Genomic DNA, 121,896 nt, shown 5'->3' with positions numbered 1-121,896 from the left:
TGTCTTCATTGGTGAATTCTATTAAATATCTAATAAAAAAGCAATATAAACTTTAAATAGACTCTTCCAGAAAATTGGAAAGGAGGAGATATTCCCCAACTCATTCTATGAGGCCAACTCATTCTATGCTAATAACACTGATACCAAAATCAGACAAAGGCTTCAGGAGGAAAGAAAACTACAGACTGAAATCGCTAATGAACACAGATGCAAAAATTCTTTTAAAAATGTAGCAAAACAAATCCAACCACATATAAAAAGGATAGTATATCATGATCAAATGGTGTGTTTATCGAAGGGATGTAAGATTTAACACTCAAAAATCAATGCTATTCACCATATTAATAAACTAAAGGCGTAAGTGACATCAGCATCATGGAGGTGTAAGACATTCCTCCTTTTTGTCCCTCTTTTCAGTAATGAATTAGACATCCATTCATGAACAGAAACACCTCTGTGGGAGTTGTGGGATCCAGCACCATACGCCAGGGGACCCGGGAGGAGTCTCACCCCAATGTGCATCTGGTAATAGGCAGACAGACTTCTGTATGGGTTATGGAACCAGAGGAGCCAGCAACCTGCCCCAACTCCTCTTCCTGCAGTTGGGACAAAACCTGGAGAGTGCTGACCTGACCCATGGATGAGAGAGAAACTGCAGAAGTGAACAAAGCTGGAGAGGACTGGCTGCGGGCAGGGCAGGTAGGATGAGAGAGGGGCAGGACTGGAGAATAAATCAGAGAACAATTTGCCCAGAAGCCAGCCTGTTCTCAGAGGGTCCGTCAAGACGGCTGTGCGCTGGCTTAGGTTCAAGCATTTTGTTCTGATCAATCAATCAGTGGGGGCAAGAAGTTCACCTAACATTTATGAGACAGGCAAAACATTTGGAGGGTCTGTGTCTGGCCTTGTCCTCGGTAAACAGGGGGCATCATGAATTTCACACAAGTCGATGGGGAAGGGGGTCTTGGCAGCATGTCCTTTCCTGGAACACGGAGGGTAGAGGGGTTTCCCACCCTTCGCTGTTTACAGGATCACAAGGTTTGGGTAAAGTTCAGCATTGTCACTTTCATCTTTGATGTCCTCTTGGATGTTACCACATGAAGAGACAGAGAGAGAGAGGCGGGTCAACAGGCTGATGCTGACCCTCACTGTGTCCTGGCTTCTCTCAGCCTTGGCTATGGCTGCCGACCGCTACCTTCCTTGTGTTCAAACTCTTAGGGAGAGTCTGACGGGGTTGTGTGGCCGACAGCTCACACCCACCCTCCCATCCCTTCCTTTGCAGCTCCACAGCCCATATTTTAGCTTTGCAGCAGCTTCTGATGAGGCTTTGCGGAGGGGCAGAGGAGCACAGCAAGGCGAGAGGGAGGAGAGGGCCAGCTCCTTCCCCAGTAGCTTGCTGTTCCCATCAGCATGGCCCCTGGAAGCCTCACCCCTTCGCTTCTCTGCCCTGGGGTGGACACTGCCCTGCAGCTGCTATCTCATTGCTCAGTGTTCCCTTTTGCTCACCAATATGTGCGTAACCAGTTCCTCATATTACACTCTTTGTGAACTCCCTGGTGTGGTTCCCTCTTCCCAATGGATCCTCACTGACCAGACTGCTAAGTTGCTGTGAAATAGTGTCAGGTCCTTCTTTCACTCCCTCTTTCCCAAAGATGGATTAATCCCACAGGCTGCTAGCCTCCTGGACATGGCTGTCATGGGTCACAAGCCCTCTTGGGTTGAACCAGCCAGAGTTATAAGACCATGTGAACCAAGGGGAGCAATTTCTGGGCAAGGTGCTACCAGAGGCAGGTGGGGCAGATGTCCAGGGTCTCATAGCCTCCTTGGCACAGAGCTGAGAAGGGGGTATTACCCAGAGGACTGGGGGACCCATGTGGGAGCCCAGGGAAACAGGTTTGAGCAACTGGACAGATGGTGTCCCATTAGCCAGACTAGGGCACTGGGGAGGAGCAGTGGGGAGTGGACATCAGGAGGCCCATTTGGGACTGCTGAATTTTGGGTGCTTGTGGACCACACAGGTAGATATGTCCAGCAGATGGTTAGAAATATGATCTGGTGCTTGGGAGAGAGATGAAGGCCCCAAGGACAAATATGGAGCCAATGGATGTGGCCTAAGTAAAGAGTGTAGTGAGCGCACAGGGAGGCTGAGGAGGGGAAGGAGGGGAAAGGGAGGGAAGCTGAGAGTGAAACCATGCAGGGGATTGAGGCAGCTGGTCCAGCACAGGGGATGCAGAGTGAGGAATGAAAAAGGTGGGAGAAGTAGGTGAAAGTAGGTCTTACTCTTCCTGAACTTGTCTCATCATCTTTAAAAGGGGAAGAAAAACAATGACTTTTTTGAGTCTTCTGAGGCTGAATGAATAATAATGTAATAACATGATGCACTCGGTGCCTCACACAGAGGATGTGAACCAGCGTTATATCAAATAACAGTCTTAAACTCAAGAAAGGCAGGGATTTTAGCTCATTCATTCCTATTACTCCTGAAAACACCACGTAGAAAGTAGGAACTGAGGAAGACATGAATAGATGACGTCTGGCTTATCTGGATGTGGGAGGGGAGTAAATCATTTAGCAAATGGGTGCTAGTCCTGTCATCCAAAAAAAAGGAGAGACAGTAATCTGTCCATCTTCACACATCAGAGAAAACTATTGAGATCAACAGTTTATCTAAGCCTGGAAATTATTTTTATAGTTAGTATGTCATTACTTTTGTTTATGAATACCAGGCCCTATTTAAGTTTCAATGTGGCACTTACATGTAAAGTAATCATGCATCTTATTTTTTCCCAAATGACAGATTTCTAAAAGAGATCAAGAAGTTTTCCTTAAGTCAGCCATCTCTGGGAGTATTCCATTATGTTTTGTAACACTCTTAAAGCTCTCTCAGGTCTTTCTGGAGAATCTCAAATGATTTACTAAATCCTTCCCTCTCTTAAATTGGCATTACTCACTTTGACGCTAGGTAAGCCTCACATTTGTTCAGAAATTTGCACAGGACCATTGATGCCCATCAAGGAGACAGCTCTCCTAACAGCGTGGCTAAGACACACAGCCACAGATGACTCACAGTGATTTCTTAGCAGCATCTGCTGGTGGGAATCCTAAACACACCAGATTTGAAAAGGAAATTATTTTGGTTATGACAAACTGTATATATTTTCACTAGGAAAATTCTAGCACAGGAGAAAGAATTTGTTACTTTTTCTTGTTGTTGTTGAATAAGAAGAAAAAAATGAAAATGGCTCATATTTAAATAGATGGTTCTTTAGAAGTAAGCATCTGAAAAACCAATATTCCCATTTACATTGTGAACTGTGTGCACGCGGGTGAACTGGGAACCACAAAAGGAATAGCAAGGCAGTGACTTATCCTTTTTTTATTGTGCTATTCTTTATATCCTTAAAATACAATATTAAACACATTTTTTCTGTTGGAAAACACAGTTAAGTTTTATTTGCATTTAGGAAGTCAAGAACAGCAAAACACTTACCTTCTAAAGCAGAAATTTTGAGTTCCACAGGAAATGCTCATAGAACCGTGGACTGAGGAGGCTGTCAGATGGGGTAACATGCTGCGAGGGGTGCCTGCCTTCCAATAATACTCTCCACCCAACGCCACATTCAATGTCAACTGCTGCTGTTCGTCTTTTACAGAATAACTTTTAAAATATGTTTTAGAAAGGAAGTTATCTCTTAGCAAATAGAAACAGGTAAGAATTAGAGTGATGTAGTGTCACATGAACTGTGAGTCCACTTAATTTATGCAAACACAATTTCTAACCAGAACAGAAGAACATCCTTCCCTATGATCAAATTAGATAATATGAGGTCCTGGGAGGTGCTTTCAAAAATTTCCCGGCTACTGATATTCCTGAAATCCCATCATTTCAAACTTGTTTGAGTCTTGAAGATTTTTCGTTCTTTCAACGTCTCTTTTTAAGGGTAATTTTTTTCCTTTTGTGGGGTAACACCTTAAAACACTGAAATTAGTAACTCTGCAATGAGCAATTGGGAATAAACAGCAATAAATGAGGAATACAGGGACAAACCCTGGAGAATACCACACAGCGTCGGTAGGAGAGGCAGGTCACCCTCTCTCCTGATGCTGTCTAACCTGAGGGACATCACATGCTGTCTCCAGGTGCCCCAAAAGCAATCCCCCTTCAGCTCTCTTCTTCCTGGAGACAGTCTTTCTATGGACAAGCCTGTGTTGATGTGTAAGACTGTCAGAGCCAAGCTCTGCGGACAAACAGCTACGCTGTTCACTTGGAAAGACTTAGAAATGCCTGGTTTCCTTAGCCTGAGTGGACGGCGTTAACACTAGGAGACAGGTGAGATCAGATTCTGATTCCAGCTCTGCCGCTGTCCCCTCAGGTCACTCACTTCTCTAGGCTTCAGTTTCCTTACCTGTCCAATAGGCATAGTAACACCCACCCACCTGCCTCCTTGAGTTCAAACAGGAGTATAGAAATTAAATGAGCTGAAAATTACTAAGCGCTTTAAAAGCAACTCAGAGCTGGGAGGACACCAAAATAAGCAACTATATTTAGGCCAATGCTGTTGAAATGTCTAAGACCAAATGTTTCTTGTTTTTACCTGATTGAAGTCAGCTAGTTTGGGTGAGTTGGTGTTGGATGTAATTCCCAGAAGGCCTGCACTCAATGCAGCACTGCAGGGAGTGCAAGGGGGTCTCCCTGATTCTGGGCTTCCTTTAACAAGCTCATCTGGCTCTCTGTCAGCAATAAAGGTGATAGTTTGGCCTCCAGCTACCATGTTTTTAGTTTTCAATTTCTTTCAGAACTCAGGTGAGGAAGATGAGGGCTATCTATTAGGCCCCTGAAAACTTCTAACATGTGGGGCGCCGGTCAGGAGCACTGAGAAATGCCACAGAGAATGGGTGATGCAGACCAAGTAACACATGGGGAGGTTTCGTGAGACAGGTGGGTAGACCTCAGTATGCGGGCATTTTTCTTCCTTCTTTCTGAACGTTTGTTGAAGTACTGCAGAAAGTGCACATATAAATGCACAGCTTGACAAATTTTCACAAAACAGTAATGCCCACGTAACCAACACCAAGATCAAGAAATCTACCAGCGCCCAGAATCTCCCCTCAGGCTCCCTCCAGTCTCCACTCCTCACCCGGAGTAACCATTACTTGGACTTCTAACTACACAGATTTGACGTGGGCGGGTGTCGTGGCCTGGTGTCCTGTGGATTGTTCTTAGTTGTGCAGCTGGCTTTTCACTTCTAGACTTGGGCAGAAGTGAAAGTTTAGGGTGCACACAGCTATGACCTTGTGGGTGACTGCTTGCTTGTAGTGGCTCTCTCCACGGGCGAGTAACTGTTTCTACAGAGGCAGGAATTTAAGCGAAGGCTGCTTAGGCCTCAGCAAAGGCACAAGGCCATTTGCATGAACCCAAGAGAGGGTGGGCATTGTGGAGTACCTTGACCTTGACCTTAATCCTGAGCTACAGTTGGCATAGCTGTGTGGCAGTGGGAGCCTGAGTACAAAACCAGTAAATGCAAGACAGCTGTTGAGGCTGAAGGACAAAGGTGAGACAGAGCCAGGAGACAACTTAGGGGGAAGAGATTCTTTGCACAGGGAGTGGCTGCTTTTCAACTTCAGGCATCTAAGACCTGCATGAGCCACAGACCCCTGTTCTCAAATGATCAGGTAGGCAGTGGTACCTCACAACCTTCCTGAAGTCGTTATTGGTTCTAACACTTTGTCGAACACTTTGAACCTTTCCAGGCCACCTTCCTTTTCTGCCTTCCTGCAGTGGCTACAACCACCAGTGAAACGTGCAATGGAAGAGGGCGATAGTGGCGATCCTTTGCTTGTCGCCAGTCTGAAAGAGATGGCTTTCAACATTTTACCAGTAAGTATGCTGTTTGCTATGGGTTATCTTTTGTAGAAATCCTTAATCAGATTGAGGAGGTTTCCTTCTATTCAGTGTTCAGTGTCCTTTTTTGTCTGTTTTTTAAATCTTGAAAAGATGCTAAATTTTATCAATATTTTCTGGATCTACAGGGATGACCATATGATTTTTCTCTTAATATTCATGCTATGAATTACATTAGTTAATTTTCTAGTGTTAAAACAACCTTGCATTCTTGAAAAAACCAACATAGATATGAAGTACTATCTTTATATATTCCTGGATTCATTTTGTTAGTATTTTGTTTAGGATTTTTGCATCTCTGTTCATGTATGAGATCAGATTATAACTATTCTTTCTCAGAATGTCCTTATTAGGCTTTGAAATGAAAGTCACACTGGCCTTATAAAACGAGTTTGGGTATGTTTATTTTACCCATTCTTAGGGAATGTATTTGTTTTCTATTGCTGCTGTGACAAATTGCTAGAAACATAGTAGCTCAAAACAATATAAATTTATCTTATAATTTTGGTGGTCAGGAGTCTCACCGGGCTAAAATCAAAGTGTCAGACATGGCTGAGTTCCTTTTGGAAGCTCTACGGAGAATCCATCTCCTTGCCTTCGCCAGCTTCTGGAGTCCATCCACATTCCTTGGCTCATGGCCCCTCCCTCCATCTTCAGAGCCAGCAATGTTGCATCTCTCTGAGCCCGCTTCAGTGGTCACATCTCCCTCTGACTACAGCCGAGAAAGGCTCTCAGCTTTTATGGACCCAAGTGATTAGCCTGGGCCTATCCAGACAATCCAGGATCATCTCCCCTTCTCAAGGCTGTAACCTTAATCACATCGACACAGTCTCTTTTGCCACGTAAGGCAACATACTCACAGGTTCCGGGGATTAGGGCGTGGACATCTTCGGGGCCAGGGTGTGGTCCTACCTGCCACAGGGAGGGTTTGTGAAAGAACGGCTTTCCTCTTTAAATGTCCAGTAGGATTCGCAGATGAAGTTATCTCAGCCTAACCTTTATGGGGATTTTAATTATGATTACCTTTTATTATGAAATTCTCTATTAATTCTTATATCAGTAAGTTAATTTTTAAAATGAATTTACCTTTCTTCTACATTTTCAAATTTATTGACAACGTTTTAATGTCTACAGGATCTGTAGTGATAGTCTCTTTTTTTCATTCCCATTGTTTTTGCCTTTTAACTTTTACTTTTTAAGAAAAAAATCAGGCTTATTGAGGTATAATTTACACATTGTAAAAAATTTTCTAGGTGTCTAGTTGCACGAGTTTTTACAAATGTATGTAGCCATGTAACCACCACCACAGTAGATATGGAGTATTTCCACCGCTCCAAAAGGGTTCTTTGTGCGCCTCTAAAGCCGACCCGCCCCTCCCCTCAGCAACCACAGCTGGTTTCTCTCCATGTACCTGTTTTGCTCTGAGAAACATGTCACATAAATGGAGTCATATAGTATACAGCCTTTTGCGTCTGGCTTGACTTAGTATAATACTTTTGGGTTTGTTCATGTCTCTGTATGTATCAGTAGTTTGTTCCTTTTCATTGTGTGATGAACCACAACTTGTTTATGCACTCATCATGGGCATTTGGGTTGTTTCAAGTTTGGCAGATTATGAAACAAGCTACTATAAACATTTAAGTACAGGTCCTTGTATGAACAAATATTTTTATTTATCTTAAATACATCTTTTAGGACTGGAATTGCTGGGTTGCATGGCGTGGTAGGCAGAACAATGTACCCCTAAAGATCTTAACGTCTGGAAACTCTGAATGTTAGGTTACACGGCAAAGGGTAATTAAGGTTGCTGATCAGCAGATAGGGAGATTATGCTGGTGGGCCCAAAGTAATCACAAGGGTCTTTGAAAGTGGAAGACGAGGAAAAGGTCAGACTGATGCAATGTGAGGACTCAACTCACCCTTGCTTTGAAGATGGGGTAGGGGTTGTGAGCCAAGGAATGTGGGCAGCTTCTAGAAGCTGGAAAAAGCCAAGAAAGGGATTTTCCCCTAGAACCTGCAGAAGGAACACAGCCCTGTCCACACTTGATTTTAGCCCTGTGAGACCCATGTCAGCCTTCTGACCTCCAAAACTGAAGAACACTGTGTTTTTAAGTCACTGGGTTTGTGATAATTTGTTATAGCAGCCACAGAACACTAACACACATGGTAAGGGTATAAGAAACTGCCAAACTTCCAAAGTGGCCGACCCATTCTGCATTCTCACCAGCAGGGCAGAGTGTTCCAGTTGCTCCACATCCTTTTTTTTTTTTTCGTAGTGTCAGATTTGTTGTTGTTGTTGATTTTTCATTTTAGCCATTCTATGCCTCTTTTCTTTCTTCTTGGTCATTCTTCCCATGGTTTATCAATCTTACTAATCTTTTAAAAATATAAGAACTTTCCATTTTCTTTTTCTATTTCCTTAATTCCTGTTCTCATCTTCATTATTTTTCTTGAGGTTTAGTTTACTATTCTTCTCCTAACTTCTTGAGATGAATACCTAGTACATTGGTTTTCAGCCTTTTGTCCTTCCAATAGTAGCATTTAGGACTATAAATTCTGACTCTAAGAATGACTTTAGCTGCTTCTCACAAGTTATGATACATAGTATTTTCATTGTCATTCAGTTCAAAATATTGTCTAATTTCTTTTTTGATTTCTCCTCTGTTCCATGGGTTATTTAGAAATGTATTTCTTAATTTCCAAACATATGGTATTTTTTAGTTATGACTGATTTCTATCTTAATTATATTATGATCAGAGAACATAGTTGGTATGATGTAATTCCTTTAGGAGGTATCGAGGCTTGCTAAATAGTCAAACGTAGTCAATATTCATAAACGTTCCAAGTGTTCTTGAAAACAGTGTGTATTCTGTGATTCTTGGGTACATTGTTCGCCAGGCCAAGGTTGTTGAATGTTTTCTTCAAGTCTCCCACATCTGTACTAATTTTTGGTCTGCTTGTTCTATCACACACAAGAGGTGACTTGAGTGTGGCTTAGCATATTTCTCCATGTCTTGTCATCAATTTTTGCTTTCAACATGCTGTTACTGTATTATGTACACATAAATTTGGAACTGTTATCTATTCTCTTATTTGAAGTGCACATCTTCATCCCTAACATGCTTTTTTGCCTTAAAGCTTTTTTTAATATATAGGAAATACAGCTACACATTAGCATTTGGTGGGAGTTCACATGATGTAACTTTTCCTCTGTCTATAAAGACAGAGAAAGTTTTAGACCTCTCTCGTAAAGTGCATAGAGCTGATTTTTAAAAACTTTTATCTAAAAAAATTAGAGCATGTAATTGCTGATTTATCTGGATCCAAACCTACCACGTTACTAAACGCTTTCTCTTTGTCATACTTGTTTTATTTCATTTTCTTGTTTTCTTTTGGATTATCACTTATCAGACTAGTTTTCCTTCTACTAGCTTGAAAGTCATACACTTTCCCCAACTTACATGCACTCTTACTAAGGCTCCCTGATCTGGCTGACTGGGACTTCTGTCCTCACCCCAGATAACTCAATTTACCCCACTCCCCAACTTGCATGCTACCAGTGTGGTATTTACTTAGTTCTCTCTAGATTTCCAACTCCACAAGACATTATCAGTTTTGTACAGTCATTATTTATTCAGATTTATCCACATGACTACCACTTCCATTACCATATATTCCTTTCCTCATCAGTGGTTTCTAGACATTGCTTATGTCGTTCTACTGTATACTCAGTGTTAAGAACAAGTGGCCTGGACTGTAGCTCCTGACCTGGGGAACCCTCCTCCCCCAGTACATCTTTCCGATGGAGAAGAGGAATATTCTGGAGGAATATCTGATGACCTGAAGTCAACTCTTCCCATGGCTCCTACTGCCGGCTGGATTGGATTTATAACTCTTCCTTGATCTGTTCCCTACCTACTTCTAAAACCTCACATTTACTCACGACCCACATTTCTCCATACTGGCTATTCACATTTAACTACTTTCCAGAGTACAAAGGTTCTATCATAACGTGCTACGGCTAGTACCTGAATTGCCTTTCTCGACTCCCATATCTGAGAAAGTGCTTCCACTCCTTCAGGACCCAGTCCCTTCCCTGGATGCCCCCTGTGCCCCTCCAGGACCCAGTCCCTTCCCTGGACGCCCCCTGTGCCCCTCCAGGGCCCAGTCCCTTCCCTGGACGCCCCCCTGTGCCCCTCCAGGGCCCAGTCCCTTCCCTGGACGCCCCCCTGTGCTCCTCCAGCGCCCAGTCCCTTCCCTGGACGCCCCCCTGTGCCCCTCCAGGGCCCAGTCCCTTCCCTGGATGCCCCCTGTGCCCCTCCAGGGCCCAGTCCCTTCCCTGGACGCCCCCTGTGCCCCTCCAGGGCCCAGTCCCTTCCCTGGACGCCCCCTATGCTCCGTGGCTGGAGGCAGAGCTCTTGTGAGGGCACTCCAGGCACAATCTGCTCTCTTGTCTTGTTGCTGCTCTGGTTGCTCCATGAAGGCACAGACAGTCTTAAGCATGTTTGTGTCCCCAGTTCCTTGCCCAATAGGAAAATGGGGCCTAAACTGAGTTTATTTTTAAAATAGGGATAATAATAATCTCTGTAACGCCTTTTCCTTTGTGGTGTTTGATGTTGAAATCATAGTCCATGTGAAAGAGCTTTAAAAATCAAAGGCGCATGTACAAATAAAGATTTATGGTCGGTGGGCTGAGGCAATTGTTTCACATGCTTTATGGAAAAAAAAATTTAAAGAAAACATGTCTAGCTTTATGTTGTTCCCAGTAAATTTATGAACTTAAGCATCAGTAGATAATACGTCACTTTCTAACTAGTGCCTGAGTAGTGGAGAATAAATTAGCTTTGTAAGGAGAACTTGAACATTATAGTGCAATTGTTTAAAAATTTTCTTTTCTTTGCATGGCAACTCTTTTAAAATAAAATCTTACATGAATCCCAAATACATGAAATAAATTAAAGATTCACGATGTGGTTCAAGCTCATGTGGTGAGTCTTTCTCATAGCATCACTAGTGTACAAAATGATTACCTTTCTGTTAAGCTCAGAGTCATAGGCAGATTTCAATAATCTTTTCAACTAGAAACTTGAATCACTTTGTTTTAACATGCCAACAACCAAGATGGCATTTAAAAGTAACTTTATTACAGTTTAGGATAGCTGTTTTAAACACAGTTTGATATAATGTGGCTACAAATAACCACCACTTGCATCACGCCAGGCACTCACTCCCGATGTGACACTCTCCTTGGCTAATGCTCAGTTCTGGGCACGGGCGGGCTCTGTAGGACAGGCAACCTGCCCTCAGGGGCTCACCAACTCTCCTACTATCACCTTCCAGAACTTGGGCTTTATTGATCCTGAGAAGAAAGTGCAGAGCTTTTTCTGTGATACCGATAACTTACTTTACTAAAGTTTTAAAAGCTTAAGAGACATTTGTGAATTTCAAATGCAAAAATGGAATTTAAAATGTCCAGATAAATTGTGCTATGAAATAAAGGTTTTATTTGCAACTTATACAACTTCATGAAAAAATACATTGCTCAGAATCTAACATAGGCTAAGTAAAACATTTTGTTGTCTAAAAAATACTGGTAATATACTTCTGTCTTAAAATAATTCAAACATATAATTAGATGAACTAATTTTGATAAAATGTTTCTTAAGATGACGGTTTGCAAAAAGAAAAGTTAAAGTAATTTTAACACATTTTAGTAAATATGTAGATATATTTTTTAAAGAGTAAATGTCAGTTTTATCTAGAATATTCAAGTACAAAATATGAAAAAATTATATACGTATGACTGTTAAGAAAAAAGTCAGAAACCATTAAATTGTTCTGAGAATATGACTAAGGCACTGACTTCAAATATCCCTTAAGATATGAATTATCTAAATTCTTGTATCTTTAATATTCAGATGTTCATAGTTATTTTCTTAAGAAATAGTTTTAAAAAGATGATTCAACCTTATTATTTTTTCCCTGGAAGATAGTTTTAAACAACAAATATGTAATACACCCTAATTAAAATAGCGTGATAACATCCAGGTTCAAAAGTACTTGCCACTAGAAAAAGGATTTATATACCTGGATGTTTTTACTTTTAAACATATTTTGTTTCATCACAACAATACATCAACCACAATAAGGCATACCAAAGCATGGAAGGCCATCATGTTATATAATTTGATGCAAAAGCTTAGATCATGTTACCAGTTGGATAACTGTATCAAAAATTAAAAAGTCCTATACAACTATTGAGAGGTTAGTTTCAGGTACATAATACATTTTAAAACTTATTCCTAAAGCTTGACCTTTAGAACGTACAAAAAGTTCCATCTTGGAATACGACAGCTGTAATATGAATGAATTCTGTATATTCAGCAGCGCTGACACTGCTCTGCGGTACAATGCACTGCAAAGTGACAATAACTGGGCAGCAGGAGAAACAATCTAGATCCATCACAAACCAGCAACTTAAAAACCTGTAACAACACTGAATATGTAAGTGATATCCACTCTGGCTTATGTATTGCCCTTATACTTAGAAGTATTTTTTCCATAAATGACAATAACTGTGGCCATTTGCCAGATATAAGCGATAGAGCAAATAAAAACAGCAAGAAAATCAAAGCACACTTGTAACATTTTAATAACTTTTGCTTGTGATGACTTTCTGTGATCTGGAACCTTTGTTTTACATAAAATTGGAGCTGGAAAGAGAAAAAACTTCTGATTGGTACAACAGAAAATCATATAGGAAATAAAAATTACTAGAATCATTAGTTTTACAAAGCTTTTATAGAAAGAGCAAATATACATCTAATATACTATAGGATATTTAGCTATGGGATTTTAGAAAAGAAAAAACAAAAAAACACCAAACTGTTTTCTTGAGAATTAATTAATTCTGAGCTCTCAAAAAGCTATGGGCTTGGCTGTGATTTTGTAAACAACAGCACATACTAATGATTCTCAAGTGGAACAGGGTGACAGTTTTTACAAGGTAAATTGTCTTTCGTTTATGGAATAAAATTGGGGAATCCAATTTTAGTAACACTGCATTAAGATGAAAGGATAAGAAGGTAAAAGTTCCCTTAGCTTTATAATTCAAAGAATATTGAAAAGCAGTAATAAATTATATTTTTAGTTTACTTTTTGAAAATCAGTGCTTGAATAAAACATAGCTTTTATGAATTGTATTCATTCTTTCGACAAATGATTACATGCCTACTAAGCACCAGGCACTGTTCTAGGAGCTGGGGGTGGATACGTCAAGGAACAAAACAAAGATCCACGCCCTTGTAGAGATTACATTAAAAGATCATACATGAAAATTCCTTCTTTCTTCCCCCAAAACTATAAAATTTACAGGCCAACTAAATCCACCCAAACTCTGTGGATTTACTTCTCCTTGGTTCAAAAATGGAACGCCACCATGGGAGAAGGTTATGTTTTCCTAACTATTTTGAAGTTGAATTAACAATATCTGAAAATGCTACATTTGAAATAAAATGTGGTGATAAAATTAAATTAGAAGTGTTGCTCCATGAGGAACATAAGGAGGATTGGATGCTGCTAAAGCACAGGTAGTTGGAGTAAACTGAGGCAAAGACCCACAAAGGAGCATTCTTGACAGAACAAGTCAACAATGAATTTCAAGAACAGTCAAATAGGCAAACTGACAAGGACATTTTAAGTGGAAGAAATAAAATGAAGCACAAGAAGTACAGAAGAGGGAAAAAAACTTATTTTCTAAAACTTTGGTAACTTTGATTTTAACACATACCCCACACCTATAAGCCTTGAGATTATCATCCAAATGCTACTCATGGCCGCCCCATTGTACTGGGGCCCTCTCTACCTTCCTCTGCATCTTTACGTCCACCACTCGTTTCACAAGCTCTGACATCAAAGCACAGGAGTTCGAATCGATAGCCTGGTTCCCTTATTAAAATAAAAATTCTCACAAAATCATTATCAGTAGAATTTCTTTAAAAAAAAAAAAAAAAGTGAACCTAAGAATTAGTTTTGCTAATCAAGTATTATTTTATGCCTATGATTCCCCAACAAAGTGCAGCTTCCATTTAGATATGAAATTCAACATATCTACTGGGAAGGTCAGCAGTTACCAGGTGTGTACTAGAGCCACAGGCTGGGCCAGGAAATAAGAGCAGCCAATTTTTTTCCCCAAGGAACTGACCCTTTTTTACATTGTGATGTATTTTTATTTTGTTCATTCATTTATTTACTCATTTTGGCAAATATCTGCTGAGCACCTAATATGTGCCAGGGCTGTTCCAGAGGAACAGTGAACAGGAGGGACAAGGTCTCTGCTCTCAAGGAGCTGACATCTGAGTTGCAGGAGGCAGACGAGAAGTAAGGAAGCGGACAGTGAGCAGCACTGTGAAGGGCAAACAGAGCCATGAGACAGACAGTGACAGGAGGGGGCTCCAGAGTCAGGGTGGGGGCTCGCTTACTTCTTACGGTCCTTGTCCCTCTTCAGGTTGCTGCCGGATGCCATAAAGCTCTGGTTCTGGTATATCTCGGAGGTAGCTTTCTTTTTGGAGAAAGCAATTATTTCTTCTTCCAAAAGTCTTCTCTTTTCTTCAAGCTTCATTCTCTCTTCTTGGTGAACTCGTTTAAGGTGCTCAAATTTGGCCTGTAGCTGTGAAACAAAGGTGCAATTCTCACTGAGGACACAGTGTGGCAGCACATGCCCAGAAACGTTCTCTGCTCAAAACACAACTCACCTCCCTACACAGTAATCTAGCTACACAATCTTCCTGATGTCTCGAAAGTTCAAGCTTCAACCAAAAATTTATGTATACAATTGCCTTGGTGACTTCAATTTTAAATGATTTCCTATGCAAACTATGCATGAACAAAACATAATAAAAAACCATAGCCTCGTGAACAAACCTCAGTTTTTAAAACATTTGACCTTTTAGAGTTTTTATTTTCTTGCTCTACATTTTCCCCACAAAGCTTCTTCAAATAAAGTTTCTAAAATCCATGGTCAATAAATATGAGGGACACAAATTACAGAAGCAAGTTGTCAAAAAGGAAAAAAAAAAATCTCTTATTTTCAAAAAAAGCTTTTGTGTAGTGCAACAGTTGTTGAAAGTTATACTGGTAAACTTGTTGGGAAAGCAAGTGTCAATTGTCAATTTAAATCAAGAATCTTAAAAATCTGTTACATTTTTCCACAGTCATTCACTTTCTTGAAATCTAAACTAAATCAAGAAATCCTAAATTCAGAGAATATTTTATACATTAAAATACTGACTGTAGTAGAATTTATACCATGATGGGAAAAAATAGCCTGTGTCTAATAAAATCAAAAAATAAATTTATGCTAAATACACTCAATGCAGCCATTAAAACGAGTTTTGCAAAAGTTCATAACATTACAACATGAGATTTTCCTGGTTTAATTGTTGTTTATCTGCAAAAAAAAAAAAACAAAGTAGGGACTTGAGCAGACTCCTTATGAATCAGCTGTGTGCCATGCCTGCCAAGAACACAAGCACAGCACAGAGAACCTACATCAAAAAAGAGAATTTTTTTTGATTCTCTAGTCTGGCTAGATAAACTTCAAATTAGTATTTTCAGTTCTGGGGAGGAACCTAGCATTCATACTAAAAGTAGGACTTGGTTTCTAGGAAAGATGAGGAAATACTTCACTAAAAATCATAGGCTGAGGGTAGAAACCAGAGAGAGCTAAACTCCATCCTAATAACAATTCAATGATCCAAATACGGAAGAGGTTGTCTAGTGAGCCCTTACACCCCTGACAGGAGAAGTATTTAAATAGAGGCAGACCAGGACTGAAATAGATTAAGTACAGCCCTTCTACTCTAAGATCCTTTCATTCCTTAGGAGGTCATTTCAGAGAAGCATCAGTTCCTTAGTATTTGCTTATTCAAATGGTTCCTTCTTTTATAAAGAGATACATAAGTGTGTGTATTCAAAGGGTGGGACTTATCCAGATGTCATTCAAATCAGTGTTATAAATGAAGAGTCACAACTCTCTGAGCATGTGTGTATCCCTTATACATTTGGGAGAGGAGGGGCATGGAGGATAAAGCTTGGAAAGGGAGGATACAGGGGCAGACTTATATTATGTGAATAGAGATATAGCTCTGATTACTTAAATGGAGGTTGCATACTTAAATATCTTGAAAGGTTATAGAGTAACTTCATATATCACTGAGGAGGCTGACTAAAAATTCCAGGAAATGTATAAAGAGAAAAATGTTTTAAAAAGGGAGGATGGGGAAGATGTGAATGTGACTATTATTCACATGATGTGGAGTTGACAGCTTTGATAGCAGCAATCTATTTCATACACATTAAGCACTCACTCATGGTTCCATTATTCACTACAATAAGGCATTTATTTTTTTATTCTTATTTTTTTAAAATATTTATTTATTTATTTATTTTTCCCCCCAAAGCCCCAGTAGATAGTTGTATGTCATAGTTGCACATCCTTCTAGTTGCTGTATGTGGGACGCAGCCTCAGCATGGCCGGAGAAGCAGTGTGTCGGTGCGCGCCCGGGGTCCGAACCCGGGCCGCCAGCAGCGGAGCGTGCACACTTAACCGCTAACCCATGGGGCCGGCCCTATAATAAGGCATTTAATTCAAACATATTTTCAAATACTCAGAAAGTTAAAAACAGGAGACCTTTTGTGCTGTTGATAACTACTCAGCAATGCTCTTAAGACCATATTGCCAATATGGTACACTGCTGTATCTTTTGTAAACACTACTTTTAAGGATATTATACAGTCTGTTGTCCAATGATCCTTTTAAAAGTATCTATTTTTAGAAATAAACGTAGAGACAACATTCCTCTCTTATTGAACTAGTAAATATCTTTAACCTGAGCTCCGTACCTCACTGGGGTCCCTGCCTGAAAGGCAGAGCTGTCTGTGTGTTCACGGAGAAGTAACCTTCTGCCACAGCTCTCAAGTGCACCTATGTGCAAGCCCCTCCTTCTTGTCCTGTTTTATAAGGCTCCTGTACTCTCATGTTCAAGCTTATAATATAGCTGTATTTTTTTTTATTGAAAATTATCTTGGATACTTTCAGAAATGGGAGAGGCATAAACATTAAATGAAAAATTAACCGGGCCGGCCCCGTGGTTTAGCGGTTAAGTGCGGGCGCTCCGCTGCTGGCGGCCTGGGTTCGGATCCCGGGCGCGCACCGACGCACCGCTTCTCTGGCCATGCTGAGGGTGCGTCCCACATACAGCAACTAGAAGATATGCAGCTATGACATACAACTATCTACTGGGGCTTTAGGGGGGAAAAATAAATAAATAAAATCTTAAAAAAAAAAATTAACCAAAAAATAGACTTACATATAAAATTGGGAAGTAGTAATATTTTAATGATGGTTATGTACGTTATTTGAGGGATAAATATAAACTGTGTACTTCTTCTTATAGTGGGGGAAAGGGTGTGAGAAATCTGTGTGTCAAACATGCCTTATTAGCACATCTAGAATGACATTAATAAAGATATAGAAAAGATAACATTTAAACAATATTTTGAGATAACGTTTGTTCTGTGCATCTCGGTACTCCAGGAATCTGATGTTCACAGCATTTTCAGCGAACTATATATGAAAATCCAGATTTATACAAAAGATAAATTAAGGGGTATTTGTTTTACAACAATATTGGTAAGGATATTTTAAATAACAAGGTACTCTAATACAGAATTAAATAGCGTTTTGGGTTATCTTTTTATCAGTGACTGCCAGTATCTTACTGATATAACTTGCTTTTGAGTGACCAAATGTCCCAGTTTGCACAGAATAAGCCCTGGTTTACACCTACCTGTTTATACCTACCTGTTGTCCTGGTGTAATTATTAATAAGCCTCCTCTCCCTCTAAAACCATACTAATTAAGACAATGGAGGCCAGCCCTGTGGGGTAGTGGTTATGTGAACGAGCTCCGCTGCTGGCGGCCCAGGTTCGAATCCCAGGCGCGCACTGACACACTGCTTGTCAGCCCATGCTGTGGTGGCGTCCCACATAAAGTGGAGGAAGATCGGCACAGATGTTAGCTCAGGGCCAGTCTTCCTCAGCACAAAAAGAGGAGGATTGGCATGGATGTGAGCTCAGGGCTGATCTTCCTTGCAAAAAAAAAAAAAGACAATAAATTATATGGTCTTCCTTAGTCCTTCAGGTAATGATTCTTGGTCTCAGGGAGCGATGATGATTGATGGACGCCCTTCAACAGACTGACCCTGACTCTCAAGTGTTAACAAGACTAGCTTCACTGTGTGAAAACTGGTCATGAGTCCCTTGTGATACTAATACAACCAGGCCAGTAATTGACTGCCTCTAAAGCAATATAATTAGAAGTTGAGAACTCTGTGACAACTTTGGTTGTTGGTGCCTTAGGTTTAAATTAGCTTCATCATTAGTCTAATATACACTCAACACAAAAAAGCACTTGAACCATAAAAATAAAAATCTACAAAGCATCTATTGACAAAAAGTATTTCTTTTTCTTTCAATCATTTGGTCACCCTGAATTTTCAATTTCCTTTTAAGTAATACACATTTAAGCAAAACATTTGTTGGGGTTTTAAAAAATAAAACTCGATCAGAAACCACTTCTACATCTTCTCTCCTCACTGGAGAAATTAAGAATCATGACACATGAGGGAGAAACTCCTTTTAAGGGTTTTACTCTGCTATCTTTAAGACGGTAAAAAAACAATAAAAGACAATCTTGGGACAACTAGGGAAATTTGAAAATGGACTGGAGATTGGGTGAGATTATGGCATTCCTATTAATTTTCTTAGATGTAATATATGGAGGAAAATGCACCTAAGCTTCAGAGATGCACACTGAAGTGCCTTGGGATGAAGTGTCATGATGTCTACATCAGCTTTCAGATGACCAGGGAAACACACACACACACACACACACACACACACACAATAAAGACGGCAAAATGTTCACTGCTAAATCTAGGTGTGGGAAAGGGAAGGGACACAAGTACCCTGTACTCTTACTTTCCTGTTGTTTGAACTTTTTCAAAATAAAAGATCAAAATTCAAATCATAAATGATATATTAGTAGATTATTAATTTTACAAAACCACTTACTATACGGTTCATTTAAACAGCAAGTACTTGAAATAATAAATTTGTAAAATTAAATTTCCTTTCAAATAACTCTTCAGGAATTCTTATATTATCAAGTTCATTTGTATTAACATTTCCGTCTTCTCTTAGAAATTCCTTTTTGCAGCTCATCCTTTTTGACCCTCATCTTAAATGTGGCCATTTACCTAGAAATAGCCATTGCAATTAGGTCTACAGGTCTACAGAAAACAGCTTAACTCAAATAAAACTAAAATTAATGCTTGAAGAACTAGAAGCAAACAAAACTATGGAAATTCACTGCTGATGTTTTCTGTGCCAAGGCTATCCAAAAGGCGTCTATATGACCTAATTAATGCAGAAAGCCTGAGTTCAAACTCAGAAAGCTACTGAATAGCTTTCATAGTTACTCATTTCAGGCAGACAACAATCTCGACAACTCTCAAAAAAGGCTTTATCAAGCCACAGCTAAAACATTCTGGCTCATGGTGAAGATATTTAAAACTCTTCTTAGTAGCCTAGTCCATTACAAGTCCTTGGTAAACCACTTCTAATGGACAACTATTTGCTCAAAAAGGCCAAAATTTTTACTTGATTTCAGACTATGATTTTTTAAAAGTCTGTATCCAGACTGTGTGTTAAAATAGCTACTTTTTAAATAACAACAAGTAGTTTCCAAAAGCATCTCAACTAAATTCTTGAGATAAATTCCTCAAATTAATAGGACACCTAAAAAATAACTGCAAATCACAACAAACCAGTGTACTTGCCTCTCTTTCAGCTTCTTTCAGTATGGCTTCTTTCTCCTTTACTCGCTGCACAAACATCTGCTTCATTTCTTCTTCCTTCCTCTGACGTTCACCATAAAATTCATGTCTTTTGGCTTCGTAGGTCTCTTGAAGACTAAAAAGTTATTTGTGGTACTCTCATGTTAAAGAGAGGATGTAACAAACTTGCAAGAACTCAAACATCGCCAAAGAACTCAAACAACTCAAACATCTCCGTTTAAGCTTCAAACTATAACAACGTGTACCAATGTGCTCTTACAGGGAGCAACTCAAAATGTGACATTTCCTATAGCCTGATACACAAAAAGCTACCAGTGCTACAGTTAATACAGAGTACTGGAATTTCGAAATCTCTGCTTTATCAAGTCCTTCACTAGAAGTACTCTCATTTCAACCCAGACAAATTCCTCTTGCAGTCTTTGTCATTGGGCATCACTGTGTCTGGAAACCTTGAGGTCCTGAAGTCCTCTTTGACTTTCCCCTTACCCTGTCTCCATATGTGATCACCAGTTCAGCCTGTGACCTTGACATCAATGACGTCCAGTCTTCTTTTGATTTCTACAGAGATCCTGTTACAGCCCAACTTATCTTTGTGATTTTATGCCTTTACTATTGCAATAATCTCCTAATTGGTCTCTGGGCTTTTTGCTCTTTCTTTCCCTTTGTTCTTCTTGCCACTCCTAAGATTTCCCACCCAAAACTATAAAAAATTAAAGTTACGTTATTTACAGAATGAAGTCTCACCTCCTTTAAATAGCACTTAAGAAACTTCACAATCTGGCCTAATTCTATGTTTTCAGACTCATTTCTTACCAAAGCCAATCCCCTTAAGGTTCCCGTCATATCAACCCATTCACTGTTCCTAAAACATGCCACACATTTCATGCTTTAGTCTGGTGTATCTCCTTTGCTTTCAAAGCCATTGCCCACTTCCCAACCCCTCATTCTACCCAGCTAATCCTCTATCCCTCAAGGCCAAATTCAAATACAACTTCCTGTATAAAGCCTTCTCCAGTCTCCCCACTTGTAACTAACCGTTCCTTCCCAGCACTTCCATGGCACTTTGTTATACCTCTTCCTTGGCATTTGTATCCTACTTGCCTCTCTTTTCTAATAGATCATGACCTTTGTAACCCGACTATCCAGCAGAGCTCTCTAGACATTTCAGTTTCTTCATCAACGTTCATTTGACGAGAGAAATTGCTGGGAAGCAGAGCCAGATTTAACCAAGCAGAGCAAGGACTGTCCTGGAACTCTATGGCCAGCTGCCCTTTCTTCTTTGTAGCTTTCAGGGGTATAATAGGCCTTCTTATACGTCAAAAATGCTGAGCCCTCCCATTTCAGTTAATTATGAGAATATCCCAAAGGTTTAACAAGGAACACAAATCTACTTTCCAGCTGTGTCACAGTTAGAACTTTCTACTGCTTATAAAAATATTTTATATCTAAAGAGATTTAAAGTATGATAAATTAAGGAATTTTACTAATCTTAAATGTTATAACTGGAGAAATAAATCTTTCAAGTTCTGTAAGTTCAAGTAAGAAATGCTGCACAAAAGCTGTTAGGGCTGATATGAGGGTGTGGTATGCACAGCAGGTATTCCGAGGAAGAGCAGATTCTAAACATTATCTTCAAGAGCAAAACTTAGAAACGCACAAAATGCCCTAGATAACCACATAAATGCCTCGAATCTCAAGGAGGCATTTTACTTTTTACCAGGTTTTTTATTTTTCTGTGTTTGTTTTAGTCTTATTTTAAAGAAGCTTCTAAATCTATCAGGCTACTTTCACCCTTTTCAGAAACCTCACTACATTTCACTGGTCCTACACTCGACTGATGGCCTTTAATGACAAACTTGGTTTAAATAATGTCTTGAATTCATATCAAATGTCAGTTTAAAAAAGTTCTCATTAATCTATTTATACAAACACTTGAGTTGCTTAGGAGGAAAATAAATCTAGCCAGCAAAGAGAAAAGATCTAACATTTGTTGAATAGCTGCTACCAGCAAGGTCTTTTTCCGGACTCCTTTCACTATCTAAGTCCCACATTAACAGTGAAGAACAAGCACTGATACTCTGTTTTACAGGTAGGAAAACTAAAGCTCAGAGAGGGAAAGTAATTTGCCCAAAGTAACACAGTTGGTGAGCAAAAAGCTGGGATTTGAACCAGACCAGACTTGCTCCAAAGCCCATATTCCTAACCACCACAAACAAGACTGTCCTGAAGTCAAGTCTCTGCAAAAGATACAAAAGTGGCAGACTGCTCTTGTGGAACTTCTGCCACATCATGCTGCTTTCCAATTGGACCACATCAATTTATAAAGTCAGAACTGCACATAAAGAAACCCGCACTATGTTTCAAAAGGTGGTTCTTGCTATCCTAATCCCTGTTCTAGCATAAAAGTAGCTTGCTGTCATGAATATTTAACGCTATATACTACTATAGTTGCAAATATCACTGACAACACAAAGTTGAAAACCAAAGAGGAAGAAAAAAAAAATTCTCAGATGTTGATGTTCATCAAGAAAATCACTCCAATCCCTTCACTAGGACCTCTTTGTCCTTCATGTACAGTTCTAATAAGCCTGGTGACCTTTTTCCAATTCTACTGCACACTAAATGCGGAAAGTAAATAACTATTTATTTCTTGTGAGTTAAAAGACACAAAATTTTCTGACACAAAAAACTGTCAAACACTTGAGCAACTATAAACTACTACAAAAAATCTTCCTTTCAAAACTATAGGTCCCACAACACTTCAGTGACAGTGATTTTGTACTCAAATGCACTGTGGGAACAAGACTGGTTATGTTAATCTAAAATAAGTTGGGGATTTAATAAGGCTTATGAAAGTATGTTTCATATAGTTTAAATAATTAAAGAGAAATAAAGGACATTCTAATAGGTTCACATAACTATTTTTTTTATTGATAGATATAATATTGAGGGACAGATTTTACATGCCAATCAAATTATAGTGACTATTCTTATGTACACCCCAAATTAAATGGGGGACGATTCCCCAGAGAATAGAATGCAACTTGTTAAAACTATAAAAGTAAGGGGCCAGCCCCGTGGCATAGCAGTTAAGTGCGTGCACTCTGCTGCTGGCAGCCTGGGTTTGGATCCGGGCATGCACCGACCCACCGCTTGTCAGGCCATGCTGTGGCGGCGTCCCACATAAAGTGGAGGAAGATGGGCACAGATGTTAGCCCAGAGCCAGTCTTCCTCAGCAAAAAGAGGAAGATTGGCATGGATGTTAGCTCAGGGCTGATCTTCCTCACAAAAAAAAAAAACAAAACAAAACTATAAAAGTAAAACTTTTCTAAGACATCATCAGGCTAGGGAACTATAGAAGCTTTATCAAATAATTTATTCACAAATGAGAAAGCTTCCCCTATAAGAATGTAAACTCCATGAGAGCCAGGACTATGTGATCTCGTTCGGTATTACATCCCCAGAGCCTTGCAAATAGCAGACACTTTAAAAATACTTATGATTTTATATAGTATATTCACTGTTGACTCTCAAATTATCTCAGCCCTAACTTAACCTCAAGAGATTTATTTATGTAACAACCTACTCAAACTCTTCACCTGAATATTTAATCAGCAACTTACATTTAACATGTCCAAAACCTCTCAATTACCAACCACATTCCTGAAATCTGCTCCTTCCCTAGTCTTGTTCATATCAATAAACAGACCACCATTCACCTACTTTCTCAGGTCAAAAACTGGACTGACTGGAGTCATCCTGGATTCCTCTCTTTTCTTTACATCCCATACCCGAACCATCAGTGAGTCCTATTAACTTTAACTTCAAATTACATATCCTAAATATGCTCCTGACCACCTCTGCCACTACCACAACCCAAGCCTCTATCTTCTCATGCCTGGACTACTACAGTAGCCTCCTAACTGGGAGTCCTCACTTCCACTTCTGACCACCCCCATATTCTATTGTCCTCTTAGGGCCAGAGTGTCTTCCTCCCACCCCCACCCCAGAAGCTCTACAAGGGCAGGGTCTTTGTTTAATCCCATAGTGCATACATAGCCAGTGACTAGCATGTTGCTGGGAAGATGGCAAACAAACAGTAAATATCTGCCCAATGACTGAATGGGAACTTTAATTTAAATGCAGATTCTTAGGCTCCATCCCTGGAAATTCTGAACCTGTATTTCTTAATCATCCACAGGTGGCTGATGATTGATCCACCAGGCAATCTGAATACCTCTTCTCCGAGGACTTGGAGGCTGTCCCGTTTGCTCTCACTCAGGATCCGTGTCTCATTAATGCACACAGAGACCTCTGAATTGACCCTTGGACTTGAAAGAATGAGAAGCAAAGCCTCCTCTGGGAAACACTAGAGAAGCCAAGTCTAGATAATTTATTTTCTTTTTGTGAGGAAGATCAACCCTGAGCTAACATCCGTGCTAATTCTCCTCTTTTTGCTGAGGAAGACCGGCTCTGAGCTAACATCTATTGCCAATCCTCCTTTTTTTTCCCCCAAAGCCCCAGTAGATAGTTGTATGTCATAGTTGCACATCCTTCTAGTTGATGTATGTGGGATGCGGCCTCAGCATGGCCGGAGAAGCGGTGTGTCAGTGCGCGCCCGGGATCCAAACCTGGGCCGCCAATAGCGGAGCGCGCGCACTTAACCACTAAGCCACGGGGCTGGCCCTAGATAATTTATTTTCAAGAGAGAAAATAATCCTTTTACCAGAACTGGCCCATTACTGGAAGCATAGCATGCCTGAGATTGGTGAGGAGGGGTTAAGTACATATAACTCTTAAATTTATTATGCTACTAGAGCTAAAACACTAACTAAATACACAGATTGAAACAATTTAACCTCATCTATTATTAAATCTTCCCAAAGGTCACAAGCAAGAGCAGCACTGATTTAATGTTCTCCTTCTCTTTCCTTTTGTATTTATTCTGGTGCAAATACTAACAGCCAGGAAAATGACTGAAATGCAAATAATGGGATGGAAAAGGAATCCCTAGTCTCATAACAGAGTTTATAATAGTGTTTGTCCTAGGGATCTCATGCTTTCCTCCATGCAAAAGTTGTTTTGGAATGTTCCATCAAATCAAATTTGATTTAGTACATTAAGGATTAAAGTTTCATGTTTACATATCTCAATCAAAATAAACTCAGGAATGTACTAGCATATAAAATTACCAAGCAAGTTTATAATAACATTTAGTGCTTTAATCACTGGGCAAGAAGGTCATCAAGTTCTAAAATTCTTGTAACTAATATTATAATATTTTGAGAAACAGTCTAATCTCTGACTCCCTACAAGCACTTTCATTCTTCCTTCACAAGATATTTTCCCAAGTTTAAGTCATTCCAAAACTTTCATCAGGATAAAAACCAACTGCTTTTTAGTTTATATAATTCACATTCCAATCTTCTTTTATAATAATAGATACTTTTATCTTTTTCAGATAAATACAAAAATAAAACCAGATGAGAGTTTTTCCTTTAGTTATTTATTTCAGCATACACTGAAATATGGGCTTTTGCCATATCTTCTTTCTTCTACTTAACTCCTTGAGTCAGATGAGGACTTAGAGACCCTTCAAAACCAAAAACGTTTCAAGTGATTTAAGAAGCACAATAATTAATGATTATCAAATGATTCTACTTCAGGTTTGGGAGATTTCTGGAAAACACATTCTCCATCATCCTGGATATATAAAAAGGTACAACCCTCTCTAACTTCTTTGGTTGGCTTCTCAGAGAAATCCCCACTTACCTGAGTGGCTTATTCTCTGGGCCCACATCTGTAAAGCCCATTTCCTCCAGTTTGCAACGCCTGTAAAGTTCATAGTGCCTTGTGTGGGTCTGTTCTCGCAGATCCTCCATGTTTGTACAAATGAGCATTTCCCGGAGCTTTACAAAGTCACAATGGTTTTCATTTTCCACTAGCCAGAAAAACAAGAAAACAGCAACACCAAGTTGTAATTCCTGACACACAATTAGTATGAATAAATGAACAAATGAAAACACATCTGAAATAACAAAACAGCAAAATGATCAGTCTGATTAATAGCTACGATTGTTTTATACAAGTAACCAAGGAAGAAACTCTTGCATTATATACAGTGAATTATAGGCAATGTTAATTAACAGACTGGGAGATTTGCTTTAAATTTAGTAGCTAATGGATAAACAGGAAATAGGAAAGAAATATGTTATATTATGTTACCATATGTTCCAGTTATTTCACTAATATTCTGTTAGCAGTTTACAAACCATCCTCAGGACATTTCACACAGTACTTAAAAAGAGTATATAACATTATTTCACTAAAATTTCAAAGTAGTAAATTCTACATATTCAAGAATACCACCTGATGCTGTAATTATCAAATTCTTTTTATACAATGCCACATTTATGATCCTGTTAGACACTATTCAAAATTAGTGAATAAACTTACATGGTTCTCTTTCTATGTTTAGAGTGACCAGATGACTACAAATAAGTATGTTACTATGACCAATAGTTTTAAGTATAATTATTATTTTTACATTTTTATACATTAAATGTTAAGTGTTGTCAATATTTTTCATTAATTACAAAATTTGTCAATTTAAGGAAAGCAGCATTGGGAAACCAGTACTAGTAGGGATAATCCATCCCCCATTAATTAGCATCACAAGTAAATAAACCAGATAGTACTAATTACTTACTCATTATAATGTTAGATAAATCCTAAAATTTTTTCATTGGCTGACTAGTTTGTTTTGGAAATAGTTGGCAATATTTTTTTTTTTTTTTTATTGATGTTTTAATGGTTCCTAACATTGTGAAATTTTGGGTTGTACATTTTTGTTTGTCCATCACCACATATATGACTCCCTTCACCCCTTGTGCCCACCCCCCACCCCCACTGCCCTGGTCACCACAGTCCAGTTTTCTCTGTCCATGTGTTGGTTTATATTCCACATATGAGTGAGATCATACAGTGTTTGTCTTTCTCTTTCTGGCTTATTTCACTTAACATAATACGCTCCAGGCCCATCCATGTTGTTGCAAATGGGACGATTTTGTCTTTTTTTATGGCTGAGTAGTATTCCATTGTATATATATACCACATTTTCTTAATCCAATCGTCAGTCGAGGGACACTTAGGTTGCTTCCACTTCTTGGCTATGGTGAATAATGCTGCAATGAACATAGGGGTGCATAAGCCTCTTTGGATTGTTGATTTCAGGTGCGTTGGATAGATTCCCAGTAGTGGGATGGCTGGATCATAGGGCATCTCTATTTTTAATTCTTTGAGGAATCTCCATACCGTTTTCCATAGAGGCTGCACCAATTTGCATTCCCACCAGCTGTGTATGAGGGTTCCTGTTTCTCCACATCCTCTCCAACATTTGTTGTTTTTTGTCTTGGTGATTATAGCCATTCTAACGGGCGTGAGGTGGTATCTTAGTGTTTTGATTTGCATTTCCCTGATGATTAGTGATGTTGAGCATCTTTTCATATGCCTATTGGCCATCTGTATATCTTCCTTGGAGAAGTGTCTGTTCATTTCCTCTGCCCATTTTTTGATCGGGTTGTTTGTTTTTTTGTTGTTCAATTGTGTGAGTTCTTTATATATTATGGAGATCAACCCCTTGTCAGATGTATGTTTTGCAAATATTCTCTCCCAGCTGGTTGGTTGTTTGTTCATCTTGATTCTGGTTTCATTTGTCTTATAAAAGGTCTTTAATCTGATAAAGTCCCACTTGTTTATTTTTTCTTTAGTTTCCCTAGTCTGGGTAGGCATGTCATCCGAAAAGATTCCTTTAAAACCAATGTCAAATAGTGTGTTGCCTATATTTTCTTCTATGAGTTTTATAGTTTCAGGTCTCACCCTCAGGTCTTTGATCCATTTTGAGTTAATTTTTGTGAATGGCGATAGCCCATGGTCCACTTTCATTCTTTTGCATGTGGCTGTCCAGTTTTCCCAACACCATTTATTGAAGAGACTTTCCTTTCTCCATTGCATGTTTTTAGCACCTTTGTCGAAAATTAGCTGTCCGTATATGTGTGGTTTTATTTCTGGGCTTTCAATTCTGTTCCATTGATCTGTGTGTCTGTTTTTGTACCAGTACCATGCTGTTTTGATTACTATTGCTTTGTAGTATGTTTTGAAGTCAGGAATTGTGATGCCTCCTGCTTTGTTCTTTTTCTTTAGGATTTCTTTAGCTATTCGGGGTCTTTCGTTGCCCCATATAAATTTTAGTATTCTTTTTTCTATTTCTGTGAAGAATGTCATTGAGATTCTGATTGGGATTGCATTGAATCTGTAGATTGCTTTAGGTAATATAGACATTTTAACTATGTTTATTCTTCCAATCCACGTGCATGGGATATCTTTCCATTTCTTTATGTCATCGTGGATTTCCCTCAATAATGTCTTGTAGTTCTCATTGTATAGGTCCTTCACCTCCTTGGTAAGATTTATTCCTAGGTATTTTATTCTTTTTGATGCAATTGTAAATGGTATTATCTTTTTGAGCTCTCTTTCTGTTAGTTCATTATTAGCATATAGAAATGCAACTGATTTTTGTAGATTGATTTTGTACCCTGCAACTTTGCTGTAGTTGTTGATTGTTTCTAATAGTTTTCCAACAGATTCTTTAGGGTTTTCTATATATACAATCATGTCATCTGCAAATAGTGAGAGTTTCACTTCTTCGTTACCTATTTGGATTCCTTTTATTCCTTTTTCTTGCCTAATTGCTCTGGCCAAAACCTCCAGTACTATGTTGAACAGGAGTGGTGAGAGTGGGCAGCCCTGCCTCGTTCCTGTTCTCAGAGGAATGGCTTTCAGTCTTTCCCCATTGAGTATGATGTTAGCTGTGGGTTTGTCATATATGGCCTTTATTATGTTGAGGTACTTTCCTTCTATTCCCATTTTATTGAGAGTTTTTATCATAAATGGATGTTGTATCTTGTCAAATGCCTTCTCTGCGTCTAGTGAAATGATCATGTGGTTTTTATTCTTTGTTTTGTTGATGTGATGTATCACGTTGATTGATTTGCGGATGTTGAACCATCCCTGCGTCTCTGGTATAAATCCCACTTGATCATGGTGTATGATCTTTTTTTTTTTTTTTTTGATTTTTATTGATATTTTAATGGTTTCTAACATTGTGAAATTTTGGGTTGTACATTTTTGTTTGTCCATCACCCCATATATGACTCCCTTCACCCCTTGTGCCCACCCCCCACCCCCACTTCCCGGGTAACCACAGTCCAGTTTTCTCTGTCCATGTGTTGGTTTATATTCCACATATGAGTGAGATCATACAGTGTTTGTCTTTCTCTTTCTGGCTTATTTCACTTAACATAATATGCTCCAGGCCCATCCATGTTGTTGCAAATGGGACGATTTTGTCTTTTTTTATGGCTGAGTAGTATTCCATTGTATATATATACCACATTTTCTTAATCCAATCGTCAGTCGAGGGACACTTAGGTTGCTTCCACTTCTTGGCTATGGTGAATAATGCTGCAATGAACATAGGGGTGCATAAGCCTCTTTGGATTGTTGATTTCAGGTGCGTTGGATAGATTCCCAGTAGTGGGATGGCTGGATCATAGGGCATCTCTATTTTTAATTCTTTGAGGAATCTCCATACCGTTTTCCATAGAGGCTGCACCAATTTGCATTCCCACCAGCTGTGTATGAGGGTTCCTGTTTCTCCACATCCTCTCCAACATTTGTTGTTTTTTGTCTTGGTGATTATAGCCATTCTAACGGGCGTGAGGTGGTATCTTAGTGTTGTTTTGATTTGCATTTCCCTGATGATTAGTGATGTTGAGCATCTTTTCATGTGCCTATTGGCCATCTGTATATCTTCCTTGGAGAAGTGTCTCTTCATTTCCTCTGCCCATTTTTTGATCGGGTTGTTTGTTTTTTTGTTGTTCAATTGTGTGAGTTCTTTATATATTATGGAGATCAACCCCTTGTCAGATGTATGTTTTGCAAATATTCTCTCCCAGCTGGTTGGTTGTTTGTTCATCTTGATTCTGATTTCATTTGTCTTATAAAAGCTCTTTAGTCTGATAAAGTCCCACTTGTTTATTTTTTCTTTAGTTTCCCTAGTCTGGGTAGGCATGTCATCCGAAAAGATTCCTTTAAACCCAATGTCAAATAGTGTGTTGCCTATATTTTCTTCTATGAGTTTTATAGTTTCAGGTCTCACCTTCAGGTCTTTGATCCATTTTGAGTTAATTTTTGTGAATGGCGATAGCACATGGTCCACTTTCATTCTTTTGCATGTGGATGTCCAGTTTTCCCAACACCATTTATTGAAGAGACTTTCCTTTCTCCATTGCATGTCCTTAGCACCTTTGTCGAAAATTAGCTGTCCGTATATGTGTGGTTTTATTTCTGGGCTTTCAATTCTGTTCCATTGATCTATGTGTCTGTTTTTGTACCAGTACCATGCTGTTTTGATTACTATTGCTTTGTAGTATGTTTTGAAGTCAGGAATTGTGATGCCTCCTGCTCTGTTCTTTTTCTTTAGGATTTCTTTAGCTATTCGGGGTCTTTTGTTGCCCCATATAAATTTTAGTATTCTTTTTTCTATTTCTGTGAAGAATGTCATTGGGATTCTGATTGGGATTGCATTGAATCTGTAGATTGCTTTAGGTAATATAGACATTTTAACTATGTTTATTCTTCCAATCCACGTGCATGGGATATCTTTCCATTTCTTTATGTCATCGTAGATTTCCCTCAATAATGTCTTGTAGTTCTCATTGTATAGGTCCTTCACCTCCTTGGTAAGATTTATTCCTAGGTATTTTATTCTTTTTGATGCAATTGTAAATGGTATTATCTTTTTGAGCTCTCTTTCTGTTAGTTCATTATTAGCATATAGAAATGCAACTGATTTTTGTAGATTGATTTTGTACCCTGCAACTTTGCTGTAGTTGTTGATTGTTTCTAACAGTTTTCCAACAGATTCTTTAGGGTTTTCTATATATACAATCATGTCATCTGCAAATAGTGAGAGTTTCACTTCTTCGTTACCTATTTGGATTCCTTTTATTCCTTTTTCTTGCCTAATTGCTCTGGCCAAAACCTCCAGTACTATGTTGAACAGGAGTGGTGAGAGTGGGCAGCCCTGCCTCGTTCCTGTTCTCAGAGGAATGGCTTTCAGTCTTTCCCCATTGAGTATGATGTTAGCTGTGGGTTTGTCATATATGGCCTTTATTATGTTGAGGTACTTTCCTTCTATTCCCATTTTATTGAGAGTTTTTATCATAAATGGATGTTGTATCTTGTCAAATGCCTTCTCTGCGTCTATTGAGATGATCATGTGGTTTTTATTCTTTGTTTTGTTGATGTGATGTATCACGTTGATTGATTTGCGGATGTTGAACCATCCCTGCGTCTCTGGTATAAATCCCACTTGATCATGGTGTATGATCTTTTTAATATATTGTTGTATTCGGTTTGCCAATATTTTGTTGAGGATTTTTGCATCAATGTTCATCAGTGATATTGGCCTGTAATTTTCTTTCTTTGTATTGTCTTTGTCTGGTTTTGGTATCAGGGTGATGTTGGCCTCATAGAATGATTCAGGAAGTGTTCCATCTTCCTCTATTTTTTGGAATAGTTTGAGGAGGATGGGTATTAAATCTTCTTTGAATGTTTGGTAAAATTCACTGGAGAAGCCATCTGGTCCTGGACTTTTATTTTTTGGGAGGTTTTTGATTACTATTTCAATCTCTTTACTTGTTATTGGTCTATTCAGATTCTCCATTTCTTCTTGGTTCAATTTTGGGAGGTTGTATAAGTCTAAGAATTTATCCATTTCTTCTAGATTGTCCAATTTGTTGGCATATAATTTCTCATAGTATTCTCTTATAATCCTCTGTATTTCCATGGTATCCGTTGTAATTTCTCCTCTTTCATTTCTAATTTTATTTACTTGAGCCTTTTCTCTTTTTTTCTTAGTAAGCCTGGCTAAGGGTTTGTCTATTTTGTTTATCTTCTCGAAGAACCAACTCTTTGTTTCATTAATCCTTTCTACTGTTTTTTTGGTCTCAGTATCATTTATTTCTGCTCTGATTTTTATTATTTCTCTCCTTCTGCTGGCTTTGGGCTTTGTTTGTTCTTCTTTTTCTAGTTCTGTTATGTGTAATTTAAGGTTGCCTATTAGGGCTTTTTCTTGTTTGTTAAGGTGGGCTTGTATCGCTATGAGTTTCCCTCTCAGGACCGCTTTTGCTGCATCCCATATGGTTTGATATGGCATGTTATCATTTTCGTTTGTTTCCAGATAGTTTTTGATTTCTCCTTTAATTTCATCAATGATCCATTGAGTTGGCAATATTTTGATGAGTGAAAATATACAAACTTACAAGATGAGTTATTGTGCCCTAGAATTACCTAGTAATTAGTTTATGCATCATGCTGAAACACCACCATTTACACTCAAATTTTGTTTAAAGGATCCAATCTTCCCATCTTCGAAATGCCTTGGTGCACCTGGGCAGGCAATGTGTATGGTATAATGCAGAAAGTGAGGAGGCTCTGCCTGGCCTCTACACAGCCAACTCGTCTGACAATCAATCATAATCCAAAATAAGCATCACCCCAAAGAATGCATTATATGCATCTTTCAGACTATTAGGCGACCTACCTATTTCTAGTTATTGTTTACCTCATTTACCTTGTACAACACCCCAAGGGTACTGGCGAGCTTTGACCATCTTATTTCCAACTTTTACCTCATCCATACTTCCTACCACAGCAAACGGCAAATGTCCCTGGAAAGGAACCATGATATCAATCACATCTCACACCAATGTGATAAATGCCTACCTAAAAAGTTTTATGAAAATAACAGAGAAGAGAAAATTTATTAAATAACAGATTTGTTAAAATCAGATGATCTTCTATGTCTCAGATTTTAAATGAGTGAATATGTGCCAACTATTCTACAAGAGTCATTTCCAGGCCCTACAAAGAAAATTATTTACTGAGCATACCCCACATGCAAGGCATTATGCTACAGGAATACAAAAAAAGAAAGAATTCCAGTATAGGTATCATTTCCTTCAATATTATCTTTACCCTAAAAGACAAAGATAATGTTGAGGAAAGATACACACACACACACACACACACACACACACACACACACACTATATAACTAAAGTATATATCTATATTTAGTGCGTGTATAGATATATGATACTAATACAAGGTAACATTTAAGTCCCAAACTAATGCTAAATACAGTAAATGTTATAGAAATTTAGAGGAATGAGATCACTGTGAGCAGAAAGATACCACCCAAACTGGAGATGAATCAAACAGAGTGGGAAGAACTAGCCTACGTAAGGAGAAGATTCAGAACAAAGATACAATAGCTAGATTTAGGGGCAGTGAGTAGACTGGTCTGTCTGAAGTTGTGGATTAACACAGGTGAAAAGTCTAATGTAAAAAGTATTATGTTTAATATTTAATAATTGACATTAATCTCTTAATTGTGCCTTTCTAAAAAATTATTCCAGGTTGGCACAAGAAATAAAATTAGATCTAAAGACAATTTAACGCATAAGAATTAAGATCAACCCATTTACCTTAGTCAGCTTTTTATATATTTAGTTTAAGTATCTTAATATAAACGGAGCATGAAAAATCAGAAAAGGAAAAAAGGAAAAGTGGAAGGAATAGTTATTGAATGTCACTGTGTTAGGTGGTGAACAAAGGCTGTATCCTCACAACAACTCTTAAGATAGGTATTACTAACCCAACCACGTAGATAACTTAACAGTCTCAGGGAGGTTAGTAACTCCCACAAGAACATATGGTGAAGTCTGTCTGACTCCAAAACCCATGATCCTTCAAAATATAACCAAATATTTAAGAAATCTGGTAGCCTGAAGAAAGTAACACAAAGAACTTAGTCATCTTCCATTTTATTAAACTAAAAGTTACGTGAATGTTTACTACGTACATGTGACACCGTATGGGAGAATGAGCTTAAATACCAGATTAAAAAGATCTCCTTAAAGATTTTAAGATTCTAAAGCAGTCTAAGGGAGGCTATAACGTCTTCTCATGTTTTTAAAGACAGGATAGAAAGGCTAAGGCAATTAAGTATGGTTCCACAAAAGGTGATTCCCAATCTCACAAATGTATCACTTTAGGTGAGAGTAGGGAGAAAAGAAAATACGCTCAAAAATATATTCTTATTATACTTTTTTCCAACTCTAGAAAACAAAATATTTTCCTACCCTGGACTTTTTGAAAATTTATCTTGTTCGAAGTCTTTTTGGAAGACATAAGTAAAAATGTTACTCAATAGCAATGTTACTTATTAATTTTTCTTTCACATGTAAACCAGAAATATTCAATTAGGATCTTACATTCATTGAGGCATTGATTTTAGCAATAGTTTCATCATCTGTTGGGAACTGGTATATCTGGACACCATTGCTGACCAATTCACTCATGAGCTTGATCTTAAACTTCTGTAATTCAGTTTTAGAAACTGCATCTGCTTTGGCAATCACTGGTATAATGTTCACCTATTAAGAATAAAGAAAAACAAAATCTCATAATCAAGGACTTATTTTTTAATACTGTAGTTTTTACATTCAAAACCACTCAGTGTCTGACAAGTTTCCTTAACCTAGATCAGGGGATGGGCAGACTACAGTCCAGTTCACTGCCTGTTTACATAAATAAATATTTATTGGAACATAGCTAGGCCCATTCATTTACATATTCTCTATTGCCACTTACATTCTACAAAAGCAGAAATGAGTAGTTACATCAGAGACCTAAAGTACTTACTACCTGGCTCTTCAGAGAAAAAGCTTGCCGACTCTTGACCTAGATAATCACTGGGTGTCATTCTTACCTATACCACTATCTAATCATTCCTACAGATGCTGGCCCTACAATAACTGCCTTTAAAAAGCAGAGCTCTCGGGCCACCCTGGTGGCCCTAGTGGTTAAGTTCGGTGTACTCTGTTTCAGCGGTCCAGGCTCAGTTCCTGGGTGTGGACCTACACCACTCGTCTATCAGTGGCCATGCTGTGAAGGCAGCTCACGTACAAAATAGAGGAGGACTGGCAACAGATGTTAGCTCAGAGTGAATCTTCTTCAGCAAAAAAAGAAAAAGCAGAGCTCTTATAACATTAATCTTTCATCTGAATTTAGGTTTAGAAATCTCACATTTTCTTCTCTCCTCTCAAAGTTTTTTATAATTCTATCACATACAAAATAAGTAAAATGTAAGCAATAAGCTGAAATCGCCTACTTAATTCACTAACAATTTTTTATTTCTTAATAATCTAAGCACTAAGTAATTAGGGTGATTGATCCCTCAGCAAGACTATGAAACAGGTGAAGTTTCTCCTGCTTCTCATTTCAGCAAGTCCCCTTTTCCCAGTGACTCTATCTGATCTGGGCCCCATTGTCAGAGACTCTTACCTAGATGTCAAAGGAAGGAAATTTTATGAATACCAACTAAAAGTTTTCAAGACTCAAAAGAATAACTTTCTCAGCATCATTTAAAGTCCTATCTCTGGCCAGAGAGGGAAGGATTTGGGGTCATGATGACCTACTAACTGGTAAAGCTAGTTCTACAAGACTAATGTCTCCACAAAAGACTGGTATCTCCGCAAATTCAAGGGTTTATAGGTTTTTTGTTCTTTCTTTATTTAGTTCGTTTTTAGTGAAAAACTTCAGGCTATCTAGTCGTGTGTCGAGAGAGAGATACCAACATAATTTTCAGAATGAAAGTGAAAAGCAAAAATCATAATTCCTATTCTATTCTTAAATTTCTTTCTCAATTTCACACTGATTTACTATGTATATTTGGATTTATTAGTCTTAAGTATGCCCCAAAGGAGATAAAGATTTTTCCAACTATCCATGAAATAAATGGCAGAAACCTTTCCAACAATTGTGGGTAGAAAGCTTTCATGTTAAATTAGTCAAAGCACATAAAAATTTGATGCCAATTTCTTGGTTTCAATATTATATACTAAGATATTCCATAAATTATGCCAAATTAATAACTGATAATTGCTTCCACAATAAATAGCAGAAGCGGGCTATAATGTAAGTGCCTGATATTAAGCTTTTTGATTGTAATGAAAGCACCTGACATTAAGCTTTTGATTGCTAAGGTATTCATTTCAAAGACATCCTTCTTGAATAAACATATTGCCAGCTGTATGACACAGCTATTAGCAAACCAACTGGATAAGAAACCCTGACGTCCCCACCCATGAAGTCCCCCTCTTAGAAAGCCTGGAGACCTAGACAACTGACTGCTTGAGTGTTTCCATTTCTCCCTTCCCATGCCTGAATCCCCGCTCTTATGCTGTAAATTCGCCAATAAACAGTGAACTTGCGAAAGCCTAGACACCTCACTCTCAGACCCTAATAAAGGCAGAGCTTAGCTTCGCACTCACCCCCACCCCACTTTCCACCTCACTGTGTGGCCCTGGGTGTGCTGTGTACCCTCTAGGATCTGTGAGTAACAAATGTTGTCCTTCAAAGTAAAGTTCCCCGATGGTTTCTTGCTGAAGTCCGACCAGAGATCGTAATAAGAACCACAAAGGGGGCAGGCCCGGTGGCGTAGTGGTTAAGTTCGCACGCTCTGCTTTGGTGGCCTGGGTTTGCGGGTTCGGATCCTGGGCATGGACCTACACCACTCATCAAGCCATGCTGTGGCAGCGACCCACATACAAAATAGAGGAAGACTGGCACAGATGTTACCTCAGGGCCACTCTTCCTCAAGCAAAAAGAGGAAGATTGGCAAGAGGTGTTAGCTCAGGGCCAATCTTCCTCACCAAAAAAAAAAATAACCACAAAGGCTGGCTGAGCCCAGATGTTGGCCCTGGTGGTGGTGCGGAAATGCCTGTGGGGCTCGCTATGAGTAAATACAGTCAGGGAATACCTCAGGCTTTCCTAGCCAAGAACATCACTATCACTAGGCTGGGAGGACACAACTAGACTGCTGAACACAGTGTCATCTGTAATATCAAGGGAGGGAAAACAACAGATGTTTCCCACTGATGATAACCTGTCACTATTCGCATAAGATAAGGTAACTTTCCAGGTTAAGCAGTGGAGTGCTCCGCTTTTAGGAACAACACAAACTATCAATTCAATTAATCCTCACATCTGACCCCTGAAGTAGGTATTCTCCCTAGTTTTTATTTTAGAGGTAAGGAAACTGAGGCTCAGAGGGCTAAAGAAATGCTCAAGAACACATAGCTATTAAGCGACAGAGCCAGCATTTAAAACCAGCCTCTACTGACATCTAATTCGATGATCTTTATACAAACTACATCATCTTGCTTCTGTCTAGCTAAAACAAAGTTGCACACTCTTGTTTTTATGTTCCTTTAATAAATCTGAATTTCCATATAATCAGACTCAACTAAGAAAATAACTGGCTAAATGATTAGAATATCTGATGAGATGAACAGACTACCATATAAGCTTCATCAACTTTTTGCTAAAGCCAGGGGACTGTGCAACTCGTCAAAAGTCAATCAATCTGTGCACCAAGACTTCACCAGCAGGCCTTCATGCTTTTCCATACCATTTTCTATATAGAAAGTCGTAGTAGTCAGAATGCCCTTGCTTTCTGAATCCTATCTCATAAAATAACTAGCCAGGATAATGAAAGCTGCATTTCTCACACCATCAGAGATTATAAGAAAACTCTGGAGATTTTTTTTTTTAGTATAAGATAGTAGTCCTTAAAGATCTTTTAAACAAATAAAAAAGTCTGAAGTGAGTTAATTTGTGGACAATATCTTTTTACAGCTCCCTAAATTTACATATTGCTAAAAAATTCAAAAACAGGTTTTCTTGATATGGTTCAAATTAAAATATAATTTATTATAATATAGGATGAAACATTAGACCTTAATCTTTGTCAGTGAACTCTGTCTCACTCAATAGTGTCATAAAGTAAAGTTAATGTCAAATAAATTCTATATTTAAAAAAAATGTAAATGAATACCCATATTCTGGCATGCAATTTAATCACAATAATTTTATGTTAATGTTTTTTTCTTTGCATCTCATCTTCCAAACTGAACATCTATGGAAAATAACCTAAGATTGAAGCTTATAAAAAGTATTTTAAAAATGCACAGAGTAAAACAGTTATGATATATATATCATAAAGATATTTTAATAGTTCAAAATAAATATTAAAGCATGATAAGTTGATTTCTTTTCCAAACCCACTTTGCTGTCAAGGCTCTTCATGGTTAAGAGATCAAGTGTCTTCAGAGAGTGGCCTGTTGGTGAGATGAAGTAGAGGCACACATGGATACGAGAGTCATGGTAGTTAAAGAGAGAACGCTTAATCTTCAGTTCTTCTTGGAGATAGGCCTCAAACTGAGCATCTATGTAGTCAACTACTGGTTGGTAGCTGAAAAAATAATTATTTAAATATTTAATATAATATATTCATGCCACCTTAATAAGATATTTGTGTAACTCTCAAGTTGGAGATCTGTATTTTCACCAGTCAACAGAAAGTTAATATCTATGCTAAACAGCCAAGTTTAATAATAAAACAAATTGTGCAGAACATGCATGTACAAAGGTAGTACTTTAAAACCATCAGGACAACCTGTGCTTTAAATTGCTTTATAGAAATGAGATTGAATTTACATTGATTTACTCTCACATTCATTCATCCACTGGATCCCTTCCTGACAAAGGTTCTCACACCTGCCAGACTCCTGAATGAGGCTAGGCATCTAACTGCACATGGCATATTATTTAACTGAGAAAAGCCATGAGTATCAATAACTTAAAAGCTATTTAAGTCACATTCTACGACTTCTTGCTTCTTAAATCAGATTCGTCAGGCATGAAAAGCATTAACATAATAAGGAAGGAAGGGCACACATCAAAGGAAAGTATCTCACTAGGACTGTAGGCCTGGTTTTATTCTCATTTCACTATAAACAGTGGAAAGGCACATCACATTCCATGCTCTGATCACTTCTCCCTGGCATGCTTTCTTCCCTTTAGCTGTTACAGTCTACTCATTCTTCAATATACAAATCATATCACAGTGCATGTGCAGAGCACTGTGCTCGTGTGGTTTCAAGATTAGTCTATGAATGCTCCACTTCATTTGTTTTTTGTGTGCGTGTGGAAGATCAGCCCTGCACTAACATCTGCCAATCCTCCTCTTTTTTTTTTTTGCTGAGGAAGACTGGTCCTGGGCTAACATCCGTGCCCATTCTCCTCCACTTTATATGTGATGCCGCCAGAGCATGGCTTGCCAAGCAGTGCATCGGTGTGCGCCCAGGATCCGAACCGGCAAACCCCGGGCCGCCGCAGCTGAGCATGCGCACTTAACCGCTTGCGCCACCAGGCCGGCCCCTCCACTTCATTTTAATGTGCTAAAGCACTGCCTATGCAACTCAACTTTCTACTCTTAACTATTCTCATTAAGAAAATCTGGGTTTCCATGTGAAAATAACAGCAAACAGTTCCTCTGTCAAATTCCCTGGACACATTTATAAGTATCTTTGTAGCCCCCGAATGGAGCAGTACCTTGTGCGGCTGAGGTACTCAAAAAATGTGTACAGAACTGAGCTCTTCCATAAAGCTGCCTGACTCTTCTTGTTCCTTGAGGAACATCACTTCTTTTAAACTCATAGAATCCTTGTTCTCCCCATGGAGATGGTAAGCAATGTGAGGACAGAGACAGTATCTTACATTTCTGTGTTCTCCACCACATCTAGCACAATACCTTGAACATGATCAGATGGACTATTAGGAACACCAGTGTTCACTATTAGGAACACCATCCTTGGGAAGCTGTCTGAATGTGACCCAACATGATTCCCTCCCCAAAATAATAAAATGGTAAAAATTAATCTGTAAGTACATATTTAACATAAAAATTCCAAAGAAGCTTTTATTAATGATTTAAAATGGCTCAGTAATATGACCTAAATAAATAGCCAGAAATGTTCCTCTATCTGAAGGCTTTGCATTATGCTTGTCATAAATGAAAACCATAAACATTTTCTGCTAAATAAATAATATGCCATTAGGAATTCTTCCACAGAAATTTGCCCTATGTTTCCATTCCCACTAAACTGCAGACTCAGTCTTTCAATGAAATGAAAGACACTGGCTTAAAATATAAAAATCACCTCCTTAAAAACATAAAAGTACTCTAAAGCAGTAAGGAACTAACCAGGTCAAATTTGAAGAGAGAGCAGAAACTGAGAGAGGTAAGTAGAGGATTAGAGCAGGAATCAGTAAATGGGCCAAATCCAGGCTAATGCCTGTTTTTGTAATTAAGGTTCTACTGAAAACAGTCACGTTCATTTGTTTATGCATTGTCTATGGCTGCTTTCTGCTACAATGGCAGAGTTGAGCAGTTTGGACAGAGACGATATGTCCTGCAAAGCTTGAAATATTTACTCTCTGGCACTTTACAGAAAAATTTTACTAACTCTGCACTAAAAGCATCAATGATAGTTTCATTCTGAGGCCATGTGTCAATTCAGTTCTTGGGCTTTGCTCCTAAAGGACTCACAGGACAGGAAAGAAGAAATCAAAGGCCAGGGCTCACATAAGGTGGAAATCTATTGAGAGGCTGCGTCCCCACAATGAGTGACACTCTAAAAGCTTATACCTTTAGGGTAAGAATGAACTAGAAGTAAACCTACAATTCCTCCCCTCTCCCCAAGAATCTGTAGGGAAGCACTAAATGAAGCACGGAAAATAAAAAGAAAAGAAGAAAACAATCCCATCCTTGAGAACTTGTGGCCCCACAGTCAGCTCTTACACATAACTGCAGCCCAGGTTCATACTGCATCTTTGATTCTGGGAGCCACAAGCCACGAAACAGGCTTAGGGATCCTCAGAGTATTAATGTCCAAGGGGCTGAACATAAGCAAATCCAAATCTGTTCAAAGGAAGACATCTTCATCTTAGACCTTAAAGTATCTCTACAAATCATTTGTCAAAGACCATGAGAACTATGATAAAAATAACCAGGCACATAAGAAAAGAAAAAGCACAGTGAAGGAGAACCAAGGAAAAAACAGATATCAGAAAAAATAATTGCAAAATTTTAATATACTGGAATTATAAGCTATAATTACAATAGAGACAAAAGAAATAAAAATAAAAGACAAACTTGAATATATTGTGCTGGGAATAGTAAAATAGTAAGAAGTGATCCTACAGATATGAATATGAACCACACAGAATGTACAGACTTGAAAAACATAATAACCAAAATGGAAAACTCAATGGATTAGTTTAACAGTATATTAGATAAAGCTGAAGAGAGAATTTGTATACTAGAAGATACAAAAATAATTACCCGGAAAGCAATAGAGAGAAAAAAAGATAAAAATATGGAAGAGAGATTAAGAGTAAGAGACATGGAAGACATAATGAGAAGGTCTTACATACATTTCATCAATGTTTCAGAGGGAAAGGAGATAGAAAAAGGGGCAGAAGCAATATTGAAAGTGACAATGTCTCAGATTTTTTTAAAGAATTGATGACACTATTCAAACTCAAGAAGTCAAAGAAATCACAAGCAGGATAAATTAGAAATAAAAAAAAAACCCCATATATGTTATGGGAAAACTGGAGAAAAACAAAAACAAAGATCTTAAAAGCACTGGAGGAAAAAAAGAAAGTATTCTGAAGGAGAAGATAGACTGACAGATGACGTCTCAACAATAAAAACACAAGCCAGGAGACAGTGGAATGGCATCTTCGATGGGAAAAAAGAAAATTATTGCCCACCCTGAATTGCAGACCCAAATAAAATTTCAAGTATGAGAGCAAAACAGAAATTTTTGGTTAAGAGGGTAATAAATATTGGCCACATAAAGTAATAATAATAATGTCTTGTGTGGTTAAAAAAGAGAGATAAAACATATCACAGGGTAAGTCAGAAGATGGGGGTTAATGGAGTTTAAGTATTCAAAATTTCATTTTATTGTCTATTTGTATCATCAGGGAAAAGTACAAATATTAATTCATCTTAAACTTTGATTAGGTGAGAGATTATATTTTATAATTTCTAGGGTAACAACTACAAGAAGAGAAATCAAGCAAGAAAGGAAAAAGAAATGTGGAACTGGCAGGACAAAAAGAAAATGGAAAATAAGATGATGAGTTTAAACCTAAATATATCAGTAACTACATTAACTAAATGTGAATGAACTAAATGCATAATTAAAAGATAAGCATTGTCAAAGTAGATTTTAAAAAAGCAAACAATATGCTCAATAAGAAACATATCTAAAGCACAAGTGTACAGAAAGCTTGAAAGTAAAGGGGTAGGAAAAAATACACCATACATAAGCAAGCTGATGCACCTATACTCAAATCTGCAACATAGACTTTAACACAAGAAGCATTCCAAGAGAAGAAAAGGCCACTACATAATAAAAAGTTTTGACTCTTCAGGATCAAATAAAAGTAGAAATCAAAAATTAATTTAAATGGGCAATACCATATATTAAAATTTGTGGGATGCAGTTAAACCTATACTTAGAGGGTAATTTATAATCTTAAATGCATAAGGCTGAGAATCAATGGGAAATTAGAGCAAATTAGATCAAAACCCAAAGACAAGTAATTACAGATATAAAAGCAGAAATTAATGAAATGGGAAAAAAAAAGTATAAAATTGAGAGGATCAATAAAACCCAAATTTGAAAAGACCAAAAAAACTGACAACACTTTGCCGAGCCTGATCAAGGAGACAAGAAAACAAGCACAAAAAATGAGTATCAGGACAGGAAATGCAGGTATCATTACAGATGATGTAGACAATAAAAAGATATTAGGAGTAATCTGTCAATATTCTTAAGTAAATCTATTTGAAAATTTGGATGAAATGGACAGATTCCTGGAAAATTGTAGCTTATCACAACTGTCTCAAAACACAACTCTAAACTGTCATGTAATCATTAAAGAAAACTTATTAGTAACTCAAAATCTTCTCAGAAAACTCCAGGCCCAGACGGTTTTATTGGTGAGTTCCACCAATCATTCCAAGGAAAAATTAACCTTATACAAATTTTTCCAGAAAATCGAGTGAAAAAGTCCCAAAACTCATTTTAGAAGGCTAATATAACCTTGATAGAAAAAAGAGAGAGACAGGATAAGAGGAAAATGCAGGTTGAAAACCTCACTTATAAAACATAAGATGCAAAAATACTAAAAGAAAAAAAAAATCAAATATAGCACAATGTAAAAAGAATACCAAATGGTATCCAAGATTGCAAGGTTAATTCACCAAGAGAAAATCAGTTACTGTAACTCACCTTATTAAAGGAGAGAAATTACAATCTTCTCCACAGAATGCAAAAAAGAAAATCTGATAATAATATCTATTCATGATTTTAAAAAAACAAGTCTTACTAGTAATATAAAGTAACTTGCTTACTCTAACTTAAAAAAAAAAAAAAAAGAAGGCAGCATAATACATGGTAAAAAATAAAGCTTTCCCTTTGGAGTCAGGACAAGGCAAGGATGCCCACTATCACCAGTGACCATCCAACAAAATATTCTAAGTCCTACCCAGTGCAGTCAGGTATTAAAAATGAAAGAAAGAAAAATAAAGACTACTGTCTTCAGCCATGATGGGGTAACTGGGATTGGATTTACCCTCCCACTTTAAACAACTAGAAACTTGGACAAAATATATGAAAAAAGGTTTTCAGGCATTGAGCAACAGGCATTATAGAACTGTGATCACTGAGAAGAGAAATGAACGAGTGGAGCTCTCCAGTCTCCTGAGCATACGCCAGGAGACCAGCCCCCAAGGCACAGCACAAGACAGCGCAGACCTGGCAGACCCGCCGAGTGGGGAAATGCAGACAGGAGTTCAGGGAGGCCAAAGCAACAGAATGTGTAGGAGAGAACCCTGGAGAGAAGGGAGCTGCACTGACATAAAGTGCTCAAGATCTGGAGGGAGTGAAGCACTCATCTGTGTACACACATGGTGAGGAAAGTGCCCAAGGCTGTGGACATTTCCTACATTATAGTCGGGCTGGTGGGTACAACACTGTACATTTGTCAAAATTAATTGAACTGTATACTTAAAAAAAAAAATCAGTGCATTTTATTTATATAATGTAAATTATACAGCAGTAAAACATTTAAAAAGAAAACAAAAGAACTGAAAAGGAAGAAATACAAATGTCATTATTTGCTGGCTATACTATTACATATATAGAAAATCTAAACAAATTTAGAGATGAATTGTTGAAATTAATCAGAGAATTTACAAAAATTGCTATCTGCAAAATCAAATTTCCATACACCAAAGAGAAAATGAAATATTTTTAAAAGATACCATTTATGAGAGCATCAAAATCGCGAAGTATCTAAGAATAAATTTATGCAAAGCCGTATAGATCTCTATATAGAAAATTATAAAAAAATTAATAAGATTCAAAGCAACCTGTCACAGGTCTTTGCCTCTGCCACTAATCTGCTTCTTCCAGAAAGCCACACAAATCATTTCTTGAAATTTAAAGCAGAACACACAAATGTGCTGAAAAGGCTAATGTAAGTCACATAAAGAGAATCATTATGCAAAATATTTTCCCTCTAAAGCAAACTTTAGGAAACTAGGAAATTACCTCTACCAATGAAAATATATACATTTCAAAAAGAAAAAAGAACAAAAAGTTATTGCTTTACTCCAATCTACTTCTCTTTTTCATATTTTAAATTTCATGTAAAATCTATAATCAATCTTTACAATACCATAGGAGAAATAATGACATGAAATATAAATAAAAATTTTATCATCAAACTTTTCTTGCAATGCTTAATGCACCTGGCTGATTTGGCTAGAATTTCACAAAAAAATTCATGCACCAATGATCTGGCCATTGTATGTTTGCCACTGTATGTCTGTCTCTCTTTTTTTTTCCGTAACAAGATAAGTCCTCCTAAAACTTAGTACAAATCATTTAATATACACTGAATTAGCACATCAGGAAATAATTAAAAACATTTTTGCTGAAATACACATTTTAATAATGTGATTCAAATTAGTCTAAAGAAATCAGACAACTGGATAGAAAAATGTCAATTAGAACAAAATATTGCTTAATTATTAAAAAAATTAATGTCTGAGAGGACAGAAATAGATTTCAGAGTAGAAAATCAAATCATAGCTTATGTGGCAAGATGGCAAATGTCTTGAAATAAGAAAAATTTGTTTTTTTACAAGAAGAAAACATGTACCTCTCTTCTTTGTTTATTTGGTCACCAAATCCCACTGTATTCACAATGGTCAATTTTAATCGAACATTACTTTCCTGGAGTTCATATGTCTGAGCTTTAAGTTTAACATGTGGGTAAAAATGTGAGGATTCATGGTCTTCAAAATTAGTATTAAACAATGTATCAATCAACGTTGATTTTCCAATTCCAGTCTCCCCTGAAAGAAACAAACATACATCTTCACAGGTGCACAGGACAGACGAGAAAAAATAGAAGTGTAAACTCTTAGTGGTTTCAAGGATCCCAAATATTTCAAAGGTTGGATTGGTCATGAAAGAAATACATGCTAAGGCTGGCCTACTGAGTCATTTGCAGAGCATGAAAATGAGCAGGTATGCTAAGTAACTCACAACTCTGAAGAAAGCACTGAAATATTTAAAGAACAAACAAAAAGTTTAAAGCAGTACAGCTAAGAAAAACAAAACTGATAGAATTTAACTAACTGAACAAAATCTGTGATCATGATCTCAAATTGATAACATGAACATCATGCTGGTTATGACAAGAATGAAGTGAGCACAAGAAATATGAAGGAAGAATTTAAAGGAAGAGTTTGGCACTTACCCACACAGAGAATATTAAAACAGAAGCCTTGCTGAACGGATCTATTGACCAGCTGATCAGGCAAACTCTCAAAACCAACATGGCCAGACATAGTTAAAGAACGAATATTTTCTCTTTTTTGCTGAAGGAAAACAAAAACAACAGGGACAATGAAGAAAAGTTTTACTAAAATAGGACTAGGCACATTTGAAAGCTTAAATATAATTTATCAAAGAAACTAAAGATTTTATGATCATTACACCTCCTTTAAGATACAAATGATTAAGTAAATTTGTGTCCAGACTCTCAAAACACGTATTTCTTATTCTCTTCATATGATGAGAGTCCAGCACTATTAATAACAGTAAAATATTTGATTCCTAAAAATAGGGAAATACTCAAGTAAACTATGGTGTATTTATTCACAAAATGGAATGTTTAAAGTCATTAAAGATGTTTACAATAAATTTTTAACAACTTAAATTCTTACATTAAAATGTCAAGTGAAAAAAGTATAATACAAAATTATAGATACAGTTCCAGCTCCTAGTAATAGCAGAGTAACTTATGTCACACTTCCCTGCTAATAAATATTATAATCAATTCTTTCAAGGCACTGGAATGCAAAGGCAGAAAGACACTGGAGGGAATGAGACACAAGAGAAGGAGACCATGTAAGGCGAGAGGCAGATTTTCTAGCTCTTCCCCGAGGGCACTCCAGTCACTGCTGCACAAAGAAGATAAAGCTCAAGATGGAAGTGGTAGTATTAGTGGGTTGAGAAGTCAGTTGGAGATAAGGGCAGGCAGATCAACTAAAAACTGAAGAAAACTCCAGAAAGGAGAGAGTACAAAATCTGCAAACACACTCCCCTCAAATCTTTGGCTGACTGCTGAACTGCACATGTACTGGGGGGAATACAAAAAGCCTAACAGGGAGGAAATGGGAATTGGAAGGAGCTATGTAGACTTTTCAGGAGTGCCATCCTAGGGAGCTTGAATTTTAAGTCTGTAAGTTAAAGGGGCTTTGTAAACACTTCAGGCATTCCCCTGAAAACATATGGGTCACATTTTAGGAGTAAGGATCACATCTCAGGAATCAGAAATGCTCCCTAGTACTGAAGGCACCATTGAAATAGACCTGCCCTAACAAAACCTATACCCAAGACTCAACACGATCAGTGTCACCAGCCAGTAATTTAACTGCCAGCTAGAACAAAGGTCAACACTCTTTGGAAGAAGAAAACAGAATCTAGCACCTCTACAATGCAGCATCCACAATATCTACTCTATAATAAAAAATTATTACAGAGGAAGAAGCAGAAAAATGTGATTCATAATCAAAGGGGAAAAAAAAAACAGTCGAGAGAAAGAGATCTGCAAATGAACCAGATGTTGCATTTACTGATAAGAACTTTAAAATAACTATGATAAATATGCTAAAGGAGAAAAATATGCTCTTTTTCTACAGGAAAAAGTGGTGACATGACAGGGAATTATAAGAGAGATATGAAAGCTCTCAACAACAACAACAAAAGGCAACAAATGGAATTCCTAGAATGGAAAAAATGCAACATCTGAAATAAAAAAGTTACTGGATAGTATTAAGAGCAGATCAAACAAAAGATTTATTCCATAATTATTATCCAAGGTAAATATCTTTATCCAAGCTAAAAATCTCTTATAGGACAGATAAAACTACAACAGAGCCTCAAAAAACTGTGGAAAAGTATCAAATGGCCTAACATACCTATAATCGAAATATCAGATGGTAAAGAGCAGCGGTAGCAGAGGGAGGGAGAAAAGAAATAGCTAAGTAATAGTGACTGAAAATTTTCCAATTTTCTAAACATGAACTCAGAGATCCAAGAATTTCAGCAAACAGGAAAAATCCAAAGGAACCCACAACTAGGCACATCAGAGCAAACTGTTTAAAACAAAGATAAAGAAAAACCTTACAAGCAACTAGATGTGGGGAGACATATCACACACAAGTAAAATGTATAAAATGACCACAGGTTTCTCATAAGAAACAACACAAACCAGAAGACAACCGAACAACATCTATAAGATGCCAAAAGAAAAAAAAATGACAATCTAGAATTCTATATCCAGTGAAAATATTCTTTTACAAATGAAGGCAGAATGAATACATCTTCAGACAAACAAAATCTGAGAAAATTCATTGCAAGCAGACCCACACTACAAGAAATGTTAAAAGTTCTTCAAGAGAAAAGAAAATGACAGATGGAAATTCATATCTACAAAAAGGAATGAATATTGAAAGATAAAAATGTGGGTTATTTTAAGAAATTTTTTTGCTTCTTTTAATTTCTTGAAAATATAATTGTTTAAAGCAACAACAACAATGTATTACAGGATTTATAAAAATGGATAAGTAGAATGTATAAGAATCACAGTACAAAAGATGGGAGAAGGAATGGAGATACATTGTTGTAAGGTTTCTGTATTATTCACGAAGTACAATAATACTGTTTGAAGGCAGTGTGTGATGAAGCTTACGTCAATTACTATTTTAAAAAATAAAAGACCAAAGAGGTATGGCTAATAAGCCAATAGTGAAGATAAAATGCAATCATAAAAATACTCTATTAATCCAAAAGAAAGCAGGAAAAGAAGAAAAATGAAAGAACAAATGGGACAAATAGCAAACAATAACAAACTGGTAGACGTAAACGCAGCTATATCTACATTTAAATATAAATGGTCTAAACCAGCACCGTCCAATAGAATTTTCTGTGACGATGGAAATGTTCTATATCTGAGCTGCGCAACAGGTAACCACTAGCCACCCGCAGATATTGAGCACTTGAAATGTGACTAATGCGACTGAGGAAGTGATTTTTAAATTTTATTTAATTTTAACTAAATTTAAATGGCCCTATGTGGCTAGAGGCTATCATACTGGACAGTGCAGGTCTAAACATTTCAATTAAAAGAAGGAAACTCTCAGATTGGATAAAAGAGCAAGACCCAACTATATGCTGTCAATACAGTAACTGACAAACTGATTCTAAAATTTATATGGAAATGTAGGAGATTTAGAATAGCTAAAGCAATTTTACAAAGGAACAAGTTGAAGAAGTCCTACCTAATCATAAAGCTACAATCACCAAGAAGAGTGGTACTGTGACAATCTAGTATTTATCGATTTGTCTACTTCATCAAAATTAACAACCTGTGATCACCAAGGAATATGTCAGTCACAGACTGCGAGAAAATATTATATATATACAACAAAGTACTTGTATTCAGAACACATAAAGAATTTGTATGATTCAATAATAACATAACTCATTTTTTTAAAAAACAGATAAAAGACTTGAACAGACACTTCACAAAGAAGATAAAATAGCCAATAAGCAAACAAAAGAGTGCTCAACATTACTAGCTGTCAGGGAAATGTGAATTAAAACTACAATAAGATACCATTGAACACTCACTAAAATGGCTAAAATTAAAAAGGCTGATAATGTCGAGTTTTGGAGATGAAGAACAACAACCGGAACTCTGATAAACTTGCTGGTATGAAGGCAAAATGGTACAGCCACTGTGGAAGACAGGTGAGTAGTTTCTTATAAAGTTAAATACACATTACTATATAACCAAAAGCAACCCCACTTGTAGGTACCTAGGATAAATAAAAACATATATCCATATAAGGACTTGGCACAAATGTTCATTGCAGCTTTACTCCAAAAAGTAAAAAACTAGAAACAACCAAAATGCCCAACAACTGGTGAATGGATAAACAAATCGTAGTATAACTATACAATGGAATACTAAACCACTGATACATGCCACAACATAGATAAATCTCGAAAGCTAAGTATCTAAACAGTGATTTATTTACTGTGACTTGAATTAAAAAAAAAAGTATATTTTTTCATATATACATGAATATGGATGAAAATGTCTCAATGTTCTACTGTCTTCTGGTTTGTGTTGTTTCTTATGAGAAACCTGTGGTAAAATATGTTTTACTTGTGTGTGATATGTCTCCCCACACCTAGTTGATTGTAAATAGTGAGAGACTATTGAGAGTGGTTACCACTGGAGACCGGACTTGGAGGTTGAGAAGAGTGGTTTTAGAGATGGGGGTGAGAAAAAGTTTCTTCTTATTGTAAATGGTTGGTAGAATTCTAAGATGGACCCCAAGATTCATGGCCCCTGGTATACCCACACCTTCTAGTCATTCAATCAAATACTCATCTAGGTGCTGCTGTGAAGTGATTTTGCAGATGTAGTTCAAGTCCCAAATCAGTTAACCTTAGAAAGGGAGATTATCTTGGCTGCACCTGACCTAATCAGGTGACCCCTTAAAAGGGACTGAGAACTTCCAGGTGAAAGGGGTTTGAAGCAGGAAAGGGATTCAACATTCGAGTTTTCCCTTGCTGTTTGGATGACCGAGAGCCATACAGCAAGGACCCAAGAATGATCTCTAGGAGCTGACAGCAACCAGCCAGCAAGGAACTGAATTCCGCCAACAACCTGGAAGAGTTAGGCAGGGGAGCCTGCAGACAAGAACCCAGCCTGAGTGTGAGACCCTGAGGAGAGAAGCCAGCTGTGCCACACCTGACCTTCTGACCACACAACTGTGAGCTAACATACAGGTGCGGTTTTAAGTAGCTAAATTTGTGGCAATTTGTTAGGGAACAACTGAAAATGAGTACACTGCATTCTCTTGCGTGCCCTTTGAATTCCTGTTAGTCATGAAAGCATGTCATCTTCATGATTAAAACAGAGAGAGTGAAGAAACACCAGGCTTCCTAGTCATGAACATGTTCAATAAGATCAGAATAACACTTGTTAGAGTTTTTATATGATAACCACATGCTTATCACATACAAGTTGAACTAAATGGCCTGTAGAATCCCCTCTGGTTCTAAAGCTATGTGATTTTAACGTCATGGAAATAAAAGAAGCTTTTCAGAAATGTGGGAGTAGTCACCATAATTTACTGAAGAAGAGGGGCCAAAGAAAGTGAGGACTATGCAATGACCACTCAATGGACTGGTCACTAAAAGATTTCAGCAGAGCAACGTGTTAGAAAAGTCTCTGAGGTGATAAAATAAAGATGGAATAGACTATTATGACCAATGAGAAAAAAAGATTAAAAGGGTGTCAGTTTGGTGATCAAATTACGGTTTTTCAAAACTGTGGGGAGCTTCCCATGTGACGAGGAAGAGGGAAAAACAAGAAGAGACTTACTGGAACACAGAACTAAAGCAAATTAATTAATCTTATTGAATTATCCACACTTGCATTTGCAATTTTCTTTTAAAAAAATCGACGACTCACCTCTTTCACCAAGTTAAATTTACTCCCTTTTTTTTTTATTATAGATTTCAATATGAAACACCAAATACATCCTCCTGTACAGGCACACTGAGAAGGACCTTGGAAGCATGAAGGTCTGATCGCACACTCAGGAAGGCATCTGACAGGGCCATCCAGCCACTTCCTACCCTCTGTCATTAGAGGAGTTCTCTATATCCACCAAGCTCAGCAAGTATGCCCAGCAAAAGCAGTGCTAGTCTTCCTACTGAATGCTGTGGAAGCAGCTGGAATTTTAATTTGCTTAATGTTATATAAGATAGAGACATTGTAGACACTCAACAATTACTCAACCCATCATTGATTTTTAACTTGAATCAACATAAAAGTTAATTCACATTCAAGCTAAGTACAAACAAAAGTCTGTTAGATTTCTGAGTAGTTATTTTGAAATCATAGACATTTACAGTGTGATATGGATCTATATAAAAGACATACTCACCCTATGTTCATCATCAGATACTTGTGAGGATATACAAGTTGTTTTTGTTGCCACGTGAGACTGAAAGAGCTGAAAAAGAAAAAACAAATTAAAAAAAAACACAGATAGGGAGCCAGCCCAGTGGCGTAGTGGTTAAGTTCGTGCGCTCTACTTCGGCAGCTCGGGGTTCGCGGGTTCAGATCCCTGGCACAGACCTACACACTGCTTATCAAGCCATGCTGTGGTGGCATCCCATATACAAAATGGAGGAAGACTGGCACAGATGTGAGCTCACGGACAATCTTCCTCAAGCAAAAAGAGAAAGGTTTGCAGCAGATGTTAGCCCAGGGCCAATCTTCCTGAGCAAAAAGAGGATTGGCAACAGATGTTAGCTCAGGGCTAGTCTTCCTCACCAAAAAAAAAAAAAAAAAATGGATGTAGGAAGAAAAAATGCAAACGGTGCCAATGAGAAAACAGTGCAAAGTAAGTTCCCTTCCTACTCTTGCTTCCCTAGTACCTCAGTAGTTCTTTTCCTCAGAGGCCACCAGACTCTTACGCAGCCTTCTAGACAGATGACATGTGTATAAGCATACGTGAATATGCAGGTCTCTTTTGTTTATATAAATGTCAGTGGCCTACTGCTCTGCACTGTGGTGTTTTTGCTTCATCTCTCCTGAAGACCGTTTCACTCGTATGTGGTTCTACCACATCGTTTCTCTAGTATAGCATTCTGCTCTGTGTACTACGGTATAGATGCATGTTCTATCTTTATTTAAGCAGTTTCCTAGTCCTTAATTTGTTGTTACGTGCCATCACGTCAGCTCCTACTCCTGGTGACCCTATGCATGAGTGATGTCCACAATGTCCTGTCCTCAACAGCCTACTCAGCTCCTGCAGACGCAGGCCTGTGGCTTCCTTTATGGAGTCGACCAAATGGTCCTTCTCTTCTCCTGCTGCCTTCTACTTTTCCCAGCATTATTGTCTTTCCAGAGAATCCTGCCTTCTCATGATGCACCCAAAGTAGGACAGCCTCAGTGTTATCATCTTTGCCTCCAGTGATGGTTCAGGCTTAATTTTCTCTAGGAGCCACGTGTCGTCTTTCTGGCAGTCCAGGGTATCTGTAGAGCTCTCCTCCAACACCATGTTTCAAATGAATCCATTTTTTTCCTGTCAGCCTTCTTCCCTGTCCTGCTTCTGCACCGGGACACAGTGACTGGGAATACGGGGGTGTGGCTAATCCTGGCCTTGGTCTCTAACGACACCTCCTTACACTCGATGATCTTTCCTAATTCCTTCATTGCTGCCCTTCCGAGTCTCAGTCTTCTCTTGGTTTCTTGGCTGTGGTCTCCATTTAAATTGTTGACTAAACCAAGGCAGACCAAAATCTTTTAACAATTGCAGTGTCTTCAGTGCCTACATTAAGTAGTGTAGTTCTTCTGTAGTCATGATTTTTGTCTTTATAACGTTCAAATGCAGTCCTGCTTTTGCATTTTCTTCTTTCACTTTCGTCAGAATTTGTTTTGAGTCATTGCTGCTTTCTGCCAGGAAGATGGAGTCATCTCCATATCTTAGACTGTTAATATTTCTTCCACCAATTTTCGCTCCTCCTTCATCTGAGTCTAGCCCAGTTTTTCATATGATATGTTCTGCGTCAGATTAAACAGAAAGGGAGATAAAATGCACCCTCACACCTTTGCCTAAAGGAAACCGTTCTGTCTCTCCATATTTTCTCTTGATGTGGCTTCTTGTCCACAGTACAGGTCACACATCAGGACAGTCAAGTGCTGAGGCTCGCTGAGTACTTTGCAAAAGCAAAGTACTTTTGCTTCTTTCAGAGCAGCCCACAGCTTTTCATGATCCACGCACTCAAAGGCTTTACTGTTGTCTATAAAACGTAGACTGACTTTCTTCTGAAATTCCTTGGAACACTCCAGTAGCCAACGAACAATCTCCGTCAGATCTCACGTGCCTCTCCCTTACTGAAATCCAGTGTGGACCTCAGGCATTTCTGGCTCCATGTGAGGCAGAGGCCTTTGCTGCAGCACTTTGAGCATCACTTTACTGGCCTGGGAAGTTAGAGCAGTGGGCCTGTAGTCACCACGCTCCTTGCACCTCCTTTCTTGGGGACTGGGATGTATATTGAGTGTTCTAGTCTGTAGGCCATTGTTTCGTTTTCATATTTCTTGGCATATTCTTGTTAGGATTTTGACAGATCAGTCTCTGTGGCTTGAAATAATTCTATCAATATCCCATCTACCCCTCGTGACTCATTTCTTCCCGCATTTCCAGGGCAGCTGTCACTTCACCTTCTAGAATTACGGTTCTTCCTCGTAGGAACCTTCTTCAAAGGCATCTGTTGTCCTTTTCTCTCTTCTGTGTAGACCTTCATATACTGTTTCCACCTTCCCTCTATTTTCTCCTGATCAGACAGTGTGCTTCCCTGTTGGTTGTTCAACATTCCTAATCTAGTTTAAATTTCCCTTTGATTTCTTGAATCTTCTGGAAGAGACCTCTTGTTCTTCCTTTTTGTTGTTCTCCTCTCTCTCTCTGCACTGGCCATTAGAGTGCCAAGTGCAGGATTCTAGCCCTGCTTTTAGAACTTGTACTTTTGCTTCTCCTCTGTCTTTAACAAGTTTTAGTGTTTCTTCTGTTATCCATCTTGATTTTTCTTTCTTTTTACTTCAGGCATTGTGTTTTCACATCTTCCTTAATGATATTTCTGGTTGCAGTCCATAGTTCTTCTGGTTCTCAGTCAATTAAGTTTAACAATGCAAATCTGGTTTTTACATGGACTTTACATTCGTCGGGAATGTTGTTTACATTATTTTTGGCGCTACGATTCTTTCAGTGCTCTTCTTTAGCTTTACTCTGATATTCAATGTTAATGGTTCACGGTCAGCACCACAATCTGCTCCTGGTCTTGTTTTGGCAGAGAGAATACAGCTTCTCCATCTCCTGCTTCCAGTTACGTGGTCTGTCTGATTTCTATCTTGGCATCTGGTGATGACCGTGTAGACAGTTGTCTGTTGCATTGCTTGAAGCATGTATGTACGATGGACAGATGGTTGGTTTTGCAGAAATCCATGAGCCGGTCTCCTGCTTCCTTTCTGAACCCTAGTACAAATTTTCTGGTGACATTTGATTCCACTTGATATCCTACTTTTGTGTTCCAGTCATCTATAATTATCAGCATATCTTGTTTTGGTGTATGATTGATTTCTTCTTGGATACTTGTGTCAAAACTTTGTTTCACCTTCTTCAGCACCCATAGTTGGAGCACAGACTTGGATGATGGTTATGTCAGATTTTCCCAGAAGCCTGTGACATTCTTCGGTCAGACCTTGCATCATAGCCCTAACTGCCTGTGCGGCCTCCTGTGTCAGTATTGGAGCCACTCTCTTTCTTCTGAGTCTGTCGTTTCCAGAGTAGAACACTGTAGTTGTCTGACTGAAGGTCCCATTCCCATCCATTTTAGTTCACTAACGCCGAGCACTGTGATATTTACATTGCATATTCCAGTGGTGTGTGTGGTCCAGCCTTGGACTTTCCTTTCACCTTTGTGCGCTTCAGCTGTTGGACATCCTTCTGGCTTTAGTCTGGTTGCGTCATTAGCAACAGTGCTATTCGCGCTTGTTCTCTGCTCTTCCCCAGTCACTGTTTGAGTGCCTTCCGACCTGGGGTCTCATCTTCCAGCTCTATCTCATATTTCATTTTGGACTGTCTCATCACAGGGTCTTCAACAGTCTTTAATTACAATTAACTATGCTACAATGAACAGCTTTGCCCATACATACCATGAAAGGGAGAACCTTATCACTGCTACGAGGGAGTGATGCTTCTGGCACCTCAAAATGCACCCCCCACAGACACATAGGTATACATCATGACTGGATTTTACAGAATGCTAACAACAATCTTCCTCTGCTACATTCTGGGTAATACAGTCATGCATGGCTTAACAATTGGGCTACATTCTGAGAAATGTGTCATTAGGTGATTTTGTCACTGTACAAACATCAGAGTGTACTCATACAAACCTAGGTGGTATAGCCTACTACACACCTAGGCTATGTGGTACTTATCTTATGGGACCACATTGTATATACAGTCTGTCATTGACAGAAATGTCATTATGCAGTACAAGACTGTATAAACTTTTGAAGGCTGGCCTTGTGACTTAACCACTACACACAGAGTGTTTCCAAATCTTGAGTGGCTAACTCAACACATTCTTCCAACATGAAATGACTCCTGTCAGTTAGAAGATACCCCCATTTAAAGGCACACAACAAAAGCTTGTTGACGAACACACAGGTACTGGCTGTGTTTTCACAATTTAAAAAGTGAAAAGTACATAATAATACAAAGCACATCGAATGGGCCTAAGGTTTTGTTTTTTGTTTTGAACTATACATATACTTCACCTTACTCCCTCCAGCCAGCCCCCTGCCATTCTACTAAGCCCCCTTCACCCCCAGTCATTGTGTGGCACATAAGCAATAAATCACGTCCCTCTCCTGTGCCAGGACAGAAAAGTGAGAGTGACTGGAAAAGAACCGTGGTAGTTACAGAGATCTGGAGAGAGAGGAGATCATTAAAGGCCAGAGCAGTTTTCAAAGAAGACAATGATATTCAATGGAGTCAGGAAAGTGGTATAGCATCAGATGAGGTGGCATTTAAGGTACAAAAAAATCCCTGAGCACCAGAAAGGAGACAGAATTTCATATCTGGAGAATAGAAATAGTGAGTATAAGAGTTGGGTGGGGGAAAAAAGGGGTTTATTGGTCTCCTGCTGCAAAGTTATGAATGAGGTTGAGAAAGAGATTAGGGATAATAGATGAGTAGCTAACTGGGGAAGTGTCCACCTAAAGAGTCTGACTTGTTGGTAAAGGCAAAGAAGTGCTACAGAAAATATCTACTTAGGGACCCTGTTCAGAGCCCTGCGTTAGATAAACTGAATAAGAGAGTAGAACATTCCACGCTCAGTGATACTTCCTGATGTAACATCCTATCTGCTCACACCAGTGATGGAAGTGATGTGCCACACATCTAATTAACAGAAGGCTGTATTATTTCGACTTATCAACTATAGAACTTTCATAAAAATTAAACTTTAAAAAAAGTTACAGTAAGGAAGTAGTTTTCGGTTTTTAATATAATGGATATCATATGACTAGATTTCTGTGAAATGCTGCTTAGTAAGCAGTTCAGTTAAGTAAAATTTGCTTAGAAAAAATAAAATAGGTTTTGTATTCACTTATTAAACTTTGACTAATAAAACTTAGGTTACATTTCTGTCATTTATGTAAGTTCATATCAAATATCTGCTTTTGTTTATTCATTCCCTGTGCTTCTGAACACCTGCCAAAAAGCCTACTTAAAATCTCTGTGGATAAATGTTTTGATCAGGAAGTATGAATGAGTCACATAAAAGTATTATAAATAGTTGTTTTTAATATTTTCCACTGGTACTACCTGACTAGTCAAATTTCCAAAACAAGTTTTAAAATTAAAATGGTTTTTAATAAATTAACAGGACATTATTGAAGGTAAAATAACAAGGGGACAAGAACTGACCAAGTCCCTCTAGCGGCAAACCCTAAATTAAAAAAAAAAAAAAAAAAATCTGGAAGTAGAATTCCAGTCTGCTCTGTCACTGATCACTACTTACTACATGCAAATCACTACACTGGGTACTAGGGTCTCAGGAGGAGTAAGACATGGCCCTTGATCTTAAGAACTTATCTCAGAGGAACACAAACTCATAACAGGCAATCACAATCTCATTCCAAGGCACAAGGGAGACTAATAAAATCAGTACCTACATTTGACTACACAATTTGCTTTTCCTGTAGCTTTTATCTTAAATACATATACATTATACATACACAAACACATGTATATTTAAATCCATGCACCTACTAACCAGAAGGAAAAAACTTACACAGTACCTTTAACTCTGGCCAAGTCTAACACATATTTATTGTTTTTTAAGTTGTAGTATATAATGAATCATAGAAAAATGTGCCAGAACATTTTGGGCTAGCTGGAGGAAAACTAGGTTCTCCACCATCTTCAAAATTTCAGTTTGAGGAGTATGGGCAACACAACAGAGGCAGCACACAATTTGTCCTAGGGTCCCTTGGGAAATATGCAGAAGATGACCACCTTCCTGTCAGCCAATTAGGGGAAAACTGGTGATTCTTTCACCACAGGACCCTAGATCACAACTTTCCTCACCCTCCTTGGAAACATCCCTGAAACTGCTGTATAGCCTCTCTCTAGGTGTAAGAAGGAGCCTTGAGGAACAGCATTCTGACTTGGCTTTACAATAGCTTCATTTTAACTTCACTTTCCCACAATTTTTATCTTTATAAAATTAATCCAAGAAATAGTTTTCAAATTGTCCCCTGGTGTTTCCTGAAGTTCTTTAAAAAAAAAAAAAAGTAAAAGAGAATAAAAGCTGAGAGTGGTCAAAATAATTATCTGGGTCTATTTTATGAATTTCGAGAGGGCAGGGTTCTTTGACTTACAGCAATTCTTCGAAAGATTACGCAGACTCATTATTTAAAATCATTTTATTATATCTTCAGGTTAAGGAAACTTTAAAATAAAGTTAAGAGTGCTGATCTAAAATTTTCCTAAAAACAAGTAGTAACATTACCTTATTCTAATCACGCCCGTGATGATTTTAGAAGTGGATGCTAATTACAACCCAGGGGAAAAAGAAAAGATTCAACTGAAATCAATAAGACTAGGTCATCTAAGTCACAGCAACACACGGGCCTCCCGTGCGTGTCCCGCCGGGATCTCCCCCTGGAGAGTCTCAGCCTGGGGCAGCTTAGCGTAGTCCCAGGCCACCAAAACACTGCCTCAATCTACCATCACCTCCAATAAACATAGAAGTTAAAAGACAACTACAAAGTCTAATATTTTGCCTCAAAAGGTCATCAAGATGAGAAATTCTTGACAGTAGTTCATGTAAAAGAGGAGTTTTAAGCTTAACAAAAGCTTACAGTAACACATGGTTGCTGAAAATACAAATGCAATCTTATTTTGAAATTACTTTTCCCCCCTTAATTAGAAACGGAGTATTCCACGTTTATTAGAGGAAAAAAACACTGTTTCTAATCGTGTCATTTTAATAACACTGCTATGAACATCCCTCTTGTGGCAGCCAAAGAGGTGCACCACTAAGACTCTTTGGCTATAAAGAGCGCAGTCAGCTGACAGCCTACAGCTGCAGAGCCTTCAGGATGTGCACAGTACTGGACCGAAGACTACTGTCTTCCCAGGCAGCCCCTAGCCAAGGACTGAGCACAGTGGAGGTGTCAGGGCCTGGCCCCTTCTGCTCTATGCAGGCCACCCTAACAGGCAGTCAGAGCTCTCCACTGGGTTGGCCCAGACTTTGCCAGATCTGCATGGCCTCTGAGGCTCTCTCTGCCCTATTTTGCTTCTTAACCTCTTTCCTTCCACAGTTGTCAGGATCTGCATCAGGACCTGAAGGCTTTTCCTCTCCAGTCCTGCTTCTTCTCCCTTTCTCTTTCACAGGCATTACATCCTCTCCCCTCCTCCCACCCCTAATCAATCTTTAACGCCTAACTCTTCAGCATCTGTTTCTTGGAGGATCCAAATGGCCACACCTGTATGCGTATCAATCATTTTGTACATCTGATAATTTCCTCATGATAAATTCCTAGGATGTAATTACTCATCAGAAGTATAAACATATTGCCAAACTACCCCTCAAAAAGGCTGTACCTGCCTACATTTCCAAAATTAGCATATAAAAATGGTGTCCATTTCATTATATAGCCATCAATACAGGATCAATACAGGATTAACAATTTTTAAATGTTTACCAATTTGATAGGCAAAAACTGACGTCTTAGTTGGACTTCGGGTATTTTGAACCTTTTTTTCAGGTTACTGTCCTGAAAGGTCTATCATATATTTTCATAAATCATCAGTTCATGTTTTCCTCCATTTGCCTTTCAGGGTACTCCTCTTGGAGCTGCTGGATATAACTCCATGCTTGTCATCTGTACTGCAAGTATCTTTCCCGGATTTGTCACTGATCCTTTCAATTCTCCTACAGTACAATCTATCAATCTTTTTCTCTATGGTTTGTTCCTTAAATGTAAAGCTTAGAAAATCTTTCCACATCCTTAAGTTTAAAAAAAAATGCTTCTAAATTTTTTCCAAGTTCTTTTATAGTTTCATTCTTACACATAAGTTTTTAAGCCTTCTAAAAATTACTTTCTAGTACTGTGTGAGTTAAGGAAATCTGACTTTTCCCCAACATTGTTAGCCTATTGTACCATCAAGCGGCAGCAAAGCATATTCAATCATCTATAGTCTTTCTTATGGAAATAAATCTCCAAGAGAAAAACTAGGACCCATGAATGGACTAGAGAGGCAAATTTGACACAACGAAAAGAACTTACTGAAGATCTAGAACTGTCTAACAAGAGTGGAATGGGCTGCTCCATGAAGGATTCAGCTGCTGGCCCTGGAGGGCATTCAAACAGTGACAGCAATAACTAACTGGGTAAACTGCAGAGTCAATTACTGCACTGAGAGCAGGAAGCAAAAATAAAGACCTTCTAAAGTCTCTTTCACCTCAGATTTTATGACTGTATGCCTTTGAGCAAGCAATGAGGAAAAAGTATGTGATGGAGACTGAACGATGAGTCATGGAAACTGCACGTACAGATAAGGTGGATTAAGGAAAGCACAGCAAAATTGCACCTAGTTGATGGCAAGACCTCTCAGAACTAAACCTCAAGGTTTATTTAAATTAAAAGTAGATGACTTAAATTCCTGAGAGAGGGAGCATGTTCCACACAGACTAGGTGATAAAAAATCCAATCGAATTTGAGAAGTCATTTATTTAACCCAGGAAGGCAAATGCGAGATGAGCTAAAGAAAAGGGAACTCAAAGGAAACTCATTCAAATGACTTAATATTGACAAGGAACCTTTGGGAAAAAAGAATACTGAGGACTCAGTGTGAAGTCTATCAGTACACACTGCTTTTCATTTATTCCACAAATACACACAATATTTACTCTAAGGTCTTGCATTTTCAGGACAGAATAACAGACCCCAGGCATAGAGGATCAGAGGTGAAGAAGTCAATATCCTTGCAATTTAAATTTAGTACAGGTGAGAGATATGCACACAACTTATGGAGAGGGCACAGCAGTAGCTCGGGGTATAATGAACCCTGCATGATCAGAGAGGGCACTGCCAAAAGAGGCGTGAGCTGAGACTTGAAAGAGAAATAGGAATTTTCCTAGCAAATGAGAAAAGAAGGCAGAGGAATCAATGTGTGCAAGAGCATGCAAGTATACTTGGTATGGGTGGAAAACTGTAGCAAGCTCATTATCGTTTAAGCCTGAGGAGACTTAAGTTTAAGTACAAGGAGGACTCCAGCAGAAGTGAGGCTGGAGAAGGTGATAGAGGGCTCTGCCTTAGAGTGAGGTCCATGAGCACCTTCAAGTGTCTTAACTAAGGTCACTGGATAGGTGTTACTGTGAAACAGGAAAAATAATATGAGATGAATCAGCACAGGTTTGATGCAATTTTGGAAATACTGAGTTTAAGGTTCCTATGAGCACCTTGGATCCTCCAAGGAACTTTCAAGTAGTCACCTGAATCTTTAGTCAAGTATAATTAATCTAGGGTAATTTTTACATGGTTATTAAAAACAAATACAGTGGTTATTCCCATTTCTCTTGAAGTCTTCATTGATTCCATAAGACTTGAATGCTTTCACATTGGTAAGAGCACTAAAAACTCAGCACAAGTCACTAAGGTAGTCTGGTTTTTGGACTGAACATAGTCAATACCATATCACTAGTAACAGGCTGTAGTTCAGAAGGCATTATCTCGTTTTTATAAGTCAGAAAAAGATAAATCTTCACAAGGAAGGAAAAAGTTGCATATAGTAAGAGTCTATATTGAAATATTGGCTATGGAGAATATTATTACAAAGATTAGAAGCAATAATTATGAAAATTAGGAGAAATGATCTGACTTGATATTAAGTGGCAAAAGAAGAACATAAGACTGTATTGATACCGTGGTTACAAGTAAAAATTATTTATGCATATGAGCAAGAATATACAGAATCTGATTCTTGGGGGAGGAGAAAAGATATTTCCTTTTCTTCTTGATATCCATTAATATTATCACTTATGTGAATTTAACAAAGACTAAAGTAGAAAAAAGAATATAAGTCTTTCTCAAATATCTATAAATGTGCATTTGTTCAACAGCTATGTAGTGAGCGCCCACTATGTTCCAGGAACTGTCCTAGGCAGGGGATGCATAACTTAACAAAATAGAAAAAAATCCCCGCCATTATGGAGCTTCCACTCCGGTTAGGGAAAGGCAGGCAATAATCAAAGTAAAGCATATGCTATAATATGATAATAGAGAATAACAAATGCATAAGGAAAAATAAGGCAGGAAAGGGGGATAGGAAATGCCAAGGAGGCATGGGTGAGGGGGTGCCATTGTGAACAGGGTGGTTAGGGAAGGCCTAACTGGTAAGGTGACAGTTCAGCAAAGGTCTGAGGGAGTTCGGCAACAGGGCAGGTAAAGAGCATTCCAGGCAGAGGGAATTAACAACTGCAAAGATTCCGAGGCAGCTGTGTGCTGTGGTGTTTGAAGAACAGCAAGGAGGCCAACTTGGCAGGAGCAGAGGGAGGGAGAGGCAGAATGGTCAGAGAGAAATGTAGTGCCAGATCATGCAGGGCTGCTGTGGCTTATTGTAACGACTTGTCTTTGAAGGGTCTTCAGCATAAGAGGGACATGATTTCTCTTTGTATTAAAAGGTTCACTACAGCTACTATGTTGAGAGTAGACTGAAGAATGGCAAGGCAGAAACAAGGAGACTAGTTAAGAGGCTACTGCATTAATCCAGGAAAGAGATTATGGCAGTATGTTAGCAATGGAAGAAGTAAGATGTGGTTAAATTCTGGATCTACCTCAAAAGTAGAACCAATAGAACTTGCTAAAGGTTCAACGTGGTATAGATATAGAGAATAGTTCCAAAGTTTTTGGATTGAGCAACGGGGAGGCAGATCTTCATTTACTGGAAGTGGGAAGACAGTAGGAGGAGGAGGATTGGGAAAGATCAGAAGTTCTCTTTGGACCATGTTAAAGTGGAGATGCTTATTAGATACCGAAGTGAAGGTACTGAGGAGGTAGTTGGATAAACAAGTCAAGAGTGCAGAGCTATCTGGACTGGAGGTAACAATTTTGAAGTCATCAATATATGGCTAGTACTTAATGCTGTGGGATGAGATGAAATCACCCAGGGAGTAAAGGTATTTAGAAAAGAGAAGGGATCACAGAACTGAACCCTGGGGGACTCCAACAGTTAAAGGTTGGGGAACTGAGGAGCAACAAGTCCAAGTGACTGAGAAGGAACAGCTAAAGAGGGTAAAAGAAACCCACAACGTGTGGAGTCCTGGAAGACAGGTGAAGAAAGCATTTTGGGGAGGAGAGAGTGTGTGCCACTTGCATTCCTTTATGCATGGTGTGTGGCTGCTTTCAGGCCACAAGGGCAGAGTTGCACAATTGTGACACAGACTGTATGGCTCACAAAGCTGAAAATATTTACTCTTTGACCCTTTAAAGAAAATGTTTGCCAATCTTTGATCTAGAAGAATGAGAAGGTGAATGAACAAGGAAAATGCAGTACAATTTTTAGGTAGCAGCAAGGCCTCTTGAGCTTAGTGGTCATGACGTTCAAGTGAGACCACTCAGCATGATTTTCCTCTGTCATACTCAGCTGTGAGGGCACAAAAGGCAGAGTCAGAGAATAGTTTAAGTGGGTGTGGGGTTTTCCCAGGGGAGAATGATGAAGCAAGAGAGGGAATTGAGATGTGCAGGGAAATGATTATAAATGTTACAAGCATGGACTTAAAGCTGGGCAAAAAGGGAAAAGAGGGCATGGAAGATATGAGGGAAAGGGAAAGGTGGTAGGATCAACAGATTAGGCCAGAAAATTATGGGACCCAGAGTACCTGAGGGAGTAAACAGGCAAGGCAGGAGGTCTGGTCAGAATGGAATGCCTGAGGTTACGAGGGGCTGCAGTTATTGGTAATGACAAGGCCAAAGTGTTAACTACACGGAGAGGCTAACGTAGGGTAGAGAACACAAGATACCAAAGGACAGGACAGGAGGTCAAAAACGGAAAGGCAGGGTACTGCAAGGATAATCTCTGGATACTGAAATCACCCAGAATTACAGCAAGTCTACCGTTAGAGAACTACAGGGAGCCTGGAGCTACACCATCAAGCATGAGGGGAGGTGGGGTTTCAGAGATGACTGCAACAAAGAGCTGTTGAGTATACGGTATGATAGCTGAGTGACAGTCAAAACTAGGAATATTTAGGAAGGAGAGGAGGAGAAAGATCTGGAAGTGGCAATGAGAAATAAAGCAGTTGACTACAACACCTCCAGGCTCTGTGCTACAAGGAGTGTCCATTAATGACAGTAAGCTTTGAAACAAAGCTCCCACAGATCCCCTCTGGGAAAAGTTCAGTCAGATGTAAAATTGGGCAAATATTACTATATTCTGATTAAAATCACAAATACATAGGGAAAGCTTTATCCATCTTAACACAACAAAAGTAGTGGGCAAAACTTTCCAGGGAGCTGTGGAACAAGACCCAGGTAACAAGCGAAAACTGTGATTATTCCTCTTTCATCCACATTGGCAAAGATGGAATATCATGCCATGGGGATGCCCTGTTCCCTCTCGGAGGCGATCCTTTTGTCCCAGGCCATACTCTCTTCTGGTTCTCACAGCCTCACTAAGGATGGCCAGGATTTAACCAGCATCCACCTCTCCAGCTTCATCTTGCTCCTGATGCCCACTTCTGGCATGTTTCAGACATGCCAAAGCTCCACCCCACCACAGGCCCTTTGTAACTGCCATTCCTTCAGCCTGGGATGCCCCTCCCATCCTTTGTCCCATACAAAGATTCTTCCTCTCCATGAGCTTAGACTATAGGGAAGAGGAGGCAGTTAAGCAAGAAAGCAAAGTGTGGTAAATGCTATGAAGGAAAGAGAGTGATGTGATCTGGAGCAGTCCAGGTGGTGGTGGTGGGGGGTAGATTTTCAACAAGGTACAAATGCAATGCAATGGAGAAAGAATAGTCTTTTTAAAAAATGGTGCTGGAACAGTTGGACTTCTATACGCAAAAAAAAAAAAACCTCAATTCACACCTTGTACCACATACAAAAATTAACTCAAAATGGATCACAGACCTAAAACTTCTAGAAGAAAAGGTATGAAATCTTTGTGGCCTTAGGTTAGGCAAAGATTTCTTAGCTACAACACCAAAAGCATGATCTATGAAAGAAAAAATGATAAATTGAACCTAACAAACTAAAAAACTTCTGCTCTTCAAAACACACTGTTAAGAGAATGAAAAAATAAGACATATACATAGATAAAAACATCTGTAAATCATTTATCTCATAAAGAACTTATAATAAGCAATATATATTTTAAAAACTTGTACAACTCAATAATAGACAATAACTCAATTTAAAAAATGGGAAAAGATTTGAACAGACACTTCACCAAGGATATAAGGATGGCAAAAAAGCACACGACAAGATGCTCAACATCTTTAGCCATTAGGTAAATGCAAATTAAATCACCAGATATCACTACATACCTATCAGAACGACTTTTTTTAAGAAGTGACAATACTGGCAAGGATGCAGAACAACAGGAACTCTCAGCCGTTACTGGTGGGAATGCAAATTGGTGCAAACATTTTGGAAAACAGTTGGGTAGTTTCTTAAGTTAAACACACACTTACCATACAACTCAGCAATCCTACTCCTAGATAGCCATGCAAGTGAAATGAAAACTTATATTCACATAAAAACCTGTATGAGAATGTATATAGTAACTTTATGCAAAATGGTTAAAAACTGGAAACAGCATGTTCTTCAACTGGAGAAATAATGACCAAGCTAAATTGTAGCACATCCATACAATGGGATACTATTCAGCAGTAAAAAGGATAGACAACAGTATGGATGAATCTCAGAAGTACTGCACTTAGCTAAAGAAGCCAGCTCAAAGGCTACATAATGCCATACATATGACATTCTGGTAAAGGCAAAACAATAGGGTGGAAAACTGTGACTGTCAGAGATGAGAAGGACTACAAGGAAGCACAAAGGAATTTGGAGAGGTAATGGAACTGTTCTGTATCTTTGATTGTGGCTGTGGGTACGCAACTGTATGCATTCATCAAAACTCATGGAGCTTTATACTAAAAAAAGGTAAATTTCACCGTACATAAATTAGACCTCAACAAAAAAAGTTAATTCATAAAGATACAACAAAATTTTCTAACTAAAAGTAAGTAATCAATACATGGGAAAGCAGTAGCTAACAAAAACTTAGACTATCTGAGGATAAACTAAATGATTAAGACAACATATATACGATTATTTGTAAGCAGCAACAAAAAACAAAACATACAGCAAAACATGCAAATAGAAAATGAGATTAAAATATTTTCTCTAATCGTTCAAATTACAATTCAGTATTCAGGTTCTTTTGGCTCCCAGAGTTACGTGGAAACTCTAAATTACAATTCTCTTCTATACAACGGAATCTCTGTTACTATATGACAAGCAGCCTGTCTTCTCCCAAAACAGAGGGCCCCTAGAAATTATCTCAATGACCCATGTCACAAGAGAGAAGAGTTAACACGACATCAGTATAAATATATGGCTTAAGAAGGCTGTTAGAATTAACTGCTTATGGTGGATGCAGACTGCTGGAGCTACCCAAGTCACGTAGGAGGGCCTGGGGCAAGGAGGAACAACGACACCATGAACAAAACAAGAGGCAGTCTGTTCAACAAAATCTGAGAAAGTTAACTCTCATCCAAAAAAATGGAGATAACAGTACTCAGTCACAAGGTTGGGAGGATAAACGCAAGTAAAGTACTTGCTCTAGTGAATGCACTTTAGCATTTGGTAGCATTCAGTTATCAAGGCAGATATATTCAAACAGCAAAGGAGACATGCATATAAAAATATATCTTGAATACTTCAATGCTTGCAAACATCTTCAGAAATTACTAGACCACTAAAAAGGTAAAAAATAGATCCAAAGAACTTGAAAATAATGGCTAAAGTTCCCTTGAGTTTTTTTGTAAATATACATTAAAGAAAATTTTAAAGCTGTTTTTTTCATGATTGGTAAATGCAACTGACAGGCATCTCATGCTATTTTAAGGTTGACTATACAGATAGAGTCTGAGATGATGAATCTTCTTTCTGCCTAAAATATCCAGCCAGTTCTTCTCTGCTCATCTATGGCCACCTCTTGCTTTAATACTTAGCTCCATATTGAGCTTTTGCAAAAAGTCATCACTCTTTACATAAGTTAAAGCTAGTACAAATCATAATCTTACAAATAGGTTGTATTTTCCAAAAGTTCATTTTAGTCAGCTTCTTGTATTTAGAATAGTTTCCATAGAAACAATATTACAAATAGAGTTAAGGTCCTGAGCAGGTTCACAAATGCCTTATTTAACCCATAATGTACAGTCTTAGACTAAGTTTTCCAACCTAGCAACAGACTACGAAGAAAGCACATTTGATGCCTCATTCCTAGAAAGACTAACTCTAGATCATGCATTCTCAAAGGGGATATTACCCCCCAACACGTAGGTGGTGGAAATTGGTTTTCGGGGGACAAAAAAAAAAAAAATCAATGGTTTGTAGGCCTCCAAAGTTTAACCCTATCTGAAAAAAATTTATTCTTTAGTATTGAATTCCTCTCACTAGGGAGAACTTAAAGTTAATTAATAAACTGGATCAATTAATTTAATAAGATTCATTAAATCTGTTCTTAACTAAATTTGATTTAAATTTTTCTGCTGAAAGGGCAATAATGTAAAGAAGGCTGAGAAATACTACCCTGGATAAACCTTGAGACAGGCAATGTTTGCATTTAGTATTTCCCCCCTTCCTTTTGTAGCCCTCTCCCACGCTGTCCTCCTCCCTCCAGTCTCTTCACCCAGTGTGGTCCTAAATCAAAACTGCCTACCTGTGTTCACGCCTAATCAAACTCCTACTTTCTTGATTCCCAAGATCTCACCAAGTGTTAGAAAAGTGACGCACTGATTAACTTTCCCTTAGCTAGCTATACTTTCCAAAGAGGAGAAAAGACGTTTTAATGAGTGGATTTCATGCAATATAAATGGGAAAATGCTGAAGATCATACTGGAGGTGGGGGATAATTCAACCTCTTTGTTTCTGAAGCCCTGAATCACTGTCCTGCAGACTGAGTGGTACTAGCTACCAATCTGTCAATGTGAACAATTTCTCATCTACACATAAAGGACTATACTAACTAACAAATCCTCTTAAAACAAATCTCCTTTATAACAGACATTTTTTTTAATTTTTGAAAAGCATTCCAGCAATTCTGGCTTAATTCATAGCTCAAAGCAATGTTCCAGCTAAAGAGTACACATTCAACTAAGCAAAAATATCACTGTGTACAACTTACATTTGTCCATGAAAAAACTGGAGTACAGACTACTCACAAAACATTTATGGTATTCATCAATATATTCTCTACCTAACATTTCACTACTTATGACCTCTTTCTACACATATCATGCTAACTGGAACAACAGGACTCCTCGCTGTCTCCATAAACAGAGCCAACAGAGGGTAGGATAAACTTGATGTGGTTCTTAAGAGGAGAGGGGAGAAGAGATCAGAGAAGATGTCCCACAGTTCTCCCACTTATCTTTGGTAAGCCCCTTGGTTGTGTGACACTAGGCTGCCTGAAACTAGTTTGGAGGGGCTGGGAAACACATCGTGCCTGGCGAGGACCTGCAGGGCCAGCTCGTCCTCCTACTCCCTCCCTACATCCACATCTCAAACAGAAATTGTCTCTCCTTTCCCCTAACCTTAACCCCTTCTTATTCCTCTCCATGCATATTTTATTTTTTTAATATATGGCATTCTTTTAATTCATATTTAAATTATATTACTCAGGTCTGACATCTCAGAAAATGACTCTATGCTTCTTATATAATTTCTGCTTCTGGTAATAAACATTTCTGGAACATATCCCCTGTTAACTAAATGATTACTATGCAATCTCTACTAAACTGCCATAGTCTTACTTTTACATCTGTCAGCTGCCTCAGGCCTAGGTATTAGAGTATTCAGGATTCTTTAAATGGAAAAAGATTTGGGATAGCCTTAACTCGCATATGGCTGAGAGGGTGTATCTTCATGCCTCGCCCCGACAGAGGTTCTACAGCCTTAGCTATCCCATGTTCACAGTGCACAAGCCACCAGTTCCTCTTACTTGACTCTCCAGGCGTCTTCCCTTGTACCAGAAAGCAGTAGGAGTGAGACTCTAAAGCCCGGTTCCTTTTCCTCTGCTTCATTCTCCCCAAGGCTGCATTCCAAAAATCTTTCACATGCTCTGTTTGACTTGACCTTTCTTTTCTAGTCTCAATAGCTGGTTCACTTTTTAAAATTTGCTCCAACAATTTATTTATCACATAATTAAAAATTTTCTAGTGTCTGAAAAAACAAGACTGAAAGAAATCTGGAAGTTCTAGAATTTCCACTATAGTCTATTCATGGTTACTAAGAGAACGTGGTAACCATGTTTCTGAAAACAGATGCCCCAAACACATGATCTAAAAGTCTCCTGGTACTCAGAAAGACAACTGGCAGTGCTGCATCAATGCAGGACTCGGGACTTCTCCCACTAGGCAGACTCTAATTACACCCCATTTGTCTATTATAGTAAGGTTTGCAGGGAGCCAAAAGGGAAAACTGTACATCTGGAGACATTACTTAAATTAACAAAAACAAAAAAACAAAGAAAAAGAGGCTGCCAAAAAATAATTCTGAACAACTTTAAGACTGGCAAACAAAAATTCACCTTTAAAATGACATGTTCTGGAATGACTCATGTAATGCAATGAACTTGAGTCCTATTACATCTAAACTGCTTCAGCTAAATCCTCAATGAAAAATCTCTGGAATTTTTGAGAAATACAAAGAAAGTAGTTAATTTCAAATAAACGTAACTGTGAAATACAAAATTTCAAAGACAAGAAGAACAAGATGAGCAAAATATGCATATTTACTAAAAGTAATTAATACTAATGAAGTATAAGTGCTACATCCCAGTCTACAAAATCATGACATTTGTTTTAAAGGTATTTAAAATGAAGTTTCTAATCCTTGGTTATGTTACTGACACTACGAGAAATGTGATTTCTATTTCTGTAGATACAAATCCTACAAGGTGTTAAATAAATTTTAGAATAAAGCATCATCTAAATCAAACTTCCTCCCAGATATAAGGAGAAGAGAAGTGTATAAATTAAAGTTCTCAATGAAAAAGCTTTGAGAATCAAGTATTTTGTATTAGGAATACTTAGAATATTAAACAGAGGAAATTACATTTAATATGGTTAAAAATGAGGGGCCACGGGGCTGGCCCGGTGGCACAGCAGTTAAGTGCGCACGCTACACTTCGGCAGCCCGGGGTTCGCAGGTTTGGATCCTGGGTGCGCACCGATGCACCGCTTGTCAAGCCATGCTGTGGCGGCATCCCATGTAAAGTAGAGGAAGATGGACACGGATGTTAGCCCAGGGCCAGTCTTCCTCAGCAAAAAAAAAAAAAAGAAAAGAAAAAAAAAGAGGCGGATTGGCAACAGATGTTAGCTCAGGGCTGATCTTCCTCACACACACAAAAAACGTGAGGGGCCAAGACATATTCTTGAAGAGAGGAAATCTATTCTACACTAAATTACAAAAATCTAAAAGCACCCTTCTTCCTTCTCTCCCACACACCAAAATAAATAAATAAAAATCAATACAAATAGTTACAGTCTGGGACTATGTTAGGATCAAAAGCAGTCTGGGAATACCTAAAAGGTATGATGACATTCCCAGTGTACAGCCTGGTAGAAGTGGGACCTTCATTAGAACATGAGTGTAGACTAACAATTTACGTAGTAACGTAGGCTGCCTGTGAGAATTTATAATTTACACATTTAACATTCAAGAAGAATAAAACTATTCAAGGTGAACATATTTCCCATATAAAAAATAATCAACACCTGTCCTCAAAGATATATAATCATGGCTACGGAAACTACAAAGAATATTACAGGTTGCTCTTCCTGAAGACAGATCATTTAATTGAGGGGGGAAGAATACAAGGCTCACTAAAATTTAATTGATGTAAAAGTTAAGTAACAATACAAAACATAAAGTAGGAGGTATTGCAAGGTAGCATATGACTAAGTGGCAAACGAGCAGTATGATAGACTACCAAGGCTTAGGATTCTTTGGGAAAGTTCCAGAGGAGGTGGGACAGGAACTTGGGTCTTTCATTATCCCATAATGATTATAGGATCTGGATCAGTGGGAAAGAAGGATGTCTCTCCAAATGGAGAAATGGGAATACACAAAGGCACTGAGGTGATAACTCCAGGACATGAAAGGAAAGAATTAAGAATCACAACTTCAAGACAGAAAGTAAAACAAATGAGGGAAGCCTCTAAGATATAAAAATTATCCTCACTCAAAAATAACTGAAAAAGAAACAGAAAAAGAGTTCAGAAGCATTGCAACTGAAACAGGAAATGACAAATGCAGATAGGAATTGAAAAGATTTAGATATCATTTAAAGGTTTTGGAAGGACAGTCTGAAGAAGCAGAAAATTATGAATGTGTTGCTCAAGAGACAGAAAAAAGTAGTCAATATTACTTCAAGATCCACTATCAGTCACCAATAAACAACTATACAGGCAAGATCTCTTGAACCATAAAATAGGCAATGACTAATAAGGGCCATGCTGGAGATAACGGCAGAGATAATACAGCCAAGAGCAGATCTTGCCATCACTAGCTGTGACTCCTTGAGCAAGATACTAAACCTCCCTGAGTTTTAATGTCTACTTCTATTATAAAAATGTCTGGAAATCTGTTAAGAATATCAAGTGAAACTTAACACAGAGCTCATTAAAGGTAGAATAAAAATGAAAATACAACAGACTAAAGTTTGTGGGACACAGCTAACGTCATGCTGAGAGGGAAATTCATACCACCAAGTGCATACATCAGAAAGAAGGAAAAGTCTCAAATCAAAGATCTAAGGTCTCCCCTCAAGAACTTAGAAAAGAAGAGCAAATTAAACCGAAACCAAGCAAAAGAAAGGAAAAAAGATCAGAAATCAGTTATACTGAAAATAGAAAAACAGAGAAAAATCAGTGAAACTAAGAGCTGGTTTTTTGAAAAGATGAATGAAATTGACAAACTTGTAGCAAAACTGACCAAAAAAGGCAAATGACACAAATTATCAATATCAGGAACAAAAACAGGGAATATCACTACAGACCCTGAAGACATCAAAAGGATATTAAGGGAATCCTATGAACAATTCTATACACATGAATCTGACAACTTGGAAGGAATGGATCACAAAACCACACACTACCACAACTCACCCACTATGAAATAATATGAATAGCCAGATTCAGATTAAGGAAACTATTAAGGAAATTAAATTTGTAATTTTAAAACTCCAAAAAAGGACTCTCCAGGCCCAGATGGTTTCACAGGAGAATCCTACCAAACATTTAAAGAATTAACACCGATTCTATACAAGTTCTTTCAGAAAACAGAAGAGGGAACACTTTCCAATTCATTTTATGAAACTAACATCACCCTAATACCAAACCAGACAAAGACAGTACAAAAATCCTACAGACCAATATCCTTTGCGAACTTGATAAAGAGCATCTACAATGAAAGACTGAATGCTTCCCTCAACATCAGAAACAAGGCAAGTATGTCTGCTCTCATCACTCTTATTCCAACGATGCTAGAGGTTCTAGCCAGCACAAGAGGGAAGGAAAGAAATCAAGGAAAGAAAAGGCATATAGATTGGAAAGGAAGAAATAAAACTGTACCTATGTGTATATGACATGATTTTCTATGTAGAAAATCCCAAAGAATCTAGTAGGAGTCCCAACTCCTAGAATAAATGAATGCAGCAAGGTCACAGGATACAAGATAAACATGCAAAAGTCAACTGTAGTTCTATATGGTAACAATGAATATGTAGACAATGAAATTAAAAATACAATACCATTTACAATTGCTAAAAAAGTGACATAGGTGTAAATCTAACAAAACATATGCAGGACATGTATGCTAAAAACTACATAAATGCTGATGAAAGAAATAAAGAAAATATATAAAGAAATGGAGAAAAATAGTGCATCCTTAAGTTGCAAGACTCAACATAGTAGAGATATCAATTCTCCCTAAATTGATATCCAGATTTAACGTAATTTCTATCCAATTCCCAGAAAAATTCTTTGTAGATACAGACAAGACTATTCTAAAATTTATAACGAAAGGCCGAGGAACTAGAATAGCCAAAAAACACTTTGAAAAATAAGAATAAAGAATCAGTCTAGTCTATTTCAAGCCTTACTATATAGCTACAGGAATCAAGACTGTGTGCTAATAGAGAACCCAGAAATAAATCTACACAAATATGCTCAAATGATTCTTTGGTAAAAGTGCAAAAGCAATTCAGCAGAGGACAGACAGCCTTCTCAACAAATGGTGCTGGAGCATCCATAGGCCAAAAAAATGACCCTCGACCTAACTCTCACACCTTATACAAACATTAACCCACTCATGGGTCATGGACTTAAATGTAAAACATAAACTATACAACTTTTAGGAAAAAAAAATAAGAGAAAACCTTTGGGATCTAGGGTTAGGCAAAGAGTTCTTAGACTTGACACCAACAGTACAATCCATAGGAGGAAAAAGAGATAAAATCGATTTTATCAAAATTAAAAACTTCTGCTTTGCAAGACTCTGTTAAGAGGATGAAAAAAACTACAGTCTGAGAGAAAATATTTGCAAAGCACCTATCAAGAAAAGACTAGTATCTAGAAAACAAACTCTAAAATCGACACTAAAAAAGAAAAAAAAAAATCCAATTAGAAAATGGGCAAAAGAAACGAAAAGACATTTCACTGAAGAGCATATGCAGATGGCAAATAAGCACATGAAAAGATGTTTAACATCATTAGCCATTAGGGAAATGCAAATTAAAATCACAATGTGTCACTACATACCTATCAGAATGTCTAAATAAAAAATAGGAACACCAAATGCTGGTGAGGGTGTGGAGAAACTGATCTTTCATACATTGCTTCTGGGAATGGAAAATGGGACAGAACCTCCGGGAAACATTTTAGCAGTTTCTTATAAAACTAAACATGCAGCTGCCATGTGACCCCACAACTGTACTCCTGGGCATTTATCCCAGAGAACTGAAGATACATAATGTTATGTTACATTATGTGTTACTGTACACTAACATTTATAGCAGCTTTATTCATAATACCCCAACAATGGAAACGAACAAGATGTCCTTTAAATACAGTATAGTACATCCATACGATGGAATACTACTCAAACAGGGAACAAATTAACGACACACCCAACAACGTGGATGAATCTCTAGAGAATTTTGCTGAGTGAAAAAAATCCAAACCCAAAAGGTTACATACTGTGTGATTTCATTATATAACAGTTTTGAAATGACAAAATTATAGAAATGAAAAACAGATTAATGGTTGTCAGGGGTTAAGGAGGAGGTGGGGTGGGTGTGGCTATAAAAAGCAACCTGAGACATCCTTGTGGTGATGGAAAGTTCTCTATTTTCACGGTTTCAATGTAAATGTCCTGGTTGTGGTCTTGTACTATGGTTTTGCGAAATGTTATTATTAAAGAAAACCGAGCAAAGGGTACAGGGGATCTCTATCTTACAATTGGATGTGAATCTACAACTATCTCAAAATAAAAAGTTTAATTAGAAAATAAAGGTAGCCTTATTATTGCAAAATAATAGAGCAATTGACAAGAAATCCAACATCAATTAAATGAAGTGCTCTTTTCAGTCCAAATTTAATTCTGAAGATTACTCTAAATCAGACTTTATAAAACCCATTTTCCTCACCCACACATGCACACAAACACAGCAACCGCAACAAGGCAGTCCAGATAGGAAAGCAGACTTCTCTAAATACAGGATAGAGTGGACAGACCTAGGCTGAAACACGGCGAGAAACCCCTGTCCAGGCTCCATCAGAGACACCGGCGTAAACTGGGGACACGTCCCCTAACTCCTGCTGCCATCTGCATTCTGCTCCCACGATCAAACTTCCAAGTGAGGAGTTCTCAAACTTCTTGGTCTCAGCCCCCAAAGAGCTTTTGTCTACACGGATTACAACCATTGATGTTTATAGCATTAGAAATTAAAGCAGAAAATTTTTAGCAGACAGGGATACACAGGGACACACTCGAGGAGCCCTCGGAGCCAAGAAGTCACTCGGCATCAGGTGGCCCCGGGACACTGCACGCACACTCGAGGGAGCGAGTGGAGAAGGCACACGGCAGGCGGTGGTGCCCTGAACACACCCGCGCCCACGCGGAGAGCCGCCGGCTCCCAACACAGGAGACAAACGCAAACGCGACAGGAAAGGCGCCAACGCCGAAGAGACAAGGCCGCGCATTCCCGCGCTGTGCAAGGGCGCCGAGGCGAGGACTGCGCGGCCACCGCACGGCTGGGCGCAAGGGGGCTGCCGAGAGGCCGCTGACCGAGGGCCGGGAGCCCCGCCGCCCGGGGTCGCCGCTGCTGTGTCCCCGCCCCGCGCATTCAAACCGTTAGGAACGCAGGACCGCGACCGCGGCTCCGGACCAGCGGGGCAGAGGCGCGGAGACCTGCGAGAGCTCCGGCCGTCCCGCCCGCGCCCCGGCGGGCCGTCACAGCAGAACGGGGGGCCCAGCCCGCCGAGGGGGGCGGCGCGGGCCTCACCACCGCGGGGCCGGGACGGCGGCCGGCCGCGCCCGCGCTGAGGAAGTCCGTGGGGCCGCCGGACTCACCAGGTGCCGCGCCCCCTCAGCGGCCATGGTCCCGCGCGGGAGCTGAGCGTGGCCGGGAAAGGGCCCCGAGCGGCGGTCCCGACGGCTGACGCAGCCAGGGGGGCCGCGGCGCGCTCACGGCGGGGACCCGCGGCGGAGTAACGGGAGGGCCCGGCCTCCGCGGGGAGGGGTCCGGGAAGGCGCGGGGCGGGGCCGGGCCGGGCGGCCTGGGCTCGCGGGGCGCGGGCCAGGGGGCGGAGACCCGCCGGGAGGGGCGCGCGCCATCCGGCGCGTCAAGTCGGTGCGCGCGCGCAGCGACCTCCCACAGGAGCGCCCCTCGACAGCTGAGAGGACAAGTCAGTGCCGGGGGCGTGACTGAGGAGATTTCGGGACTGACGCGAGGAAACGAGGCGGCCACTCCTCGACCGGCCCACCGCGGCTAGGGGAGCACTGCTTGCCGCGCGCGCGGGGCCCGGCAGTGGGCGGGGAGGGGGCGTGGCCGCCGGCAGGAGCAGTGATTGCCGCCAGCGCGGGGACCGGAATGGGCGGGGCGGGGGCGTGTCGACCGCGGCCGGCGGGAGCAGTGATTGCCGCCCGCGCAGAGCCCGGAAGTGGGCGGGGGCGTGGCCTCCGGGCAGAGCAGTGATTGCCGCCAGCGCGGGGACCGGAATGGGCGGGGCGGGGGCGTGTCGACCGCGGCCGGCGGGAGCAGTGATTGCCGCCCGCGCGGAGCCCGGAAGTGGGCGGGGCGGGGGCGTGGCCGCCGGCACGAGAGGTGATTGCAGCCTGCTGGGACAGGAAGTGGGCGGGGCGGGCGGGGGCGTGGCCGCCGGGGCGCGGCCCAGTGAGGCAGCGGCGCGTCCCCGACCGCAGACGCGGAGGCGCGGAGTCTTAGCGGCGGGCCCTGTGGGGCGGGCAGCGATGGGGCCGGGCTGAGCTGCCTGCCGCTGGACGAGAGCGCGGCGGATGGCGGGTCCGGCGGAGCTGGGCCCCGAGGCGGTGCTGCGCTTCCTGGCGGCGCGCGGGGGCCGTGTTCTGCACGCCGAGCTCGTGCAGCACTTCAGGGACGCCCTGGGCGGCGAGCCCGAGCAGCGCGCGCGCGCCCGCGCCCGTTTTAAGGAGCTGGTCAACGCCGTGGCCACGGTGCGCACCGACCCCGCCGACGGCTGCAAGTACGTGCACCTCAAGAGGAGGTTCTTTGAGGCGCCCGCGCCGCCCGAGGCCGCGCCCCCCCGGGACCCGCTCCGCGTTGCGGTGACCGCGGAGCCCGAGACCCCGGAGAGCGGCCTCTGCGCGGAGGCGGCGCCTCCCGAAGCGCCCCCGGGGCCGGCCTGCGGGCCAGCCTATGGGAATGTGGAGCCCGCGGCCGCCGGGCTCGGGCCGCCCAGCCTGGCCGGCGACTGCGGGAGCGGCGGGGCCCGGAGGAAGAACTCGCGGCGCGACGTGCAGCCCCCGCCCCGAGGGCCGGCCCCGGGGCCCGGCGAGGACCTGGATCCTGCGCCCCGCGGCAGCGAGGAGGCGGACGGGGGCAGCTCGCCCGGGGGCATCACCGCCCCGAGGTCCACCCGCCAGAACCTCCGGGACCTTGTGATGGGCAGCTCCCCGCAGCTGAAGAGGAGCGTCTGTCTTGGGGGCAGCAGCCCCGGGGGCTCCTCTGCGGGAGGGCGCGGCAAAGGCGGGGGCGACTCGGACAGCGCGTCCGTCGCTTCGTCGTCGGCCGAGGAGGAGAGCAGCGGCGGGGGCTCGGTGACGCTGGACCCTCTGGAGCACGCCTGGATGCTCTCCGCCTCGGACGGCAAGTGGGACAGCCTGGAAAGCTTGCTCACCTGCGAGCCGGGCCTGCTGGCCAAGCGAGACTTCATCACAGGCTTCACCTGCCTGCACTGGGCCGCCAAGCACGGCAGGCAGGAGCTCCTGGCCATGCTGGTCAACTTCGCCAGTAAACACCAGTTGCCAGTGAACATCAACGCCAGGACGAGCGGAGGCTACACCGCCCTGCACTTGGCAGCCATGCACGGGCACGTGGAGGTGGTGAAGTTGTTGGTGGGGGCCTACGACGCAGACGTGGACATCAGAGACTATAGTGGGAAAAAGGCCTCTCAGTACCTGAGTCCGAGCATCGCGGAGGAGATCAAGAACCTGGTGGGAGCCCTGGACGAGGAGGACGGGGAGAGCGCGGCTGGCAGCGGGGGTGGGCGCTGGAGGCTTTCCAAGGTGCTCCCTTCGCATCTCATCACCTACAAACTCTCGCATGTCCTCGAGGACGGAGGGGATCATCACCACCATCACCACCACCACTTGGCTGAGGGATGGGCTGGAGGCAAAGCAAAGGATCCAGGTCGCAAAGTCTTAGGCAGCTCTGGTGGGCGGATGAAACCCCGACTCAACAAAATCCGCTTCCGAACCCAGATCATCCACACCACAGCCTCTTTCAGAGATCCGGAACAGCCACTGGAGGAGGGGGAGGAGGAGGAGGAGACCCGGTCTCTTAAAGGCCACTCATCCTCATTCAAATTGAGACCGAAGTCCAATGTATTTGGGTAAAAATAATTTCTTAGAAAATTCTAAGATTTGTTTGGCTTTAGGAATACAATACTAGATGTAGGCAAGGAAGGTGAGACAGAAGAGATTTAGGGTAAATTCTGCATTCTTACTTGGGGGCTGGAATAGGTGGGAGGAATTCCCCCCAGCATTCTGGGTGAAGTGGATTTCCAAGTGGTTCATCAAACCTTGACCTAGACCTCTTTTCCCTATGCCCCTACTCTGCCCTGGAGCCCCTCTTTCTAAGGACTAGATGTGTGTCTGCATTGGGGGTACAGAATTGATGACTGAGGGTTCCTTTGAGTTAATCATTACTGGATGCTGTGAGAAGTAAGGAATATTGCACTTTTATGTATGTTTTTAAAAGTTACTCTTCCAAGAGCAACAAGAAATGCAAATTGTAATGAAACTGGTAGTATTTGTAAGTGTGAACAAAACTGCCCTGTTTTTTTACTGCAGTAATTGCATTTGCTTTTTAAGATAACTACTGAAGGTCAGGTCAGAGTTGAAATGCAAACTACTAATTAGAGAATATGAATAAAAATGGGAATCCTGTTGGTATCCAATTTGTATTGTAAGTAGTGTTCAACTATTTTTTTAAAATCAATTTTAGCTTTAATCTCTGAACTAAAGAAATAAGCAACATTCCCTTTTGAGTTAGTCCGGAGTATGGTTTCCTCTTAACTATTTCTAATACCACTGCACTCAGTGTTAAGGTACGTCATTAACTACACAATTTTTATTTAAACAAAATGCTTTTAACAACCTAGGGTACTGTAAATAAAATATCGCCTCTGGTTCTGATTCACACTTGTTTTGCTATTCTAAAAGTTTAAATTTGCCGGAGTTTTTATTGTAGGGATCATATAACCATTGGAATTAGTTGACGTGACCCTATTTGATGGTACTTACAATTGAGTTGGCTACAGAAACTGTTTCTGGTTTAGACAATTAGCAAAAATTGACATAGATGTTAGTAAGCCTATGCTTCTATGAAGTAATTATTAAATCAACAATGATTTTCAAGTAAGGTGCACTTTTTATTTTACTAGTAAAATCCATTCATAGTCTCTTATGCTTTGTAGCAGTGTTTTGCAAATGTTTAAAATACTAAATCCTTTCAATTTTCCAATGTTTCCTAGAATCTATTAGAGATGTACAATGAAGTTACTGAAAAGCTGGATAGTAAATCTACCCAGTTAAAAATAGCACTTTATAAAACGGAAAAGAGAAGAGATGGGACTGTTTCTATATTTAAATGCTGCTGGCTATTGAATTCCTTTGTATATAAATGAAAAATACCATTAAAATTAGAGACTTAAGTGGTTTTTAATTACATTTCTTTCAAATATGTTAGAGTAAATGTCTTTATAATTTTTGTAAAATTTAACTCATAAGCATACTGAATCTATTTGTAACAAGATTCAAAACAACTTTTGTGGGAGACTCATTCCAGCAAGTCCCTTTGCCTTAGTCTTTTTGGTCTTATAATTGCTGAAACGTAAGTACCTGCAACCTATAGAGATTAAGGAGAGACTTAACAGCTTGCAGAGAGAATGAACCAATATATGAATTGCACAGAATTGCAGTGTTTAGAGAGTTCTTAGATCTATAATTTCCCAAGTTGTAGAAATTTGTGACAAGTTCGTCACACCTTTCTAGATAGCATCTGAATTTGTTTAAAGACTGATGAAAAACACTCTCATAAAATATATAAACTGTTATCCATTTGTGTGCCTTCACTTTTATTCTATTTAGGGTAATGGAAATGGACCATGTACATTTGGGAAACACTTTTATCCATACATGTGGTTGAAAAACAATCTAATTTTGTATAAATTAAAAATAGTTTCCTTGAAGGTGAAAAGCAGTCATTCGTTCTGAATCATATACACATTACCTGTAGCTAGTGCAGAAAAACCTCCCATCGAAGAATCTCAAGTTTCATTGACATGTAAAGCTGGGATGAACTGTAGAGTAGACACTTGAGAACCATCTACACGTTGTCTTGGACAGTCAGTATTCTCAAATGTGTATGTTAGTAACTGATTGTAGTAACAGAATCTGTAATTTGTTAGATCTTTAGAGATTGAGTCAATACTTCATTCAGTTTGCTTTTAACACTAAAGAGTTTAACTTTTTTTTTTTTGGTGAGGAAGATTAGCCCTGAGCTAACTTGCCAATCCTCCTCTCTTTTGCTGAGGAAGATTGGCCCTGGGCTAACATCTGTGCCCATCTTACTTTACTTTTATATGTGGGATGCCTGCCACAGCATGGCTTGATAAGTGGTGTGTAGCTCCACGCCCAGGATCTGAACCTGTGAACTCCGGGCCACCAAAGCAGAGCACGTGAACTTAACCACTATGCCACCGGGCTGGCCCCAAGTTTAACTTTTTTGATAAAATATCCTTTAAATTTTCAAAAGTCATTCATGAGGGGGAACTACTACTAGCATTTGTTGTCATGATGTGCTTGTGTGAAGTAAATTGAGCATTTTCAGCTACTTAACTCTACATTCCTCTTATTTTTCAATTTCCAAATTGAGATTATAAAAAGCAAGTGATTTGTGTGATTTTATATTTGTGGAGTTGTGCCTACCAGTAATGGGAATATATATGCCGGTTACTTAGATGTTTGTTGATAGGAAACTGTGGTTAGAACACCTAAGAATGTCCATGTGTTTCTTACAGGTACACTAGAAACGAGTGAATATCACAGTAGTCTTCACTTTTATGGTATATAAATTGGTACTATCTTAGAGTCCAAGATGCCTTGTCTCATTTTTTTAAGTAAGTGAAAGTTTGGGAGTTTAGAATGTAAAATTTGTAGTAAAGTTTGTTGTGTCAAAATAAAAAGTTCACACTAAATTTTTTCACTGAATTGTCTAAATCTCTGTAGTCCTTTATACTTTTTACCTGTATAGTGTTTTATGGTTCACACAATACTTTTTGAAGTTTCAATTTGTTTGATCCTTTTCCTATCCCTTAAAGTTACTGGCTGTGTATCCCTAGTTAGATAAGGAAATGAAGGTTGATGGCTGTTCAGTGTCACCAAGTATATGGCGGTTAGTAAGATCTTCAGATTGGGTGCTTTTCCACAACATCTTTTCTGCACTTTGTATTGCCAAATTTGGCAAAAGTGCTATAGTTTGGCACCAGTGATGGAGGAATCAATGTAGGGGGAACATAGTACCTCCACCACTACCTTAAAAAAAAAAAATCCTCTAGCTCATGCACACACCATCTGCCGTAAACTCTCCTTACCCAGACTGGATCATAAGAAAGGTATGGGAATGCCTTTTTCCATTTTCTTCAATATCCATCAAGCATTGGACATTAATGAATTCATTTTCTCATCAAGGCTGCCTTTGATCTTTAACAAAATTCACCTCCACCAGATGGCAGAGGGAAGTGGGAATCCTTGATGTAATTGTCCACTGTTGCTCTCTCTTGGGAAGATCCCATTATAATTGCTGCTGGAGTTTTTTATTGCTGCCGTTGATTTATGGCAACTTATAAAACATTTTTCAGTGTACCTGAAGGGCTAGTAAGTCTAGTTTCTGTTTCTAGGATGACTTCTTTCCTTAGAAGTATGTATCTTGAATTAATTGAGCAGCCCACTTGAAAATATCTTTGTAATTTTTCTTAGTGAAAAATTATTTTGCTAAATAAATGGCATTACTTGGAGTTTCTTGTAAGTCAATCCTGAAAATAAATACTCTGGGAATTTGCTGCAAACCGTTGTTACTTCAATGATGAGTCAAATTTTCATGAAATGCTTAATATTAGAAGGCTAGAAGATGACATTTTGTGAACTTGTTTTTCAAGATATAGCAGTAGAGTTGTTTGCATCACTATCTGATTTTTTTTCCTCTGAAGAACATAGCTTTTGTGTTATCACACTTTTTTCTCCTTAATCTTCTCTTTAAATGTCAATTTCATCTCAGGAAGTAGCTTCCCCATTCAGTTAGTTGTCTAACTTTCCACATTTATTGGTAAGGAATATGTGACAAGTGCCCCTACTCTTGCGCAATGCCTTGCATATTGAAGGTACTCAATAAGTGTTTTTTGTTTGTTTTTTAATGGAAAATGCTCAAGAAATATTTTGTAATGTTGCATCATTATGGATAATTTCAACAATATGCATTCATGCCAAGTGAATCAAGGTATTTTTCGCTCGACGTGGCTCCTAACTGCTAGCCAACTACTTCATCTGCAGCGCAGCCAAATCTGTTCCAATCTTGGAGGTAAAATTGGCTTTATTAGGATTTTACTTTGTGAGCAATTTAAGAAATTTTCAAGAGTAAATTTGATTATAAGAAAGTTTTGCCTTACAAGTTGACTACGTAATCTCTAGGAGAATCCTCTCTAACTGGCTTTAAATATTCTAAGTATCATCATGTATACAAATGACTACTTGTTCTGTGAAACCCCAAAGAGCAAAAGAACAGGAAGATGAGGTTTGGTTTAGCTTAGAGCACTTTCTGATAGTCGTTTTAAACATGCCATGGACTGTCTCATAAGAAAGAACACTCAGCCTTTGGAAATAATTGGTCAGAGGTTACATGAGAACCCGAAAAGTTGAAATAGATCATCTTAAAGCACCTTTGTGACTGATTTTGTCTTGAGAAACATTGCTCTAGGCCATATCTATTCTGACCAAAGGTTTAGCCAAAATTGGCCTGACTTAGAATCAAGTAAGTTAACCAGTGAAGTAGGATTATCTAAGTTCTTGTTTAAATCCAGCTTTATGCTGTTCTGATCAAAGAACTTGGAAGTGCCTGTTAGAATACACTTCTGTGTCTCTAAGAAACTTTTGAGTTTAATGCTCTCGAAATATAATTGAGCATTCTTGAGATTTGTCCAGAAGTTTCTGATATAAATGTGACCTTCGAGTTTTGTCTTACCACTTGGGCTGCTATAACAGAATACCATAGACTGAGTGGCTTATAAACAACACAAGTTTATTTCTCACAGTTACGGAGGCTGGGAAATTCAAGATCAAGATGCTGGCAGATTCAGTATCTGGTGAGAGCCTGCTTCCTGGTTCATAGGCCATCTATTCACTATGCCCTCACATGGCAGAAGGAACAAGGGAGCTCTCTGGGGTCTCTTTTAAAGGGCACTAATCCCATTCATGAGGGCTTCTTCCTCATGACCTAATCACCTCTCAAAGGCCTCACCTCCTAACAGCATCACATTGGGGATTAGGTTTTAACATATGAATTTGGGGGGAACACAAACACTCAGTCCGTAACAAGTTTGCATTTAAGAGGCAATTTTTTGGTTAGAGTTAGCGGTTCAATGCCATGGCTGCTTGCTGAGTCCGAACTGAGGAGATTTTAAACCTGGGCGAAGGTTTTCTTTGGCCATATGAAAATGGTTAATACTTCCAGGAAGCTTACTGTGTATGCCAGGCAAGGTTTTAAGCACTTTATAAAAAGCAAGTTGTTTAATTCTCCTAACTCCCCTCCTCATTCAATTCTAGAATCTCCATTTTATTGATGGGGAATTGAGGCGCAGAAACTGGCTAGTTGCCCAGGTTCACAAAGCTTGGTAGTAGCAGAGCCTGGCCTTGAACTCAGGCAGCTGGGCTCTAGCGTTTGCGGTAATCACCAGCCTGCGCCACCTCTTCTGGAACATGAGACACAGGCAACTGGCCAGAAGCTTACAAGCCGCCTATTGATGTAGAAATGATGTAGAAAATTCATAGTTCCTATATAAGAGACCAAACAAAAACCACGAACAAGCACTAATGATTGAGGCAGATATTGACTTGAACAGCCTAATACTATTGCTGCACAGGAATAAGAGCCAGTTTTTAGGTGTTTGGTTTTTTCTGTCTCACCTAGGATAAAACTCATTTGGGCTGGGAAAGAATATTTCCTCAGGTCAGAATGGTAGAGTTGCTAAAAGGTATAGGGTGTGGTTATGTTTCTTTTTTTAGGCTCACCTTCGCTCTCCCCAAGCCTCCACCCGCCTTGTCTGAGCGCTTAAGCAGTAATGGAAGGGCTCAGGCCGCTTCCGCAGAATCATGAGATTAAAGGTCCACCTGGAAGAAAGCCAGCAACACAGCATCCATTTTCCTTACCATAAATTTCTAAATTTGTAACCACTAAATCTGACTTTTGGTAACTCATTTTGGAATAGGCAGAAGCTTACCTTTGCTTTATCAAAGGGTGATATTTGAATGTTTTTAAGAACAGAATCTTTAAGGATATTTCCTTACTGTTTGCAAACTGCTCTTAAAAATGAGTTGCTTGCTAAAACTTTGATACCCAGATAACTACGCATGTACTTCAAATGAATAAAACTGCCTTGCTTTAATTTATTTTTATATAAAAAAAATGTAATGTATGCTCATGGATTTAAACAAATGACAGTATAGAAGCAGATAGGGTGAAAAGTAAAAACTATTCATTTCTTTCCGTTTACATTCCCCAGCATAACTCCAGCTCATAGTTCCTCCTATACTTTTGGGTATTTGACTTTAATTCAGGCTGGTCTCTCCCTTCGATTTAAAATAATTTATTCACTTTTTACTGGGTTACACCTCATGCAGACACTGAAGTGAAAAAAAGCAAGTGTTTAGATTCTCATCTAAAGGACAGGATAACCCCAAAGCTTCAGAGATGAGAGGAGGCCTTGTTCCAGTTCTGGCTTCCAGGGAGCTCCAGCGAGGTTCCTGCCAGGCCACTGCGCCCTTTCCAGAGGGAGATTTGCAAATGACCATCCGACCATGCCATCCCCAGGCCTTGGACTACTAACAAGGCTGTCCCATCTCCGGCTGACTTGCTACTTTCTAGCCTCATCTCCTGCCACTTGCCTCCCGCTCCCCTCTTCCACGCCCCCCCCCGCCCCGCCCCTGATTCGGAGACGCCCAGGTCATAGCGGTTCACAGAACACCGAATGCTCTTTCCAGCCTTTGCGCCCTTTCCCAAGCTGCTCAGATGGCTGGAGCTCGCTTTCCTGTCACTGCCTGGAAATCCCTGGTGGCCTCCTCCCCGATTACCTCCCCCCCCAAAACCCTGACCAGTTGACAGTTATTCTCTGATTTCCCCCCAGCCCCCACGTGTCCCTCTCTCAGGGGCCCATGGTTTTCTTGCCCACTGTTTGTTCTCAAGAGCAGACGTCTTAGTCATGCCAGCCATCTTGACGTAGGCTTGCTCTCAGGAGCCTTTGAAAGGCTAAAGGAATGAATGGCTCCTCTTGCCAACTGGCCTCCACAGCCTATACTTTGCCTCACAGCTTTTGGATTGCTAAAAGGGGGATATATCTGGAACTTCTATTTCTCAAAACCTAGAGTGGCCTGGTGGGTAGCTTCTGGCAGGTGACTCTGGAATGTGTGAGGTGATGTTATTCATTTAAAAGCTATCCCACCCTGATTGTCCTTCCCAATGTCTCACCCCCAAAGCCTACATGTGCCTGGATTAAGGTGTCAACCTGTAGGGACCCTGTAGGAAAATTCATAATGCTTTAGTCCATGATCAACCACTAGAAAGCCACGGATTCCTTTATCAAAAAGCTGGATACCACCTTTAAGCCAAAATCAGTCTCCTAAAAGAACTCCGTAAACAAGATTGGTAAATTTAGGGTGGAAGGAAGAAAGGAGAAAAGAGAAAAGAGAAAGAGAGGACACAAGGAGAGCGTGAGGCGGGGTCTGGACAGCAGAGGCATGCTCAGGAGGGTCCTGGGTAACATTGCAAAGGGAGGGGCTGGACGGGTTTTTTTCTGTGTCACCTTTGTGCCAATTTAATTCTACAGAAATGTGATGGCTGCTCCTCTGTCCCCTGCAGAACTAGGCATCCCTGTCAGTCTGCAGGCTCCAGGAGCGGGGGCTGGGGCTGCCTCGCACACTCTACACCTGGGGCTTTGCACACGGCAGTTGCTTAGTCAACACATGTTCAAGGGAGGCCATGAGAGCATGGATGCTGATCTGAGGCTGAGACAAAAATAAATGCCATGGTTCAGCCCATCATACAAAATTGTTTGAAGTAACCTCCACTCTGGGGATGCCCCAGAGAGCGTTATAGGAGACAAGCATATGAAAGCAGGTAGGGCTATCTCTTAGAATGCTTTGAATGCCAGGCTGAGAAGTTTATCCACAAACTCTGGGGAGTTTTTTGAGCAGGATGGTAACATAATGCATATTATATTTGAAGAAAATTTATTTCACAGAATCAATTACTTTTATTATTCTGACCAACATTCTGGACCATGATATACGCTTTCAACCCACCTTGCCCATTTCATAAACATTATTTCACTCTCTTAGACTGTTCCTTCAGGTTGCCAATGAAGCCATCTGTAGTTGTCTGGGGAATGTTCCTTGAGGTCTGCTCTACTTTTCCTTCCTTTATGGAAGGATAATGAGTCCCGTGCAGTTCAGACATGTGTGATTCTTATGTTGGTTGCTGCAGGTCCTCTCTCTCCCTGGGTCCTTCCACATGTCTCTCACTGTCTCTTGGTTATACACAGAAAATCTATTTATTCAGATTTGGGCTACTTTGAACTTAAGCTCTTAATTAATTATGAAGAGAGATTTTGGTAAGCAAATCAACAGAATAAAGGAATATTTAAGGGAAATGTGCCAGGTGAAGACCTTAAACCACCACCATGTGCCTTTCATTCCAGGGTGATGCAGGATATTGAGGAGAGAATTCCTGAACTGAGTGGAAAGGTAGACAGGATAAACTTTGAGGTCATTTTAACTGGAAAATTCTGTGATATAGATGCTTATTCTCATGCCCCAGAAATCTCGCTGCACGTCATGCTCAGCATTCATTAACACTGGGACCTGTATTGAAGAAGAAATTTGTCAGTCTAGTTTGAGTTTACTAAATAGAAATGAATTGCACTTGTAACATCTCATAATTCAGATTTTTCATCAATTCATGTTGATCTGACCCCCAATCAGTGCTGATTATAGTATTGTAAAATATTTACTTAGATATAATCAAATCATGCAAAACATAGATTCTTTATTTTCTCCTTGAAAGTGACCATTATTTCTTGATCACTGGAAAATTGATCTGCCATTTATGTGCTATTTAAACTTAGGCAGACTATGTATTTTGAGTTTCAGTAGTTCATTTGTATACTGGAGATGATATATCCTGTACATCTCATTACACATAGTTGTTTTGAGATTCAAATGATATGAAAATGGTTTAAAATACTACGAAGTGCTAAACACATGACATAGAATTAAAGAGGTCCATTAGCAGGGTTCCTTTTCCCTCCTCTCTCGCCAAATCAGGCTGTTCCCTTTTCAAAGACCATGATTATGCACCCAGAACTTCCCCTGGGTAAAAATAAAAGCATGCAGATTTCAAAAAGAAATTGATAAATCAACACAGAAGATTTAAAATGCCTTTCAGAAACTGATAGATCTTGCATTCCAAACTCTGAAAAGGATGTAGAATATCTGAATAACTAAGTAAGCTACTTAATCAATATATTTATAAATGAACCCTATACTTAACAAATTGTTAATATGTATCTTTTCCAGTATGCACAGAAAATTTTACAAACATTGACCATTTACAGGTCACAAAGGAAGTCTCAACAAATTTTAAAGAATCAATATCATACAAACCAATTCGCTTACCATAGTGCAGTTAAATTAGATCAACAATAATAGTTTTTCTTTTTTAATAATGTCTTTGGAACCCTGAAATTGTGTTCCTAAAATGCTAATGAGTTTTAAAAAAACCACATCTGAAGGGACAACATACTGGGTCTAGAAGAGAAGTACATTGAAAGTACTATTTACATTGCAAGTACCATTTATATGTGAAGATTTGTATGATGCATTTAAAGTGCAATTTGAGCCAAATTTATAGCCTTAAAGAAATTCATTAAAAAAATTGGAAATAACTAGGTTAGTCACTCAAATCAAACTAGAAATAAAAAATATAGTAAACTTAAAGATGGTGGTAAGACATTATGCTGTAACAATATAGCAACTTGATGCTAACAACTTGAAAACTAATATTAAATAGATAATGTTTTAGAAAAAAATACTTAAGAAATAGAAAATGTTTAAAAATCAAATAACCATTAAAGAAATTGAATTGTTATTTAAAAGTCATTCTTTCTCCCCAACACCATACTCACTTAAAACAAACAAAACACACCACAAACAGATACTTCCTATCATATACTGTTTCAGAGACTAAAAAAGAAACACTTTATGAGTTTGGTGTAATCTTGGTACCAAAATCAGACTGGTAGAATAGAAGAGAAGAAAATTAAAGACTGATCTCACTTATTAACCTAGATTTAAAATTCCTTAATAATAGCATATCAAATTCAGCAAATTCTAGTAAGGTCCTCTCCCCAGCAATAGAAGGCTGGTTCAAAATCAGAAAATCTGTTTAACATAACATACCACCTTCAGGTATGGAGAGCAACTGCATAATCATCTAAACTACTTTAAATTCTTACAATACTAAGTGCTGGTGAAACTGTGGAGCGAAGGGAACTCACATGAGCAGAAAGTGCATAAATTAGAACCACCATGGAGAGTGATTCGGAAACGTAACGAAGTTGAAGATACATATGCCCTTTAATCCTACACCTCCTCTTCTCCATACATTCCCTACTCAAAAGGTGGCCTTGGGACCAACAACATCACTTCAGAGCTTATTGGAAATCCAGAGTCTCAGGCCCCTCCCAAGACCTGCTGAATCAGCATTTGCGTTTTAACAAAATCCAGGAATTGGCAAGCTTTGGTCCTAGAGAACTCAAGCACAGGTGCATGGGGTTTTGTTACTGGATTGTTTATAATAAAAACAAAAAGGGAACAACGCAAATTTCCAACATAAGGAGAACAGATAAATAAATTGCACTATCATGCAATGACATACTATAGAGCAGCTAAAAATAAATAAAATAGAACCATATATACCAACAGAGATTAAATTCACAATCACAGTGTTAAGTGAAAAAAAAAGCAAATTGCAGACTGAAATGTAGAGTATGATACACTTTATAAAATGTTTGAATATAAAACGATATTCTCTTTCACTTGAGGATACAAACATATGTAGTAATAGTATAAAAAAGCAGAGGAGTGATATATGCCAAATTTAATGTGGTCATTACCTCTGGGGGAAAGCAGAATAAAGGGGAGAAACTTAACTATATCTGTGGTGTTTTGTTTCTTAAAAAGAAAATCAGCATCAAACATAGCAAGATGTTTAAATGCAATAAACAGCTAGGTGATGGCATACATTTGTTTACTATATTTTTGAAATATTGCACAAAAAAAAAAGACAAGCATACTTTGATCTTCCATGTCGTGGCTTTTCCATTCTTCCTTGTTTTGCTGTTTATCTGGACTCATGCACAGTAAACTCTGAGTGATAAATAGCAATGTCTCTGAGAAGGCTGGCTTTAAGCTAACAGAGTAGGCAGACTTAAACTAAGGAGGCAAAGTCAGGAACAACAGCTAGGGGAAAGTGAGGCTGATGTGCAGACTAGTGACACAGTTCCATTCCAACCCCCTGTCAGTGCCTCACTGCGGAAACTGGCTCATTTCTCAGACTTACAACTCTGCCCCTCAGACCCTCCAATCTCAGAGCTTTTATTCAGACTGGCTTCCACCAAATGGCTGCCTTGCAGATTGGGAAGGTAAAGTGAGGTGCAGCTGTTCTGCCTCTGTCATTCCAGCAGGCAGGCGAACTGGTGATGGAGGTCTTTCCCGGGACTCAGGACCTGATTTGCTCCTTAGCCTTGTGGATGTCTAGAGCAGAGCAGACATCCGATTGGCTGGTGTGGACTGGGGCTGGGGCAGTGTGGGCCTACATCCATGGTTGAGGCAGTGATTTGAAAATAAAATTTTTTTATGGAAGTATATAAAATACATACTGAAAGCACACACACTCTATGTATTTAACAATGACTTTTCGTAAGCTGAACACAGCTGTGTAACCAGCGCCCAGAATAAGACACAAAACATTACCAGTACGTTAGAAATCCCTCTCATGCCCCCTTCTGGTTACTACCCTCCTCACGAGGGTGACGCTATCCTGACTTCTAACTCCATAGATTAATATTGACTGTTATTGTACACTATATAAATGGAATTATGTAGTAGGTACTCCTTGTGTCTGACTTTTTTTGCTCAACAATGTTTATAAGATTCATCCATATTGTTGCTTATAGTTGTAGATTGTGTATTCTCGTTGCTATATAGCTGTGTGACCATAACACAGTTGATGTCTTGCACTGTTGATGGTCAGCTGAGTAGTTTCATTTGGGCTATTATTAATAGTGCTGCCAGGAACATTCTAGTGAAAGGCTTTTGGTGGACGTATGTTGATATTGCTGGGTGGCAGGTTGTGCATGTGTTTAACTTTGGTGCATTGAGGGCAGTGACTTGCTGCTTCTCCATCTTCCAAACAGCAACAGAGCGGGCAGCTCCAGTGGTCCTTTTCCATGGCCGTGTTCTGAGCTTTTGCTCAGCCTATAGCCTGCCTCTCTCATGCTTGCAAAGATGTTCCAGACACCTAGAGCACTGCAGTAAACCCCTTTCTCCTGGTTTCTGTTACAAGCAACTGATCACTAACCATTAAAACAGATATTTCCCATTATTCCCAATATGGTCACACTCAATTTACTAACATAAGCCTCCCTCATTTGCATCCTCATACTTTCTAGGTGGATGCATGTTTCTGCTAAACTCATGCTTTTTCCCCAAAGCTGTCTGCTTGTTTTAGATTTTTTTCAGTCTATTCACATTTTGTTTCAAGGTGTTTCACCAATATGATGACATGCTGCCTTCTCAAGGCAGCACATCTCAGGTAGTACGTTTTCTTTTGTTTTTTGAAGGGAAAGATTCGCCCTGAGATAACATCTGTTGCCAATCTTCCTTTCTTTTTTTTTCCTTGCCAAAGCCCCAGAATGTACAACTATGTATGTACATTCTAGCTGTAGGTCCTTCTAGTTCTTCTATGTGAACTACTGCCGCAGCATGGCTACTGACAGATAAATGGTGTGATTCTAAGCCCAGGAACCGGGCCTGGGCCAATGAAACATGAGCGCCAAACTTTAACTGCTAGGCCATCAGGGCTGGCTCTCAGGTAGTACATTTAATCTACTTTTAAACAGTAGATTTTTTTTAACCTTACAAAAATATTTAAGTGAGTTCTGGTTATTATTCCTTTCTTTCTCGAGGAAGCTAGTGTTCTTGGCAAGCTAGTTGGCAATCATTTGATTATAAGTGACTGACTAAATATAAAATACTACTGAATGGATAAATAGTACTGAATAGCCACCAGCAAGTACAAACATTACTTGGCCTAAAGTAGTTCTTTTTTTTAAAATAAATTATATTGATTTTTCATTTTTGTGGGCCTTATTTCTACAAGCTCGAAAAATGATAAATCTGTACCTTAATATAAAAATTAGCTTTACAAGTATTTATTAAATTGAGAATTTATTTTTAAATCTCATTACCAGTCTGTACTAATTTGAATGATACATGTGAAAATATGTGTGTGAATATGTATATGTATATATATATATTGCATTTTGCTGATCTTCATTCATTAAAAAGTAACCCCAGAGCTCATACAAGGGGAGCATCAGTGTGCTTCCTCCATAGAGAAAACAATGATCCAGATGTCCCAGGATCTGACCTTAGGCGACTCCCAGTCAGAAGGAAAAGAAAACATGCCGACAAATAGCTGCAGAGCAAGAAAGAATAAGAAAAATCTATGTGGGTTATACAGACAAGGTGATTCTAAGGTTTGGGAGACAAGATAATTTCCAGCTGGAGGATCAGAGAAGTCTTGTAGAGGTAACAGTGAAGGATATATGAGGATAGAAAGTTTCCAAGATTAAAAACTTAGAATATATATGTTGAAAATATTCTAAGACTGCTGGTTATTTGAGGCTTAAATAGACATGATGCAGTGTTGTGTGAACTGGCAGTTGACTTTTAGCGTCATAGGATTGCAGATATTATCTCGTCCAGCTCTTGGTGGTGTATGTGGAGCAGCATAGATAAGGGACGAGTCCCACTGTGGCAGAGTTGGGTCTTGGACCTGAGCCTCAGAGTCTCAGCTCAATACTGTTGCCTCCACTTAGACTGTTTTCTGTGGTTTTGATGAATTATACTTTCTTATAATGGAATATTTTGAAAAGAAGTCTTATTCATAGTCCCAAATCTTGTTGGAAAGTGAGCTAAGTATATAGATATATCAATTCATAACTTTAATGACAACATGTGTCATAATTTGCCAAATCCTTAATTTGGGAAACCCTAGTTGCAAATAATGTCCAAATTTAAGTTGTATGCTGATTTGCATCCTAAGACCCCACCACTACTAGTATGAGGTTTGAAAATCAAGTGCTCTGGAGAGAAGCTGTAAGTTCATTATGGCATCTCATGATCACTGTTGTATAATAAAGACTGTTTCTGGTCTTTGTCCTGGGCTCCTGGCAGGGAGCCTCTAAAATCCCTTGGAATTTCCTGAACGATAGGGTTTTCTTTGTTATGCTAATGAGGTGACTCATGGTGGGCCCCTAGATAGCTTCAGGATGGGGACTGGTCACCAGAAATACCAACGATGTAAATAGTAGAGGGCTGGGACTTTGAGACACCCAGCCTTTGGGGAGGGGAGTGGGGTTGGAAATTGATTTCAATCATGTGGCCCATGATTTAATCAATTTACCCATGTAATGAAACCCCAATAAAGCTCTGGATGGACACTGAGGCTTCCTGGTTGGTGAACACATTGAGGGTAACATACCCTGATTCCCTGGGGAGAAGGCACAGAAACTCTGCCTTCAGAATGCTCCCAGGTCTTGCCCTCTGTGTATCCTTTACAATGAAACTGCACTCATAAGTACAGCACTTTCCTGAGTTCTTTCAGTTGTTCTAGTGAATTATCAACCCTGAGGGGGTCATGGAAACCCCTGACTTTGTAGCCAACCAGTCAGAAGTATGGGTGGCCTGGGGACCCCCTGAGACTTGTGGTGGCATCTGAAGTGAGGGCAGCCTGTGGAGTCTCTGCCCTCAATCTGTGGGGCTTGCACTAACTCCAGGTGGCTGGTGTTGGAATTGAATTGCAGCGCAGCCCGTGGTGTCAGACCAGTGTAGGGAAAGAGGGAGAATCCCTCTCTGCCCTTTCCCTTAAGGTTCTTATGGCTGGCCAAATAATTAAAAAGGCAGGTTAGCAGGAGAAAATCAAACAAAGTTTAATAACATGTATACATGGGAGAAACTCAGAAAGAGAACTGAGCAACTCGTCATTCTGACTAAGCTGCTCACTTAAGTATTTTTAGCTAAAGGTGTGGAAGGTTTTGAGGGGGTAGTGGTTTGGGATTTCAGAGGGGAAGAAGACAATTCACATGGAGAAGGAAATGCAAATGTTTGTCTGACAACTCTTTTCAGGGCCACCTAGAGAATGTGGCTGGGGAGATACAGAATTTTGGATAAGATAGGCTTGGTGCCTTTCCTATCCTTCCTATTGCAGCATCTTAATTTACATTATACTACAGCCATCATATGGTAGTGGCTCCTTCCTGGAGCAGATCTTCTATGTTAAATTCTTTAGGCAGTTTGGGAGGGAAACTCAAATGTTCTTCCTGAGTCTTCTGAACCTTCATTGTCTTTAGCTCGAAATAATCCTCATACCAGAGTGGCATATCTTGGGGTGGCCTGCCCTGAACACCATCACCAGTTTGGATGGAGACAGAATATGATGTTATCTATTCAATAATGTCCAAAATGAAGTACGCAATTATCATTTTAGATTTCTTTCTCTTCAAATTCCTTTTGGCTCCAAAATCTTATATATCACCATAAATGTTGTTTCTGCCTTTTTATTGTGCCCATGGTCTATAGGCAATGCTTTGATTTAGGCAGACCCCTGACAGGAAATAGAAGGCACATTCAGTTGGAATTTTTTAAAAGACCTTTGAAGGAAGGAATGATTTTACAAAGAATAGACGGTATTAGGGGAACCAGCAGAGAAGGCTGAGGCACCCAGGGAAGACGTTACCACCCTCAAACCTGAGGTTGTTTGTAGAGAGCTGTGGGAAGGGGTCCCAACGGGTCCTGTTGTCCCAGAAGGATGCAGCCACTTTAGAACCACAGCGACGTGGGAAGGAGCAACCCTAACTCTCTCCTTCCACGCTTCTCAGCAGCTGGATGGAACTGAAGGCAAGATTAAAAAGGAAACCCAGATGATTTGTCTCCTAGGTAGAGAATGAATCTGGGGGCAAATGGATCATATCTAGCACAGAAAATGAGCGTAGGCTCAAAATAAGAGACTGGTAGATTCAGACTGTCACAGGCTTGTTGATTTTCCAAAAGTCAATGGACATTTGTTTTTTCATGTAGCACGGAGTTGATTCTATTTAATTCTCTTAAACATCTAGTTTATGCAACAGCTGGTATCATATGAATGCTATTTCACGAGAGAAATATGGATTAACTGGTGATTTCACTTGCAATTTATAGCTAGTCATTTTCTTCAGGGAGCCTTTGATGACTTGGCTACATTTGTATGTTGTGTGTTCTCAGTTGCATTTTCCCTATGATATTGTAATTTAGTTTTTCTACCTGCCTATTTTCTGTGCTGCTTGGTGAGCTTTTTCAGGACATGGATTTTCTCATATTCCTTTCTGAATACTCAGCACAAAAATGTGAACAGGTAGCAAGAGACTATAAGTTGAATAAGCTTATTTGAAAAATAATTAAACAAAACTCTTATAAATAAAATATATAATAATTGAAATTTAAAACAAACAAGCTTAATGGATAACCTTACACCAGATTAGACATCTCAGAAGAGGAAAAAAATAAACTGGACGATACATTTGAAGAAATTATCTAGAATGTATCCCAGAGAGACAGATTTTTTTTTTATTGTAAAAAAGAAGTTAAGACACATAAAGGATAGGATGAGATCAAAAATACATGCATTTAGGATTCCAGAAGGAGAGAATAGGGAGAAGGAGGAAGAAGAAATATTCAAAGAAATAATGGCTGGCAATTTTCCCTAACTGATGGAAAACACCAATCGTTGATCAGGAAGTCCAACAAATTGCAAGCAGAGTAAATGAATAGAGACTCACACCTAGATATATCATACTTGTACTTGAAGAACACCAAATACAAAGAGAAGATGTTAAAATAAGGCAGAGAGAAAAGAAAGATTATCTCCAAAAAAATGGAGGGTGGGGCTGAGAGCTAATCTCTTGATAGCAGCAATAAGAGCCAGAAGGGGTGAGGGAGTGATGTCTTCAATGCACTGACAGAAATAACTGTCAGCTATAATTGAAGATGAAGCTGTGAGGTCTTTCAAGACTGAAGGCAAAATAAAGCTATTTTCAGACAAATGAAAATGGAAAGAATTTGCCTCCAATATAGTTACTCATTCAAGAACTATATTCAGAAACAATGAAGGTCGTTCCAGATGGAAGGTCTGAGATGTGAATGGTGATGTTGTTAGGGAAGAGGGAGACTCCCCCTCTGCCCTTTCCCTTAAGTTTCTTATGGCTGGCCAAATAATTCAAAAGACAGGTAACATCTATTTTACAGTATATTACAGCTGTCATATGGTAATGGCTCCTTCCTGAAACAGGCCTTCTATGTTAAATTCTTTAGGCAGTTTGGCGGAGATCAAATGTCCATCAGAGAAAATAATCAAGGTAAAGAGACATATTTCGAGGTAGTCAATTTTGATCTCCCACAGTGTACATGTTAATTTGATACATTTATATATTATAATATGATTGCCATTGTAGCGATAGTTAGCATTTATATCTCTTTACATAATCATCCTTTCTTTTTAGTGTTGGAATCATGAAGTTCTAGTCTCTTAGTAAGATCAATGATCATAACACAAGTATTGTTGTCTTTTAGATTCTTTTAATGGCTCTTTCATGAGGACTTGATCTCAGCTACTAGGACTGGTTCTCCTAAAAACAACTAAACTGTTAAAAACCACTAAAACTGTTAAAAAAAAAAAACAGTTTCGACTGTCTAGGAAATTGCATTGTTGAGAATGATTCTCTTGGTTCTTCTGCCAACCCCCCGAGATGATGTTTCTTGAAATAAATAGAGGTTGGAGACTTTTCCTACCTCCAGTAGCGTTCTGGCCATACTCCAAAATAAAGCCTGGACGCAGCAGATGCTGCTCCTGGCCAGATCCCTTTATGGCAGACGTGGGATCAGTCTGAAAGAGGTGTTGCCTGGATTTTCTATCCGATGTTCTTGGAAAGAAGGAGTGGTTGCCTTATGCTTAGGATGCTTTTTGTCATTGTAGAGACCATTTACACGTCATAGTTGTTCTATCTGTGGCACCTCCTCATTTGCAGAGATTCACTCAGATGTTCTCACTCTACCTTCTGAATTGAGAAATTAATAGTAGTTAGTGATGGATTTAAGCATTAGGCCAAATCTACATTAAGAAAATAAAGCAGATTTTCTCCATCTCACTGGACATTGTGGTAAAGAGAATCCATCCAGAATCTTCTGCAGGTTTTAATTAAGTAGTTATTTGACTCTAGAAATCACGAGAGGAAATTGTTGTAATGTAGAGGCTCTGACTTGCCTTTTATGAAAGGTTATTATCAGGTCATTCGTGTCTTCTAACAGTCCTAGATTAAGAGTAAAGGAGAACCCCAGGAACTTCCTGCTCGGAAATGGCTGGGAACTTTCTTTCTTTCTTCTGCCTTCTACTTTTTTCTGAAAGAGTACAGTAAGTATAATGGAGGATTCACACAGTTACTTAGGAATTACATGATTCCTTTTGTTTTCAAAGCTCAAATCTCCCTTAATATTTAGTCTTTCCTTGCAATGGCTCTGAACAGTAAGCATGAATTACGGGATCCCTTTTCTAAAAGCAGGTAAACTCAAGCCAGGGTGGAGTTGATTACTCACTGAGGGCCAGAGCAATGCTAGTTGCCACAGTCTGTCCCTACAACCCTCGCTCCGGCTGCCGGCTTCCTGGCTCCATGAATCACAGGCACGCTCTGACCTGTAGAGATGGGAGGCCCAGATTCCTGGGCTCTGTCTTCATCCTCTCCGACTGCCGTTTACTGAACAGTCATTCCAAATTCTCAAGCCTGGAGACGGAAGCATCTGTCATTGTAATTCACACCCAGGTGTAGCAGGAAGGACTGAATCAGATGGCACGGTGAACATTCACATCCACCTGGCTCTTGTTTCCAAATCAAGCAACTCTGACAATCTTCTGACACTTAGAGCCTGGTGATTTTATTTGGGGCTTACAAAAGGCTCAAAATTGAGGATAAATCTTTAAGAATTACTTAAAAATTAAGAGGGGAAAGAAGGGAAATATTTGGGATGCCTAAGAAGTATAACTGCACATAATGCCTTCCAAACATGGATTGGGCTGAGTATATGTTCGAAAGAACTGAAAGTAGGAACTTGAGCAGCTATTTGTACACCAATGTTTATAGCAGCATTATTCACAATAGTCAAAAGGTAGAAAGAACCCAAATAACATTGATGAATGAAGGGATAAATAAGATGTGTTATATTCATGCAATGGAGTATTATTCAGCCTAAAAAGGAGTGAAATTCTGGTACATGCTACAACATGGGTTAATCTTGAAGACATTAAGCTAAATGAAATAAGCCAGATACAAAAGTACAAATGCTGTATGATTCCACTTCTGTGACGTCTCTGGAGAAGTCAAATTCGTAGAGCCAGAAAGTACAAAGATGGGGATTGTGGGGTGGGGCACGGGGAGTTATTGTTTAATGGGGACCGAGTTTCAGTTTTGCAAGATGAAAAAGTTCTGTAGATGGATGATGGTGATGGTTGCACAACAATGGAACGTATTTAATGCCGCTGAACTATTCTAAAATGGCTAAAATGGTAAATTTTTTGTTATGTGTATTTACCACATTAAAAAAAAAAAAAACATGTGGGGCTGGCCCCGTGGTGGAGCAGTTAAGTAAAAGTGCACGAGCTCCGCTGCTGGCAGCCCGAGTTCGGATCCTGGGCGTGCACCCACGCACCACTTGTCAGGCCATGCTGTGGCATTGTCCCACATAAAATGGAGAAAGATGGGTACAGATGTTAGCTCAGGGCCAGTCTTCCTCAGGAAAAAAAAAAAGAGGAGGATTGGCATGAATGTTAGCTCAGGGCTGATCTTCCTCACACACACACAAAAAATGAATTGAAGAACAAAGGGACAATATCCTAGCCAGTGGCAGAGACAAGCTTTCTGTTTCTCAAATTATCTTTATTTTCCTTTGACTGCTTGAAATGCATTTTAAAAAGGAATTAGGATTAATAAAAGGAACTGAGTAATGGCCACTTGATGAGTGAGTGGTTCAGGGTGTTTCAGCCAGATGGTGTGCTGTGGCAACTGAACATGTGGGGCAGGGAGAAGTGTAATGCTGTAAGCAGGAAATAGAAGTCCCTTGCGTGTGCACAAAATGACACTTTCCCTAGAGTCCGGGGGGAAATCTGCTAAGGTCATAAGATAAAATCTTCTCACACTAAGCTCAAAGTATTCAGAAGGTTGTCACCAGGTAATTTCTCTCTCTTGTGGGCAGATTGCCTCACTTCTAACTTTTCTTTTTCTTAACTTTCAGATATCATCATCTTTTTCCTTTCAAAGCTCTAACTCTAATTGAGTGATTACAGCCACTTAATGAAACCATACCGCTAAGTTTCCTATGTGAACCAATAAGCACAAGACAAAGTTTTTGGTCTCAGGGACCTATAACCTAGATAGGAGGAAGGTCACATGCAATGCTCACAGAAAGGTAACTAACATCAGCGCTGAAGGTGAGATACACATACTAACGTGTTACTGATGTTCAGGGCAGAGAGAGGGAATCATGAAATGGGAAGCACTAAAAGGACAGACTTAGAAATCACATACTTAGAGTGATGATGGAAGGATCGGTTCCAGCAACAGGACAATATAACGCATGTACTCAAAGTCTGGAATCTGTATCTCATATTGAGAGACAAAGAAAAATCCACTTTGGCTAGAACAAAAGGTGTGTGCTGCTGAGAAGTAGAAGATAAGGTAGGAAACAGGAGTCGTTGTCAAAAGATTGTGTGTCCTCAGAGCTAAAGACATTATCTTGTAAGAAATGGTTACTCTTGTTGCTGTTATCTCTTCATTTTAGAAAATGTGAAAAACATGGAAAACTGTATATGAACCCCAATGTACCCACAAACCAGGTTCCACAGTTATCAACATTTTGGTCAAATCTTCTTTCATCTATTTCCCTACCACTTTCCCCCATCTCATGTTATTTATTTATTTTTTGGTGAAGAAGATCAGCCCTGAGCTAACATCCACGCCAATCCTCCTGTGAGGAAGACTGGCCCTGGACTAACATCTGTGCCCATCTTCCTTCACTTTATATGGGACGCTGCCACAGCATGGCCTGACAAGCAATGCGTTGCTGCGCGCCCAGATCCCGCCCCGGCCACCATTAGCGGAGCGCGCGCACTTAACCGCTTTGCCATGGGGCCGGCCCCAATCTCATGTTATTTTGAAGCAAATCCCAGACATCAAAAAAAAAAAAAAAAAAAATGGAGTTCATAAGCACTGTTGAATTGCTTAAAACTGCTGCTGATTATTTTGTAATATAAATTTTGAAATCTAAATGCCAATTTTCTATAAATAGTAAAAATAAAGAACACTCACTGTGCTGCCAAGTTGCACGCTATCAGGGTGTGTGTGCAGTGAGATATATGGATGTGTTTAAGTTGGAAATGCAGGAGGGCATCATTTCTAGGTAGGCTCCCCATCCACTATGAAATGTTTAGATTTTAAAATTATTAATAAAACTCAAGATTAAAAAAAATTTGTGTCCCTAAGAGGTAAGTGGGCATGCACACACACATACACACACAAATTTATTTGTTGAAGAAACTGGGTCATTTTTCCTGTCAAGTTCCCACAGTCTAGATTTTCCTAATTGCATCCCCATGATGTTGTAACATGTTCTTCTGTCTCATTATTTCTGAAAATCAGTATTCATATCTAGAGGCTTGATCCGATTCAGGTTACATTTTGGCAAGAACACTTCATGTGTGGTGTTGTGTACCTTTATCAGAGACCCACAGTGTCTGTTGTCTGTATATGTGAATGTTATGTTAGTGGGTGTTGAAGATTGGTGTCTGGATCTTTTATTTCATTAGGGATTGCAAAATGGTGATCTTCTAATTCGATCATTCCTCCTTTGGCTATTAGCTGGGCTACTTTTGTTAAGAGAAACTTCTTCTCATCAACTATTTGGTTGCCCTAGGTTACAGTTCATATAGGAAAAGAAGGATAAATGCATGAGTTTTTCCCTTTTATTTGCCAATTTTCCAAACAACAAAATGGTTTCCTAGCATCTTTCAAAGGTGACCAGTGAGCTGGAATTTTAAAGGTCACTATGAACTCTGAGCTTTAACATATTAAATGTGTTTCAACCCCCTCTGGTTATTTTTTGATGCTCTAATTTTCATATTATTAGCCAACTTGAGAGGGTCTTTCTGACCTTTGTTTGGCTGTCAAGTTGGCTAATAACTCATTTTGACACAACTCTGGGAGTCTTTGTTACTTTTTTGCTATCTAATATGACAATATGTTCCAAGTTCATTTTATACATTTCCTTCCCTATACCTGGAATTGGACATTTCTCTAAGGAAGACTAGTTTTTTACTGAGAAATGCCATAGGGACATCTAGGGTGCTCATTGCTATTGGGTTTATCATTGCTTCTGGGTCTTTCAGAGGACAGTGTTACAAAAATCCATTTTTTAAATAAAACATATTACTAGCTGTGAGACTTTGGTCAATTTGATTTACTTCTCTGAGCCTCAGTTTTCTGAGGCTTTTTCATCAGCGAAATAAAAATGAATGATACCTACCATCCCATAAGCTTGTTATGGGAATATAACAAGATAGCATATGCTAAGTTTAACTCAGATGTCCTTCTACACGGCTTGGGATGTAATTCATAGACTCTCGTTTGATCTTCAATTATGCATGAGCCCTTATATGCTATTTGGAGGTGATAGCCTCAAAGACCAGTCCCTTCCAAAATACTATCCCTTCCTCTTGATACACACAAGATATCACTCATAATAATGTGGGTCATTATGGGAGTCCCATCGACCTATCTTCTTTTGGGGTGCAGCCTGCAGTGGATGGATTGATGCTGATGGTTAAGAAGACACTACAGCTGAAAAGACCTATTCCAGAATCTGCCACTTCTTAAACCTAGAACCGCCAGCTCTCCACATCCTCAACTTCTTGCTGACCAAAGTTCTCTGGACAATTTTTTGTAAAATTCTCAGAACTCAAAAGATCTTGTTTTATCCTTCTCCTAAAACAGTCAAGAGATGATTGACCCACTGTTAGTGAGACCAAGATTTTTCAGTCCTTCTCTATGCTGTGAAATAACTGGCATTTTCTCTTGAAAATTGAAAGTAAAAGTCAATGTAACATCTGGCAAGGCCCCTTTCTGGAGAGCACCCACTCTGGGAGTCCAGCACAGAACAAAGGGCTGGTAGGTTGAAGGCGAGGCTTGTACCTGGGAGGGAGGAGAGGATGCAAGTCAAGGTCGAGAGCCCATCTCAGGAGGATATCCACTCAGTGTCAGTCACAGCGGGAGACAGGTGGCCTGTGACTTCTGGATGCCTCACCTCCGTGGCTCTACCCTTACCCCTTATCTTCAACCAGTCCCAACTAATTTCGTTGCTCCCATTCTCCCACTTACTGCAGAGCCTCTGGGCTTGGATTACCAAATAGAATTCCTATAGAATCTTTAAAATTATAGTACAATTTCATGAATTTTGACTTGAAAGGGTTCTGAATTGTTGACTATTTAAAAATAAGTAAGACACTTGAACCCACAGATCAACCATAGCTTAACTAAAACTGGGACTATAGACATTACACCTCCTGGTGTGATGCAATAGGAAGTTTTCAGCATCACCTAGGTGGTATTCTTGCTATAAAAATGGAACCTAAATCTAATCAAGCTTGTAGAACTAGCTACCAACTTACAGGAAATAGCAGAGGAGAGTGAAACAATTTAAATGACAATAAGGATGTCATCAATCAATCAGAATGTGGAAAACTCCACAGGACAAATGACCAGGTCCCCCCAAAATTAATAGCATAAAAAGAGAGGGGAGGGATGGTTGAAAAGAGACTTAGGGGACAAATTAACCAAATGCAATATGTGGAATTTGTTTAGATCCTGATCCACCAGAACAATTGTAAAAATAGGTTTTTAAGACAATATGTACAATATGAGAGGGTTATTGTTAATTGTATTAAACAGGATAATGGTATGGTGGTTATGTTTCTTAAAAATTTCTTATCAGTTACAGATGCATACTACAGTATTTGCAGAAGAAAAATGGCATGATGTAAGAGATTTGCTTTAAAATATTCTGAAACAAAGCAAAATACCAGGGTTTGTGTGAAGAAAGATAAAACGAATATGAGCAAAATGCTGATATTTTTGAAGCTGAGTGATGGGTATATGGAGGTTTATTACATTATTCTCTCTACTTTTTATATGTTTGAAACTTTCCATAATAAAAAAATTTTTAAAACAGAAAAAAGAGTAAAAATAAATAAGTGCAAGAGACGGAGGGAGGGAAGATTTTACAATATACTCTAGTGGGAGATGAAGGTGCCTTGTACTCTGGTTCTATCAGTGAGATGGCAAGAATTGAATGAATTTGGGATATATTTTGGGGGAGTAGAGAATTGTTTTCTAGTGGTATTAGGAAAGGGGGAAACCAGTTATGATTCCTAAGTTTTTGGCTTTGAGCCACTGGGAGGATGGCCATGAAGTTACTGAGAAGAAAACTGGGGGAGGAGGAAACTGGTGCGGTAGGCAGAACTCAGAAGTGCAGTTTTGGCTGCACTGAGTCTGAGGTGGCAATTAGAAATGTCAGTCCACAGCTGGACATCCAGTTCTGGAGCTCAGGGCAGATGTTGGAGCTGGGGATATACGTTTAGGAGTCATCAGCCAATGGATGGTATTTAAAACCACAGGATTGAATAAGGTCACTAGGGGAGAATGTGGTTAAAGAAAAGTAGTTTGTATCAGAGTTAGAATTTTCTAGGCTCTACGATGAGTACTAAGAAATCATCTGCAGAATTTCACTAAGGCAAAAAAAGAAATCAGGCTTTTATAGTAACCACATTCAAACCACAGGAGCTGTGAACTGGCTCTGGTGTCTCTTTATCCCCAAAGGCATCTAGAACACTGCTGCTGGGAAGTGCAGCAACACTGCCTGGATGCAACCTTGGACTGGAATTTAACCCTATGGCCAGCACTCCACTTTCCAAAGAAGTGGAGCTGTCATCCAAACCTGGATCTTGTTTCCTGCCCTCTTCCCAGGCTGCTTGTCAATATTTGATTTTCAGATCACAGGACCCCAACCATTGCCAAGCCCCAAGGCCTGTCACTTAAAACAAAGGGAAGAGGAAGTCAGCAGAAACTGCTCTAGTCAAACTGTCTACTTTTAGGGACTTTTCCCTAGTTGGTTTGTTCCTGCTGGTCCCCACCCCCTGGGATAGCAGTGCAGAGCTAACTCTGAGAAGCTTTTGTTTGCATGACTGTGTGGCCCCAAATGAAAATGCCACCATTCACAGGCCAGTGGGATCCTAAATGTCAGTGTGAATACCAGCAACAAGGTTACTCTTCAACCCGTTGGCAAAACTCTTCCACAGCATTTTATTTCTAACGCACACCTTCATGGGCCCAGCGACATGATTCCTTGACCTCTGTCTTTGAGCCATGATTGCCAAAAGAGTGCAGGGTTAATCTCACAAGGTGAAGGAGTAGAGAGACAGAATGGAGGAGAAAGGTAGGAGTGGGACTCACATTTCAAATCCTCACCATTTCAGTCAGTAATTTCAGGCCCTTCTCCTAGAGCAGCAGGTAGTCTCTGACTTGGTGGAGTGGGCACCCAGCTGCCTCTGTCAAATCTTGATGATTGACACCCGAAAATCACCTTTTCAGCCTGAGATTTTGTTCTATGTAAAGCCAATTGCTGCTGCCATTAGTAAGTGAAACCATGCCTTATTACAATAAATCCAGGTCCTCCCAAGTTTATATCTGAAAGGAGACTTTCCAGCTAAGGTTAGTGTGCTGATGCTCTGAGGGATGGAGTGCTGAGAGGAGGTGGAGCACAGTGGGTCTATGCCTGGAGTCTGGAGGCCGACTGTCTGGGTTGGAGTCCCCACCCAGCATTTAACTGTGTGGACCAACACTGAGCAACATAATCTCGTCTGCCTCAGAGTCAGAATCAGTCAGAGGGATGGTGATGGTGCCGACCTTGCAGAGCTGTTGGAGGTTAGAATTTGTCAAGGGAGGTGAGACTCCTCGGGCTGTGTGTGCGCATAGCAAGCCCAGTGTGAGTGCTGTAACTATTTGATTATGACCGTCAACCCTGTGCTGGCTCCCAGAGGTACGCCCTTCCTATTTTATTCTGCTCTGCCCTTATTTCTTCTCAGCACAGCCAAGAAAGGCTGCAACATTCACAAAAACTTCCCTGAGATACCAGGGAGAACCAAAGGGAACTAAAGTCAAAGGAAAGCCTGACACCAGCTGAGCAGGGCACTCTCCCTACCTGCCCTGGGGACACCAGGTGGGCACCCACCCAGGCTGCTCTACTTGTTGGCCTCTGACCTTCCCTCTCAGGAACTTTGGCCCTCCTGAGGAAGACCCCACTGGGCACTCTCCTAGGTCACTTTCTGTTACATTTCTGGTCTCCTCCCAGGTGACTGACCCTCACGCTTCACTCAGGGACCAGGGTGAGGCACTCACCTCGGGTGCAAACAGTAAGGTGGGCAGTGCCAGAAAACTCAGTCATCCAAATGAATAATATTTTGATTTAATATTTTGAAAAATCAAAAGGAATGCAAAAAATCCATGATGAATAAAATATTAAAATTTTAAATGAAGACAGGATCTGACAGTGCTATACTGAGCGATATTGGAGCCTGAGGCAAAAAGAATAATGTGCTCCTCTATGTTGGCTTTCATGTATTTTTAACTGGCTAATGATTTTGATAAAATATTATTAAAGGGATTTCTTCCATCAAAGCCTGGAAAGTAAAATGATAATAAATTCAGTTTTGCTATAAGTAAAATATTTAAACTTAAAATAATGTTCTGAGTTTTCATACACCTATGTTTCAAATTTTCAATATTTTTAAACTACTTTAATGTTCTGGGAAAAAATCCTTAAGAAATACACAAAAATCTATAGGAGGCCCGCACCTTTTCCCCTGTCTCGGGCTCCAGTGTGGCTTCCCAGCAGGGTGCTGGGCTTGCCTTCCGGGCTAATGATCTCACCTGTGTGGGCACCTTTGGGAGGCTCAGCCTGGCCATGACTCTTTTTTTTAAACCTTGTTCCTCCACCCCCAGCAGTAGTCCCTGCAAGTCACATCTGTCCCATGTGACCCTCATGAGCACACCTGACTGAAGGCCTGACCCAAGTTGCACCCAGTAGGTCTCGCTTGAGGATTGGGAGCTGTTGACCAGAGGAGCTAGTCTGTGTGGGCCACTGCATGGGGACGTGTTAGCCTGGAGGCCAGGAGATGGCTGTGGCTGGTCATGTAAACCCTCAGCAAAGACAGAAAATAAGCAATTTAAAGTTGGAAATGGAGACAAGTGACCAAGTGGCGCAGGAGCAGGACTTGGAAACAACTTTCTAGGTCCTGGGTATTTCCTCAGGAGGCTGCCTTGGGTTTCATGATCTACATGCATATCCTTATAATCAAGTCCTTTTTTCCCCTTAAGCTCGTGTAAGTGGATTTCTATTAATTAGAATCAAAAAAATCCTTGAGGCAAATTTGGTGAGTCTAATAGGATAATGGAGGCCTAATAACATGGCTACAATTTGTATGGCTGTCATCAGCAATGACCATGGATTCACGAAGACAATGTATGAAAAAAGTCAGAGATGGAAGACAATATTAACATACCAATTAGCAGGTTAAAGTAACACAGGGAAGTACCAGGAGTAGCATTTCAAGCAACTGAAAAAAGCCTGATTGGCTAACCTTCAGGTTTTGTTTTAAACATTACTTTTTCAGGGAACACTTTACTGACCCCCAGACTAAGGTGAGCCCCTCCCAGTTATGTACCCAAATATTTGCAAGAATGTTGTTGTATCTATCTTTTCTGCCGGAATGTATACCCCCGAGGGCAGGGCCATCATCTGTTTGCTCATCATCTATCCCCAGGACCTGGTAAGGTGGGGAACAGTGTCAGGTGCTCAGTACCTTGGTTGTTGTTAGTGCTGTTGAGTGGATGGCCCTGTGGACAGCAGAGCGGAACCCTGCCTGATCTTTTTGCACCATCCTCTCACTTTTTGGCGCTACATCAAACAAGGCTCCACTGCTATTCATAGGGTTTTCATGGTCAGTTTTTTCAGATGTGGGAAGTCTGGAAGCTCTGCAGAAACCTGTCCACCCAGGGTGACCCTGCTAGTATTAGAAATACAGATGGCATAGCTTTCAGAATCACAGCAACATGCAGCTGCCACAGTATGACAACCGACAGATGTGGGATGTGATTCCCTGACTGAGACATGAACCCAGACCATGGTGCTGAGAGAGTGGAATCTTAATCACTAGACCACCAGGGCTGGCTGCTTAATAAATACTAGTTTACTAATATAAAGTAACAAATATTCAAGTAACACAGTATCTCACTGTGATATTGAAACTGAGAACAAAATCCGTAAAAAATCTTCCCTAGAGCAAAAACTTTGAGATAAGCTTTGCTAACTGCAGCTGTGCATATTCAGCATAATCAACTGTTGTTCAAAACTAACCAGGTCTTTCTGTCTCTCCTTAGTATATAAGTGTGCTGTCTTTCCCAGGAAGTCAAGGTTCAGACATCAAGATTCAGCCTCACAAGGCCAAACACAGGCTGAAGATGAAAACTAACCAGAAAATTCCAGACAGTCAAGGGCAAAGAAATTCAGTCTTCAAGGTCAAACACAGGCTGGTGGGAAGGTGCCAACCAGCAAGGCCACATGCTCTCCCTCCCCTACCTAAACCCCAGCACATGCTCTCCCTCTCCTACCTAAAACCCCAGATAAAAACCTTACTTTCTTCCGTTCAAGGATGTGGATCTGAATTCTAATTCCCATCTTCTCATCTGGCTGCCTTTTGATAATAAACTTCTTTCCTTGCCACAAGCCTGGTGTTTCCAGTTATTGGCCCTCCTGTGTGGCAGGTAAATGAACCTGTGTTTGTGTTTGGTAACAATATCATGACCACAAAGCAATCTTAGAAGTTACAAATACATGGTTATAAGAGAATACCATTCTTCACAAAGAAATATTTGTTTATAGAATGAATAGTCACAACTCATGTTTAGGTGGTCCTTGTTCTGCAGCAGTGCTATCAGCAGCACCCACAGGAGTTACCATTTTATCCTGACAACAGTTCTCAGTGGCAGTCTGAGCAGGGTTGGGATTTGAATCAACCCTCCAGCCTCAGGGCTATACTTCCTCTTTAATGGAATGAATGGATGCTGAAACAGAAATTGTTCAGTTTCAGTGTCATTATCACTCGTCCCTTATTGTGAATGGAACACCTGAAAAAATACAGCAGGGAGACCAGAAGAGGATTAGCAGGCTTTGGTCCCTGGGGGAGGGAGGTGTAGATATGTAGAAGTTACTTGCACAGAAAGCAAGGAAATAAAGATACAACTCTAGTTATCATTGCCATGCTCATTTTACAGTTGGGGAAGCTGAGACACATAGAGGCTATTTATTGGAAGATATAAAAAAGAACCAATCAGAAATGAAGAACACAACACCGGAAATGAAAATTTCACTAGAGGGACTTAAAAGCAGAGTAGAGGATACAGAAGAACAGATCAGCAAGCTGGATGAAAGACTAGAGGAAATCACTCAAGCGGAACAGATAAAAGAAAAAAGAATTAAAAAGAACAACGACAGTCTAAGTGACCTCTGGGACAATGAACATACATGTTATAGGTGTCCCAGAAGGAGAAGAGAGAGACAAAGGGGCAGAGAATCTATTTGAAGAAATAATAGCTGAAAACTTCCCTAACCTAAGGAAGGAAATAGACATCCAAGTACAGGAATCACAGAGAGCACCAAACAAGATAAACCCAAAGAGGCCCACACCAAGACACATCATAATTAAAATGTCCAGAATTAAAGACAAAGGGAGAATCCTAAAAGCCACAAGAGAACGACAACTTACATGCAAAGGAAACCCCATGAGGCTATAAGCTGACTTCTCAGCAGAAACCTTACAGGCTAGACGAGAGTGGCACAATATATTTAAAGTGCTAAAAGGAAAAAACCTACAGCCAAGAATACTCTACCCAGCAAAGTTATCATTCAGAGTGGAAGGAGAGATAAACAGCTTCCCAGACGAGCAAAAATTAAAGGAATTTATCACCAAGAAACCAGTCCTACAAGAAATGCTAAAGGGACTTATTTAAGGCAGAAAGAGAAGACCACAGATAGGAAAAATGATCTATTTCCATGATAAGAGGGTAACGGATACAAACACACAAAAAAGAGGTTATATATGATATCAAAAACATAAAATGTGGGATGAGGGGAGTAAAAGAGTAGAGCTTTCAGATAGAGATTGAACTAAACAGACCATCAACTTAATATAGATTGCTATATATGTAGGTTGCTATATATGAACCCCATGGTAATAACAAACCAGAAACCTATAATAAATATACAAAAAAGTAAGAGAAAGGAACCCAAACTTAATACTAAAGAAAGCAATCAAACCACAAGGGAAGAGAGCAAGCGAAGAAGAAAGGAACAGAGAAGAACTACTAAAACACCAAGAAAAAAAGTAGGGCCGGCCCCGTGGCTTAGTGGTTAAGTGTGTGCACTCCGCTACTGGCGGCCTGGGTTCGGATCCTGGGCATGCACCAACGCACTGCTTGTCCGGCCATGCTGAGGCTGCGTCCCACATACAGCAACTAGAAGGATGTGCAACTATGACATACAACTATCTACTGGGGCTTTGGGGAAAAAAAGGAGGAGGATTGGCAATAGATGTTAGCTCAGAGCCGGTCTTCCTCAGCAAAAAGAGGAGGATTAGCATGGATGTTAGCTCAGGGCTGATCCTCCTCACAAAGAAAAAAAAATATGTAAAAAAATGGCAGCAAGTACATACTTGTCAATGGCTACTTTAAATGTCATTGGAAGGCTGGCCCTGTGACTTAGCGGTTAAGTGCACACGCTCTGCTGCTGGGGGCCCGGGTTTGGATCCCGGGCGCACACCGACGCACTGCTTCTCTGGCCATGCTGAGGCCGCGTCCCACATGCAGCGACTGGAGGGATGTGCAACTATGACATACAACAATCTGCTGGGGATTTGGGGGGAAAAAATAAATAAATAAAATCTTTAAAAAAAATGTCATTGGACTAAAGGCTCCAATTAAAAGGCATAGAGTGGCTGATTGGATAAAAAAACAAGACCCATATATATGCTGCATACAAGAGACACACTTCAGACCTAAAGACACTCACAAACTGAAAGTGAAGGGATAAAAAAAGATACTCCATGCAAATGGTAATGAAAAGAAAGCTGGGGTAGCAATACTCATATCAGACAAAATAGACTTTACAACAAAAACTAACAAGAGACAAAGAAAGGCACTACATAATGATCAAGGGAACAATCCAACAAGAGGATACAACACTTGTAAATATCTATGCACCCAACGTAGGAGCACCTAAATATATAAAGCAATTATTATTGGACATGTAAAGAGAAATAGACAGTAACGCAATAATAGTAGGAGACTTTAACACTCCACTTACATCAATGGATAGATCATCCAAACAGAAAATCAATAAGTAGACATTGGCCTTAAATGACACACTAGAAAAGATGGACTTAGTAGATATATACAGAACATTCTATCCAAAAACCGAAGAATACACATTCTTTTCAAATGCACATGGAACATTCTCCAGGACTGATCATATATTAGGCCACAAAACAAGTCTCCATAAATTTAAGAAGATTGAAATAATACCAAGCATCTTTTCTGACCACAGCGGTTATGAAACTAGAAATCAACTATACAAAGAAAATCATAAAAGCCACAAATATGTGGAGATTAAACAAAATGCTACCAAACAAGGATTGGGTCAACAAAGAAATCAAAGGAGAAATCAAAAAATACCTGGAGACAAATGAAAATGAAAATGCGACATGTCAGAATTTATGGGATACAGCAAAAGTGGTGCTAAGAGGGAAGTTTATAGCGATACACGCCTATCTCAACAAAAAGAAAAGTCTCAAATAAACAATCTAACAATGCACCTAAAGAAACTGGACAAAGAAGAACAAACAAAGCCCCAAATCAGTAGAAGGACGGAAATAATAAAAATCAGAGCAGAAATAAATGAAATAGAGACTAAAAAAAAATAGAAAAAATTAATGAAACCAAGAGGTGGTTCTTTGAAAAGATAAACAAAATTGACAAACCTTTAGCTAGACTCACCAAAAAAAAAAGAGAGAAAGCACAAATGAGTAAAATCAGAAATGAAAGAGGAGAAATTACAACAGACACCTCAGAAATACAAAAGATTATAAGAGAATACTATGAAAAGCTATATGGCAACCAACTGGATAATCTAGAAGAAACGGACAAATTCTTAGAATCATACAATCTTCCAAAACTGAATCAAGAAGAAATAGAGAATTTGAATAGACCAATCACCAGTAAGGAGATCAAAACAGTAATCAAAACCCTCCCCACAAATAAAAATCCAGGACCAGACAGCTTCCCTGGTGAATTCTACCAAACATTCAAAGAAGACTTAATACCTATCCTTCTCAAACTCTTCCAGGAAACTGAAGAGAAAGGGAAGCTTCCTAACTTATTCTACAAAGCCAAGGTATTACCCTGATACCAAAACCAGAAAGGGATAATACACAAAAAGAAAATTACGGGCCAATATCACCGATGAACTTCAATGCAGAAATCCTCAACAAAATACTAGCAAATCACATGCAACAATACATTAAAAAGGTCACACATAATGATCAAGTGGGATTTATTCCAGGGATGCAGAGATGGTTCAACATCCACAAATCAATCAATGTGATACACCACATTAATAAAATGAAGAATAAAAATCACATGCTCATCTCAATAGATGCAGAGAAAGCATTTGACAAGATACAGCATCCATTTATGATAAAAAGTCTGAATAAAATGGGTATAGAAGGAAAGTACTTCAACATAATAAAGGCCATACATGACAAACCCACAGCTAATATCATCCTCAATAGGGAAAAACTGAAAGCTATCCCTCTAAGAACAGGAACCAGACAAGGATGCCCACTCTCACTACTCCTATTTAACATAGTATTGGAAGTCGTAGCCAGAGCAATCAGGCAAGAAAAAGAAATAAAAAGGATCCAAATTGGACAGGAAGAAGGGAAACTGTCACTATTTGCAGATGACATGATTTTATATATAGAAAACCCTAAAGAATCCACCAAAAAAACTTTTAGAATTAATAAGTGAATACGGTAAAGTTGCAGGATACAAAATCAACATACAAAAGTCAGTTGCATTTCTATACACTAACAACAAAGCAGCGGAAAGAGAAATTAAGAATACAATCCCATTTACAATTGCAACAAAAAGAATAAAATACCTAGGAACAAACTTAACCAAAGAGGTGAAAGATCTGTACAATGAAATCTATAAAACATTGTTGAAAGAAATTGAAGAAGACACAAAGAAATGGAAAGATATTCCGTGCTCTTGGATTGGAAGAATTAACCTAGTTAAGATGTCCATACTTCCAAAGCAATCTATAGATTCAATGCAATGTCTATCAAAGTTCCAACAACACTTTTGACAGAAATAGAACAAAGAATCCTAAAATTTATATGGAACAACAAAAGACCTCAAATAGCCACAGGAATCCCGAGAAAAAAGAACAAAGCTGGAGGCATCACAATCCCTGATTTCAAAATATACTACAAAGCTATAGTAACCAAAACAGCATGGTACTGGCACAAAAACAGACACACAGATCAATGGAACAGAATCAAGAGCCCGGAAATAAACCCACTCATCTGTGGACAGCTGATTTTCGACAAAGGAGCCAAGAACATACAATGGAGAAAGCAAAGGCTCTTCAACAAATGGTGTTGGGAAAACTGGACAGCCACATGCAAAAAAATGAAAATAGAACATTATCTTACACCATACACAAAAAGTAACTCAAAATGGATTAAACACTTGAATGTAAGACCTGAAACCATGAAACTTCTAGAAGAAAACATAGGACGTATGGTCTTCAACATCAGTCTTAGCAACATATTTTCAAGTACCATGTCTGACCTGGCAAGAGAAACAATAGAAAAAATAAACAAATGGGACTACATCAAACTAAAAAGCTTCTGCACAGCAAAGGAAACCATCAACAAAATGAAAAGACAACCTAACAATTGGGAGAAGATATTTGCAAACCATACATCTGATAAGGGCTTAATCTCCAAAATATACAAAGAACACATACATTTCAACATCAAAAAACCCAATTAAAAAATGGGCAAAAGATCTGAACAGATATCTCTCCAAAGATATACAGATGGCCAACAGGCACATGAAAAGATGTTCAACGTCATTAATTATCAGGGAAATGCAAATCAAAACTACAATGAGATATCACCTCACGCCCGTCAGAATGGCTATGATTAACAAGACAGGAAACAACAAGTGTTGGAGAGGATGTGGAGAGAAGGGAACTCTCATACACTGCTGGTGGGAGTGCAAACTGGTGCAGCCACTATGGAAAACAGTATGGAGATTCCTCAAAAAATCAAGGATAGAACTACCATATAATCCGGCTATTCCACTGCTGGGTATTTATCCAAAGAACATGAAAACATGAATTGGTAAAGATACAAGAACCCCTGTGTTCATTGCAGCATTATTCACAATAGCCAAGATTTGGAAGCAACCTAAGTGCCCATCAAGGGACAAATGCATAAAGATGATGTGGTATATATATACAAGGGAATACTACTCAGCCATATGAAACGATGAAATCCAGCCATTTGTGACAACATGAATGGACATTGAGGGTATTATGCTAAGTGAAATAAGTCAGAGGGAGAAGGTCAAATACTATGTGATCTCACTCACAAGTAGAAGATAAAAACAACAACAAACAAACACATAGAGACAGAGATTGGATTGGTGTTTAACAGAGGGGAAGGGGGGAGGGAGGAAGGTGACAGGAATGATTAGGCACGTGTGTTGTGATGGATTGTAATTATTATTTGTTGGTGAACATGATGTAATCTATGGAGAAATAGAAGTATAATGATGTACACCTGAAATTTATACAATGTTATAAACCACTGTCACCACAATAAAAAAAAAATGAGTAAAAACAAACAAAGAAAAAAATTTAAGTGGCAGAACCAGGTTCAAACTCAGGCAGCCTGGTAAAAGAGCCACCACACTGCATCAATTTCTGTCCTGTTTGAAGAATTAAGTTCCAAGTAATTTAATATGTCATTCTAATATTTTTGAGACAGTCAAACATAGAAATATTAATATGTAACAATTTCAGGGAGTGTTAAAATCAACTTAAAAAAAAAAATAATGTACCTATAAATAGGTTCAACCTACAAAGATAGAGAGTAACCATTGCCCAGGCCACGAAAGAAAACAACACCATCTCCCAGAGCTTGCTCAGTGCCCCTCCCAGGCACTGCCCCTCCCTCCTCAATGGAATCGCTTTCTGCCTTTCTCCCATGGCCAGTTAATTTCGTCTGGTTTGAATCATGGAGTATGTTAAAAAAACAAACGATTTCCAGTTTCTGACTTGCACAACTTGGTGACTCTGTTGAGATGATGAACTGGTGGGAGAAATAAGTTTTAGGGGGAAAACTGGGAGTCATATTTGGGGATGGGTTAAGTTTGAGATGCTTGTAAGACATGCAAGTAGAAGGTGAGGTGGCCAGTTGGAGATAGGAGCCTAGGGAGGGGTCTGAGTCAGGCCCAAGAGCTCATAGATCCTGTGGAAAGCCTGGCTGAGCTCACCTACCCGGCCTCAGACCACGCCCGCTGGCCCTCCTGCAGGCGTAACTCAGGGAGGCGGGCTGGTGGAGAGGCCAGGAGAGAAAGTCCTCTGTTCTAAGTGGCATCACACGTCACTGTCAGTAACTGTACATCCCTGTGCAAATGCGTGGATGGGTCAGCCTCTCACTGGTCAGTCACCATTCCTGGGGGCAGGATGGATTTGTTAAGGTGAGCCTCTGGAGAACTCAGGGATGTATGTGGCCCCATCCTGCAGGGTGGCTGCCGTCCTGACCAGAGCACCCTCTCCATCTCTGAGCCCTGATCAGAAGATGGAGGAAAGAGTGTTCCCCTCCCTCCAATCAACGCCAAACACATTAGTGGATAAGTAGTGGTTGTGACCGTGTGTGCTAACCAACCATAAGCACTATTGATAAGCCAGCCACAGGGCATCACAGCCCTGTGCTTTTTCAGTGTGAGTACTACCTATGGAGACTCTGTTACCAGGAGGCCTTCAGTGGAGGTTCCCAAAACTCCCAAACAAGTTGTCTTAGGAAGAATATTTATTATTGCTTATTACATGACATTCCAGAGGTGAGATAGTCACTCCACGATGTCATCAAGGACTCAGGTTCTTTCCATCGCTATGCTCAGCCATCCTCAGACTGCTGTGCTCAGACCAACCCCTTTCAAGGCTACAAGATGTGAGCCCCATCACAGCCAGACATGAAACAGCTTGTGGAAGAGACCTACTTTCTCCCTGGAGCTTCCTTTGAAGAGTGAGGGAATGTTTCTTAAAGACTGCAGCGTACCTCCCTTCCCCACACCTCTTAGCTGGAATTGGGTCAGTGAGCCCTGGTGTGGGAAGGAGTCTATACGGGGCCAGAGGCATATGTGTTTATTAGGCACGTTTTGTTCATTGTAAGGGACGGCGCAGAGTGATAGCTTCTGATCTCAACTACCAAGTAAACAGGGACTGGACGTCAGCCTACTGTGCCCTTGGGCCCTCTCTGTTCAGGGCCTGAGGCTGGACGCTTACATCGGAGGCCTGCTGTTCAGCCATCTCAGGAAGCTCGTTCAGGTTGGATCTGTTTTTTGGCCCACTGTTCTTCCTACCAGGACCAGGAAAGAGAATCACGCAGAGAGAGAAGCGCTTTTCCAGTGTGCTGAGGAAGCCCATGCGGGGTCCCGCCACCTGGCCTGGCTGGACCTGCACGCCTGCAATGGCCTCCAACAAGCCACTGGCCTGTGGTCACTGGGGCAGGGGACAAAACTGGAGAAGGGGGACTAGGAACATTTCTGTGTCCCTCTCCACGCCACCCATTGCAACGTCCAGGGAAGAAGACTAGCTGTTTCTGGCCCTGTGGACTTGGGGAATACCATTCCCTCCACCGGAGTGATGAAAACTGCTTCCTCTGGACTTGAGTTCAGCAGGAAAGGTTCTGCCTCTGAGGTGGCAGCTTCCCCAAGGGCCCATAGAGCAGCAGACAGGGAGGCAGTGGGCCTAGTGGGGGCACTGCTGGAGGAAGGGGGGCTCTGCCCTCTCCTTATGCTCCCCTGCCTCCCCTCCCCACCCCTTTGGCTGGCCCAGGAGACCCCCGTGCACTCAGACATCTGAGGGCCTCACTCTCTGCAGCGAGTGTGTGGCTGGCTTCCCATGCGCAGAGCCTCTTCCTCCCAGTTATGCTCAGCAGTCCACTACTTGGCAAGGCAACTTTTCCCCAGTGCAGAAATATTGGTCAGTCAGTCCATCACAAGTGCCAATTGCCTTGCCAGGCAAGGTTTAGGCAAGGGCCAAGCAACCAACCCTGGCTAATGAGATGTGTGGGGAGCCTGCTGAAGGGCTCTGGGAAAGGGTCGCTCACTCTTGAAGGAAGGAGCACACAGACCTCAGGCTGACCAGGGTGTTCCCAAAGCTGGAAATGGGGCCACCTGCTTAGGGCAGTGCCTTGTTGAAAAGGAGGCAGGAGGGGGGTTTCCGAAGGGCCCCAGGTGGTCTTTGTGCTTGCACGGTTTGGGAAGAAGAGGAGAGACCCTGACTCAAAATAGGCCACGTGCCCTCCCTGTCCCCAGTACCCAGGTATGTGGGGAGCCCTTAGGGACCATAGCTGTCCTCTGCTCTTTCCTCAGAGCCATGCTTGCCAGAGACAGTCAGTGCTGGAACCCAGACTCAACCCTTGACAGACTGTGCACTCATCCACAACTGTCTTAACTTGTTCACGGCTCTAGTAGAAACCTCTACACTATAGAGCTGTGCTTCTCAAAGTTCAACGTGCATGTGAACCACCTGGGAATCTTGTTGAAATGCAGATTCTGCCTCAGTAGTTCTGGGGTGGGGTTAGAGACTGCGTTCCTAACCAGCGCCCAGGTGATGCTGGTCCACAACCAAGAGTAACCGGGCCAGGTCACCTTGGGCCTGCGACCCATCTCCACCCTATTTGGAGTTAACCAGCTTCTGCTGTTTGACCTTAATACCATGATTGTTAATTACTACCTCACCCCGTACACAAAAGGGAAGACACAGTGCTGACTGAAAACTAAAATTTTACAGTTTTTGTTGAGGACTAGAAAATAAACACCTGACTACCTAAGCATTAAAAAAAGAAAGAAAGAAAAAAAGAAAAAGAAAAAATAAGCTTCTTACACACTAGTAAGAGCAAAACACAGAAATTTCTAAGAAAGCAAGAGAAATTTAACTGTCTCCATGCCTGAAGTCCTGCATGCCAAAGGGAGGCAGCCAAAGCTGAAGGTTTCTAATGTGACATGTGTTCCTGAAAGTGATGCTTTAAATGTATTACAGGGATTTAGTATTTAAAGGTACTATGAATTTTATACTTTCCTAAAATGATAAATATTTTCTGTAAAGCATCTGATTATCTCCTCATGTGTTATTTTAAAATTTCAAGTTTTTACATCCCATTTTCTTAAGAGCTGATTTCCAGAACACAACTTTCCTTTAAGAAAGTTTCTCCCTTGTGTATTTAAGGGGAAAGAGTGCCTCCTTAGGCAGAGATGAACTTGGGAAGCTATCACACTGAGAGTTAGTCCACTGAGGCCACCATACCTCGCTCATTAGCATGTCATACTAGATGTGATGAAATGACAATTTTAGGATGCAACCATTTGTTGCAAAACAATTGTGACCTTTTTTTAGGGCCAGGCTGTAATGATCCTAAAGTTTCCCAGAACAATCTCAGTTCTGGATGCTCCTTGCAGGGCACTGATGTGTGTGACTTTGTTTCTTCAACTTATTCACAAACATTCGTGCTCATTTGGATTTTGGGGGAAACAAAAGTCAGAGAGATGATGGAAATTCATGAGGCTTATCACAATACCTTCCAGTGATGTGACAGCACACATAGCAGTAGCCAGGCTTGGGAAACACAGCCTAAAACCCAAAGATCAAGAGTGGGATCTTAACCTGGGGAATTAGGAACAATGTGTTAGGAAGCTCACAGAGCACAGTGGAAGGCAAGGTATCCCAGACATTAGTAATTGCCCGGAAGCCACTATCTTCCTAGGGCAGAAAGGACAAAGAGAGGAGGTGAAGCCAGGTGTCCAAAAGCTAGGACCACCCATGTGAGCCAGAGCCACAAAAGCTGCCCGGCAGGAGTTGGGGCTATGGGGGAGGAGCCACCCAGCCAGAGCGGAAACAGAGACACAGCCAGAGATGCTGCAGTAGCAGGGAGAACAGGGAAGGGCTACTCTGCTTCTCTCCATTTCCTTCTTGCCAGTCTCTTGCCAGTACCTCCCATGGCCAATCTTAACTGGAAACTGGCAAGGGAGTCTGGGAAATGTAGTCTAATAAAGCCAAGCAGGTGGGGGCTGGGAAGGTATCTGACAGCAGATGGCAAATAACTGGCATAACCTCTCCTTTTGTGACTCAGTATCTAGTCTCATATATCTACCCATATTTAGCTCCCATTCAGTAATGTTATGGATCCACCTACCAGCATTAGCTCTCCTTAATATACCCTCTCCCTCCACATGGAGAGACACAAAGTCCCAGCAATCTCTGCATCCATCTCAAAGTCCAGGTTCTCTGGTGATACACAGTTCTGTCTGTCAGATCCAGATGTGGTTTCAGGTGGTCTATGAACTACACTGGTTAGGTACCACCAATTCTCTTCATCTAATATCATAGGCAACAGGTAAAGTGGAAATATAGGTATGTGCATGTGTATATAATTTTAAAACTTATTCATGATTGTAATTTATATTTATTATATTTTTCATTATATTTTACTACTTAAAACTACTACATTTCTCATTTCTGTAACTGTTATGAGATTGATATTATTACTTTTTTTTTCTTATCACTCATTCCAAGTTCCCTTGACCATCATGTGGTTGGTGTTCTTTATGTGGCAGAATGACACAAACCTTTATTTCTGAGTAGTTTGAGTCCTCAGTGGTCCTGCCTTTAATGGGTAGCTGTAGTTTTTTGTTAGATTTTGATTTTGGACATGTAAGTACTAAGAAAAGCTCACTAAATCCCCTGGATGCCAACTCTGTTCCTCTCTTGTCCCCACTGTATAGTACCAACCCACTGTCTCCTTGGAAATCAGGATGTATTACCCAGCTACCTCAGTAAGCCTCCTTTCTCTATCTGCCTGTTGGTTCAGTGGTATAAGGAGGCCGAAAATAGCCAGGTCTTGGCATGCAAGTCAATGGGAACATCGTTGCGTCTCCTGGTGAAGCATTCCCTCCTTGACAACCAAGGACTCGAAACCTCCAGACGAAGTTTTCAGGGATAGAAATGGGTTATCAGGTAATGGTGAGAGAGTTCACTACCATTTCCAGTCCTTGATCCCTGGAACTGTGAATTTCTGCTGTGGAAGAAATAGTGCCATATATTGCTCCTTGGCTCAAAGCATTCTGTAGTGCAGCCCCCCAACCTTGTTTCCCCCCCAGCTCTGTAACTGAATATGTATAAGATTGGGCTCAAGCAAGTCCAGAAGTTATAGAGTTCCACGACACCTACTCTTGCTGCCTTGCTCTGCCTCCCTCACCCCAAACTCACGGCCTTATGGAAGCTCCTTAGGACCATATAAGAGGGGCATAAAGACTTGGATCTCGTTTACAGATGTATCTACACAACATGCTGGCACCAGCAAGAAATGGACTGCTGTTGCATTCATCCCTCTCAAGGGTGGTCCTGAAGGACAGTGGTGAAAGGAAATCTTCCCAGGGGGCAAAACAGAGCACTTTGCCTAACAGGAGAGAGAGAGCCAGAGGTAAGGATCTGCACTGATTCATAGATAGTAGCTAATAGTCTGGCTGGTTGGTTGGGAACTTCGAACAAAATTGGAAGATTTCTGACAAGGAAGTCTAAGGAAGAGGCCTGACCTCCCAGATTGGATGGAGCATGATGAGGTCTATGTCCCATATGATTGCTGCCCAATGGCATTTGCTGCAGAGGAGACTTCCAAATGTCGAATGAACAAGATGATATTAATATGTGAGTACAAGATTTTCCCCCCAGCTTGTTCAATGGCCCATGTACAAAGTGGTCATAGCAACAGGGATGATGGCTATGCATGGGCTCAACAACGTGGATTACCCCTCACCAAGGTTGATCTGGCTACTGCCACTGCAGAGTGCCCAACATGCTGGTGGCAGAAGCCAACACTTCTTTTCCAACAGGGCACCATTTCCAAGCGGGGGAGTGGTGACAGGCCAGCTATATGGTGGTAGGTTGATTACATTATACTTCTTTCCATTGTGGAGGGGGAGGAAATTTGTCCTCACTACAATAAACTACTATTCTGTCTGTTGACTTGCTTTCTCTGCCTGCAATGCTTCTGCTAACCCCACTATCCATGGAGTCAAAGAATGTTTTATTTACCATCAAAGTATCCTATAAAACCTTACTCTGACCAAGGGACTTGCACACATCAAAAGAAGTAAGGCATTTTTCGCTTGATGATGGATTCCTGCTGTGTATGCAGAGCCATATGGCTTGGTGGGTCAGCTAGCACCCAGTCATGATGGCAACGTGATGTGCCTACTGATCTTGTGTGCTGTGGTCAACCTTTCAGTCTCTACCAGAGCCCAGTAGGAAACCAGGAGCTGTTTCTCAAAAGCATAGATTGCAGTTATCTGTAGAATAAGATATGAATTTGCCCTGAATGGTAGAACACAAGGATGTTTTGGCTTTCCAGAGATTAATGTCAAAATATATTTAGTGCTTAATAAGCCCTCAAAAGTCTCATTGTTTCCCTTTCCCAGATGCACAGTTACCCTGGTAAAAGACCTCAGGTCCCTTTGGGGAGGACCTGGAGGAAGAGTTACAGATTATTATATTTCTGACAGTGCTGAAGTTTCCTTCCAAGGAGACCTGGTCTCCTCTTTATCAAGGAGTTGGGGCTCCTGAGAGCTGGCAAAGGTCTGGGAATTGAAAGAGAAATAACTTCCTTTTGTGGTTACATGTTTCTGCTGACCTAGAATTTTTCTGCTTATACGGATTAAGTAATGCTTTAGTAAGCTGCCCATTTGTTTCATTTCAAAGGTGACTGTGATGCCTGTAGTTCAAATTTAAGACAGCCTTCACCTATTTTGCACATTAAAGCAATTGCATTCATCTTGTCTGCTGGGTAAGCACTTTCAGCTGGACCCATTGCTCTAGGATCCCATCATTCCCACTGAATCGGAAAGCTCATTTCCATGGAGAGTCTTTCGCTGTCATTCTCATAGGACTTTCCAGGCTGTTGGTCCTCTCCTCACCAAAGCATTTCTCACAGCCTTAATCTCTGGGAGTCTTTGGCTCCTCCTGGGAGACAGTCAGGTCACAGGCAATTGGGTTGCACAAAATAATTTCCTTTCATCTTTCTCATATTCCAAAATCTTTGGATTCCTTCCTTGACATTATCCCAGGGAAGTTCTGGCCTCTCTACTTTATTAAATGTAGACTACTATTGGGCCCAGGTTTCAGTCAACCAAATTGTTAGAGCCATTTATAGCTCTTCAAGCTACCACATGAAGTCTAGAATCTCGGATAATAGAACTCATATCAATAAATGTAGTCCAGTCCAATATTTTATTCCATCTCAGGTTCTTGTGGATATAAACTCAGCAAAATCTTGTAGTTGTTAAGCTGTCTCCTCTGAGAACAGACCTAGGATGTGTGGATCTGACTAACAATGGGTTTGGAAGTAATGAGAAGAGGTGATAATACTTCTTCAGGAGAACAGGCATTTCCTTGAAAGGCAATCACCTCAGGTGAGTGGCCCCAGATGGTGTGGAAGGGGATGTTTCCATTGGTAAGGAAGTCTCAGTGGATTTGGGATGCAAGGTTCTCAGATTCCTATAAACCCATCCAAATGTTCTCATCTCAATCTTGTAGTTCCATAAGCCATAGTAACAATTTCCTAACTTAACATAAGAGACTTGACAAGATTGAAGGTTGAACTTGTCTTGTAATTTGGAAACCTGCACAACAAGATTTTGGGTCTAGTCCTCAGCTTGTGATAGAAAAATAAGACATCTGTTAAGGCCACTATGAAAGTTCTCAGCTTCTTTAACCACGCCTTGACTTGAGCTAGGAGTTTAAAGCCCTGAGCTTAGCTTTTTTTTTCATTAGTGAGCACTCTAGTGCAACATGAAGAAGCCAGTTCTTCTTCATTACTACCATCACCATCATTACTAACATCACCATCATTACTACCATATCAAGTGCAATAACTACTTCACATCTCGAAGTCTTGCTTTCAAAAAGCCCTTCACCTCAAGTCAGCACAGATGATAATTTGTCATTGTGATGTCATAGAATTGGCAGAGCTCATAACTGCTTTAAAGCTCAAATAGGTAAGCAATCCCAGAATTCCTGATTCT

At 39.9% G+C, this 121,896-nt stretch overlaps 2 protein-coding genes across 3 annotated transcripts; one reads left to right on the top strand and one right to left on the bottom strand.

The window, feature by feature from the left end:
- Window positions 1-12,621: 12,621 nt before the first annotated feature.
- SEPTIN10 (septin 10) lies at window positions 12,622-75,707 on the bottom strand. 2 transcript variants are annotated; one of them, XM_058534324.1, is made up of 11 exons: window positions 74,644-74,947; window positions 51,480-51,548; window positions 45,704-45,824; window positions 45,101-45,296; window positions 38,078-38,264; window positions 34,222-34,383; window positions 32,517-32,613; window positions 25,592-25,760; window positions 19,802-19,934; window positions 14,381-14,568; window positions 12,622-14,304 (listed from the first exon to the last, which is right to left on the bottom strand). In XM_058534324.1, the coding sequence occupies exons 3-11, from the start codon at window positions 45,792-45,794 to the stop codon at window positions 14,145-14,147; spliced, it is 1,383 nt and encodes a 460-aa protein (XP_058390307.1). In that variant the 5' UTR covers window positions 45,795-45,824; window positions 51,480-51,548; window positions 74,644-74,947; the 3' UTR covers window positions 12,622-14,144. The 2 variants fall into 2 exon arrangements, with proteins under 2 accessions (XP_058390307.1, XP_058390306.1); XM_058534323.1 differs by lacking the exons at window positions 51,480-51,548; window positions 74,644-74,947 and adding an exon at window positions 75,482-75,707.
- Window positions 75,708-76,363: 656 nt separating this feature from the next.
- On the top strand, window positions 76,364-79,745 carry SOWAHC (sosondowah ankyrin repeat domain family member C). Its single transcript, XM_058534322.1, has one exon. It carries the CDS (start codon window positions 76,427-76,429, stop codon window positions 78,002-78,004), a length of 1,578 nt encoding a protein of 525 aa, XP_058390305.1. The 5' UTR covers window positions 76,364-76,426; the 3' UTR covers window positions 78,005-79,745.
- Window positions 79,746-121,896: the final 42,151 nt, after the last annotated feature.

Source organism: Diceros bicornis, chromosome 40, assembly GCF_020826845.1.
Source record: "Diceros bicornis minor isolate mBicDic1 chromosome 40, mDicBic1.mat.cur, whole genome shotgun sequence".
NCBI lineage: Eukaryota > Metazoa > Chordata > Mammalia > Perissodactyla > Rhinocerotidae > Diceros > Diceros bicornis.
This window is presented reverse-complemented; position numbering and strand designations above follow the sequence as displayed.

What these genes read in the sequence shown, in the direction of transcription:
- SOWAHC (XM_058534322.1), top strand. Translation starts at nt 76,427, where the DNA reads ATGGCGGGTCCGGCGGAGCTGGGCCCCGAGGCGGTGCTGCGCTTCCTG.
- SEPTIN10 (XM_058534323.1), bottom strand. Translation starts at nt 75,508, where the DNA reads ATGGCCGCTGAGGGGGCGCGGCACCTG. An exon ending in CTGAGGGGGCGCGGCACCTG is followed by an intron (nt 45,825 to 75,481) that starts GTGAGTCCGGCG and finishes GTTTTCCTTCAG; the next exon opens with CAAAAAAGAGAAAATATTCG. An exon ending in TGAAAGAAGCTGAAAGAGAG is followed by an intron (nt 14,569 to 19,801) that starts GCAAGTACACTG and finishes TTTGTTTCACAG; the next exon opens with CTACAGGCCAAATTTGAGCA.